This window comes from Idiotropiscis lumnitzeri, chromosome 1 (genome assembly GCF_059441095.1).
Source record: "Idiotropiscis lumnitzeri isolate Australia: NSW breed Sydney's pygmy pipehorse chromosome 1, RoL_Ilum_1.0, whole genome shotgun sequence".
Taxonomy (NCBI): domain Eukaryota; kingdom Metazoa; phylum Chordata; class Actinopteri; order Syngnathiformes; family Syngnathidae; genus Idiotropiscis; species Idiotropiscis lumnitzeri.
The window spans coordinates 24,958,275-25,077,879 of record NC_142391.1 but is presented as its reverse complement, the minus strand read 5'-3'; the positions used below and the strand labels follow the sequence as shown (position 1 = coordinate 25,077,879).

The 119,605-nt window shown below is 40.7% G+C and overlaps 6 protein-coding genes across 7 annotated transcripts in view; 3 read left to right on the top strand and 3 right to left on the bottom strand.

Moving 5' to 3' along the window:
- Nucleotides 1-1,709: 1,709 nt before the first annotated feature.
- On the bottom strand, nucleotides 1,710-14,744 carry LOC148343935 (guanine nucleotide-binding protein G(q) subunit alpha). The gene is made up of 7 exons (XM_088291665.1): nucleotides 13,768-14,744; nucleotides 8,923-9,107; nucleotides 5,676-5,830; nucleotides 5,197-5,325; nucleotides 4,190-4,319; nucleotides 3,966-4,119; nucleotides 1,710-3,647 (listed from the first exon to the last, which is right to left on the bottom strand). The coding sequence occupies exons 1-7, from the start codon at nucleotides 13,901-13,903 to the stop codon at nucleotides 3,457-3,459; spliced, it is 1,080 nt and encodes a 359-aa protein (XP_088147791.1). The 5' UTR covers nucleotides 13,904-14,744; the 3' UTR covers nucleotides 1,710-3,456.
- A 1,846-nt stretch (nucleotides 14,745-16,590) lies between these two features.
- Nucleotides 16,591-22,708, bottom strand: LOC148343934 (serotransferrin-like). The gene is made up of 18 exons (XM_088291653.1): nucleotides 22,583-22,708; nucleotides 22,094-22,205; nucleotides 21,853-22,004; nucleotides 21,356-21,458; nucleotides 20,999-21,190; nucleotides 20,801-20,930; nucleotides 20,452-20,507; nucleotides 20,086-20,249; nucleotides 19,739-19,892; nucleotides 19,513-19,673; nucleotides 18,749-18,845; nucleotides 18,663-18,683; nucleotides 18,399-18,563; nucleotides 17,689-17,836; nucleotides 17,403-17,470; nucleotides 17,148-17,326; nucleotides 16,871-17,063; nucleotides 16,591-16,775 (listed from the first exon to the last, which is right to left on the bottom strand). Exons 2-18 carry the CDS (start codon nucleotides 22,155-22,157, stop codon nucleotides 16,729-16,731), a joined length of 2,094 nt encoding a protein of 697 aa, XP_088147779.1. The 5' UTR covers nucleotides 22,158-22,205; nucleotides 22,583-22,708; the 3' UTR covers nucleotides 16,591-16,728.
- A 238-nt stretch (nucleotides 22,709-22,946) lies between these two features.
- Nucleotides 22,947-30,805, top strand: wdr31 (WD repeat domain 31). Its single transcript, XM_088291643.1, has 10 exons — nucleotides 22,947-23,208; nucleotides 24,080-24,142; nucleotides 25,062-25,194; nucleotides 25,272-25,346; nucleotides 25,464-25,608; nucleotides 26,493-26,593; nucleotides 26,683-26,750; nucleotides 27,272-27,413; nucleotides 28,293-28,461; nucleotides 28,828-30,805. The coding sequence occupies exons 2-10, from the start codon at nucleotides 24,096-24,098 to the stop codon at nucleotides 29,010-29,012; spliced, it is 1,065 nt and encodes a 354-aa protein (XP_088147769.1). The 5' UTR covers nucleotides 22,947-23,208; nucleotides 24,080-24,095; the 3' UTR covers nucleotides 29,013-30,805.
- Nucleotides 30,806-30,918: 113 nt separating this feature from the next.
- bri3bp (bri3 binding protein) lies at nucleotides 30,919-35,785 on the bottom strand. Its single transcript, XM_088291630.1, has 3 exons — nucleotides 35,470-35,785; nucleotides 34,036-34,138; nucleotides 30,919-33,513 (listed from the first exon to the last, which is right to left on the bottom strand). Exons 1-3 carry the CDS (start codon nucleotides 35,644-35,646, stop codon nucleotides 33,101-33,103), a joined length of 693 nt encoding a protein of 230 aa, XP_088147756.1. The 5' UTR covers nucleotides 35,647-35,785; the 3' UTR covers nucleotides 30,919-33,100.
- Nucleotides 35,786-36,477: 692 nt separating this feature from the next.
- On the top strand, nucleotides 36,478-74,794 carry stpg2 (sperm-tail PG-rich repeat containing 2). The gene is made up of 13 exons (XM_088303903.1): nucleotides 36,478-36,586; nucleotides 36,655-36,758; nucleotides 37,608-37,775; nucleotides 38,662-38,835; nucleotides 41,901-42,010; nucleotides 42,098-42,209; nucleotides 45,800-45,898; nucleotides 49,668-49,827; nucleotides 51,498-51,658; nucleotides 54,062-54,154; nucleotides 67,107-67,269; nucleotides 68,292-68,407; nucleotides 74,633-74,794. The coding sequence occupies exons 1-13, from the start codon at nucleotides 36,478-36,480 to the stop codon at nucleotides 74,792-74,794; spliced, it is 1,731 nt and encodes a 576-aa protein (XP_088160029.1).
- A 33,108-nt stretch (nucleotides 74,795-107,902) lies between these two features.
- The window catches only part of LOC148343929 (netrin receptor UNC5C-like), a 238,429-nt gene continuing 226,726 nt past the window's right edge, over nucleotides 107,903-119,605 (top strand). For both annotated transcript variants that reach the window (XM_088291590.1, XM_088291572.1), the window contains exon 1: nucleotides 107,903-108,051. The gene's annotated coding sequence lies outside the window, so the exon portion shown is untranslated. The remainder of the gene's footprint in view (nucleotides 108,052-119,605) is intronic.

Sequence of the window (119,605 nt, the reverse complement as noted above, 5' to 3'; positions counted from 1 at the left end):
ATGTTTGCATACTGAAATTTTTATGTACGTTTGTTACATCGTACAGCTTTTTGTTCTTTTCATGATATTGGTTCGTGCTCTTGTAAAAATCGAAATCTCTCCAAACTTGCAGCTCCAGGCTTTCATTTTTTGCAAATTCGAAATATGAAGGAAACTTTTTATCACTGCCACTTTTTTCTTTACTGCTGAACCATAAAGGACGTTTTGAAAAAAATAATTATTTTGTTGTTTTTTTTTTGTCACACTGCATCATCTGATTTTCTATTTATATTATCTGAAATGATTAACAGGATCGTTAACAACTCTATCACTCTGTTTGCAATGATCAATGAACTCACAAATCCTCCTGAACAGATCTGTGTAGAACTCTTCTCTGCTGAGAAATGCAATGAATTGAATGAAAAAAAAAAATCAAAATAAATTAGACAAAACATGAAAACCACACGGACAAAATTTAATTATTCTGTGTCTGAAATCTGGAATTAAAGTTATGTCACAATTCAATATGGCGAATTTAAAAATCTTAGGAGAAATAGTTTGACATCTGAAATCAACAACATGGACAATGAATTTAATGCCATTCAACTTAAAAAAAAACCGACCGTCCCGACAGACTTAATGTGCCATTGTCGGGAGCAAATAAACACTTGGATGAGAGATAATTTACTACAATTAAAAATGAATACATATTTAATACAGAACAGGTAGTCCAGACTAAACATGGTGAGGCAACATTTAGCTGTTATGCTGCAAAGTGGGACAAACTGTTTTTCACCAAATGTCGACACTTTTAAATTCAGATTAAAAAAATAAAATTCTAATGCAAAAGTGTGAAATCTGCAGGATATCTTTTAACTCATGAAAGGTGATGCTTAATTTTAATCTAATTATTTTCCATGATTTTATTATGCTTTTTATGTCTTAATAATGATTTGGTTCTCTCTCTGTGTAATGCTTTAAAATTTTTTTTTTGTAGTGTGCAATACGAATACACTTGCCTCTCCTTGTGATGCTCTTTCTAGTGTGCCCACCAGGGGGCAGTATCAGATAGACAGACAGGAAAATGTATTTTGGGCCTTGACTCCTCCCAGTTTATCAATACGTCACTCATTTTAGTTCTTTGCTTTTAGAAAAACACAACAAAAAATGTAAATGTCAAATATCTAATGCGCTAGAATAAAGTTAAGACATGTTTGATACATCTATGAAAATTTGTGAAGGGGTACATAACGCCATCTCTGAGTAAAATTAGTTGACCAGTGTTATTTTAAGTTAAATGTTAGACTCTAATATTCCATTTCAGTATTATAAATATCTAATTATCAAAATTCCTGTAAATAAAAGAAAAACTATACACTATTAACTAATGAACCAAAATTGGCTGAGGCCACAATCGCAAAAGGTCACGCAAAATGGAGTCTGTTTTGGATGCATGTTCCCGTGGCATAAGAGGTTTCTTAAAAAGCTAAAAAAAAAAAAAGAGCTATACATAAATATATATATATAATTCAGAAATATATAAAAGACCCAATACTGTATTATGATCCATAACAATGACTTTTTTTTAACCCCACACTTCGTTAGTGTCTTCTAGTGTGTTATGCCCCAACATTTTTTAATATTTTGAAAAATGACAGTAAATTAAGATCTACAGTCCAAGCTTCTCATTCAACAAAATTGCGACTCGAAGCACAAGACATGGCAACGCATCATCATATTCCTCTTTATGTACTTCTGAAGCTGAACAATGTTTTTTTTTTTTTTGCTGAGAAATAAAACGGCCAAAAACGCAAAATGTACATTCTCCTCTTATAAAAGGAAACAAAAACATGTAAATAACACATTTTTTTTCAGAATTAAAAAAAAAAAAATCAAAAGATTTGCCATGAGACATACAATACAATTACATAGATAGATATTTTTCCGAAACCGCACATTCAATCTGCCCCCCCCCCCAAAAAAAAAATCATGATTATAAAGCCAACAAAAAATGCGGCCATGTAGGTACAATGATTATAGCATTCATAATTGCACTATGCCTCAATACATGTAAATTACAGGCTTGTGTTCTTGGGAACAAAAAACAAACAAAAAAAAATAAAATAAAAAACAAACAAACTTCAAGATGACTTGGAGTGATGGCCAATCAGAAACTTTGGTACAAACGTTTATAACACTTTGCCCTCTTTTAACCAAGCAACAGTCAAGACAGCAGGGCTCTGATTGGACAATCCTTAATACACCAGGTGATAGGAGGGTAGGGCTTGTGTCGAAACACATTTAGCTCCAAAATGGCGTGTGTGTGTGTGTGTGTGGAATTGGTTGCGTTTGGCATTGGACAACAAACACACACACACACACACAAACACAATAAAAGTGTGAATGTGGCACAATTGAAACATCCATTTTCATCTAACATCTCGTAACTCCTAACGTTATTTTGAACACCTCAGCCCAAAGTAGGCGGCAGGGAAGCTACCCAAAATACACACAGGACCAAATCTGCCCTCTCATAGAAAACCGTTTGAGGATTCTTTTCAATATACTTGATATCCAGCGTAAGGTCCACGTACTCGTATGCACTTTGTCCCCTCGTGTGAGACAAGGCAGTACACTAGAACAACTAATGAGAAACGAGTTAGGTTTCGTCCCCAATACTGTATGATATTTCTGCACACTTCTAGGACAACTTTGTCATAATAGTACAACTAGATGTTAATATGAAAAAATACTGAGGACCTTTTGGTGGTATTAGATGGTTGAAGGGTGCTACTAATGCATGACATGGGGGGTAAAAAAAAAAAAAAATTGTGCTATAGTTGTATTAACGTACTGAACTGTCTTACTAGGGCGTACCTCAAACTGGATGTCAAGAAAAAAAAAAAAAAAAAAAAAAGAAGCACACGACGCTTCCACTTTCCAACTTGAAATGATGAATGTGTCAAAATCTATTGTTTTTAACATTGACTAAACTGGGGAAAAAAGATCACATTTTACAGAGATTGAGTAATACGGTATATTTAGGTGTTGGTTTTTGTGTAATAAACATTTTGTCACCCTCCCCCCCCCCCCAAAAAAAAGTGGATGTTCGTGTAATCTCGAGGGGCAGTTGTAGTTCGGTATGCATTTCGGGTGAGCACGGGCGGTGGTACCAACATGATTAGGATTTACATCCATATCAAATCAAATACTTCTAAAAATCACAGTTTTTATTATTATTATTATTATTATGAGTCAGTCAAAAGTGACTTTTTTTTTTTAAAAAAGGAATGCAAACATTTGATTATCCTTTTTTCTATAAATTCTTAATTAAATAGCATAACATAACATTTGAATTAATCTGCTTGCCTCCAGACTACCAAACACATGGCAAATAAATTAGTATTAGATGCAAGCATTTGATTTGGATTTGTGAGTGTGATGCATCTCTTGATAGGTGCAGCCAGTCCTCATGTCTTACACCAGGTTGTATTCCTTCAGGTTGAGCTGCAGGATGGTGTCCTTGACGGCGGCAAACACGAAGCGGATGTTCTCCGTGTCGGTGGCGCAGGTGAAGTGCGAGTAGATGATCTTGTCGCTGTCGGGGTTCAGGTCCACAAACATCTTCAGGATGAACTCGCGGCCTGCCTGGGGGTCCCTCTGGGGGCCTGGTTGGAGAGAAAAAAAATGAAAGAAAATTAGGTTAGTGGTGGTGGTTAGGGGTTGGGGTTATTCTTTTCCAGAATTTTTGTACTGTGTGAAATTTAGGTAATATAGAATGCGGTGTAGAGTCTAAATTGCACATTTTTAAAGCCCTTATAAAGAGAAAATGAGAAAATGGGAACGGCACGAAAGATTTGCCAACTTCTGGCCCTGTTGTGTTGAAAACAATTGTTTCTGACAGTATTCTGCAACGTGAAGCAAAATGGCGGCGGCACAGATTTGCAAGTTCCGCAGTCTTCGTGTGTGTCGCCGGTCTTACTCACCGTCGTACTCCGGGAAGTAATCGACTAGATGAGAGTACATGATCTTCTCCTCTAGCAGGTCCTTCTTGTTGAGGAACAGGATGACGGAGGAGTTCTGGAACCACGGGTACGTGATGATTGTCCTGAAGAGCGCTTTGCTCTCCTCCATGCGGTTCTGAAAAGAATCCATTAGGTTGAGGTCGGCCCACGCAAAACGGCGGCCATGTTGATGTGACTGGAATTACCTCGTTGTCCGACTCCACCAGAACTTGGTCGTACTCGCTGAGCGCCACCAGGAACATGATGGACGTGACGTTCTCGAAACAGTGGATCCACTTCCTCCTCTCCGACCGCTGGCCACCCACGTCCACCATCCTGTCGATAGGCGGCAGTTGCACGGGTTAGACGAAGCTTTCACCGCTACGTATTAAATGAGACTAACTTATATGGGAACAGTGGTACTTTGATTTGTGATTAGACTTTTACGTGAGAATAATTTGTTCTATAACCGAGATGCTAAAGGTGCCAAGCCCTGCCGCAAACAGCTAAAATCTACAACCCGCACCACCCAAAAATACATTTAGAATATCTTATAGATACTGCCATGACCGTTGCAAAAAAAAATGTGTTAAAGTGAGTTTTTCAACAAATAAAATAAAAAGAATCTGTGACAGGGCCAATGCGCAAATGCTAAACCATGAGGTTCACTGCATTTCAAAATTCCTCACACTTAAAGCAAGTTAAATTCCATTTGAAAGCAAATTTGAGAGCAGCTTTGCATGGCTACCAATGTCACTCGTCGTCCAATGTTGCTCCAGTCCATAAATGAATCTGCTCTGAAGAGTCCCAACTAAAAATTACTACACCGTTGGTTCCACTGTTTTGATTGGTAAATGATATACTTGAGAATTTTATTCATTTTGAGATGTGAGACTATTTATAGTCATAAAATCCTGCTTACCATGTGTTCACATTTTGTAAGATGTATTCGAGACAGATTGAAGACATCTGAATGCAATGCATTGTTTTTAGATCATGGATTCATTCAATGCCTTTTAAGACTCAAGATCTGCAGGAACACTGAGAATTGCATGAAAACATTTTGAAAAATACAAGCGAAGCGTTGCATGTGCCTCAAATTTTGGCTCACAACACACACACGGGCAAGATACAAAAGTGGCCGAGCAATGGCTAGAAACTAAAAAAATCTCCTAAACTGGGGCACTCATACTGTAGATATGCCAGATGGCACCTGAATATGACGCTCTGCAGGTCAAAGGGGTACTCAATGATGCCCGTGGTGGGGACGCGGACCCTCAGCACGTCCTGCTGAGTGGGCAAGTAGGAGCTTTCAGCGATCCTGTCCAAAGCGTTCAGGTAACTGTGGGGAGAAAATTGTGAAAATGGACCTCATTTTAGTATAAGAGCACATGCAATGTCCACAAAAAAGTGCACCCCCAAATTAAGGAGTGCGCTCGAGAGAGAGTTGCATCTTCATGACCTCCATGACTGAATCTTATTTTTGCAGAAGTGGGCACGTGGCCTTTTTTGTTCTGAGGTAGTTTTTATCATTTGGCCCATTTCGCGATCAAGCACTATCTGAGTGTATGCATCTCTCAAATAAAACAAACACTAACTCAGCACCGACAATGTATCCTTGCTGTTGCTCCAAAAAAAAAAAAAAAATCATCATGCACAGTTGGACATTTAAATTGTCCAATCATCACTCACTATTTGGTTGAGTCAGACAGCTGGTATTCCCTCCTCCTGTCGTAGCACTCCTGGATGCCCGGGTCGTTCCACAAGCTCTTGATAGCGTCTACGTAAGGGTTCGCAAACATGATGACCTTCTCCACGTCCACCTCTCTCACCACGTTGGCGTTTGCCTGCAAGATGGAGGGGAGGCCAAGTAACACCATCAGTCTCATTATTACTTATGCTAATTATGAACGATTCTATATTGAGTCTTCACACCCTGAGGCTTGACATGGACCAAATATCTGAATCCCAAATCCCATCCAGCCAATTAAGGGCAAAGTTTGGGCCGGCCCAGTTGCTGCTTTTGTAATGTGATTTTTCTGATAAATGTGACACCTCATTTGTGCGCAATTAGGACTAATCGGCGTAATCGCTCGGAATTCAAAATGAGGTTACTACATCGCAACCGATTATACTATTGGCAGACATGTCAATAGGTATGCCTGCACAACCGAGTGAGATGCAAATGTTAGAATTTGGTGCAGAACAACATCAAAATAGATGTCATCTAAATAGAAAGCTCATGTTGGATGTGTTTACCTCTGAATTCACTTCACAGGCTCTTAAAATTGTTTTTCTCCCCCAAGAAAATGCATAATTGTTTATAAACCCTTTGGAATGATTTTCATTTAAAGCAGTAATCTTGCCAGAAAAAGATACCGTAGATCGCAATCATCTGTTTATGATGTGAAAGGGGGCCGATTACAAAAAGGAGAGAGACGATGTCAGCAGAGCAAGTGTCACTTTCACTTCCACCGGCGGCGTCACAAAAGTCCTTTGGCAGAAGGAGCGCCGCACTCCCCCTGGAGACCCGCTGCACATATCGGAGCAGGCCGGTAAACGAGTTAAGTGTTCATACTCAATGGAGGCGCTGTCAAGCATCTCAGTGCGCCATTGTTTCTTGTTTCAAGGGGTTGCATCGGGGTTCAAAATCACGTGATAAACTCATGTACTCAGAATTTGTCAAGATTAAGTGGTCGTACAAGTATTACAATTGTAATGTAACATCAAATATACTGGTCTCGTGACTTACTAGTTTAATCTGTTCTGTGACCAAATCATAACTTCAATTACTCGTACATGAGACCAATTTTCAATTAAAACATTAAAATGCCGTTAATCTGTTCCAGCACAGTAGAAAAAAAAACATTAGCACATGTTTCAGGCGTTAAAAGAAAAGGATGCACTTCTTAGTTTACAGCAGAAAAAAAACATACAACAAACAAAATGGAATGTAAAGAAATAAACCGGTTTTATAAAGGGGAGTTACTGTACAAGCTGTAGTATTTGCGTTTCCTTGCGTACCTGAGCTCAGTAAAAGTAGACAAACGCTGCTTTAAATGGGAAGTCAAGCCAAAAATAGTATTTTCTCTTTACTCGTCTAAACACGGCATTCTGATCAATATCGTGTTTGTGGAATATGAGTAGAGGAGTAAAATCCACCCATTTTTAGCCATCTCAGGAGGTGTTTTTTTTTTGTCACTTTCATCAGCTGAAAATGACATCACAGTTGCGCAGGGCTCACGATCAATCATGGCGCAGCTGTTTTCTGAAGCTGATCTGTTATTGGTCGTTACCTGAGCCCTCAGGGTACTGTTACGTCATTTTCGGTCAACAGCAAGTGGCTAAATGGCCTTCCCCTGAGATGTGCTAAAAACGGGTGGATTTTACTGATTAACTCTTTTTCCACAAACACGATATTAATCAGAATGCCAGGCTTGGACTATGGAAGTCACATAGAATATTTTTTTGCTAAGAATTTTGGGGTGTTGACTCCCCCTATACACAAAATGCTTGTCGACAAGAACAGTTAGACACAGAAAAAAAAAATATTCCTATTATTGGCGGTGGAAATTTCCCCACTCCAGAATACAAACATCCACCATGCAAAAAGAGAAAGTGTCGACCTGAACATCTTGCACAGTTAGACACTAACCATATACAACATACTTCAGCAGGTGATGAGGCTCGACTGTCAAAAGGTTTTATCCTTTATTAGAGGTGAAGGATCAAAATGACGTTATTTCATGGTGTTGTCCCCCCCCCCCCCCCCAAAAAAAAACCGCTCAATAAAATACAATAGTACTACTTAATCGACACACGAGACCAGTTACCTGCTTGTACCGCATTTTAGCATGTAGAAAGTGAACATTCTTGAAAGAAGAAGCACCTCACCCAACAAGGCGGGGCATGAGCAGGCCGGACACTCGTGCAAAGCAGCTTTGCTGAATAATTGATCAGCGCTTCCAATCTCCATAAAAGCTTCCGGTCATTGAGGGTGGGCACGAATGCAGGACTCTTTGTTTCCATTTCCTGTCAAGTGTCAGGGGTGCAAATTGTATTTTTCGAACTGGGGGTGTGGGATGAAGCGGTCAGTAAATTATTTCTACTCAATTCATTCTTTTTGTTCAATCTAATAATTTAATTAAAATTACTTGTAAGAATTTTAAAAAAACATTAAAGCTACTCACTGTAGACTAAAATGCATTTCGATTCCATGGAAAAAATTATAGTCAGTGTAACTTGTTTAAAAAAAAAAAACATCCAATGCAGGCACAACTAGTAGCCCTTCATATTAATACAATCAACCAATAACCACGGAGTGGCTTTCGGATTCAAAAAGGTTGGTATGTACATCACACCCTCAACATTGCTAATTTGATTTTGTTTCACAACCATAGCCGTGTCTTTTGGGGGTGCTGAAGCATCCCTAAATCCTAGCATCCCAAAATGTGACGGATCTCAAGATTTTGTATATTGTCTGCTCTTTTTTTAACAGAAAGATTAAAACCATACAGTACTTGGTAGAAATGTGATATTTTATCAATAAAAATGTAGCATGGTACCTCACCCCCTCCCCCCCTTTGCATCCAAAATGGTTTGATCCGCATGGAATATGTTGAGCGAGTAGCCCTACCGTCTAATGTGGCACATGCAGCCAATAACCCTTTCAAAATGAAAATTACATCTCTTGCACGTGGTGTGAAAGAGACGAAAGAAATGCCAGCCAGAGAGGTTACATGAGAAAAGAGTACAAATGGCTTCAATTTATCTGCAGACGGCGTAAAATGCAGCACTGCGAGAACACAGGAAGTGTCAAAAAAAAGGACAGGAAGTGATGATCGGATGGCTGGTCTGAGTGAGATAGACAACTAAGAATATACAAAACGCTCTTCCTCTGCTTCTTCAGCACGTTTAGTCCTTCATTTTGTAGGCTTACCTTATTGTGCTCATATTTGTAGGGGATCTTGAGCGTCTCCATGGCCCGGATCATGGACTGCATGGCGGTGAAGATGTTCTGGTACACCAGCTTGGTGAAGCCTCGCTTGTCCTCATCAGAGTAGCCGGCGCCGTGAATGATCCTCATCTGCTTGATAAACGTGCTCTTACCACTCTCACCTGTGCCTGCAGGGAAAAGAATATTGATGAGACAACCATCATTTACAGATGACAATTATCCCCCCCCCCCACTCCCCCAAAAAAACGAAATAAATAAATAAATAAAATAAAGAAATAAATGCATTTTCCCCCATTTTTGCAGGTTACAATTCTGTATTTAAGACACTGAGACGGAAAGGTGGTGAGAATTCGACTCAGCAATTTTTTTTGCTCTTGAAGGTCAGTGAAATGTACAGTAGTAAAATGAATAATTAATCAGGAACGAAAACTAAGCCTGATATTAATCCTCGAGTAATTCGGATGGTTCGGTACAAAAAAAAAGTTTTTTTTCTGACTGGGGTACCCGCTTATTTACATGTACACATGTAAACCAGGCTTGTGTGTGCTGTTTGAGACGGCAGAAATTGCTACTGTGACATCATAGACCAAAAACAATGCGGAGGCATTTCTTTAAACAGGGAAAGTATAAAATGTCGTAAGGCTAAAAAAAAAAAAAAAAAAAAGGCATTTGACAATGTTTGTTAATCAGCCAGGCGGATAATCAGTCTATCCCTATTTGGAACCTTTCGCACAAGACACAAAAAAAGACAAATCTGGCATTGATGTGACACTTTGAACACAACAGGGCAATATAGAGCAAGGCTCAGGTGCCAAATCGCCGATATTTTCTGGAAAATTGTCTTTTTTTGGCATACCTGGCTTCAGAATATGGTGCAGTTCACTTTGCTTTACCAGTATACACAAACCTCTGTTGTGGTTCAGATACGGCTTTGAAATGGTGCAAATTTGGAAAAGCTTTTAAACTTAACAGAACTGTCCTGTTGTTGGACAGAGATTAAATGGCGACAAAGAGGCTCAAACATGATCTAACAAGAAAATACGGAGTCCAACTGGTTCAAATGTAACCCCTGATTGATTAAGAGGCAAATGGAAAAGAATCCTTTGGGCCATACTGTGTGCTGGCCGCTCATCTCCGAGTGCTGACAGAAACTATTTGGGTGTGAAGAGTTGGGGGGAGTTTCTCTCTGGTTCATTGAGAATGTTGGCAGGCCAACAAAACAGACTGACTCAACCTCGCCGCCAACCTTTCAATGGTTTTGGCAAGCGACATGCGAGAGAATGTGTGTGAGTGTACGTTTTTTTTTTTTTTCTTTTTTGTAACATGTCAGCGGCCAAGAGAGTGCGACACGTTCCGTCATTACAGTCAAGAACATTACTCTGCACTGTAGAATTTTGACTGTATTTTGGCCGGATTAGCCTCTGCAACAACAGAGGCCATTTCGAAGCCTGGAAACACAAACCTTTAAACACGGGCCCTCAACTAGATGTGAGCGTAAAGATAAAACGTTATGAAAATCTTCCTATCAAGAATGTAGGGACCAAAATACTCAAGCTTATCACCATCATCATGATACTGCTAATATCAGAGCTGAGAAGTCTGCCCTGGGGGCGGAACAGTCCGGCCCTCCGGACGCCCATTCTTTTTTTTTTTGAGGGGGGGGGGGGGTGCCAAATTTTAAAAAAGGGTTTGATTAACAAATGCCGGAGGTTGATTTTAGCGTGCCTGTATATCCTCATAACCCACGTATCCCACCTGCTACTGAGACATACCATTACTTAGACTACCAAATCTCTACAACACCAACAGGGCGTACTTACTTGCATTGGGCACATTCATGGAAAAGAAAAAAGCAGAAGAAGGAGACTAATAATAAGAAGGACACAAATAAGACGGTAATAAGCCCATAATAAGGTAAGTGACGTTTGAATAGTAAATTAGCCAGTTAATGATGTTTAAATAAATTTCTGCCGTTAACATCTGTCTCGTGGTGGCGTCATGCACGGACATTTTTTATGGAGGGGGGTGTAACGGGGTCGGTGGCCAACAATTTTTGTGAATAAGGCTGGACGGTCGAGGCCGAAACGGTACAGAGATCGTGGCCGGAGGGCGTTTGACAGACTAGCAAAAAAGGGTCAAGTGCCCAGCACTGGCTAAAATAAAGCTAAACAAAAAATGAGAGCTCCACACATAGGGAGGGGAGCACCATTTTATATGGCTTTTGTGTCTTTTAAATATAGTCACCATGTTGGCTTTGTCTCCACCTGCTTGACACATGCTCCTCCCCTTAACCTTCACATACACTTCAGTGACTAGGACCAGAAGTTGAGGACACCACCAACTGGTGTTGCGCAATAGTAAAGGTCTTTCAGCAGTTAACCTAAGAATAGACAGTCTAGTTTTAATACAAACAAGTGGAACAGAGAGAGGAAACGTGAATTACTCTGAATAGGAACAATGAAAGTTTTAGTTTTTTAGAAGAAAAAAAAAGCATCAAGGACATGTGTTACTTGTGTATGACATAATTCTCAGCATGGGACGCTCTAACAATGTCGTGGCTCGAGTATCTGACATTCAATCAGCTGTTCACAGCCGGTCCAGCAAGTTGTCCACCTTTTTGGCATAAAACCATGTCTTTCACAAAAAGTCAACATTGGAGGAGGTAATAATAAAGACGTAATTGGAGGCAGCATAGCAGACTGTGTGCACGGTGGATTTTGTCCCCCCCCCCCCACCTCCATTGGTAAGTAGACCCATTCTGAAAAGGATCTCAGCCCTTTCTTAACACTACCCCCAAATTTTAAATCATTACCCACATGACTATTCTGGATAAGAACAAAAATTGTGACGCATGGGGCCTGAGTGGAGGATATTGAATGTCTGACAGCCTAATATTTCCTACTGAAGTTCTACCTTAATATATTCCATTCAAACCACTATATCTTTGATTATTATTTATAGTAGAAATTCTCACCCAACCAAACAGGAGTTGGGTAAAAAAAAACTAAACAAAACAACATTATTATTCTAGAAGTTACAACAAAAGCAATGGTGTCATCTAAGGGCAGACACCGTGCAACGAAATTTATTTCCAACACAACACACACATTTTGGAGCAAGTGGAGACGCTAGATGGAGGATTGGCTGACTCCAAAATAAAGTGCATTACAGTAATCCAGCCAAGTAGCGACGAAAACATGAATTACTGTTTCAAAGTGCTGTTGAGAAAGGAGATGCTTTACCTTCGCCAGGTGCGTATGAAAAAAAAATCTTGATTTATCCATAAATTGTCTTCTATGAGTTTTTACATACAGGCAGGTATGGATTTAGAGTTGCGCATATTCTGGTACTACCACATAAGGCCACAACATGCCAGGCAGCACGGAGCTCATAGGTCGCGAGAGGACGCAAACGATAACACCTCGCCCCACAAACAATGCTACAGTCGTAATTGCTGTTCCCACAGAGCAGAGACAATTTGTCTAGGAGTTTTGTATGAGTTGCTGCACCGTGAGAGGCAAGTCAGCAGTTGTTTGAAGATTTACGTTACATCTGCAGTATGAACTTATCCCGGGTGAGAAACGGATTTACTGTAATTGCTCTAAATGCATCGTAATGATAAACATTTCCCCGCCCCTGCTCTTTACACTGCCACTTGTGACATGGTCTAATCATTACATGGTGCGTCCTTCATTCGAAGAAGCAGACTTTGGCCTTGACACAGGACTCCTCCAAGTCCAGTTGTACAGGTTGTCAACAAAGAATGCAGCGGCAGTAGTTTTATTTCACTCTAACCACTTCCAGGTATTGAAAGGAAGCAGAGAACAATCAAGTGTTGCATGTTGCATTATGGCTCCCCTTTTGATTCCAGACTTGTATAGAAATCTGTTTGAGCATTTATTTGATATCTTGCATCAGGGTTGAGTGCTAGTAGGCTATTTGTCCTCACAAGTAAAGTCATTCGCCTCACTAGTAAAACAACAGTATGGGTAGCAAATGGTCATTCCACTACTTAGTGGCACTTTTGACCTATTAGTATGTAATTAATGATTAGGAGTTAACTGCTGTGCTGCACTGGCAACACGACTAGGTTTGACTAGTTTCCATGTTGCATGCACTAGTGGCCTCCTGGACCCTACTAGTAGCACAAAAAAACTGTTATTTTGCTTCACCAGTAACATGTCCTACCACTGGGTAGAAATGTCATATACTAGTGGAAGGTAATAGAAGAAAGTTACTTGTATGGCACAGTTGGCCTACTAGTGAACCCTAGTTCTACAAGATTAAATGACCATGATATACTTGCTAGCCAGCCTATGGCCCATGCACTAGTTCGATCTTTGTCCTCATAAACCAGTCAACTTCGTCAGACAAGTTGTACAATTACATGTTACTAGTGAACCATAATTGCATGGTACTAGTATTACCTAATGCAACAGAATTATACCAGTTTACATCTAGCACTTCACTAGTAATACGAGTTAAGCACAGATACCAACTAGTGAACAGTTTTGACGCGCTAGAAACATGTCCTAATAGTACGCCAGATGTGTAGAAATGTCATAGGGGAAAATACTACGAAGACAGAAGTGCAACGATCAGTTCTACTAGTGAATTGTTCTCTGAAAACAAAGCGTGTACTAGTACATCATGGACCTTCAGTTGCAGACGCTTTTCCATTGATCTGTCAATCCGTGCACTGGACTCCCAAAAGCAACCACGCAACTTGACACTTGTGGGAGCACTCATTCATAAAGACCCACAAATCACCTACTACGTGGATAAAATGTCGGTTTTAAATCGGGCTTCACACTCCCTTCAGCTTACCGAGCAGCAACAGTTTGAGCTCCCGCCGCGCGTCCCTCTTGTCCCGGCGGAGCTGCCTCTCGATTTCGTCGTTGATCCGCCGGGCTTCCTTCGCCTCCTCGCTGAGGCAACACGCCATAATGGATTCCAGGGTCATTCTTTATCACCTGTCTCGTTTTTATTCACTACGGTAAACGAGTCTCACTGATGTGGTCCCGAAGATGCCGGTGCGACGGCGGCGAGCAGGCCAGACCGGGGAAGGCGCTCATACAGTGGCCTGCAAATGACGGGAGCTACCGGAGGAGGAGAAAAGGGGGAGAAAAAAGAAATAGACGAAATCCTGGTGTTCTCCTTCTTCCTCCACCTCCACCACCTCTGGCTCCTCTTCCTCACAGTACAGTCCACTTGGGTACTATCTTAATTGGTGTAATCTGCTTTTCCGTCTCCGGGTGGTCAACAGATCCGTTTACGACACATCATGAGCGGGATCTCGTTAAGCGTCGCCACCGATACCTCCTTTCTCCACCCTCGCCACTCCTTCCGTTAAAAAAAAAATCCCCCGTCTTCAACTGCGTGGGCAACAGTAGACATACACGATCATACCCACCAACGAGCCTCTATTCCCCCCGCTTTCCCTTCTTCTTTTCCCCCAGTTGCTCCACTCCCCGGGCGTGGTAAGGCAAAAATATGGCGGACTCTCACATCCAATCCGCTAGGCAAAAAAAAAGGGGGAGACGACCACACGATGCCCTCCCTTCACAAACGCCCGACAAGGACAGCGAGCGTCGTTGAAAGCTCGTCGCAAAGCCTCGCGGCCTCCATGGCTCCGACAAGGGGGTGAATACGTCGGCGTGCAGAGTCTGATCGCCTTCTTTTTTTTCCCTTCCACGGTTGTCTTTGCGTGTTTTTATGACAGGCCGTCTGTGGTCCACTCCTCCTCGGCTGTGTGGTTCCGTGACGTCGGCCTCCACATCGAGCCAGGGAGGGGTGGCGAGGCCGGGGGCGTGGTGCGGCCAACAAGCGCCACTCATGGGTTTGATTTGGGCTAAACCCCCCCTCATACTTTCATAGAAGCACTGCTCCATAAAATGTGAATGGAGGGTCCAACAAGGTGGCCTACATTGTGTAGGGAGGTGCACACTCACTGGACATTTCATCTGGAAAACGTCATAATATGGTTGTGTATTAAGATTCCGCTGTCCTGACATCCTGTTTAAAGTTCCATGATGTACTCAAGGGCGCTGCCAGTGATTTTGGGCCCCTTACTGCCCCACCCCAAAAACATACGCAGCCGGCGGAAAATGTTGATACCGTTTTACATAAAACTATATATTTTATAATAATATTTTGGACGATTCCCATGTTTGTGAAAACAATATGACAGTTACTTGGTAGCGTAAGCACTGAAAATATAATGAAATTCCAGGGCCGAGCACTTGACCTTTTTTGCCGGTCAGTCCCCGGTACTCCAGCCACAATCTCTGCACCGTTCGGTAACCTTAAACCAGGGGTGGGGAACGTCAGGCCCTCTTTCTCCAAATTACAATTGAGGTCATCACGTCATTGAAACCTCTTTAATGTGGCCCATTTAGAGCCTCTAAACGGGGCCATGTTCAGTCATCTTAATTGCATCCAATGCACTTTCTAAAGCCACTTGTACATTTTTTTGACATAATTATAAATTCACTCTGAATTAATGTGGAAATTGGGTGTCTTGGTTTGTCCCGGTTTTGCAGCTGTGGGAGTTGTATCAACCTGTGAGTCTGTAATAAAGGACGACCAACAAGTTCCCCAAAGAGATGTCCAGCTACAGGTCTGTGATGATGGAACGTGTAATTTATATCAGCTTTGAAGGTATTTTTAGCTACTAATGTACAAAATTGTGCTTCTCAATGTCCTGGTGCAGTACATAGGGGTCATGCAATTGAAATCCCATCAACAATATTGGGAAAAGGAAAGGAAGTTGCAAATGTTTTTGGGTGTACCTCAAGAGTTTTGCTATTAGCTTCAAAATGAAAATGTCACCAATTTTTAGATGCAAGCTCATGTTGCAGGGGCGACAGGTTGTAATTCAAACTTTCTTACCCCAATCAACCCCCCCCCCCACAACAAGATTCTGGGTCATGGTCATGTGTTCCGGGCAGGCTTAAGAGGCAATCGGCTGTGACTGAGGGAGCGTTGGGAACATTTCCAACCCCACTTTTTCAGGTCTTAATGTGAAACGGTGTTAAAATGTGAAATTTCATAATGGGATTTGTGCTTCCTGCCTTGGCAGCAGTACACTTAATGACAATTTTTTGTCACATTCCATTCATTGGATATTGTATTGCGCCTTCGGTGTGTGCCTTGGCCACCAGGTGGCAGTGTAAAGGTCAACTCACTGCCAAGCCTATGGCAGGATCTGTCCCGTTTATATGCAGTCAATGTTGCATACAGAGCATGTCTAGTTCAGGAGGGGTGTGGCTTTTGAGTCTCACAGGGAAGGGATTAGTTATGCACTTGCCAGTTTTAATACTGGAATCACGCCGTTTAAATTGAAACATTTCATTTAGAGCACTTACATTTAGTGGCTTACCCAAGGAGACCAAGAGCCAGGATTTGAACCAGATACCCTTGAGCAATCTCACAGCCTGCTCAACCAACTACACCACATTAAATTAACATTTCAGCAATTACACTGCAGCTACTGTTAAGAGTCACTAAACAGCATCACATATTCAGCTAAACGATGAATCACCAATATTTGAAACACTTAAATTGGGCCTGATGACAATTGAAATCCCCCTAAAAATTTCAATAGTCCATTTTTTATATTAGATCGTGCAAGATTAACAGTCTGCAATGTAATGTAAAGGGTTTTTATTTGCCAAGGTACATTTTAGAAAAGCATTTGTACCAAAACATTGTGCAAAATGTCTTGAATAGCGATTTGCTGATTTCCAAGTGACTGCTGGGATCAGATAGACAAGTATTTGGTGCAATCTAGTTTGTCTGCTGACAGGTGTTGGACGTGCACAGTTTCTCCAAATCTGTTGAGGGAAACAAAAAATATATACATCCAATTCTTGTGGTACAAGATCAAAGTTTTCATTAGTTTAAACTCCCCGCCGTCCCAAATATAAACCTGGAATGTAGTCACTGCACTTCCTCAGTGAGGTCATGGCATCCATGTAGTCAGCTCCCAAGAAGGTCTCATAATTGCTTCCACTTGGCACCACCTGCAGACACTTTGTAGAGTCTTTGAAAAGGAGATTCTTCTCAGGCCCTGACTCAAACATTCTGAAACTGGGATTCCTGCCGCTTCTGCCGAACCGGGCCTAGAAATTAAAGACGCATAAAATTGTCGCACCATCCTCAAATTCAAGCCTTCCACACTTTCAAGGCAATCGAGCGCTTCCTACCTGTTGTTCCTGAAGAATGTTTACCACATTGTTTCGAGTCTCCGGGCGAGTCACCACTGCATGTGCTGGAGTGACCGCCAGGTGGCAAGACTCAAAGTCTGTGATTGGCACCGGACCCTTGGTGGGGCAAATCAGCTCGTAGTCGCGGCTCAAGACATTGGCCCACACTGGACTATTTCCTGCAATGGAGCAGAAATAAAAAAACTGGTTCCTGTGCCGAGATTGCTCAGTGAGGAGGGTTGAGCGTCATGTTACCGTCACTGTTTTCCGCAACGGTTGTGTGTTTAACGAAGGCCACATCACCTGCACCCTCAACAAGACATCTGTAAAGAGCAAATGCAGGAAGATTGTGTTTTAGCGGCAGCATTTTGCAATAGTGGTTTGCACTTTGGCCTAAAGGCACAGGATGCATGTACCCGGCTTAATTTGCCATAGCTCAAACCAGCCACTGCGTCACTGAATAAGCCCCATTAAGGCAAAGTGTGATAGAAAGTAAAATGCTTTCCAATTACTGGTCACATATGCCTTGTTAAGAGCTTACCTGAAGGCCCCAGCATAGCCGTAGTACTTTTCCTCTGAACTTGCTTGGCATTTAGCGTCATCCACAGTTTTGCCACTGCCCACGCACTGAGTGCAGAATGGTGAGCCGGCCGGCGATCCAGGGGCGCAGCCGCTCCGGAAGAATTTTGCTGAGGGAAGCAGATAGGGTGATGCATTTTTAGACAACTTGACAAAATTTACTTTTGTTGTAATTTTTCTGTTAGACCAACTGTTGTAGCGTGAATTCCTGTCTTCATTATCAACTCTGAACCCAATGCCCATGACAAAGAGCTTGCACCTTTTTCTGAGCATTTTAAAGAGCTCAGTCTGAGCAAGCCATGAAGTTAGTGACTTTGTGCCCCCACAATCCATTTTTCATGGAAAGGAATTCATTTTATTTTTTACAATTAGTGTGGTTTAGTGCAGCAAGAACTTGTGATTTCCAAATTATGTCAAGTGTCATTTTAGGTCATTCAAGTGATTGATTAGACAAACATTTCCTATCAAAATTTATATAGCACATTTCACGTATAAAAATGCAGCTCAAAGTGCTGTACAATGCAAACATCCCAATGACAAAAACCCCGACGTGCCTGAACTCACAAACAACCCGACTAACAGAAAGCACAGATAAACTGTTAATGCTGGGTTTCTGAGTCTGCAATTAGTCACTTGACTTTATATGGTCATACTTAACGTGGATGTACTTACAGAAGTTACAGTCGCCAGTCTGTTTGTAGATTTTGCTCATGGGAATGTTCCAGCCGGCCGTTCTGCCAAAGCCTGTGTGACAGGACCTCGTCCCATTCAGGTTGGCCCAGGTCAACCCAGAACCCCTCTTCACCACCGCGACAGCATAATAGGAGGAGGCTGAGGCTATACGCAAATTGGATTTTGAAAAAAAAAAAAAAAGCATTTCATTGAAAAAAAAAATTCTTGGGTTCAGCGTTTTTGTGGCCACAACGTTGACTGTACCTCCAGACTGGTTGCACTTAGCTGTTGAGAGAATAGGACCAGTGTTATTTGAGATGGACCATTTTATTAAAAAATAAATTATGTACCTTCATCATATTGCTCCACCATGGCTGGAACTAGACCGCACTGCCCAGCCGTGTAGACCTCTCCTCCATCCACTGCCATTGCATCTGCATCATTGCGCTACAGTAAAAAAAACAAGTTTCATTTATGTTCAATTTCAAGCATGGCCTGCCAAACTTAAACCTCTCCCATTATGACATCCAGTCTGAGTATTTTTAAACCAGTCAAATTTTGACTAATAGATGCTTTGAGGGGATAATTTTGCATTTCCGGTTGGTCTTGTAAACCTGCTTCGTCTGGGGCCAATTCTTTATGGATGAGCCTGAGACCAAAAAAAAAAAAAAAAAAACATCTCGCTACATTCTAAAAATGGGTCCTTAAAGCTTTATACCACTGATGAACATTCACATTGATTGACAAAGCTAGTGCTTATGTATTTCTCCCCCCCCCCCTTAAGTTTTCTGTAGACCAGTGGGCAAACCTTTGGATTGGCGGGCCACAATGGGTTCTAAAATTTAACAGAGGGGCCGGACCAGGAGGAGATGGCGTCTTTTGGTAACCTCACCTCATTAGAGAAATAAAATATATTTAATTTTAAATGAAAGTGAACAAAATCACTCCAACAATATACAAGTCTTTGAAAAACCACAGTATATAGAAAACAAAACATTAACAAGGTTGATCAATTTAATTTTTTCAAGTTCGGCGGGCCGGATTAAACCGCATGTGGCCCCTGGGCCGTAGTTTGCCAACGCCTGCTGTAGACTCTTAAAATCTGTTATTTTACCATGATCATCTTCATGCACTCTTCCACAGTAGGGGCAGTCTGGCACAGAATTCTCTTTTCACCATCTATCATGTCGTTGGCACTCCATTTGTCACATTTCCGAGCCTCGCTAGGGCCCACAGCACACCACGTGATTGCATTTGATCCGGACGCAGTGAACTCTGAAAGGAAGTGATACAAAATTTCCAAGTGCTCACCTGAGTTTGATCATCATTTTTGTCTTTACCTGCATTCAGGGAGCGCACAATACTCATGTAGCCAGCACCCAGGTACAGGAAGGAGGTTGTGTTGGCAGGCAACCTGACAAGTTTTTCAGTAGAGTCTTTGAACATTAGATTTTTTGCAGGAGCATATGCTTCAGAGGAAAATAGTTCAAAGTCCTGTTTAAAAAAAAGAAAAAAGTTTGGAAAAGTGAAGCACTTTCGCCAGGATTTGTTCGTTTAACATCTCCCTCCAGAGTGTTGTGCATCACTAGCATGGGGTCTGATTTAAACCACTACTGGTTTAAGTCTAAGAGGGAGGAGACAAAAATTCACATGAAAGTATTTCTCAAATTGGAAACGTGCATCCTACCTGCACTGTCGTGAGGCTATTCCAAATCAACTCTGCCAGCTCTGGATCTTGGCGGGTGACCACGGCGTGAGCAGGCACCCTGGCCAGGTGACACTCTTTGTAGTCATCGATGGGTGCTCTGGTGTTGTTCATGCACAGCAGCTCGTAGTCAGCCTTCATGTTGTCTGTAAAGGGGGCATTATAATTACGCAGACACTTTAGGAAAAGTTTTTGTTCTACATAGTCATATGGTACACAGCAATTTTACCATTTTTTTTAAATTCATAACCCATCTGTCCAAATAAATCCCAGATTTGTTGAGGGATACAAGTTGCATGCTACTAAAATGCATTTGCCACTCACAGCTTGAAAAACGAAGGAACTCACCTGGTACAGTAAGATGCTTGACAAATGCCACATCCCCGGCATTTTCTACCAGGCACCTAGTAAAAGAGTAATTAACTGGATAAAGAGGAAGATCAGGGAAAGTTATAAACAAATGCCTGCAAGTATTATTTAGCACTGGTTCTTGTAGTCAGCCAAATAAACAAACTTCATCATTTTTCAAGGTCAAGTTAAATGGCACTACTGTAAACTGGTTCAAGAATTGCCAGGGACAGGATGCACTTCATAACGTCTCAGACCAAGTGACTGACCTGGGGGTTACCCACAGGTACTTCAATTTGTACATACTTTGCCAAAATAGCCTACAACTGAGAGGACGAAAACTACTTACTGGAATGCCCCGCCATAGCCATAGAAAGGTTCACTGTGAGACCGAGAGCAGTCTCCTTTGCAACCTGTACACAATTGGGAACCCTTTCCTGCTCCAGGGACGCAGCTCTCGGAGAAGAAATTACCCACCGCTGGAGAGGGTGGGGGGGAATTAGTGACCTAAAGCATACCTAAAAATCAAACCATTGACGTTACTCACCAGATTCAAGAGTTTCATCCTCAATGCCTCCCCACTTTAGCACACCCAACTTAATTAGTGTTCCAATTGGGATGTACCAGCCCGCAGATTTTCCCAAACCAGTGTGGCAGGAGCTCTTCCCCTTCAGGTCTCGTATACCGAAGCCATAGCCCTTCTTAACCACGGCGACAGCATAATAGCAGGTGTCTGACGCTGAGATAGAATATAAATTGATTATGCTTTTTACGCTGATCCATTCTACACAAACAAGTGACACATTTTGTGACAAGACAGTTAAAGTTTCCTCAACTTGACTGACACCACTAAGCCATTGTGCACAATTACTCTGAATTGGTGAAGGAGCCATTGTTGACTTACTGGCACCATAGCTCTCAGAAATTATGGGGTGAAGTTGGAAGCTTTCCAGACCAGCAGTGTAGATGTCTCCTCCATCCAACGTGATTGCGTCTGCTCTACCCTCCTGCCCAGAGATTGATTAAGAGGAGAGAAGAAAAAGGTCACGGAGCAACTTTCCAGTCAGCCAGTGTTGGCACCTTTCAATGTTTTGGCAAGATTTAGCAACTTGGCTTGCTCTCTAATAAATTTTCAAAGGCAACACAATTTACTCTCCCACCACCCCTCCATTCAAGCAGTGACAAAAAGCAAGATTTAACCTTGAACTTGAGGCAGCCGTTAAACACTAGTCTAAAGCATTGTGTACAGGTGTGGCCAAGCGCCTCTACCCAGGCAGTTTTAGACATTTGATTGATCATTTGATTCAAATGCATTGAGGATTGAAACATCTAAAACAGGCCATGTAGGGGCTGCCAAAAACCAGACTTCTGATTTAAAGATACATTTGGAAAATGTAATACATTAATAGCAAAGATGCATCCCAAAGTGTCTGATTCCTTGACGCAAGCAAAGACTGGTGCCTTGGTGGCCAGCGCCAAACACTTCTGGTGCTCCTTGTCCGACTTGACGCACCACCTCACATGCTCGGTGGAGGCAGACAGCACAACAGCTACTGCAAAAACAGCAAAGTTGAGCATGTACAGTACAAAGCAAAGTAGTGCATGCCAGAATAAATGATTCTATATTCAAAACAGATTTTACCCAAGTAGCTGAGTAGCAGCATGGGGCACAGAAGTGACGAGAGGAGATGCTTCATGGTTGACATCCCCGGTCAGCAGAGTGGGGTGCAGTCAGAGTCCTTTTTTTGCTAAACCTGAAGTAGTGGGATGGATGGAGAAATTACAGTTTGCTCAGGTTTCCCCACTCAGTGGGTGTGCACCGTTGATTTGGAACCAAAAATCAAGTCAAGGACCAAACCTTGAAAAAAAAAATAAGCAGCGGTGGTTTAAATTAAGTGATTCTTTTTTTTTTTACTAATCAAGATTTTAAAATGTGATATTTTTTAAGCGGCCCAGATTGCCTATCGGGACAACCATTGTAACGAGTGTTGTGCTTGCCAGCCTTAATTGTAGCTACAGTAAAAAAATAAATAAGAAAAAAACCCAGCAAGGAAACTTTTCAATTATACAAGCAAAAAAAACTAAAACAACCTCACCTACTTTGAGCAAAAAAAACCCAAAACAACCTCACCTACTTTGTGTCTTGTACTGAGAGCCACAATATGAAGAGCAGAGAAGAGAGAACCATGATTTCGTCATCCCTCCTTTATATCGTGGCCCACCTGAGTGCTAATTGACCTCAGGTGTTACAAAAAGCTGGTTGGACAAGCAGGGAATGCCGCCCCTAGTGGTGGAAATTAAAAATGAGGGCGAGCCATCATAAATGCACTTGAGATATGAATAAATATTTGAATTTTAATATTTCAACAGTCCCCAAACATAAATCTTATATTTCCTAAATATTAATGTTTGATTCCTTGTACAGCATACAAAACACTTCAATCTCATTTTAGAGGCGGAGCCGTTGCCCTGACGACCGTGTCTCGGTCACGTGACCCCCTCATTCTTGCCTAGCTACGGGGAAAGCGTCGGTCTCCAGCGAAAGAACTCGTCCAAAACGATTCCACCCGGCTCCCACGCACCCACTCGGAGTTTTTAAAATGTCATGCCAGCCCGCGGGGAACCGGTCGGTGGTGTTCGGACCAAGGCTCGACCGAGTTTTAACGTCACCAGAGCGCCGAACGTGAGGGTTTAAGATTAGTTAGCATGCTAGGCGGCTCGAGGTCGCATTAGGAAGACTCCTGGCTGGACTGGCAGGTACACACGTACACAAAATCACCACACGTCCCACTACTTCTGCGCGTCGTTACACCATCCAACTTTTCCAACTTTCCTTCTAAATGTTAGCATAATCATACCGGTTGGAAAGGGGTCGGTGTTTTATAATTGCTTGCGACGGTAATAGGATTGAATTGCTTAAGAAGCTAAGATGTGCGCTTTGTGTGCGCGCGTCTGTGTCTGGTGCGTGATGTAACCTCACTAATTAATGCACAAAAGCTATAACAGTCAAAATTGAAGTCTTCTCAGTCAAATAAAACTTATGGAGAGCAGTTTGACTGAAACTATCCATCTTTAGGTCCATACTAGAAGTCGTTTTGTTCCCACATGTACAGAGGTGTCAAACTCATTTTTGTCAGGCCACGTCATGGTTTTCAGTAGTTCTCAAATGGGGGTGCGCGTACCCCTGGGGATCCTTGAAGGAACTCCAGGAGGTACGCAAGAGATGAAATAAAACAAACATGCAAAAATCCTTTCAAAAGCAATTATTGAATTAATTAAACGCTTTGGGAAAACTTTTTTTTATTATCAGTAGGTTATTCAATTTCATTATTTTAAAAATCACAAACTCTAATGGCATGACCCAACTTGACATGTGCCACCTCTCATTACCTGTCATTCACTTGAAAATGCAAACAATGAAGTCGTGATTGAAGTGTAAGTATTTCAAACAAAACGTAGGCACAAGTGTAAAAAAAAAAGATTTCAGTTACATGTTGAAGATAATATTATATTTGGATTTACACCCAGGAGTTGGAACAAACCGGCGTCACTGTGTTTTTTTTTTCTGTCGGGAGAACGCACCCCCACAACAAAAATCCAAAGAACATGCTTGTCAATGTTGTCGCAGGTTTCGAGATTCAGACATGGGCAAGTTGCAGAGCAAGTTTCGGAAGAGGTCTGAGTTGTACAGGTGAGATGTGCTTCCTCACAACGTACTAGTGCGATACACTTGTAGTCTCTTGGAACCAAATATCATCAAAATAACATCAAAATATCCACTGGTAATTTTGCCTCAATAGTGCTAAAGTTTTCCTTACGCTAACATTTAGAAAGACGATAACATGAGTGGAGAAAACACAACTTATATTTTTACATTTTTCCCTGTGATTGCCTACTCTTTCAAATAAAAATTGATAATAGTAAAATTGTAAACCAGGGTTCTCAAACAAATTTTTGCCGTGGGTCACTTGGTAGTTTTGGTTTCCTTTGGAGAGTTGTTTTGACTGTTAATTCAAGTAAATGTATGATCACCTCATATTACTCATGCACAACAAATTGATGCATCACTAGTTTTGAAATTAGAGGCCAGTAAAAGCTCTTCAAATATTATTACAATGTAGTTATTTTAAAAGGGGGGATTGGTAACAAAAAAAAATTATTGCACTATAACATTTTTAAAATGAAAGACAATTTGCAATTTTGGTATTTTAGCTAGAAACGTGAAGTCGATACAAATAAATTGTTTTTGCGGACCATATAAAACGATGAGGAGGGCCAGATCTGGCCCCCGGGCCTTGAGTTTGACACCCGTGTTCTAAACCTTGTCAAGTCATGCTAACAAATACCAAGATAGCAACCTTAGTATAGGAAATACTGCGCCAGAGCGATAAGGTGCCCTTTGGTTGGGGACGTTAACAACTTGTATAGTACAACAAGATGGCAACCTGGCTGAGTAGAGAAAGTGCTCAAGATTTATAAAACTACATAGACCGGATGAGTCCAAGCACCTTAAGGTGGACAGCAAATAAATGCGCAAACAGCTTTTCCATGTCACATGACGCTCCGATTTCCCATCTACGACAATCTCACTGTTCCTCTTCCATGTCCAGGGCCTCAGAGGGCGAAAAGACAGACGGTGCATTAGACAGTCACGGGGTTCAGTATGAACCGGCCCATCGTGGGGCCGTCAACACCATCACAAACCTCAGCGCCGATCTGTGCGTTTCTGGAGGCACAGACCAGGTAGATGACAGACAGACATTTATGTTCAATTCAATTTCATTCAAATGGCTTGTAAAACAAATTGGTGTGCTCTGCAGGCTGTGGTGGTGTATGACTGGAAACAAGGTCGCATGTGTCAATCCTTCCAGGCTCATAACAGAGAGGTTACCAAGGTAATGTTGATATTGTGCATTGGTGGGCTGGAAACACTTGTTTAAATGTCTATCACAAACACACACACACTCACACACAAAACATAACATCCTCTCTACCTTCTGTTTTCAACTCAGGTGGTGTGTTATCCGGGCAGCACGTGGATCTTTAGCGCCTCACGGGATAAGACTGTCCTAATGTGGGATGTGAACCAGGGGGATGAGCCCATTCAGGAGTTTTGTGGGCACCAGTTAGTGGTCAACGGACTTGCAGTCAGCCCTGGTATTCTTTGTCTTACACACACACACGCACCTTATAATAGTCCTCATTTCCCAATACTGACAGTATCACAAGGCTGGGGTTGCTTAATAATCGATAAATTGCAGGACAGCTCACTACTTTGTACAATATATGTCTATCTGTATTACATCATCTTAAGTTTTTCTGTCTCCAAAAGAATCTCAATGCAATGTTTTTTGACCTCTCTCGATTTGATCAGAAAAATACAGAGATTGTGAGAAAATAATACATGTCGGTATCTGTATAAGAGAAATTGTCATATTAAAACCGTTTATTCAAAAGAATCTGCATTGTTTTTGCCACGTTATTGACAGTATTATAATACAATACAACTTTATTTATATAGCGCATTTCACAACAGCTGAATCTGTCACCTGTCACACTACATGGGGTGTAGAATAGTTGATGACTTGTAGAAAAAAACAAAACAAAACAGCAGTTCAGTGTCTGTGTTAAAGAGAATACAATCAATTATATTATATGACCCATGTGTACCCGTATTACAGAAAAAGGGCAATCTCATCAAAAGATCTTCTCTTAAATGAAATTCAAAGTGTTAAAAATCACCAATTTGCAAGTAAACAATTTATGTTGTGATATCTGTGTAAGAAAACATTGATCAAAAACGTCTTTATTCCAAAAAGAATCACACATGTAATACATGTACCAAGCCATCTTTGGAGGTAAAAATGGATCAAATACATAAAATACACAAAAGTGGTGCAAAAGGTGCAATAAGAAGATATGAATACTCCTACTTCCCACGTCTGAGTCTAATTTAAGATGTGATGGATGCTTTGTGCTGTCCCTACCGATTGCCTTCTCATGAAGCCAAACTGACATATTTTGTCATTGTGTTTCTGTAGATGGGAGGAAACTGTGCACGGGCTCCCGCGACAACTGCATGTGCCTGTGGGACATTGAATCTGCAAAATGTGAGCAGAGACACAATATTTCCAGAAACCTGGTGAGGATAATGCACTCATTCTGCTCAGTCCGTCAAGGCCATGCGATACCTTTAACCCCCCCAATCCCCGCCCGCCGACGACTGCGCAGGTGACTCACGTGTGCTGGGTGCCAGGCAGCTCTTCGGTCGTCCAGACGTCGGAGGACAAAACCATACGGTACAGACAGGTTTCGCTGCCTCAACTATTCAAAGCAGCCATTGTGGATTTTAGATTTTGTTTTGATTACCACATACTTTCATAGGTCACATACCAGCAAGAGTGCAGTGCTTTCTCTCCTTTGTTTTAACCTTTAATTGAGTCGGATTTTTCATGAGAAAAATGTCATTGCATATAATTAACTGATTTTAATATTACAAGAATAAAAGAGGCAAAAAAATATCTACAAAATATAAAGAGGAAAACCAAATCTACATATACAAGAAATGAGATTAAAGTTAGAAGAAATAAAAAAAAATATTCAGTGGTAAAAGTTACATTTATACGTATTAATTATTACGAGGGAAAAGAGTTACGAGAAAGTGCTTACTCAGCATCCAATGATATTTGAGGAGGATTTATTAACCAGTGTTGCATCTCGGTATTGCAAACCATGACAAATTTTATCATCAGTAGACTTGATTTTCACTGCCAAATCTTAGCACTCCTATGACATAAATGTGTGTTGTGTGTGCATGCAGAGTGTGGGACAGCCGTGCGTGGCAGGTGACCAACACTTTTCCGGCCAAGCAGTACATCCAGACCCACTGTGACGTTTCTGACAATGGAAATTACCTGGTGTCCAGCAGCAACGGTTTCGGGGGCCAAGGCTGCGAGGCCACGGTGAGATTGTGCCTTCTGATTCATCTTTGTTTGCATTGGACAAAACAAAATGGCTGCAGATACTTCATTCATACATTCATTCTCATTAAGTGAATATTTATTTTTATACTACGTTCATAGATGCAAATTTTGTACACCCCAAAAAATTATCATAATGTTCCAAGTTCAATGTTGAATTACAGAAATAAGATATATTTTGGAATGATAATACTATAAGATTAAGATCAAAATCTTTCTAGAATAAAATTGTAATTTTTACAAGATTGTTTTTTTTTTTATTTAATGAGATTTCAATCAAAATCTAAGACTAACATTCAGAGAACATTTTCAATATGGACAGTATGAGAAAAAATATCAGCATTTTACAATAATTTATTTTGTCATACAAGATTTAAATTGTGACATCAGATTACAGTTTCCATTTTACAGGAATAATTTAATGGAGGAAATGCGTGTATTACAAGATTAAAGTTAAAATATTCTGAAATAGATGTTTGTTTCACGAAAAAAAGGACCAAGTGTGAGATGAAAATGTATATATTTTTTTAGATAAAGGTGACATTACGAGAATAAAGTAATAAATTTAAGGATAAATATACAGTAATATTACTAGAAAAAAAACAAGCAAAACACATTTTTACAAGGATAAGTTCATAATGTAATAAAATAGGTCATGATTTGTTTAATCATAATTTTATGTCACAGGAGTAAAGTTGTAATATTCAGAAAAAAATAGTTTCTCTATTTCAAGAACATTTTGTGTACTCTATACGGGAACGGTTAAGTTGGTAAAAGAAAAAAGTGGTACTATTACGATGAAAATCCACATTTTCTGAGAAGCATTTAGTCAGTCCCCCATGATTTTGTGTTTGTGGTGAGCTGTGGGATCTGCGTCAGCCGGGTTGCAAGGTGGTGGAGTACCGGGGCCACCTGCAGACTACCGCATGCTGCGTCTTCCTGCCTGCGTCACCGCGGGGCAGCGGCGCCGCTCTGGTGGTCACGTCCTCGCACGACAGCTCCGTCAAAGTGTGGGACCAGAACTCAGCAGGTATGACACACGGGCGACCAGTGGTGGGCTTCCATTTAGTACCACGGCCTACAGTGGAGAGTGACCTGACTGAAGATACCACCTAATATCACCACTATTATGTCGTAGAAAACATTGCGTTTTTGTATAGTATTGATGGTTACCATAATTGCAATGTAACATTGGTGGTATTAAGAAGCGGATTGAGTCTGCTAATTCAAAACAAATCTAACATTCACATGCACTGGAAACAGGGCAGTCAAAACGTGGACAAGAGACTCTTAGGAATTAATGAATTCACTTCAATGGAACAGATGTTTGAATTGATGCTGTCAATGTAAGTTGGAGATTTTGATCATTTTTCTTTGGCGTCTTTTGCTCTCCTAGTGTGTTTAGCCACGTTGTCGCTCGATGGCGCCGGTCCTCTGGTGTCTTTGGCACCCAGTGACGCCTCCAATGTGCTCTGTGCCAGCTTCAACAATGGGATTCATCACGTCCAGCTTCTCCAAACACCAGCGCCGGTTTCAGAAGCAGCCACCGATATAGACATTAGAGTTTCGTCCCGTTTCTGATAGGCAACATTTTATGGATAAATGTGCCTCAAAAGTCTAACAAAACATCAGAGTTCAAACCATCATCACACGCGATGTCAGCAAGTTTTGTGACACTTCTGATCATAAGATTGAAGTGTTTAAAGGGGAAGTCGAGCTCAAAATTCCCTTTACAAGATATGTTCTATGGCATTCTGATTAATATTGCGTTTGTGGAGTATGAGCTAAGCATCAAAATCCACCAGTTTTTAGCCATCTCAGGGTTGGCCATTTTGTCACTTCTGTAGACTGAAAATGACATCACAGTTCTTCAGAGCTCAGCGAACGACCAATCATGGCTCAGCTTCTGTAAACAGGTGAGGCGTGATTGGTTGTTGCTTGAGCTCTGAGCAACTGTCATGTCATTTTCCGTCGACAGAAGTGACAAAATGGCAGACTGTGAGATGGCTAGAAACGGGTGGATTTTGCTGCTTAACTCATACTCCACAAATGCAATATTAATCTAATCTAATCCTTGCCATGTTTAGACTAGTGAAGGCGCATAGAACATTTTATTGCAAAGCATTTTATGCAGGGTGACTTCCACTTTAAGTCTTGTTTTTTTGTTTTTGTGACGTCACCAAATTAGGCTATCAGTGACGGCAAAGAGGAATTGTGACGATAACCGTAGAACAGGAATTGGAAGTTGACGAACATGAAAGAAGTATAATAGGATTATGATATTACAGTCCAACAATAGTCTTCATTTTAGAAGAAAAACGTAACAGTATTATGTTAGCATTAGTTGTTGCCATCCTACAAACAAGCATCTCCAAAAATGTAATTCATTTCATTTTTTCCAAACACACATTTGTTTTTGGTACGACAAATAAAATAAATAGGAGTGTTTTTTTTTGTGTGTGGGGCGGCGGGATTCAAAATTGGTCAAAAAGGCAAACTATTATAGGTTTTTGTGGAATAAAACATAGATTAAGAAAATAAAAATTTTGGGGGTATTTAAAATAATAAAAAAAACTATATTGTAAAATAAAATGCACAATTTAGTATTAAAAATATATTTGTGTCTTTATAGAATATATGTGGGGGGACCAGAAATCAATTAGGCAAAAACAAATATCTGTTTTGGGGGATTGTAAATTATACATATACTGATATTTTTTTTTATTTTGCAAGTTTCTTATGGCAGATTAAAAATAAAACGCACAAAACATATTTCCCTTTGATAGTAATTAAAGATAAAATACTAAATTGGAGAGCTGAGCGTAGTTTCACTTGATTTCAAAGACGTTAACCTTTTATAAAGTTATAAAACCACCTGTGTAGTGATTTACTCTGGCAAATTTTGCCAACCTGTGTCACAGAACCCATTGTGTTCCACTTTTTTTTTTTTTTAAATGTACCTGGAAAATTTATGGCACCAAAAGTGATGGAGCAAAGAGGATAGTTGTTATCCCCTTCAGGATCACTGGGAAAGGGATCCTGTTCATCACGGGACAATTGTGAATGGAGACACTGACTTTGAATCAAGCTTTGTGAACCGCTGCACGACCATTGGCCCAGTTTGGTCGAGTTGATTGTTGAAAACATGCATTCTTTTGAAATCATGCTGTACTTGTCATCGCACTGAAGCCAAATTGAATATTTTTTGTCGATATGATTTGTTTGGAATATCTTCCAATTGATTCCTATTTTTTTTTAATACAGCTGCAGAACTAACTATGCACTAAAGTTTATAGAAAAATGATTCCAATGTAAAATATAGTGGAATGGAAATAATTGCAAAATGCAAAATAAAGCTGCTGTCAACATGCCAACATATTGTTTGATTTACAGTAAAACAGTAAATATAACTCGTGCTTGTGGATGCGGAGTGTTTGTAACCTCCACGTGCCCGTCCGTCATCTTTGTCAAAAGAACGAACACGGAACACACTTCCCATTTGTTTTTAATTCATTTAAATATGGAATTCATTCGCAATTGGTCACGCACGTCCACAAAAACACAAGATTCAATTACTACCCATCAACATGTTTGCATATAAACTCACATACACACACACAATCACAGTTTTGAACTTTCCACAGAGCCTATTCTACATGTACAACAAAATGAAAAGAGAAAAAAAAAAGGCCAGGAATTTGAATGTAAAAACGGCATTGTTTCAAAATGGCACATAACAGAAAAAGGCTGCATATGGAATAACAGGAACAGTGAGGATACAGTTAGATTATTCATTAAATAAATGCAGTATTGACATTTCTTTCAATAGGGAATTTGAAAATAAATGCAGTAGTTGCAAAACTGGAGTATGTTTCGTCATATTCCTTTCAGGGTAAAATCCCACAAACGAATGGAACCTCTTTTGTAAACATGACCTTTTATCAGTGCAAGACTACCTTAATTTGAAGCAATACAAACAAACAAACGCTTCTCTAAAATGACTCCAAGATGAATCAATTTTCATTAAACACAAAACAGCCATCCATCACCTGCAACTAAATGAATCTTACCAGTACTTTCACATTTACTGTACACGATTAAAACGAGGTGGGCCAAATGAAGGAATTTGTCGCAGTTTGGCATGCACTTCTGCAAAAACAAAAATGTAGAATACAAATGTGGTTCATATATTATTAACTTAGCATGGCCCTAAGAGTGCCGTATAAAAAGTGGACCGAACCCTGTAATAAAACATTTAAGACATTTCTTCTTTCTTATCACTCAAGTAAAAATGAACAGCTTGGAATACTGAGTCAAGTACAGTAAGCAGTGCAAGAAGCTGCTTTCTTTGTGGTTATACAATGTACAATTCCCTCACTAATAATGGAGACAACAGACTCAAACAAATTAATTTTGACAATTTAAAGCCATTTACGACATACAGTTTTGAATTGCTTACAATATGCTTGTAGAGAACGCTTACAGATTCCGGTATCATTAGTTTCTTCTTTGGCCGTGGTGTGGCGTAACAATTATACAAAATGGCGTCTCAAGATTCCAGATTGCGTGACAAGTAAATTCACAAACTGTCCATCGTAAGGATTTGGACAGCAGAAACAAACCTGATATTTCATTTCAAACAGTATTATTTCTTCACAGCGGAAACTAAAGTTCATACAATTCAAATGATTAGTCCAATTAGTCCCTGAGAATAATATTGTATATCCAGGATGGGAGACATTCCTGTAATGTCATGTAAATATACTAACACAGTGTGGACTGAAGTATTCAGAACGGATATCTTTTTTTGGTGGGTGCATTTTAACTTACACTTAAGTGAGCAGCCCCAACACCTTTGCTCATTTTGGAGAATGAGCACTGCTTTTGAGCAATTCAATTGAAAACTCTCTATTTTTTTTTTTAAATGTACATATTGGCCTTTGTTTTGTCCACACACTCGTTAATAATTTAACATCTTATAAAACAGAGGACGTTTTTTTTTTTTTTTTGGGGGGGGGGGGGGGGGGTGTAACATAATGGAGTGGTGCCTCCAAGCTCTAACTTGGAAATTGTAGGCAAAAATCTGCCTGAAATGACTTACAACTTTTAGCCGTTATAATGTGTGATGTGAGTGCCCCTCACTCAACCTCCTTTCAGTCAGAATCTAAGGATTACCTTTCTGCCTGTTCTTTGGGTTTTATGATGAATGAGAAGAAAAGAATATCTGAAGTTAGTCTAACGTTAGTACCTACTTTTTATCCAGTGTTTCAGTGTCATGCTAGTTAGAGATGATTGCTGTACAATAGTCATGGGATCTCTGAGTTACAGGTTATACCTTAATTGCCCTAAGTCTTCTCTGATTTAAACTCCCTCCAGAGAGGTATGAAAAAGTCAGCTACTCGTGATTCAAAACCAAGAATCGAATCGTGAACAAGGCCGATGTGAGAAGCAATCACCAAGACTTCTTTTTACACATGTAGAACGGTTACATTTTTAAATGTAACAGGTTTTTGACCTCTGAGGCACCACTGCAGTAAACACAAAAGGTAGTGGGCATCATGCAAACAAAGGCTTGAAATACTTGAGGACAATAGACCAAGAACTCAAGCAGGAAAAATTCTCGTTGGATGTTTAAAATACCGATAGAGGGAGTGTTGCTGCTTCTTCTTCTACTCGTCCATCGGCTCCAGGCCATCAATGACCCGACTCAGCCGGATGTTGAGAAGGCGGATCTGAGTGTTCATGTGGTCTATCTTCTCCTCCAGCGAGCCGGTGCCGCGTCGCCAGTACACACCCACGGGGCCCGTCATGAAGTACAGCGCCATGATGACGCACAGCGGCAACACTGCGCGCTCGGGGTCGCCCTCAAACTTCTGCAGCACGTACAGGCAGGCCAGGGCCAGCAGAACAACGCGCGCCAACCAGAAGAAGCGGCCGAACAAAACGTGCAGCACGTAGAACACGCCGCCCAGGAACACCGACAGCAACCACAGGGCTGCGAGGGCACCAGCCACGAGGGGCAGGGCGCGTGCCGGATTGCTGCTCAGCGACGCCGGGCTGAAGTAGTGGCTCAGGTTGGACGCTGCACATGAGAGGGAGGTACCAAGTTCAGATGAGCGCCTGGATTTTAGTTCAAGTTGATACATTACTTGCTCAAATAGGGACAAAGGGTGTTTTACTTCACTAATGCGAGGCTTTTAAAGTCTAAAGTAGATTAGCCGGTATTTCTGAATAGGAAAGCCCTTTATTTATTTGTACAAACACTTAAATCAGAAATAAATGCCTGATACTTGGGTACAAATTATAACCTCTGTTTCAATAAATATTGAACCGTAAATCCTATGAAAAGTATTGACAAAATATTTTGACAACTTGTAAACATATAATAACTGTATTGTTTTTTAAATAAATGTAATATATTTTGGTATTAAACCACAATATTGTGATGATATGCACAAGATACTTTACTTTTATTTATTTATTTATTCTTTTTAAAACGGGGATTTATTTACACATTAGTAGACCTGATTCACTGAGGAATGCCATCCATTCGAGCGGATGCTACCAATTCAGGAAATACCTCTAGGAACTAAATTTAACTTACAGTCAATGCCCATCACATCAAGGAGATCGGCCCAGATTTTCCAGATGGTATCAAGGAAGGAGTCCACGCCATGAACAAAGCGCTCTGTTGCTTTGGAGAAGAACTGGAAAAGAACAGAGGAATTAGCACTACAACATATTTTTGACAAATATTTTTTTACGAATATAAAACAGCATTCTAAGTCATCCTGGCAGATGAAACTAAAATACTTGGACCCCATTTACCAAATTTTCCGTCAACGATTGACTCAAAAAAATGCATCTATTGACTTGACTTTTTTATGTAATGCCCTAACATCCCATAGTGTCGGCGACGGCTACAGCCGAAGAAGGATGGCGGAAGCCAGGCGTGGCCGACCTCGCCATAGCACCCTCCGCCGGCGCTGGCGAGCGACCTGTTGGCGGGGGCCCTCCGACGGTGGGTCATGGATGCCGAATGGTACAACACTGTGATGTTCTTTTATGAATTAAAGGCAACGTTAAGAATTCAACCTTTTTTTTTGGTAAGCGCATGTAAGTCGTTGATGTAGGTGGGGTGCCATATAAAATCTCGCCGAGGGCACTACATCCACTGCCCTGGAAGCAGAACGCGGTTTGAGGCGTGGCTCAACTTAAACGTTTGACTCTACCCACATTATTTCTCAACATCAAATGTTAAACTATTTCCTTCACATTGGAAATTAAAAACTATCTACTGACTGATACCCAAATACTAACCTCAACCATGCAGTAGCGCGTCCTCTGCTGTGGACAAGCGGTATATAATATAACACAACTCAACTTTATTTGATTTTTCATGTTATGACCATTTGTGGACCAAACCGTTAAAGGCATTATAGTAATTATTCCTTCTACGTATTATTGCTTTTAAAATTAAATGCTCATGAAAACTATTAAAATTGTCCTGCGTTATGTGACGCAGGACGTCGATCAACCAATCAATTCCCACCTGTGCGTTACTCCCAAAGAAATTGGAGTGAAATGAATTGGTGAGTTTAACGACGTCGGTCACCACTACAGCCTCTTAATACAAATTTAAGCCTTTGTTAGTTTATTTGTTTTTTCCGCTAAAAAAAAAAACACTTAAACGTCGTTGGTGTGACGGGATAATTTGCTCTAACAGCATCCGCTGCTACACGCACCGGAAGTAGCGTCAAATTCTCGAGTAGCTTGGTCAGAACGTGACGTCACACCTTCATTCAAATACATTTCATTGAAATAAGTCATAAATAGGCGGGCGTAGTGTTACGCTTAGACTAATAGACGCCTGACAGTACATGTTTTTACTACGACGTATAATTTGGGGGTGAATTCCGCGCCTAATGTGTTTCAAAATGGCAGCTCCCCCTTCCCCGAGCTTGATTTTCTCGTTAGCCACTTGAGCATCACACGCAAGAAAATCAATCGTTACATCCGGGCCCGTCCGCATCTTCACCTTGTAGAAACCTCGGATGTTCTCCTCCCCAAACACGTTGCTCAGCGTCTGATAGACGCCGTTGGCCGCCCGTCGGAAGCTGTTCTGGCTGCTGGTCCGGCTTCTGGCCGCTTGGGCCGCCGAAAGCACGGACGCAGATAGCACCAAGAAAAGCAAAACACCCGTAGTCGCCTTCATGGCAAGGCTCAATGATATGCCGTATACGACGTTGCACGAAAGAAGCCGCTTTCCGATGTAGTCAGTCGAAGCTTTACGGTGACCGTTGTCCAAAGGGCTTCGCGTTGCGTTCAAGCTATCCTCGTAGATTGCTACGTCCAATTCCCACCAACGTAATTTAGGGGTCCGAAAACCAAATGAGAGTGTAGCTTTCTGATAAAAAAAAAACAAACATTACACGATCAGTTACTGTGATGTTATTCATTAATTCGGTTTGTTGCCCCCAATAAATCAATGCATACTCCCAAGTTTAAATGTGAGTTGCGCAAATGCCGACAACAGTTGTGTTCTTTGAATGCGCCATTAAATATATATATATATATTTTTTTAACTCACTGCTGCCCTCTGTCGAGTGACGAGGTAATAATGACACTGCAAAGAAGTCATGTCGGACCACGGTTAAATTAACATAGTAGCGTGCGTAACCGAGAGCAAAGTCCGTTTGCGTTGTTACACAATTACACAACATGCTCGTCACACATTACTATCCATACATACATGTATAAATATAAATTGTGTGCCTTTCAAAGTCCTACCACTAGATGGTAGAATTGGACAAAAGATACAGTTTGCATTAAACTTAATAGACGTGATTGCACTCACCCAATATTGCCACCGCTGCAAGGTGTTGCGTGGTATCCTAGCAACGGAGGTGAGGCAAGAGTGCTTGATCAGGCTACAGGTGGTATCTTAGAAACTGTGTTGACAGAACGCAGAAAAAAATGCTGACCTCATTTCGCTCTCAATTAAAGTTTATTACTGTGAAAGAGTGAGTGTATTGATGGTTTACAAATGTACGGGCGTGCTCCAAGAGTCACTTTGCTGTCAAATAGTGAGACCTCAGCCACAGTGGGTCCTGGATCTTACAACTTAAGTTCAGGAAGACACTCCACATTGTCAGGTAGGATTGTTTATAAGTGATTAACAGCTAAACCCAATTCGACTTAAATGGGTTTTTTTATTGCATAGATGGATATGCTCCGTTTTTGTCCTTGGCGAGCAGACTACCGTTGATCAGTGAGTGCAGTGTGACAGAACCAGGGCCTGGGTACTATGACACTTCACCTGTGCAGGTAAGATGGATGCCTCGTTTTAGTATCATTAATATTCTGGTTTTCAGCTGCACTTTTTTATCATATTTTTACTCTTATGTAGTAACCGATTCCAAATAAGTTGGGATGTTATATACAATGTTAATTAAACCAGAAAACAACGATTTGCTAAATCTTTTAAAACCCATATTAAATCGAGTTCACATTAAAAGGACAAGAAATGTACTGTTCATATTTATAATCCTTATTGTTGTTGTTTTTTTGTGCAAATATTATTTCATTTTGACTGTCATTGAAAAATAAAGTGGGACAGGAGGCAACAAAAGAGGAATGCTAAAAAAATAAAACAAAAAAACAACAACGGGAACATTCCACAGGTGGGCAAGGAATCCCAGTCACAGTTGTTTACAAGAAAAGATGGGGCAAATGGGAATGAATTCCACCTACTAGACTAGCATGCCTGCAGTGTAGACCTGTCTCCCACTCAAAATGCTCGATTTATGATGAAGCTCAAAATCCAACCAAACTCGAAAATCAAGTGAGAATGGGAACTAATTCCACCTACAATGCTTCAACAATTAGTATCCTCAGTTGCCAAACGCTTGAGTGTAGTTAAAAAGAAAGTCAATGTTACAGTGGTAAACAGGCTCCTGTCGCAGGTATTAATTTAAAAATGTGTGAATGAAAAAAAAAAACTGTGAAGTTGATTATCGTAAGCATTAAATATTTTTGTCGTTTTTTTCAATTGAAAATAAGTTGAGTCTGCAAATAACTGTATTCTGTTTTTATTCGTAGGTTGTGGCACGTTATCGTATTGAATTGAAGGTGTCATTTTGCAATATGTTAAAGAATTGTCAGTTTTCTTTGTAGCTAAACATCCATGGTGGCTGCAGCCTTCGAAGCCGCTCCAAGCGTTTCAAAGACCCGGCGTGTGAGGGCCCAGGCCCCGGGGCCTATGATGTTCTCATGCCGCTAGCCACCACCAACCACAACAAGCCGAGGGCTCGTGGGAATGATGCTGCACTTGGCAACGGACTGGTAAGCTGAGCAATGGAAAATAATAAAGTGATACTGTAAATGTAGTGGATTTTTGTTTTATAAGGATAATAAATTTCTGAAAATAATTATTCTAATTTAAATTTAAGACAGTACAGTAACAATAGTAACACAAACCGTTTAAGAAAATGTTTTAATGGAAAGCCCGATTTAAAAATCAAATACTGTAATACAGAAACACAAATAATGTACATTAATTATTGATTACAAATTCCACTTTTTATAATCATCTAAGAAAAATAGACTTTTTTTTTTTTACCACGGAGACAACTCAAATAATTTGTGAGAATTAATAATACATTGATAATACATTTATGTAAGATGAGGTAATAATTTTAACATTTGTCATTTGTTTTTGTCAGATAAAAAAAAAACACTTTTAAATTGTGGAATTCTGCCTTTGGGCAGCTTATTTGATGGTCCCTAGTGTCACTGAGAGTTCAAGATAAACCACTTGCCATCAAAAGCAACCAAATTATTTTAACATTGAACCTCTCGCACATGACGTGTACCTTGCTCACATTCAATATTTTATGATATTAATTTTTTTTTCTCTCGTCACCTGGTGGCTGTAATTAATGATGTTAGTGCACTCAAAGGTTTGAAGGCTTTTAATCTATCGAGATGAAAATATGATCGACTCATTTCATTAAAAATAATAAAATATGCACACACGTGCACACACCTTCCTTTTTTTCTACTTTGTTCTGTGAGAGTCGCGTTCCAAAGTGAATTTAAACTAAAATCTATCTCTTAAAATTATTTACTCAATTGGCCCGGAATTATCAAGTCAGATTTTGACATTTTTTCAAATTCATTCAAAATATAAAACAGAAACAATTTGCAACGTTACAATGTTTCTTTGCAGGCGCATTCCACTACAAGTTTGCCACAGCGGTTTGCTAGCCAGAACGATGTGCCATCCATTCCCTTCCCAGGTCAGGCATGTGGCTACGAGGAGGACACCCTGGGTATACTCCGCAAACAAAAGCCCCCAGACAGAGACACAACCCTGGGACCGGCCTTCTACAACCCTATGAGTGTAGGTTCTACTTCCCATGTAATCCAACATGTCCCAAGACTTTTAAAACTTCAAATGCATACGACACTCCCCATGCTACTGAATTATCTCCAAATCCATTTGCATGCCTAATAAAGGCAGCTCCACTTTGGAAGCCACGGTGCGCCGACGCTCATCCATTTTACATGCGTGCAATAAAAGGGGTGCCATTTGTAATTATTCCTGCAGTCACATTCCAATGAAGTCATCTGCTAATGACCAGTGGGAGCCCACAGGGTCCTTGAGTGGTTGTCTAAGTTGTGGCTGCTCACCACCGCAGGCGTCCACGATGACCAAGAGTTCCCAGCATCACGATTTCGCCGTGTTTCCTCAAACATTGCCCTCTTCCCTTTCCCCCGCAAATAGACGCAGTGTCCTAGTTATTTGCCATTTCCTCATAGTCTACAGCAGTGCTTCTCACTTATTTTATGTTACGCCCCCTCTAGCAAGGAGAAAACAATTTGCGCCCCCACCCCACCACCCACTCTCTGCCACACCTATAAATAATAGCATTTTTGTTGCAAAACAGACCTACACCTTAGAGTTAATACTTGCTGTGCACAATGGGCAAGGAGAGCGACACTGCCATCCACTGGAGTGGGTGTGCCATTACACTTTATTAAAGTACTGGTCACACGCGTCCCCCTCAGCATCGCACCGTGCCGCCCCACTATTTGAGAAGCACTGGTCTACAATAACTTGAAATGATACTGAATAAAAATGTGAATGCCACACTATTGTGGTTTGCTCCTGTTTTTAACACGCTGCATTCAAACAACTACGACTTTTCCAAAGTAATATCATGTTTTTCAATCTCCGTCTAACAATGCTTTCAAATCTGTCCGATATGTCAAAATGCTAATTAGCCAGCATGATTATTTATTGTACAGGCCTTTGGCTGCCCATAGTAAAAGGCCAGTCTAAAATGTGAAATTTTTATGGGGGTCAGAAAGCCAGTCAGTATCTGGTGTGACCACCATTTTAACACGTTTATTGGGCAGGTGTGCTGCAGGCTGTCCACACGGTGCCACAGAGCATCCAGTGATGGAAAATACAAAGAAGCGAGAGAAGTAGAAGGAGAATAACAATACAATCGAAGTTGCTAGGCTAACTGTTAGCTCAATTGGAAACTACGTCGTGGTTGCAAACTCTTCTCCTTGTTGTTTTTTTATGGTTGTGAGTAACTTTGGGGACACGCAATAGTAAATAGTAAATAGCAACCAGTCGCTCCTCTGTTTGTATGAGCTGTGCTTGCTCATCATTATCTATCGTTCTGTTTCACGGTACAATCACGGCATCTCAGTGTACTCATAGACGTTGACATACAAGCTATTAAAAAGTCCATTTTATACACAGGTATGTGACACTTTTTGTATTCCAGAGCTTTCATATTGATCCACAGAAAATTACTAACTCAAATGCATCCAATCTGGTTTCCTTTTCCGGGTTGAGCGATGTCCAGTGCCTTCTTGATGAAGTGCTGCTTTCATGAGTGAAAATACAATCAGTGTTTTTTTTTTTTTTTGTCTTGATAGGCGCTCCCTTTTTTTTTTTCCTTCCACGCGTTGGGTTGGTCTCGTCACTTTTCTGTAGCTCCACCCCTGATTGTCGTTGTGATTGGCAGGATGAGCAGTGGATTGTTAGTATAAGAAAAGCCCACCCCCTCATAACAGGCCGAGTTCTAGGAAGCTTTAACGTCTGCTGTAATTGTTGATCCTCAGGTTATTTTGACGAAAGCTTGTTATGACATATTACGACACCTGGGAACTTTTTTTCCGAGCAGATTGGGACCAAAAATCACTTTTAACACTCCTCACACCACAGGATAGTCGCTCAGGATAATGTTTTAGAGACAGCAGATAATCGGGCCTTAGCTGACTTTGATTGCAAGGGAGGGAAAATGCTCAAATTTGGCCTGATTGTTGCTTGTATGTCCCTCGCTATAGCTACTACCGTTTTTTTGGGGTTTGTACAAATGCAATTTGTGCCTGCAGACCACACGTTAGCAGCAACGACATCGGCACCCGCTTGCATCCGCCTGCATGTCACCTTTCTGTTTTAAAGCGCAACTACTGTATCTGAAAATCTTACGTTTCTCTGGCAGGATCGCGGAGGGATTGAATCCGCGATCTCGCTGTGTGCTCGACGTTTAGATGGAGAGCAGAAGACGGGCACCCCGTGGAGTTTTTCCCTTTGAGCCAGATTTACTATTTCTTCTTCCTGCTCTTCCCAGGATGTGTCTGAGTGAACAGGGCCGGACAGCCAGGTCACGGAAAACTTATCAAAAGAGACCGCAGAAGTTGAGATGCTTTGATTTCCAACTTTTATTTGCATCCCCCCCCCCCCCCCCCGCCCCCCTTTCCACACATTGCCGGAGCTTTCACGTTTGAGTTGGGAACATGAATTGAAGTCAATGCACATGAATAATTGAGTAAGTCAACTTCAGTTTCATCCTATTTGCTTCACTAATGTCTGCCGATGTTTGGTTAATCAATTGCAGAGAGTACCATGCATCCAGGAAAGTGCTTTGAGCTTCATGACTTGGAAATTCGAGTCAATGAAGTTCGAAGCATTTTTTTGGGGTCTCATGTACTTGTTTCACGGTGTGATCTCATTTGGTCATTTTATATCATGTAAGTCTTTGGGCCCCTCCTACCGCAAAAACACAAAGCCGTTGGCAACACAAACGTCTTTACAAAGGATAGCAGATAAGTTGAGGCCTATATTTGAGTAAATACCTCTCTCCAATTCAGCCATTTTGGTACATTTTTTGTGTTGAAAAGTTGTAAAGCTGAGGCAGAGTAGTGAAGGCCATAAAATAACCTACGAGAGGACGAATGCTGGCATATTGTGTGACATTTTGCGCAATGTCCCTTCTCATTCACATTCAACTTCACAAGACATATGCAGATCAAACACAAAATTCGCTCCATTCTATTTTCTTAACCATTCCTTGTCGTTATCTCTTCCTCCTCTTGTCCTTCTTTTACCATCACCACAGTCTTGTCACTCCTTCTTTCTTTTTTGTTTGGTCTTTTTGTCTCCAGGCTGACAAGAGCCATAAATACAAAGGCATCCATTTTGGCAACATGACAGCCAAGAGAGGCCAGGTGACCAAGGACGACGTTCCGGGGCCGGGCCACTACTACCCTGAGACGTGAGCATCACCCGTCACTCTACACTAGATCCATTTTTTTAACGTGGCTTTCAATTTGTGTGCCCTCCTCTCAAAAATACGCGACAGTGTTTTTGAAACACACTATGAAAACGTGAACATGCGGAAAGAGCAGAGGGTCAGGGCGGAGCTTGTCATTCCTCGATATCATCAACTGTTGCCCCAACAGGAGCACAAGAAGGTACGTGCATCTTTTATGGGAATTACATGACACAATTTGTTGCTGATAGTAATACATGCATTAAATGCAATAATTAAAGTGAAGAGATGCTGTAGATGTCTTTTGCGTCACTATCGCATTATTGGAAACCTGCAACCCTCCAAATAATAATGGTTATGGCCCGCCTCCACATCCTGCTTGAGCCTGGAAGCATGTCTGCCAAGTAGTAAAAAAACATTGTCGCTTCCTGAGGAGATGTTTAAGGCATAAAACTTTTTTCTAATCAAAAAATGACTTAGGCGATTATTTTAAGAGGCTGATGATGACACTCTAAAAACATTTCTATTCGTAATTCTTTAAATGTAATTTCTCTAATTAATTTAGATAACGGGTAAATGTAATGTTTGAAGCTTTTTCATGATTTTTACTACAAGGCATTCGTTTTCATTCAAGGCCGTAGTATGATGATAAAGTCATAAGAGATATGGCAGAATAATATACACAAATATGACGCATCACATGACTTTTGTGTTAAATATTTTAGGATTTAATAACATTATAGTGGTTATAATTGCATTTGGTAATGAATACGGTTATTAGACTAATAAAAAATGTCAATAAAATACTAATGCACGCAAAGACACTTCTCATTTTTACGTGTCGACATAGTCGATTTTTTGATAAAATACAATAATAACGATGAATTAGGCAGATTTCTAATGTGTCTCTTAAGATGACTTGCTCTGTCCCCAATGCATTGCCATTTTCTACTTAAAAAATGTGGTAAAATGTAAAATGACTAAAGTAATGTATTAGCAAACTCCTAAGATGGCCAATATGACAAAAATAATAATGCACACTGTCATGTAACATTACCGTACAAAATTTGCATGTAATTTTTTCCTGAGCATTCAGTCATGGCAATGAAACATTGAGGAGTTGACTTCCTTGAGGTTTTTCTTCACTCAAATGTCACTGCTCTTTTGTGCCTTTCGGGGGCAGTAGAGTGCCATCTTGAAGCCCCACTCGAAAAACACCCTAGCGATGTTGTTGTGGAGGAGTTACTCACCTGTGTGTGAACCACAGTGTGCTGAGCCCCCCTCTTCTTTCTCCCCCTTTGGAATGGAGAGACTATGCTGCATTTGACTTGACGTGTGTGTGTGTGTGTGTGTGTCTGTGTGTGTTGTGCACAAGGAAGTGAAACATCTTCCTTCTGTCAAACACTATATGCCTCTTTCTCTGTCCCTACACATTTACCTTAAAAAAACAACAACATAAAAAACTGAATCGAGCTCGTTTAAATATTAGTGGAGTTAGTTATCAGTGACTTTGGGACTTGGCCCTCCTCACACGTGCGACCATGTTATATTTGGAACTCCCCGCCGTGATGCTTGTGCTTCCATCCATCATCATTAGGAGCTCACAGCACGCAACTATGTTGGGTACACACACAGGTGAAGCAGGGGGGTCATTAGTCATAGAGGGGACACACAGGACAAAACACCTTTTTACCATTGCTGTCCCATTGAAGCTCATTAAATCATCTTTTGGACATGCAGCGCTTTCAAACGTGCACGTTGCTCTGCATCCGGTCGAAACTGAATCCAAATTGTTTGTTCATCGTGGACATCGTCATCATCATCATCATCATCAACATTGTTACTTCCATCATCATCATCATCATCATCATCATCATCATCATATTCTCACTTGCTGATCACCTCTGCTAAAATTGGCGACATCCTTTGTTAAATAGACAATTAAAATTTACCTGTATAATCATATTATTAACAAATATAATTAGTATTTGGTTCAGTTTTTCGTGTTTTCAGATACAGCCCACCACACTCTTTTAAGTGGGCCGCAAAAGCAAATCATGTGTGTCAAATTCCATGAGCCTTGCTGAAATCTGGGCCAAAATTTCATATTGTGGAAAACGTAATAAATAAGTTTAATCTAGACCCCCCCCCCCCTTTTTACAGTAACTTGAACAATAATTAAACCTACTATTATAGTTGAGTTCTGTTTTCAAAACTAGTAATCCATCCATATGTTTTGTATATGCAATAATATGATGCGACAATTCATTTGGTTTCACCATTGTATCAGCCTTGCAGTGTCACGCGACTAAATTAGTTTGAAACACTTTTACTCAATGTATCAGTACACGGTATCCGGGGGGACTAAAAAAAAAAAAAAAAGGATACTCATACATGTGTTGGTCACAGAATGAAGAAACTTGTAAGTTAAGGCACCGCTGTGGTTTTATTTATTATTTTATAATACACACGTGGAAGGCACAAATACAGACTTCAATTCAACATGCTTAAAACTCATTCACTACCAGCAGAGTAAAAAAAAAAAAATCTTTGACGTGTTTATCCGTCAATGGTAGTAAATGAGTTAAATGTCACACATCCCATAATGCATCACTTGCACGCAGCTGTCAGCAGCCATTGTCTTTACATTTACTGGGGGACTCATATATTGTCAGTTTCAAAAGCTTAGCTTTTGTTAAAATTAAAATAGTAAGCCTCTGACTTGTTGTGTTGGCTTGCAGGAGAAAAAAAAACATTGATATATTTAAAAAAATATATACAAACATATATTTTATACATATATATTAAACATATATTTAAAAAATATATATTTATATATATTTTTTCCCTTTTCATTTTTTACTTTAGCTCTCACTTGTTTTCACCCACTTCCCTAAGTAACAATTTTCTCATCTTGCCGAGAACTGCGGGGTGGCGAAGGTAGCCCCTGGATTTTTGTCAATCGTAAAAGCGCACGCAACAAAAGGTGTTGCACAAAAGCCCATCAAAACAAGTGTCACCTGCACTGTGTGAGTGTCGGGTTACAAATGGCTTTTTCCCAAGTACACGGGAAGTATTATATTCAGACAATAACAAGTTTGTTCCTGGCAAACATGCACACGCACGGTAACGTACTGAATACAAACTGATCTTGCCCAAGTTTTGCGCAGAAACGCGCTTATGTTCTGCCAACTTTATGTCAGGTTTCCAAACAGTTGTTTTTTTTAATGACAAAAACAATGTCCTGTTGGATACTCAATAGTAGTTGTCGTTGTGTTGTGGTCTGTTTGTTTTTTAAATTTTTTTTTTTTTTTACCCATTTTGCTAGCTTGTGCGTTTAACATTAGCTGCATGAGACGGAGACAATTAGCATCTTGACTTGCGTCAAGAGTCCACCATAGATGGATGTAACGGAGAGAAGCTGGTCACTTTTCAAAATCAAACATTTTTCAGCCTCAAATGACAAATCAACCGGAAGTACTGAAAGTTTTTTTTTTCTTCGTCCGCGCGGCCTGCTGTGGCCGGTGGACCCGGCACCGGGCCACGGGCCACTGGTTGGGGACCACTGGTCTAGACCAGTGATTGACAACCACTGTGTTGTCAGGCTTCTGCAAAGCTTGCTGATGAGCTGAACATTTGAATCAGGTGTGTTGGAGGAGGGAGACATCTAAAACAAGCTGGGTATGCAGTCTTGAGGACGGGGCTTGGGCACCCCTGGCTGTCCATGAAAAAGGGGGTGCGAGGACCCGTTCATCGCTGCTTGCAGCTTTCATTTGTCTTGTCTTTGCACAGGGCATTCCTGGTCCTGGCCATTATGACATCAGAGGACACTTTGAGAAGCTTTGTGACAAAAAGCCGCAGGTCACCGCCTCCTTTCTCTCTCAGACTGAGGTACAATGCACTTCACCAGTTTTACAATAGAATATTGACAATCTAGCAGTCGCAAGAATGTTGAATCAACATCATTTTTTAATAATTCATGTCATGTTGCATGCTCGCGTGGCCAATTGTGGCTACTTCTGATTTCATCGAGTTCAATCATAACCATCTTTTTAGGTCAGTGAACTTATCCAGATAGGCCAGTAATGTTCACTGAAATAAAGTTAAAATGTCCAACTAGAAAGCGCCCGGACAGCAAGACGGAACGCAGGAACGTCAAGTCGGGGAAAGTTTGGAACAATTGTCAGATGGTCAAATCAAGGAGGACGTCAGAAACAGGACTAGTAGGTCATAAGGAAGTCAGGTAAATTAAAAACAAGACGGCAATCGGCAAACAGCAAGTCAGGAACAAGAACAGCAAGCAAAAAAAGGAGCTTTAACCTAACCAGAGTAGGAAGAAGTCAGTCATTTTACTTCTGCTTACCATATTTGTATGTAGTTGAGGGACAATAGTAATTTCATCACCACCATAGCTTATATAGACCAAAATGTACTCGCCATAAACAAAAGAAAGATTTAGCAATATTGACTGCCCACAGCTGACTCGTCCCATTAAATATCATGGTGCATTCCATTTTGTCACTTTGCATTTGACTGGTACAATTCCAACACTATGACATGCAATATGGCTTCATCCTGCCCGTAGGATGAAAATAAACTATTGATTCCAGTGGCCCAGATAAGCAAATTAGGATCCATTTGGACGCATTTAGGGACATTACTGCGCATAGTGCCAGCACTGAAAATATTTCCCGGATATAATCTGGCAGATAAATGCAATCAATTAGCGACTTCTCATAGGAGAACGCTGTTCAGTACGTGTCCCAGATCCAGACGCTGAGCTCCTTTTGTCAGTGTGATTCTCAGAGATGAGGTGAACACGAGTTTATTAGCGCGTTCAAAAGCAGGAGGGCTTTGAAACGTACACCCGCTTGCTTATTTTAATGATTGCCATACAGAAATGTATTGCTGTATTGTGGAGGTTGTGGACTGTAATACCACAGAGTCCACATGTCAAGAACTGCTACAGCAAGTCAGGGTGAGGAACAACATTTACTTCCCGACTGCGAGATGACAACTGGTCTCATTTACAAACAGATGAACAAATTTGCGATCAATTTGTGCGTTTGAAGATTTGATGCACAAATCTGTGATTCATCAATACGTTTGTGCTTACTTGATATTACGAATTCCAAAAACGGGAAAAAAAAGATAATTACCTTTAAATTACTGATGAGTGTCATCACTCTCACCCTCATCCCTCAAACCGCTATGTATGCCAGGAATGGCTGAGTTTCTTGTGACAGTAGCCATTCGCTCTTCCTGAGGAATGAGATAAGGTGGTCCTTGTCCACCCTCGGTTTCCTTTTTTTCCCCCTCTGGTCTCATATCTATTTCTTTGCATCCATCTTGATATCAGACCACTTTTTCTTCACCTGAGCTGCAGTGTGTAGACATTGCATTTCCAGCATTTGTGATAGAGGAACAAAACTCTTGCTCATATATCATTGACACATCAATGAAACAACAGCTGGAGCTGTAACAGAACACTTTACATGTGGTGAAATATCGATGCAGTAAATTAGAACACAAATTAAAACTCATAAACAGTAGATATCAGAAATGAGCAGAACAGCGACAGATAAAATGAGTCGAAAGCCAAAGAATAAAAATGTGTCTTCAAACAAGTGGACAGAGAGTGGGCTTGCCTAACATTCAACAGAAAAAGCACAATCTCCCCTGAGGCTGCGCTTATTCCTCGGCACCTCCAGCAGCATTTGGTCCGAAGACCTGAGGGAGCAGGCAGGTGCGTAGAGGTGGAGGAGCTCAGAGAGGTACGCTGGGGCGAGGCCATTTAAAGACCTGAGACGAACGGAAGTATCTTAAAGCGAACTCTGAATTGCAGTAAGAGCCAATGTTCCCTTGCCTCCATCTCTGACTTGCTGACATGCTGACCTCAATTTCCACCATAATGAAATTTCCTCTTAATTTTTGGGGACATCCCTCACAACTCCCTCACTGATTTTGTTTTGATGCATCGAATAGAGGGAAATAAGGGCGTGGGTGTGTCATGAATCAGATGGTTATTTTGTGTATACACTAAGGAGCGCAGAGTAAAAGAATTTCTATACAATGCGGTGTATAATAAATCCAACAGAGTGCGGAGATAAAGCACAGACATTTGATCAGCCAAAATAAGACAGCGTGGGTTTATTTACTGTATAAATTAAACTGTTGGTGACGAGTAGGTGCCATACAATGGAAAAGGGGTATAAGGTCAATTTGTGGGTATATGGTTGTCAACGAAGTTTTACTCTTTGCCATCACTGGCGCAAAAGCACAAATGGCTATGGAAGGCAGTGTTTCCGACCTAATTTCCCTGACCACATGCTGTGCGCAAGTGTGTGTGTGTGCGTGCGTGCGTGGCGTTAGAACCTAGGGCGACAGTTTTCTTAGATGTTCATCTCGGTGTGACTCTGCGTGTTCTTCTGCGGAGGGATAGAGGGGAAATGAGATAAGGAGGCACTGAGGGAGGGATGAGAGGATAAAAGGAACAGTGGGAATCCGCCCAGTTGTCGCCCCAACTATAGGCTCTTCACAATTTTGCCGCAATATCATTTGGACAATAACCACATGGGGGATTGTCCTCAAACTTTGCGTGTGTGTGCGTGTGTATTCGTGTATGTCTGTGGTTTGGAAAGAAAACAAGCTCGACAACCGAATTCAAATGAGCGTCAGTGAAGTGATAACCAGTTGGGAGCCAGTTTTTTTTCATTTTTTTTTTTTGAAAGGAAAACTTGGAAAAAAGAGCAAAGGCACAGCGTGAGCTTGACAGATGGGCTCCTCGCATGTATAACACGCGTTGAATGTGGTGGCCTTCAAACAGCAGGTCATGTGACAACACAGTTATTCATGCAACGGTTCCTTTTTGGTCTTGTTGGGTGTTTGGAATATGTCAAATAATAGCTAATCTGAATGTGTTCAGAAATGTCACCGCTACAGTACGCTGTGAGGTTTAGCGTGTTGTGTGAGCGCGTTAAAGTGATCCTGCCGCCAGAGAAATTCAAATGAAGATTTAGTAGAAGAAAGCGGAAGTTATGTAAGTTTCATTTCTCGTTTGATGGGTGGGCCCTGGGCAGACAGACGCAACTATTTGTATACAAGAAAATAAAAAGTCATTTTTCAATCATATATCTCCATAGGATGTAGAAAATTGAGGATGAAAATGAATCATGTAAAATCCAGTTGCATGATTCCAATACTTTTCAGTGCTTGTGCTGAACCCTGTAGCCTCTGTGCGCTATAAGTGCTGCTGAGGCTGACTTAGCGTCGCTGCGGCTGACACGGAGAAACTCTGATGAAAGGTCTATTGAGCCGAGCTTGACAAGCACAACTTGAGCGGTGCTAAAATAGCTTTTGCCTAAGAAAAAAAACTAAAACTCCTCTGGCACCAGAACTGTGCTTATTTTTGGGCCCGGTGGAGTTTAGCGATTATGGTGTTGTGTGTAATAAGAAGTGAGGTCTTGTATTGTGATTTATTGTCCAAGTGTGAACCTGGATAAAGCGCATCAGCATCGCAAGTCGCAAGGGAGACATTTTAGAGCGTTTTTTGACAAAAAATGCCCGCCATGAAATGCTAGCACGATAAATGAGCATTCACTCACATGGACCTCGGTGTGCGCTATCGGGATCTGACGCCTCTCTGCTTTGTCTCTGTTAGAGGTTCAAGCCCGCCAAGGAAGAGGCGCCCCCTGTTGGTGCCTATAATGACCCGCGGTGCGCCATCCGAATGTCTGATGTTGCGACAGGGGTGCGCAAAAGCACTTTTGGTGTCACTGCAGAACGTTTCCCGCCTAACCGCAATGGAGACTCCACACCAGGTTAGTATGCATGTGTTTTTATACCTGACAAAATTGGCTTCCTGGAATCGGAAATTTACGACAGACTAGCTTGAAAATCTCCAGAGCAAGCTTTTGTCAACAATAACAATTACAGTACACTTCTCACCGCCTATTAAAAAAAAAAAAGTGTGTGAGGCTTCACAAAGATGACATGGACTATCTTTTCTCATCTTTTCACTCACGAAGGCAGCACTACAGCTCCAAGCTGCCAAATTAGGTGAGTCAGTAGAGTACGAGAGTAAGGACCTGTGTGTGTGGCGCATGCAGCAGACAAAAAAAGCCTCCATTGCCATCACCAAACATTCACGTATTTACTGTTTAACCAGAAGCTAACAATGTTAGCCAAAGCTAATCTGTAAACCCAGCATAACTCAGTCCAGCTCTACTTACCTCTTGGCTTTGACGTAACATTTTTGACAGTGTGGCCCACTGCTTTGTAAATTTGCTCACATATTGGGGGACATAGCGGGCGAGCATAGGATTTGTATTCATTTAATTTCCAACTTGATGGCTGGACAGGCAATCTAGAGACACAACCATTTGAATATAAGCAATAAAAAGACAATTTTCCATAATGTGTTCCATTTAAAGTCAGATTGGCATGGTTGGCATCAGTCACAAACCACCTGCAGTTTTTTGTAACAAATATTTGCTCATTTGTGTTGATTTGCAATATTGTGTTTGCTGGTTGTATGCAAACACATTAGCGTTGCCAAATTGCCTTCTTGCCTCCACATTTACATAAATAATCAAACACGTTTGGGAGGAAGTTGATAAGGCAGCAAAAGTTGTTTAGAAGAGTGCGGGTCGACTGCGTAAGAACAACAAAAATATAAAACATCGTCGTGTCATCTTTTCTTGCAGGAGTGCTCTAAAAGTACAAGGTTGCTTAGGCCATTTTCTTTTTGCTCACAGTCCCCTTCGGGTCACCCTGTTGATAATTAATTGGAATTACAGGTCTTGATGAAAATGCTTCCAGAAGAAAATGAGCCTCAATCGATGAACTTAAATGAAAACAAATGCTTTTTCATTGGATTTGTTTTTTTTTCTGGTGTGTGATGGGAATATAGAAGTGATGGCGTAGAGGTAGAAGTGTAATGAAAACCATAGAAGCAGGTGGTAAATCATCTGAGCGCTCAGTACATGAGCAAGACAAGTGGCTTCTACTTTCAGAAGCAGAGCCCTGAATGTTTAAAAAAAAAAAGCAATAAAGACAAAAAAATAATTTTTACTCATTGAGGCAAAACTTACTTGCCAATTAGTGCTGGATCAGTGTATGTGGCGCATGCAGCAATAACCTCACCAAACACAAATACCAACCACGTTGACTTCAATGAGTGTTTCAGTCTACACTGGAAAAACAGCAAAAAAAAAAGGACTTAACTTACTTGTTTACTTTTTGCATTTGATGGATAAGAATGCTCAGCAGTGACTCAGCCATTTGTATAAAAGCATTCCAAGCGAGTTTCCCCTTAGCAACATTTCTTGCGTAGTTAATGATTGTGACAGTTTGACCCACGATCAAATGAATCCATACACTTTGCTTGACTTGATTGTACAGTAAATGAACCAATATTCACTGTGCTCACTGTGTTACTCGAGTACTGCATTTGTTGGCAAAGTGACGTTCCCCCGTGTATTGTGTCCAGGTCCTGGCTCCTACAATGTTCTGGACTTTGGTTTGGCCCAAGAGAGTTTGAAAAGGGCATTTTTAGATTGTGCCAGGAAGGGAGGCTTTGGCTCCACTGCTAAACGCAGCAGCATTTTTCTCAATGAGTCCATACAAGGACCCGGCCCAGGAGATTACCAGGTACTCTTAGGTCCATGACCAAACCTGTCATTCACTGTACTTATATAAAGTGGTGCGTCGAAATACGAGTGTCCCAACTTACGAGTTTTTCACCATACGAGCCGTCCGTCACATTGTCTGATTTGTGCTTTGACTTGAGAGTAAAGAACGAGACGTTTGCTGTATGGAGGCAGTTAGCTTATTTCAAGTCACTTCACAGCAAGCTTCAGTTTGGCAGACAGTGAACAATTCCAAAAAGAGGCTTGAAGCTGTTAAAGTTTACTTCCAAGCGAAACATAAAGCAAAGAGGATTACACGATATGTATTTTAATCAAACACCCTGGTAAATATAAACAGTTCACAAGATGGATGGATGGACACAGCTTTGCCGTTAGCTTAACGCTAGCATGCTAACTGTACCTTATTGAGGAGCCATCACGATCTCTATGTATATCTGTTTGGCAAAGGTGGGCACCTGACCCTTTTTTGCCGGTCAGTCCCCTGCCCCCTGGCAGCGATCTACCGTTACGGCCTACAAAAAAAAGTAAATAAAAAATTAAAAAAAAAAACGTCCCTGCATGACGCTGTTGGAGTTGGGTCACCGTGGAAATGAGAAGTAGTTAGTAAATCAACCTTTAAAAGCCAAACTTACTCCAATGCGTGTTCGTTTTTTTTTTAGCTCAAGAAGAAAAGGGTCAAATAAAGACTCAACAACTGATTAGAGTTCCGATATTTAGTTTCTTCAATTTCTGGAGTTCAGGAAATAGTACAAAGACAGATATAGAAAATAGATAGAAAATAGAATAGAAATCCCTTTATTGTCATTGTACTCAAGTGTGCAACGAGATTAGAGGGCTCCCCTCTCCAGTGCAATACAACAATAATACAGACAAATATATAAATTAGATAAATAAATAAGACAGTGCAGTGGAATTCAGTACTGAATAGGGCATATAGAAACACATCACAATGCTGTTTTGCAAGGTTAGGGTGGTCTCGTGTGTGTGTGAGAGTTCAGTATGGCGATGGCTCTCGGAAAGAAACTGTTTCTCAGTCTATTGGTCCTTGATTTGATGCATCTGTAGCGCCCTATCTGGGCAGCTCTTTCTTAATCTCACGAGAAACTGCAATCGGGCGAGCACAGTCGAAAAATGCGCGCCATCTTTCAGCCCAGCTTCAGTTTTTAGAGGAGTTTTTTATGTCAAGGGTAATGTAGGTTGAATCGGTCGTCCTCGCTCCCTCCCACGGCACGGGTCCACGTCCAAGGGAAGGTCTTCCCCAGGTTAGTCATCGACTGGATAGTTGATGATGGTCAATTCCCGTCTGGTCCCGTAGACTGGCACGCCAAGGCTGGCCTTCTCCGGCGGGCCGTCCCTCCGTCTCTCCGCTGGCATTCTTCTGTAATCTTGTTGATGTGCAGGGGTGCGTGTGTATGTGCAAGTGTATGTGTGTGTGTAGGTGCAGGTGTATGTATCCGTGTCTGTGTGCATGCGCGTGTATGTGCAGGTGTATGCATATGTCTGTGTGTGTGTATGCGTATGTGCATGTGCTCCGATCTCCAATTGTTATGTCTTTCGTTATGTGTTTTTCTTTTGATAGCGTCTGTGTGAGTCCTCCAGTGCCCAATTTGGTATGTTTGCATCCCTACAGCCAATGTGGAGAATGTGCTTCGTCATATTTGTCCATGAAGTGCTGCGAGTGTGAGTGCAGGTCATGGAAGTGCTATGTGCGCAAATCTATTCTCACTACTGAGAATTTCAATAAAGTTCACACATTTCAACTAAGTACTATAAATTTAGCATAGGAGAATAATATCATAAATCAGTAAACATCAGGCCTACAATCCCAGTCATTCTTGTGACCCGTGCTGCTAGTTTCATTTGATAAATGCTTCTTGTTTCATCAATGTTTAAAATATTCAGTAAATATGCACCTGCTAACTTTAATTATCGACATTCTGTCCTGCATGTGTTTAAAATAATGCCAGTAATCGTTATAGAATCCTTCAACGCCGTCATGGTAAAGATACTAATGGCAGAGATTTATTTAAACATCATTTGCTGGTTAATTTATTATTCAAATGCGGTTACCTCATTATGCTCTTACTTGTCTCATTCTTATTATTTGTCTCCTTCTTCTTCTTTCTTTTTTCTCCATGAACGTGCCCAATGCAAGTAAGTACGCACTGTTGGTGTTATAGAGGTTGTGGTATTGGTATTTTTAATTTTGGATTTGTGTGTTTGATTGTTTGTACTGTTCAATAAACAACTTGAAATGACGGTGAACACCATACTCCTTTTTTATGTTGTTGTTGTTTTTTTGTGTGTGTTCTCACTTCAATTGCGCGGCAGCATATCTGAAGCTCTCTTTTGTAGAAAACACCCTGCCCGTTATTTACACTAAATGCTGTTTATGTTGTGTCAGGTGGAAAAGCAACCAGAGGAACTTTACAAAAAGCAGCACACAGCCGCATTCAGATCAGCCACACAGCGCCTGGCACCCTCAATTGTGGCCCAAGTAAGTCTTTCTCTGTTTTGTCACTCTTGATTTAAACCTCCCTACTTAACAAAAAGTCATTGAAAGACGGAAGTGCCAATTTTCAGACTTAAATAAGTGGAACATTGCAGTCGTAGCATCTGACCTACTACTACAATGATGCCAGGGATCCTGTTTTTCCACAACTTTTATCTTTGACTGCTTCCTGACTTTTACTTAATTAGTTCTTTTGCTACTTTTCCTACATCCTTATTAGTCTCCTTCCAAGAACATTCTTCCTTTGTTCTCCTCAAAATACGTTTCAAGTTGCGTTTTTAATCCATCAATTTTTTTTAAATCGACTAGAATTGCAAAGTTGGATGAAAGCACAATTGGAGCAGGGAAAGTGGGATTGTTTTATTTATAAAGGCAGTTTCGTATACAACCAAAACTGGCTGAAAATGGGGACATTGATTGCGTTTTTGGCGATCAACATGTTTTGGGTTGTTTCAATCATTTTTTGAAAAGGCTGAATTCTGGTGTAGTTTCACTAACAAGAATTTAGGTTGGTCAATAGCAAAAAAAAAAAAAAAAAAAAGTTGTGTCCAACATGCTGCAGTGTAGAAAATTCTTAGCCAACTATCTTTAAATTGATCCAGCAGGCAAATATTCAGCACTTTTTGTCTCCTTAGGTTTGGTGTAACTAACCTGAATCCAAGAGCTACTTCTTCGGAAGTGATCAATTCAAGCCAGTTTGGGGCACACTTCTGAAATAACACATTTCCTACTGTATAATGTTCACTTCAAGACACTGATCATGTCGGTGATTTCTCACAATTAGGAAACATAAATATCAATGAAGAACTTAAATTTCCATAAATATCTGCGCATTTTCACTTCGGTGACATTCCCGGGAAATCAGTGTCCTATCACTGAGATTTGTAGAACAGGTCTGAGGGCGACTCATGTGGACCTTGGGGTATATCTGGTGTTCATGAGCCCCTCGTGGCATTGGTGACCTCTGCCTAAGGGCTGTCGTTTTTTAAAGAGTCCTTTTCATCATGCTGTTCACATTTTTATATCATCATGCTTAACGCCTACCTCGCCATTGTGGGTCTTAAAGGGGAAGTCAACCCCAAAAATTCTTTGCAATGAAATGTTCTATGCACCTTCACTAGTCTAAACATGGCATTTGGATTAATATCGCATTTGTGGAAAGTGAGTTAAGCAGCAACATCTGCCACTTTGTAGCGCATCCTGCAAGGCCTTGTGTTGCAATAGTTTTTGGGGCTGTTTGACTAAATGTGTAAATGTGGCTCACTAACAGCAACTCCATCTTGTTTGTGTTTTGTGAGCCTAATTTGCAGCGTTTGTAGGCGGAGGAGCATCTAGGATGATGTGGGCGGACGAGCTAAAGCCCTTCTCTGGCACAAAGCAAGTTAAAGAAAATCCAGAAAAATAATGGAAAAAAAAAAAAACACAAAAAGTTTTGCTTGATTTGCATAAACATCCATGCTACAGCCTGTGTACCTGAGTGGCCACGTGTACCGGCTGCACACTGAGCGTCGTTGATGAGCACTTCATGAAAACAGGCCCAGGGACCAGTCGTTAGCCACATGCCGCGGCGACGCCCCCACTATCCCCGCGGGGACCGATATTAAAAAGCGACTGATATTCCGGAAGCAGCGGCGTAGACAGGCATATGACGCATGAAGGAAGGATGAAGGCGTCGCCACGCTGTCTCTTGTCATTTGTTTCATGTGCAGGAAGACACTTTATTTTGAAAGTGACGGCAATGGCAAGTATGAAAGCCGCGCTCTGTCACGTTGAATGAAGCACCACGTCTGCATGCGGCCATTGAACACACCACGAGCACCTGTTATCTAACTCACTTTAATATTTTCTCTTTGATAGCTGCTCCTTCTTCTCTTTGCAACATCTTTTGTTTGCAGGCTTAATCATTTGCATAATGTCGTGTCTTCCTGTTCCTTAGACAGTACGTGTTTTACTCCACAGTCATTGCCAGATTTATTTGTAGAATCAAAACCAAAAGCATAATGGCTAAAGAAGTATGGCTGTTGAAGCAAAGTTTTGTGTGTAGACCGGCATGTGATTTTAAAAGTTCTGGCAGAGTGCAACAAGCAGGGGCGGCGCAAGGATTTTTTTTCTTTTGCCTATGGCGGGCTTGACCTATACTAGCCACTGACCTATACATGTTAGAGCACAGGTGTCAAACTCAAGGCCTGGGGGCCAGATGTAGCCCGCAACCTCATATCATGTGGCCGTGAAGGGCAACTCATGTGCGTCAATTTCCTGTTTCTAGCACATTTTCTTCACTTTTAACAACATTGAGATATGAGATATTACTGTTTATTTGTTACCAATCCTCTCCTTTTAAAATAAATTGAAGAATTGTTGAACAAACAATTACTTACTGGCTTCTGATTTCAAAACTGGCTTTCCAACAATTTGTTGTGTGTATGTGATAACGTACGGTGATACATTTATATGGGTTCACAGACATCATGGCCCTCTGAGGGAAACCATAACCACGATGTGGCCCGTCCACAAAAATGAGTTTGACACCCCTGTGTTAGAGAGTTGATAGAAAAATAAATATATTTGGAATATCAAATGAAACAAATACAATGCTGCAAGAACTTAACTAGAGCTACACAAAGTTTTGTCGAGGCTATAATCCCCCCGTTCACCCCCACCCCCCTCCCCCAATTCGCCAATGTGTAGTGCCATCCCTGGTGACAAGAAAAAAATGAAACACAAGAAAACCAGGTTTTGTTTGACTTATTTTCTTTTCTCAAAACAATGCCCTTCCTTCTTTACCTGCCGCTCTCCACTCCTCTCTCTCTCTCTCTCTCTTCCTCATAATGGCCTCTTCTCTGCTGAGGTCGTGGGATACACCCGCAGGCAGCGCCCGGAGACAGCGAGTGAAGAATTTAATTTGGACCGATGTTCTCCCCCGAGGCGCTGTGGCGTGGGCTCTGCCTTCTATAGATTAGTGACACATTGCACTGTCCCCCCGAGCGACGGCGCACACAAGCTCTCACTGGCTCTTTTGTCACTTTTTTTTTACAGCGCTTGCCTCTCTGCTTCTTCTTCATTGCTGTCAATTTCAATCTCCCGCCACTTACGCTGAGAGATGAATGGAGGTCCGCACGGACTGCCACTGAGAGGCAGGCCGGCTCACTGGCGAGGACAATAGCCAGATCGCAAAAATGTTGACATCCAATTTTAATCGGAGAGACTAAAATTCAATTGGAAAATACAGTAGAGGGCGCTGGGCCAATTTTGGTCTGAATTCAAATGTTCCCATAAGGAGTTAGAGGAGTCGCTAAAGCTTTTATTCGCAGTTAATAACTGGACAGGCAACAATTGAAGTCACATTTCAACATTATTAACAATCCTGTAAGTGTTGAAAGTATTTAACTGCTGTACAATAAAATTATAAGTGTAGCTCTCTTCACAACAACACTGTCAAAGGCGGTTCTTGGGAACCAGCGTTTATTGCTTTCACATCTTCTGCCGTGCTCATGACTTGCACATGCCATGAGAACTACCTTTGTAATGCAATAAAACAGTGCAGATGAGACGCACGGCGTCAACAAAGTAAACAAAAAGCACACAAATAAATACCTCGTTGGCAGCTTGCCGTGAAAACAAGTTAAATGTCCGCTAATCCGCGAAGGAGTTCCTTTTAGTCTTTGGTAGCGTCCTTTTGACGTCAGTTTAACTTTGAGCACGAGCATTAGCATTATCATTCACAGGTGGACATGCCCAGTTGAGTTGCAGTTAATGTCCTTGACTCTAAACTTTAAAACCTGCATATGAAATAAAAGTTCCGGACAAGAAAAACAATATGACATTATGAACATATTAACATGTTTCCTTGTTGTTACATTTAAATAAGACATCACCTATAAATACATAAAATTATCTAATAATTTCCAACATAAAATTCGGTCTATGACTTATTATTTTCAGATCTTAATAGTTGCGACCAACGCGTACAATAAGTAAATTTACTTGTCTTCTGAAAGTGACCGCCAGAAAACAAGTGAAGGTGTTTAATTGATAATGCCATGGGTCTACGTACGTTTGAGTCCAAAATGATGCATAGCCTTTTCAAATTAGATCAAGTGAAGTTTGGAGTGACGATCTTCTTGCTCGAAAAGAAATCACCTAACTTAACTTTGCAACTTTACTGTCAAAAGGTTTAAAGTGAACATTTAATTTTCTTAGCTAACGATAAAGGGGATTTACATTGTAAAAATTGCTAGCCAGATTTGAATATAGCCACTCGAGTCTTTGACCAAAGATTTGTTATTTACTAATTTGCACAATCGCGATTGTCAAACATGGCCGTTTTTGGCATCTGATTATGAAAGTGTGCGATCCTGAAAACACAATAACAAACAAAATAACGGCGCTAAGGTAGCATTAGCACTGTATACTAGCCAAAGTTAGCAATAGCTGTCATGTTGTTGGCTCAACCTTTTGTTGAGTGCTTTATAAAACAACAAAGTGCTGTACACATTATCAAACGTAAAGCAAGTTTTAATCTATCAGTTGAAAAAATAAAAACTGGGAATGAATTCACCTCAATCCGGAATTCCGAATCCTCTCGTTTACCTGAGGGTCCTTTCTCTGCCTCTGTTTGCGTGTGTTTTCGTGTGTCCAGTTATTGTCAAACAAGATATGGATATTCTGCCACAGACAAGAATGAGCTCTGAATTTGCTGTAAGTGCACGAGAAATGAATGACACCTTGTCAGTCAAGCCTTCTGTCCATGGTTAGTTGTTTTTTCTCAGTGTGGTATTTTATTAAAAATGAAATTAGAGGCTCAAGGGCAAGTTTTTTTTTTTAAACACTTCTTTTTCTTACACTGTACTAAAAAAAAGCAATATACCCTTTCAAGTCAAGGTGTTAAACTTCTTTATTTTGCTTGTGTGACGATTCAAAACCAATTTATGAGGTAAATCAACTTCAAATTTCACTCATGCAAATGAACCATTGCTCATCCTGCCCCCTCTAGCTCAGGGCCAATGCGACTGACTTCTTTTGTTACCATGGTGACGAGGCGCAGAGTTACTTGTTGAGCCCTGAGTCTTAAAACGTCCGTGCGAACGACGAGTCCCCATAAAGACAGTAAAGCATTAGTTGAATTTTAATTCTTAGCGGGAGCACTGTATCACCAATCTGTCAATTATATTTGTCGATTAGTATAGCTAGGTAGCATAGTGATCTAGTTAGGAAGTCTTCCTCGGGTTTGACTCTTAGAGCTATCCTTTTTGTATGGTTTTCTCATAGCACATACACTGTATGTATGTATGGCCACATTTGTTGTGTGCGTGTGTGTGTGTGTGTGTGTGTGTGGGCGCATGCGCATGTTTTTGACTCTTTGGGAGTACCTGCGGCATCATCATTACTTTGACAGCTGACAAAAAAAAAAAAAATCCATAGTGAATCTATAAGTCCATTTGGTACCTGGTCTGCCATAACTAGAGGCCGCAGTTGCCTGTAGCACTGCATGTCATAAAAATGCAATGAAAAGAATGTCAATAAGTGACAAACGTGCGTCTCTCACCCTGTGGCGTCAACGCACCACAGTGCCCGTCATGGTGATGGACTTCATTTTATTTATGTTCCGCCACACTTCATATACTCTGTTTTCGTCAGCAGGCTTGCTTTTTTTTATTTTTTTATTTATTTCTCTTTATGACATCTGTCTTTTTGTCAACTCTCCATAATGTACTTTTCTGAGAGCAATATTGCATTGGCCATATTTTCCCCCTTTTTATTTTTTCCAAGCACATGTCCCTGACATTAATGAGGTGCTCTCGCCTCGTCGGTCCGTGTGACTGATTCGTGTCTGTGAGCCGCGTCACACCGGACAAATTGCTTTTCATAACGTATGTGACCTTTATGAAGGCCACTTTTTTTTTTTCCTCCAAATCCCTGCAGACTTCACCCGGCCAACTTGGCTTATTAGCAAGCGCAGGATTCTGGCCTTTCTATTCACTTGATAGTCAGTTATTTACTGTGGAATCTCTAAGGTTGAACACGAGCTGTGCAATTTGGTTTGATTTCAAAACACATTTTCACACACGATTTTAGTGAATTACAACATGTTGAAGCTTTTTTAGTTCTTATAAAATAGACAACTTAGTTTTAAAAGTCAAACAAAACGTGTGCGGAGCTCCCAGGCTCATAGTTTAATGGAAACTATCTCTTTAAAGTTTACTACAGCAAATAGTTTTCTATTAGTTGTGAGTTTGTGACTTTTATTAAAATTTCATTCAAGTCCGTTGTCTCCTGTAGTGCGAGTGACTCGAGGTGAAAAAGCAAACAGGGAGCTTACTTCTGATTGGCATCTACTCACTGCGCAAGGAACCAATCAGATGGCGCTGTGGGCGGGCCAATCTGCTTCTGCAGGCAGGCCACAAGCACACCAGAGTGAGAGAGAGAAGTGTGCTGCATTGAGCCAAAATGAACCAGCTTTTAATTTATCGGCCTTGAAAGTTAAAAAAAAAACGCCAATGCCGATAATCAGCAATATGCCAAATGTCGGACCTGATAATCGGCCAAGCCGAAAATCGGTCTATCAGACAGTTTCACATTTTGTTTTTCTACGACACACTATGTAATAGAGCTGTAACAATCCATCAAAGTTAAGATGTGATTTGTATTACAATTTATGACCTTTGCTTTGATACACAATTTGATTTTTAAATACGTTCATTCTATTCAGTGAAAGTGGACTGTGCCTGTGGTTTCTTCTGTGGCCCACTTAAGGTTTGGCACTACCGTACTTGTTGTCCTGTCAAGTTTATTCGCTGCTTATTTTCCTTTATTACTTCCCTACCATCGGTGCTTTATGAGTCATGGTGTGCGTGAGTGACGCATGTAATAATAATAATAATAATGAAATCCCTCTTTTAATATCCCGCTAGTTACACTGAGCAAGCAGAGAGGGTTGTTGTCATCATAACTGATATTAGTGCTGATAAAGTGGAAAATTCTGGAGACACATGGCTGCTATTATTATTACTGCTTGGCAGCTCCCATCACAGCATTTGCATGCAGCCAACGGATGAAATGTGCCTGTGTTGATATGTGAACGTCCGTTGGCAGCATTATGAGATTTGTTCCAGTCAGCAGCATTCCTTCCGAGTAAAAAGAAAAAAAAAAATGTTGCAAATATTAAGGGCATAAACACAACAAAATAGTTTACTTTCGGTTTGATGACGAGTGACAATGTCACTTACATTTGACCTCTTTCCTCGCTAATAGATACCAACCTCCTAATGCAGTGTTTCACAACCTTTATTGTGTCAAGGCGCCGAGTTTACGTTAAAAAAGGATCACCAAGAAAAATGTCACAAATAGTGGATGCACAGTTCAATATGTGCCTTCTCCATTCAATGGAGGAACTGTCACTATATGTTCCTGGCATGATCTTAGATATTTTATTGTTGTACGTCAATTAGATCTGGACCAATGAAGTGAACTTGGATAATTGGATACTTAATCATCATTATATTCATATATTTTCTAAAATATATCAAAATGTTAGATATTTTTTTCCCACAGTAAAATAACATTGGTTATCATATTTATATTTGATCAAATATATTATTTTTTTCATACATACGAATAAAATTGGTATAACATAATTTATTTGATTTTAAAAGGATAAATTATTTGACTTTTATTTCTAAAAGATGGTATGAAATGAATATACTTGAAAATAATATATAGGAATTATTTAGAAATATGGACATATGTTTATATTTTTAGTTATTAAAATACACCCTTAGAATGATTTAAATGAAATATTTCAGATTTATCAAAAACATTGGTTATAAAGTGTAATTTGTAATACAGTTGTATTGTATTGTATTAAATATTAAATATCAGATATGTGGTTATAAAACGTTCTAATTGATTCATTGCAATATACCATATTTCTAAAGATTATTAGCTTCGTATGCCTCTTTTATGAATACTTTATTAGTAAATTTTTATATAATTTATTTTTAGCTCAAATATTTAATAGTACGTTTGCACTACAGACCATTACATTTTTTTTAAATATTGTTCCATAAAATATCAAGTGGAAAAAAATCTGAATATTTCTCTTAAATATACTAAATTTATTTAATGTTTTATTCATAAAATGCATGGCCCATTTCTTTATTTTCAAATAAGACATTGTACAGCACATATATTATCACATAAGATATTTATATTTATATCTTTAAAATGAATGCCATGCAACCATAGACTGAAATGGAGGTAATAATGAAGAGATTCATAAGAAAGTTGACTTCTCCCCAGAAAGAAGTAAGAATGTTTTATTGGTGCACAGATGGAGAAGTTGCGTGTTGTGCATTTTGAGGTTTTATGATGTGTGGACACTCTCTAAGTGTGAAAATCTCCTCTAGCCGAGAAGTGCCGCTGCTCATTGTTAGTTTCCCGCTGGCTGCCTGTTATAAAAACAAGCAGAGTGGAGAAACAAAAATAGAAGCTGTCGGCTAAGTGATGTGTGAGTTTGAATTGGCCGTTGTCGTCGTTAACCGTGGCCCGCATGTTTCCAATCACACACATATTAGGTGCTTAGCTAAATGCAGCCTCTGCGGTGCGTCTTATTGGTTGCATACCTTTACGACGAGTACGTCTCATGTTGGCATTGTGACCGTCTTGACAGTAAAGGCTGTCACTTTCTCTACTTCCACTGACAATAATTCAACTTGGATTCTTACATGACGACTTGATGTTCTGATTTGAATGTATTACAGTGGCGTCTTGGGATCAAAGTTTACATTGCTCCACATAACCACACTCTCAACTGAAAAAAACTCGAATCATCTTTCGACAAGATTTTAATTTGCATCGGGCTGCTCGTCCAACTCGACTGTTGATTAGATTCATTCGTCTGCAGCCAATCGCATTGTGAGCAAGAACATTCAATCAATTGATCAATCAATTATGCTCTGTACTGCTTCCGATTTTTCTTCAGCTGTCCATTCATCACCCTCTTCAAGCTCTTGTCCGGTCCAGCGCGATGTAGTCCGCCAGATGTGTCCGGCAGATGTTTGAGTCGTAGAGAGTTTACATGCCGGCAACAGCACCCGTCCACGCAGGTGTGCTCATTCTGATGCAGCAGCTGCGTGTTTGGATAAAGACAGATGTTGAGCAGTAGCAGGTTGATGATTTTGGGAGCTAAGCAGCCACACAGACGGTCAACGGGGAGAGTCGAGATTAATAAAGATGTAAAATGAAAAAGGCGAGCTGCTCGTTTTCTCAAGTGGGCCCTGTGGACTTTGTGAGGCGGGGGGCGCTTGTGGGGATTGGTGGGGATTTCCAGGTGTGGTTGTCAGTGTTTGTACAGGACACAGTGACTGCCAGGGCTTTCAGACAGCTTACTTCATTATAGCACACATTCATCACGGGGAGACTTGCGCTTGAACGCCTTCCAAGCTCGTGTTACTTGGAGGTGGATTCACTTTTTTATTTTTTTTGTACAGCCATGCAGACTCTTGATTAGTGACTGTAAAATCTAATGACGGCCAGGATTACTGTGCTTTGAGCTCGCGGTGTTGTACAACTACACTTCATCACTTTGAGGTTGCTTCTTGCCAATGTGCACCACTGCAAAGCCGCAACTACAATAATAAGCATAGTGGGAAGGCAAGTCGTCTTCTCTGTCCACTTTTAAAACTCATTTGTAGACACCTTTTTATTCTTTAGCTTTCGACTCAACATGAGACTGTCACTGTTCTGCCGTTCTTCTGGTATCTATTGTTTATGTGTTTGACACCATATGGAAAGCGCTTTCTTACAGCTCCAGCTGTTGTCAATGCTCTGTAGAAATCTTAAAGGAAAAAAAAAAGAAAATTTGGCGTAATGGGGCGTTTGCGCCATTGTGTTTTCCTCGCTGGATCCCTAATTTGCATCAAAATCAGTGTGGGACGCGTGACTACACCATGCCGGAGTTTGCGCCCGATATTGGCACATAAACGCTAATATCTCTCCATGATAAGGTTGGCCGTGTCCGTGACGTGGGCTATTGGAGACTGCCTTCCACGGTATACAGTTGTCACTGGAAGTATTATAAAGAAGAGTATAAAAGTCAGCCCGTTTCCGGAAAATAGTACAACTAGAGTACCGACTGAATATGATGCAAACAGAGCCCATATCCAGTATGTTTTGTCTCTGGCATATTACATTTAAAGGGGCATCATTAAGGCCTTATGACACTCACCGTACCTCGGCTACTAAAAGCTATTATTTCGCAGATGCTTATCGGCTACATAATGGCACAGCAGCTGTGCTTATGCAGCACATTAGCAAGCAATTCCTGGGACAAGAAAATGTTCACTCTTGGTTAAGTAAATATGAAGTGATAAGCCAACACACAAACACGTGGACATGTAGCATGAATGGCAAGATGGCCATTTTGAAGGAAAAAAAAAAAGTGCTTTCCATTTAATGGCTGACCAGTAACTTTTCTTACATAATCTGTGCAGAATTCCATCAAGAATTGAAATGTAACTTCTTGGAGGAGAGAGAACAAAAATGAACAGCTGCGGCCTTTACATTAAAGGTGAAGATGAGTCAAAAATGTTCTTTACAATAATATGTTTGATATGTCTGCACTTCTGGTGAGTGGGTTTGCCTCACAGCGTGTAAAGTTTGCATGTTCGCCCCATGCCTGTGCTTGTTTTCTCCAAGTCCTCCGTTTTACTCCCGCATTTCAAAAACATGCATGGTCGGTTGTGATTGTGAGCATGGACGGTTGTTCGTCTTTGCGTGTGCCCTGCGATTGGCTAACAACCAGTTCGGCATGTACCTCACCTACGAATCGAAAACAGCCGGGAGAGGCTCCTGCGCGCCCGTGACAGTCATGAGGAGAAGCGGATCAGATAATGAATGGATAGATGTCACTAGTTTAAACACGGAATTCCGATTATTATTGGGTTTGTCGCATATAAATTGAAGCAGCCATCTTGACATTTGCCGTTGCGTGAAAATGACATCACAGGGCGCGGGTGAACGGCCGTCATGGCTCACCTTTTCTCTCGGTTTTGCGACGTCTGCAAGCTGAGCTTTTTCTGCTTCATTCATATTCCACAAAGACAATATTTTTCAACACACATAACATTTCCCAAAGGACAAATGTCATACAGAAAACATCTCTTGTGTACAAAATAGTAATGTGTACATCACTATGTATCGTGAGACTGTTGACTTACATGTTTACAGACGTGTATATGCAGTCCACGTCAAGTTCAAGTTTCCAGCAGGGAAATAACAGAATTTAACTCTTTATGCTCTGTACTTTCCTGTTAAATAATAATCGGAAAAACATATGAACGGTTCCACACAATTATGTGTTGTTAGTTGAACACAAACCATTTTTCTTTGCTTTCTTGGTGCAAGCTCCATTGAGTTATTATATTCTGGTACTTCTCTCCTTAGTCTCCAACCGTGTGCATAAATGAAAAGCGGAATCACAGCCCTGGTTAGAGATGATTAAATATGGAAGCCCAGCGAGGAAGCCGGGCTAAATGACAGCTCTGCTATGTTAATCCTAAATGGATGGTGTGGCTATATTAAGCCCTCACCATCAATTATTCACAAAACAAGACTGATTCTTCTTCACGTGAAGCTAGCAGGGTTCTCTTAGGTGACACCCGTTCACATGTTGTGACTTTTTTTTGTCGTTTGTAATTTTTCAGACACAGCAGCTCTAAAGATGGGCTGATGGTGTGAAAATCACTCGTAATATTTTTAGAAATGCGGTACTCATCCCTCTGTGGAGTTGACAAATAAGCCTTTGTTTGTCTCTGCTCGTAAGCAGCGTGTTGCCATATGTTGGCTAATAGTCCAACAAGTCTGGCTTTGTGCTCTAGTAACCAGATGGCCTGTGATGGAAACCCCAAACTGCAAAAAAATGAAGACAAAAATAATACATGCACAGTTGTTTTCACTTTCTACTAGAATTGGAGGTGGTTTTACGTTACATTCATAAAAATAAAATTACAAAAAATAAATGACGGTATAATTGATTGCTCAAAATCATCCTTGATGAAAAATTTACTTTTTTGGAGAAAAATCTGTGCTTTTTGTTAAGGTGTAAATGTGCCAATCAGAAAGCCCCGCACATTGAAGGTTTTACATTTCGGCCGTCCATTTTTTGGTTCTGTGCCTCTTTTTAATGCATTAATTCTTAATCGACACCCCCAAAACACAATATATTTTCTTTGAGGATGATAGTAATCAGTACGTGAGTATTTCATTTTATTTACAGCCCCACAAAACACTTTTGATGTTTATTATTTTTAATCTGAAAAAAGATTTTTTTCGTTGTATATAAACACACATTTTTTATTTTATTCTAAATCCTCCCAAAGTAATATTTTTTATTTGTGTATTTTTAGTGTTAACACCCCAACCAAATGTGCTTTTCAAGGTTTCTTATCATTTTAAGCACCCTAAACACAAAAGTTTTGTTAACGATCCAAGAAGACAAATTTTCTTCGCGAATTACATTTTTAATGCAGCCAAAAATCCCCACATTTTTCAGCGGATTTGATTTTTAATCCAATAAAATATGTGTATTTTTAATTATTTACTTTTTTTTACATTTGTTTCCTGTTCTAAATTCTTTTAAATATTTTTAATTTCTTTAACCCTGAAAACACACATTTTTCTGTGCATTTCATTTTCAATCCACCCACATACATATTTTTCTCTATATACTCAACATTTGTTTTTCTTTGTTTATTTTATTTTTAGTCTCACATTCTTACTCCTGTACTAACTATTGTCTCTTAACAATTAACTAAATCAGTGAACTTTACTTTAAACACTAGAATCTCATTGCTTTGGTGTTTCTATTTTGGTTAGCACTGGTTATAATCCATGAGTCATAATTTACCGGGGCATAACTAGTAAGGTTTCTCGCCCTCAGGATTCTCCTCCACCCAATGCGTACAACATAAACAGGACAGCTCAGGACCCAAGTGAACCCTTTGCAGCCCGGAGTAAAGAAGCCAGAAGACGACAAAGCAGCTTTCTTTCTGCGGCACCGCGACATACTACTTCCTTTCTACGCTGTTTGCACAATGGACCAGGTATTCATCAATCCATCCATCAAGCCCAGCTTTTTCGAATTATAGTATATCAGTGACATTTGTAAATATCCTTGTTCCCAGTGATGTGAACTGGACCCCACCACCTCTTGGGTTGCCACCCTTTTCCTTACTACATATTATGGCGCTGGCTTGCAATGCCATCATGGCTCACTGGTTGAAAATCTCTGATCTATCCAGAAGCAGTTGTAGAAGCGGGAGTACAGTGAGAGTACCGCCCTTCTCCCTCCAATTAGCTCGCCATCTCGGCGGGCCTCCGAGCCAATATTGACTTCAATTACAGTCTCAATGAAGAAAATGTTGTTTCAAAATGAATAGATTCCTGACTTAGTTGGATAATTTATGACTTGGCCCATTTCACCATGGGACTCAACCCATGAGGCACCTCCAACCGTTTAACCAAATTCCAATTTGCATATAAATAGATTTGCACTGTTTGCTGTGCTGTTTCCCAAACACACACACGCACCTACACTCATACACTTTGAAATGTGCTTAGTCGCGCACACATGCACAACCATTTTCTCCATTACTGAATTTGCATATATGAATAGGTCCACAGTGTATGGACCATTAGGGAACATTATATTCTTCATCATTCTAAAGGAAGCCAACTATAAAAGCACGTTGCACATAAAGTCCCTGCAGGATGCCATATGTTGGCCTAATTAGAATATTCACACGGTGGTTACTACGTATGTGTTGTTTCTATTTGGTCATTACCCTTTAAAATCAGAAAACCCTATTTTTGTGCTCAATACAAGTGCAAGTCAAACGCAGTTAGAAATGGGCGCTTGCGCCGTTGTGGGACTGAACACAGCCAAAGTATAATGGACTTACTGGAGTCTGTGCAGGAGTTGTGGCGCATTAAGTGCATTCATGAGGAACTTTAAAGAAGATCTCCACGTGCAGATGATGATGATATAATATAGTATACTGTCCAGTGTGTAATCTTATTGCCCACAAAATAAAATAAAATAAAAATGCATTTTTTGGTCGCACAGGGCCAGGTGATTATAACCCAAGTGTGAGAGCCTCTCCTCCAATGTCTCTGATGTCCTCCAGAGAAGAGCGCTTCAAAGAGACCACCAATACCAATCCAGGACCTGCCGCTTACCAGGTGCGCGTCATACACACACATTGAGTGTGTCCTTGAATTCGAATGTGTGTCATTACGTTTATCAGTTCAGATGCCTTATGTTTTTCTCAAGACATTCTCCGTCATCTATTTAATATTAATATATTTAATTATATAATATACTCAATGTACCCAAAAGCTTAATTTCGACCTAAAGATTTTTTTTATTTTTCTAGTTCCTATAATGGAATAATAAGAAAGTGGCAAAAGGTGTGATAAATATGCTTCGTATGCCTAGCATTTTTTAGATTTTTTTTTCTAGAAGATTCTGGCAACACTAGGGTATTCTAATAAACTCCAAAAGTACAATAGTAAAAATAAACTTGAATGAGTAACTTTTGATAGGGAACTTGATCAAAATGTGGAAAAAAGAGAAATCACTATTTCAAGTTTTACAGCCGCTGTCATTTTCAGTTAAAGACATATAGAGCGTCATCAAAAAATATTTGTTGAATCACTGTGCACAAATCTTAATTGTGATCTTTATGATGTAATGCATTATGAGTGGTGTCCTGGCTGGACCACCAACATGCTGGGCCAGGGTCTCCGTGGTAACAAATGAGCCAATAAACAACATTGTCAATGTAATTCCGAGGCGGCTGTGAAAGCGTTATCTTGTATTCTGTGTTGTTTTAATGAAAGTAACAACTTTGGGCGACAAACAGTGCGGGTGAGTGGGAGAGCGCATGTTGCTTGCGGTCTTCGCTGACTTTGTATAGTCAACATCAAAGACAAAAAAAACAAAAAAATAGTTCACATCCATGCTAATACATTGGTGTTATCACAGAGCTCCGGCTTTGCACCGCCCCCAAGCCTTTGTGCAAAAACAGTCGGAATAAACTCTAAAACCGTCTCGGAATATCATCGTCCATGTCAGACGTTCGCCTCGGTGTGACCAAGTGTCCTCAAGCCGCAGTCGTAATTGACTTTCACGGGCTTCTTCATTTACATTACGATGAATTGTGACACTGACGTCTTGTGTTTTGTCTTTGTGTTGTGTTCAGTGTCTGCAAAAATGACACAAGTGAACACTTCTAATTAACTTCTATTTAATTTCGCTGACTTGGTAGGTGGAAAAAATGAATCATTCCTTTCAGTAAAATGTTTAAACACAACACTGAAACATTTCAAACATGTCTCGCCATACGTTTAAAAAAAACGGTAACTGAGCTTGAACCTATTTTACTCGTACCTCAAATTGTGAGTGAGACAGGTCACTGGGCAGATGTGGCGTTAGGAGTTGGCTCACTTTTTTTCTAGTGAGGAAATGCTTGAGGTGGTGAGAGACCGCACCGCAGTGCTTTGTTTGAATTGGAATGAGACAATGCGTATGCGTGTTGATATTGAAGCCAAGCTAGCTTGATCAATGCCAATAAACATTATGAGTCTTATTCGGAGGAGCAAAGCCAGGGTCATAAGTCAATTTTGTTTAATGTGATGTATATTGTTGTGTAATGCAGTTCCATATGTAAGGCCTTAAAATACATTTGAAGTCAGTTTTTGGTCTTTTTAGTCCTCGCCACAGTGGTCTGCTTCAGTCTAAGGCAGGGGTGTCAAACTTATTTTTGTGGACGGGCCACATTGTAGTTATGGTTTCCCTCAAAGGGCTGTTATGTCTGTGAACACATGTAAATGTATGATCACCTTACATTATCACCTACACACAACAAATTGACGGAAAGCCAGTTTTGAAATCAGAAGCCAGTCAGTAATTGTCTGTTCAACAATTCTTTAATTTATTTTTAAAGGGGAAAATTGGTGACAAATAAATGGCAATATATCATATCTGAACTCCAGTTTCCTCCCACATCCCAAAAACATGCATGGCAGGTCGATTGAACACTCTAAATTTCCCCTAGGTATGAGTGTGAGCGCGGATGGTTATTCGTCTCTGTGTGCCCTGCAATTGGCTGGCAACCAGTTCAGGGTGTCCCCCGCCTACTGCCCGAAGATAGCTGGCTCCAGCACCCCCTGCAAACCTAGAGAGGGGAAGCGGTACAAATAATAGATGGATGGATGGATAGATATCATATCTGAAGAAAATGTGCTAGAAACAGGAAGTTGACGCACATGATTTGCCCTTCGCGGGCCACATAAAATGAGGTTGTGGGCCAGATCTGGCCCGCGGGCCTCAAGTTTGACACCTGCGGTCTGGGTGGGGGGGTTTTTGGGGTATACTGTTATTGTGTTTTACATGTGCTGCTGCCTCAGTATGATTGTCACAGACTTTCCCCAAAAGTATTATGCTTCTCTTTCATAAAAATCGCATTAAAAATGTACAAAAAATGTACAATCGATCTTGGTTAGGCGGGAGGTTACCGCCCCAAAACCTCAGATGCAAGAATCGCCTCTGGTGTGTGGTGTACGCCAAATGACCTACCCAGCACAACACACGCGACTGATAGTAGTTAGACTGATTAAAACGATACCAAAATAGAGGCAGCAATGCTGCAACAAAGGATCCAGATTGCTGGAAAATCCAAAGAAGAGGAGTGGTAGAAAAAGCTCGCAGCCTAAATTCTCATTTGTTGCTACAAAATGATGAACTGGTGAGAACAAACAATTTATACAATTTAATGCGTTTGTCTTGGCTGCACTGCTTCCAGTGTTGCTTGCGGATGATTGTTTTTTGTTTTTTTTTGTCCTATGAGAGTAGTTGCCATGTCAATCTAATATGCGGACTTCGGATTCCACTTTCATTTCATTTAACGTCAACTATTTTAGCAATGGGATTGTTTCTTTAACCAGTCTAATTTCAAATTCATTGATGGTATAAAGACGGGTAAGTCGCCACTGAAGGGCACATGCAAATGCGCAACCCTCCCCCCATCATATCGTTAAAGGCCTCGTTAGACTCCCGCGTCGGCAAGGTCGACAACTGACGCATTGCATCACGTGACCGACGCGTTGTGCTCCGCGACATGACGCATCATGGCGGGAGCACAAGTAGCGCTTATGTCAGAAATTGTAGCTGCATGAACGCCGACGCACACCTTCTCTCTCCTGATTGGTTCGTTGTGTCACACGCTGCAAAGACGACATCAGGTTTCCCAGCAAGTTCCGCATTTTCGAACCAAGAAAACATAGACCAAGTAGACGAGCGACTGTGCGAGGAGGTGCGCAATTATATCCGTCTTTATTATGCCAGCTCCACCTTTTATAAAGATGGCCAAATGGCTGCCAACTACTGGCATGACATTTCCGCAGCTGTTGGCTTGGAATTGTTGGCGTACCAAGGTGAAGGAGGAAGGTTTGGATTGACAAATTCACTGTAGCGCCCCCCCTTACTTGGAGTGAAACTGCAGCACATTTTTCAATCAACGCTTGTGGGTACGCGAGAGTGTGAAGGCATTTGACGCAGTGACGTACGCACGGACATCGGACACGGAAGTATAAAGCAGCCTTAAGAAGTGTCACAAGTAACACACCGCACACCACAGCATACTCACTTGGGATCTTTTAGAGACCGCTGATAGTGATGGGTGCATGAGAAAAAAAAAAGCTCAAATGAATTGTTTACCGATTCTCGGCATGTGTGTATCCTGCTCATGAACAGGTGTTTTGAAGTTAAGCCACACTGTCTCAATTTAACTTGAGCTACCTTTTCCTTACCCCTCGTGTGGAAGGCATGCCAGAGCCCACGTCTCAGTAATTAGCCTGGTGACTGCCGGTACGTTTTCAACACCACAGGCCATTCATTCGGCACGAGGATGAGACGGTGGCAAAGATGAGTGCGGCGTGAGGGATGGATGTGTAAAGGTGGGAGGAAGAAGGAGCGGCGTTCAACGAGGTTGTTTATACTGCTGGCGAGCAGATGGCGGTGCACGGGGAATTGTACCTATTTGGGCATTAGCATCGACGCGTGCTCATGCGCGCTCGTCTGTGAAAGTGGCTGTAATGCGCTATCGCTGCCTTCTCCAGTTGCATTAGCCCGCTGATGGAGCTCATTCAGGGGCTCCGGCGCACCACGTGAGTCGCCTACTTCTGGAGAGTAGGCTTGATTACCCTTCCCCACGTACGACATCACTCTTATTGCTTGAGCTTCATTTAACCGTGTGTGCTACACCTCAATGTAAAACGACTCTCGGGGATTAGTTGTCGGGCGCAGACAAATGTAAAAGGACGGGTGTCGATCTCGAAAACTGTAATGTTCATTATCCGCATTATTCTATTGATATCTCCTGATGAGCAGGCTCCACATGAGACTTTTAACGATTCCCGCTACCAAACTCTTCAGGCGAGGTTACATTGCTCGTGTTACACTTTTAGTGCAATTCTACCGTACATTTAATGGACCCTAATGGCGACTAATATCCAAGCAGGCATGCAAAGGATATTCATCTCGCAACTAATCGGACACATCTTCTATAATATGCTGTGAAATACAACAGAACTCTCCTTTGCCAGTGCTGAACTGGAGTAAACACAATACAGTATCTTTATCATAGCGGATACATTCCAAACCTAACCACAATAAGCTTCGATAGACCTAGCTTCTCTTGAAAGGTCCGCCTTGAAAATGGCCTCGCAAGTATAACTGCAATCAAATCTACACCATTCCCTCTTTCAGCCATTGTGGTTTAAAAAAGCAAGAATATATTTGAGATTTTTGAACGGTCACCACTTTCTGGTGTGTTGATTCCGCATGGCGTTGCCTCCTCACAAGTGCATAACCAATCACAAGACTTATTCATCACCTTCAACGTTAGGCCTGCGAGAATGCCTTCCTGTCATCAACTTGTGATCTGATTGGCCATGGCAACTGTCTATTAACTGTAAGCGCCCCTTTCACTCACACTGAAGGCCTCGGACGAATAGTGCGTGCTACTCGTATTATGAAATCTGCCTGGCAACACGAGCCAGCTGAATTATGATTGGATAAAAACTCTCACCTAAAAATACAACACAATGAAGTAATATGACATCACTATGAAGAATATGATCACGATTGCTTGATTATGTTAGGCCAGCAGAGAAGACCTTGAAGGCCTTGACCGGCCCACCACTGGTCAACATGGAAGGGTGCAAAAAAAATGGTAGCTTTTACAGGTTAAACTCCACATAAACTGTAGTGAAAGAGTTGACATCACAGAGAAATACACTTGTGCTTTCTTGTGAATCCGAAAGCGAATCCACGCTGCCGCACAAAGCTTGCACGTGAAGCAATTATGGACGGACAGATCCAGATGGAGCATGTAGCGTAATCCGCTCTTCTTACCGGAGACAGCTTGATCCACAAGAGTGCGACATGTCTAACGTTGCGCGTATCATGTTAATATATAAAAGAAGTTGGCATTTTACTATTAAGCGTGTATTTGTAAAAAATGAGCATTTACCTTACAAAGCCGGTGTTGAATTTAAAGTCTCTTGTACGCCCCCGCGTGTGTGTGTTGTGGGAAAGACTCATGTACACGTCTGTGTTCCGACCCACTAACACCATTCCCTGCATAGATCCCCCTTTTCCCTCTCCCCTCTCTGACCCAGCCAAACATCCCATAATCTTCCTCATCATTGCCATGCCGATGGTGTCGTCACTTCCAAAGGGGCTCTTAACCATCCACCTCCAGTGCACCCCCTCCGAGCGTGACCCGGAGTTGAACCCGCAACTCTTTTCCCATCAGGATCAAGACGGAGATCTGAGCGCTCTGGCCCCTTGTGCCTAAATCCCAGCTACGGCATTGCGGGCATACTGATGATGTGCACGATCACCAGGAGGTCACTGTGGGTGGAGGCGGGAAGGGAGGCTTGACGGTTTTGATAGCACCCAGGAAGTGGTTTGTCGAGCATTTCCTGGATGGGAGGAAAGCAGGATTTGTAGCTGTGTTTGAAATCACTCCCTTTCAAATGTAAAGGGAGTTTTCCCACTTGTAGAGCTGTTCGCATAAGTTATCCGCTATAAGGTGGCCTCACTGTATCTCACAATGTATCTTGAGAAGATGCAGTAACTTTTACTGCTCATCCATGTAAAAATCAGTGAAGCATTGCTAATTGAAAGTTATAAAATGGGTAAAATTATGATGCTTAATTCTGTCAGACTGACTGAACAACTGGCAATTACATTTCGGTTTGATTTGGAAAATGACGGGAACTACTGTGAAACAAAAACAATAACTCGTAGCTCGAAGTCATGGGAGGATTTACACTTTTTGTACAAATGCAAAAAGAAATGTAACCACTGGCATTTTCTATGGTTGTATTTGTGTGCAGTTGAGTCCAGGCATCATGAACACATTGCTGAAGGGAACCTTCAACGCGACCCTCAACAATCCTCTGCTGCATACACCCCGCCTGGGTGCCCATCTTCTGCCGGAACACAAGGCTATTGATGCCGTTTCCCGCCATACCTTCGCTGCCACCAATACATCTTAAGCAGGGTAGGGTACTCACAGCATTTAAGATCTTACAGGGACCCCACATATGACAAGGAAGAAATTGGCATGTCACTCAACTTAGGTGACACCAGAGCTGGGCACTTGACCCTTTTTTGACGGTCAGTCCCCCGCCCTCCGGGTACGATCTGGGTAGCCTTTCAGCCTCGACCCTCCGGCCTTATTCATAAAAATTCGGGATGGACTGCCCAGCTCTGGCTGACACGGTAGTACATTCATAATTACAGTAAATGTTCATCTGAAAACACATCTAGGGTGATTCCCAATATGAAGATTTTGATTTGAATATGTTGAGTTATGGAACATGTTTAATCAATTACCCTGAATCTCCCATAAATTCATCTGCAGATTTGTGACATGTTCTTTTTCCTCACAATTGTATAAAACACTCTTCATTGACCCTGAATGTGTCATTTTACAGAGCGTATTTTGAGGAAAATGGTTTGATTTAACTAAAATACTCAACTGTTTAACAGCTAATCTAAAAGCTGCAAGGTGGCTTGCTAACGTGTTGCTTTTATAGGCTTGTGGCAGCTCCTGAGGGATCATGTTTTATTTAATGACTAGTAGCTCAGGAGACAATTTGAGGGTGGGAAAAAAAAAGCCCATTAGAACCCCTAAAGGGTCAAAGCCTTATTTGCCGACTGGACATAAATCACAGGGTCGTTCATTATGTAGATTTCCGATGACCAAAGTTGCATATAGGACTCATAAAACATTCACCAATGTGATCTGTGCTTGCTGATGAAATTAGCCTTTTAATTGACACGTCAAGCGTTACAAAATTCCTATTTTCCCAAGGCAAATAATGACAATTGACGTAATGAATTCCATCTTTAAATTGTTGGTTGAATAATACAAAGACAAGATGAAGAAATTAAAAAGAGCCTAGGAAAGTCAAACATTATTTATTTTTTTTTTTTTCAACGTTCTTCTCTGTAATACGAGTACGGGTGGAATTACAGAGTGAACCAAAAATACGCTAATACTTCCAGCTGACCTTACCGGGAGAGTTTGTTGTGTCAACATTGCTAACGAATGTAGTCTTACTTTGCTAACAAAGTTGCTGATCACATCTACAAAACAACACTAATTAGAACAAATTGTCGTATTCCTTCTTTTTAGCTTGTTTTGCTTCCTTTGCATGTTTCTGCTTGCTAGTCTTCCGCCGAGTCTTGACAAATGTGAGATGGTTACCTGAAACCCAAGGTATCAAACAGGTCAACGCGAGGCTTCAAGTGCATGCATACCCGCTATGAGTGTGCCAACGAGTGCACGGCAAATGATTGAAACCTCGTCAATCACGCCTTCTGTTACTATCGGTTGTTTTTCCTCGGGCGAGGTGTTTTCTTGCCAGGCAAATAAGAGGAACAAGATGGGGCCAGTGACAGATGATTTTGACAAATTATAATGATTTTTTTTGACAATCGCATACTTAACTTAACTTCAAAGTTAAATCCAACTGAACTGTACATGGTCAGGAATTCTTTCATGCACCACTAGAGGGAGTCTGCATCCCACTAGTGGTACTTACTTTGAGAGTCACTGCAAAGGCATCGTAAATAAATGCAAGCTTGTGTACAAGCAGAGGGAAGATGAGAAAAGTCGGGCAGTATTTACGCCTCCCTTGACAGTGGTCTTTACGTTTTTTCTTTTTTATCCCTGCGAGCTGTTTTACATCAGCGATCTAATTAAATGAAATAAATCACGCGGATGCAGCCCCACCTGATTCCCAGACTGTCTCCCGCACCCCCAACCGATTGTATAAATCTCCATTACGGCGCATTACGTGGCACATCACTCATGTTGTTTATTGGTGGGGAAAATATGCAAACAGAACGGGACCCGTAAAAAAAAAGTGATGGATGCTCAAACGGGCTCCCTGCCGCGTCAACGGGCCACTAAGCGACGTCTCGTGCGGGCTCAAAGACGTACGGTGCGTTGTCATGACACCCGGATTTCATTGTACTCAGGAATCCAAAAGGCTTCTTTTTACGGCCTCATTTGCTAAAGGGCTACGTCTCCGAGGCAGGGGCATTATTTAATCTAATCAGTTCGGCACCCTCCCCTCAATAGATCTCTTGATAAATGTAAAATGGAGGTTAATCAGTTTTTTTTTTGTTATTTTTTATTGGTTAACAAACGCCAGACAGCTGCTGGAGTAGCCACTTAGGGAAAATGATTCTGTATGCAAATGAACTTGACTTTACTAGGGGACAAAGCAATACAGACTTTTATGATGTCACTGTCTAATAAAAAAAATATAGATATTTGTCCTTTTCATCCCAAAACAAGATCTACAACAACAACAAACTCATGGATACAGTGATAAATAAATTGAATGAACACGATACATATTAATTCGAATCAGGTTAGCGACATGAATTTCTATTGGCAGCAAAGACAGGCTTGCACTTTTTGAATATATAATAATTAAGAATAATCGAAATTATATCAGAACTATGGCATAGGATATGCTGAATATATTTTGAAAAAATATTATTTTATTGATTTTTTCCCTTTTATATTGTTGAGCAGTTTTATTTTTTTGTTTTTGTTTTACTTTAAGATAAATTATTTTAGGTTTATTTCACCTGTGAAAAATCCAGAACATCTCAAATTTAGCATAATTCTTCTTTCTGTGTGTGTGTGTGTGTGTGTGTTACGTTGCGTATTTTATGTTTGTGCCAATTAATTTTGGACTTTAACACACAACCATAATAATTATTGAGTGTTTACAGTCCTTACAATATTTTGCGGTCTTACAGCATTTTGTTTCATTTGAATTGTTTCCCTGTTTTTTTTATACTTCCGCATTTAATTTAATTTATTGATTTAATTATTGAAATAATTGAATTTAAGACTTATTTTCATCATTACATCTTAATTACAATCTTTGCAAATAATTTGTAAATTATAAAACATTCATTTTTCATGCGGACTATATGTTTCAATGAAAAACTTGAATTTAATTTTTCCATTATGTTTCAACTTCCCCGTCCACGTTATTGTTTCTTCCCTGAGGAGTGAAGGCCCATTGATGATTTTCCAAGTATAGATGCCTGCCGCTTGGTCCTCGCCCACACGAGAACTTCTCTGTCAAAAAGTGAAAGTCATCAGAGCTCAAAGTGCTTTTAAATCAATCCCCCTGCTGACCTTATAACGCGCGCCGTCAATACATGCAAATGAAAAGCGCTATACTTAGCCGCCCATCATCTGGAGGTGACAGGCACGAGGCAACGCCGCGGTGGGAAGCGAGATTAGCTGGTGTCTTTAATTAAAGGAGAGAATAACAGTACAGTATAGTGGGGGAAAAAGTCCATGCGGAGGTTAACGAGTGCTGACAAGGGCGGGTCAGACGAGAGCACAACAGCTAAGCGGATGTCAAATTACATTTTTTTACCCTAAGGATACCGACATCAATACAAACCCAAACGCACTCCACAGCGCCCCCTGGTTTGAAGCAGCCAATCTGTGCGAATACCTGGGCTCTTTGACAAACCTCTACTAAAAGAATCCGCCCCGATCGTTGGCTTGTATCCTCGACAGATGGGCCCCGCTAAATAGTGAAGCTCATTTAGCTAATGTGGGCGGAACATGGCACCAAAGTTTGACGATCGTTTGGAGGATTCGCCATGAAGATGGGAGCGTGAGGGCTTGTTTCTGCTCTAATTTTAGTTTCATTGTGCAACGGTTCACGTCGTTGACTACTATGATAGCAGGTGTATGCTGTCAACTCCTTTGTGATTGATGTCTGGCTTTTAGATTGCCTCGGAAACAGAATGTGTAGTAAAAATGCATGATTCATGATGCTGGCTTTTGGGGGAGATGGTTAAAATGTCCTTCCCGTTAAAAAGGTACATTAAATTTTAAATGTAATTCCACTCTGATTAAAATTGATTAGAGTATCCAATTTGTTCCTATATAGGGAATATATTATATTTTTTCACCTTCAAAAATGTCCCGTTTTTCCCTCAAATATTCCTCTACATGTATTTTATGCGATGTATCAAATCAGACCAAATAGTTCCACTTCTTTTATTGGTGAGATATAAAGTGTCTTAGAAACAAATGACACATTTACATGACTGACAAGTTTATTCAAATATATGTAAAAAAGTCATTGCGTCATACCATCTTGGACTGAGCCATTCCAGTCCTTCCACTTTCAAATCGAACCGTCCATGAATCGTTTGCTATCCTGTGCATCACACTGTCTCGAATTGTCTTTTAATAAGAGATGCGCATCACTAATTTGCCCTATTTTGTTGAAAATATGTATTTATTTTGTTGGGGAATATAATGTCATCATGTATATATGCAGCCTTAAATTTGTTGGTTTCATTTTCAATACAAGACTCAATGCATTTTTCACTATCTCTTGTTTGTAGAGAAAATTTAGTTGATAGTTTGTGCTTTGACACACACATGCCCACACACCCCCACACACACCCCCACACACACACACGCATTTTCCCACCTGTGTGTTATATTGTGACATATTGTATCCATCCCTCAGCTGTGTTTGCGCCAGTTGCTGCCCGGGGCCGCTCATCCATCTTGTCTCTCTTTGCTTTGCACGACGACAGCGTTGATCCTGACTGGCTGTCATTATGCGGAGACCCCTACCAGCGCCCCTCGTAGGAGCGCACGCGTCATTGGTTCAGAGCAGATTCGCAGGCGGGTCCATATGATAGAGGTGGAGGCTGAGGAGGGAGTGTAAATGCGTGTTTTAGTGATGCCATTTGGTTGCATTCTGCTGCAGTGGCACTTTTGCTGATAAATGTGTGGCAGGTAAAGCCGAGCTGCACTGTAATTGTTTACTGGGTAGCTATGTAGAGGCAAAGGAAATTCCCAAAAATTGGCAAACTTTGAAACAACTGACAAATTGCAGTATTTCTTTTAATGTCTTCTTAATTAGTATTCGTATTATACTACAATACAGGGCTTACTTTTTTTCCTTGTCTTTTTAAATTTTTTTTATTGGAGCACAAAAGTTTGGGTGCACACTCTAAGAGATATATGATTATGGACTTTTTCTTATATATATATATATATATATATATATATATATATATATATATATATATATTTATATAAGCGAATATCCGCGTGAACTCAAGCTTCATGTTAAAACGAAATGGATATTCCAGCAAATGGATTAATTTTATTTTTTTTACAACTCTTTCCGCAAAGATACTGATTGCATTTCGCCCGAATTTTAGCTGCATAAATGAAACTAAGCTCGTGTTCAGAAAGTATAACATGCAACTTAAATATTATTCACACATCTTATTCATTTTCAAAATCAAGTTATTGGCTGTAGTTTTATACGTTGATCTTATTATTCAATGTTTGAATTGAGTTTGTATGCCCATATTTGGGCAAAATGTTTGTGCATGTGGTCTGTGTGTGCGCCTCTTTTCTTGGCGTTTTAAGCGTGGTGAGCCACTTTAAATGGAAATATACTTGACATTTAGGAGGAGATGTAATCAGCGTCCATTAGAAAGCAGCTGATTTCCTCCTCAGAGCTCCCACTGCCTTTGACGCTCCCACCGCCACCTCCCTCCTGCTCTCTTTCTCTCCCCATCTATTTGCCATCCATCTCCACAGTATATCATTTCTTCCTCACTCTTGTGATTTATTTCTTTTCCGCCTGCACATCGCTGCCAGCTCCTCTGTCTCCTTTTCAATCGGATTTACCTGTACGCTCTCCTCCGCCTCCTCTTCCCATTTCTCCTTTTCACCGTCTTTTCCTAACACCCTCACCGGGGCATCGTCGCTGAAGAATAGACGTCTGATTTCATTTCCATGTATTTCCTCGACGTCATTACCGAGGCTCATTGTCGAAAACACGCCGACGTCCTTGTATCGGGGCAAATCATGCAAAGTAGTGAATCATCGCTGGTGGTGTTTGAGGGGATATGTTGTGATTTAAAAGGAGGCATACAAACAAATCCGCAGTGATTGATGTTGAATCTGGGCTGTGAGTCAGGACACCTCGGTGTATTGGAATAGTTGATGACTTGATTACGGCCTGTGCTCTCGCTGTAGACTGGTTGTCTTCTCTGGCTTACTTCTGCCAAGGATTAGGGATATGAAAAAACTAAATGGATCATATGAAATTCAGTATATATATATATATTTTTTTTAATTTTTTTATTTATTTATTTATTTATTTATTTATTATTTTTTTTTTCCTGTGGTGATAATGTAGTAAGGTGGAATCTCTAACCCAGTGTTTCCCAAGCTTTACTATTTAAGCCAAGGCACACACCGTATTTTTCAGTTGAAGATACACGCAGCAAAATTTTTTTGTTCAAACCACCATATCATCAACCCGTTGTTATGCTCGTTATTACGGCATAAACAGGGAGTCTGCCTACAACAAAAAATGCAAAATACAATTGGGGTTTACTTCACAGTTAACCTGAGCGTTGGCATTTTAGAAATTGCTTCGTGCAGAAGCAAAGTTATGAACCACTGGTTAATCTGATTTGAAGATTGATGGAGTCGAGAAGAATGGAATGGAATACAAGTTGAGTGGGAGTGATGCGGCAAGGTTAGGAAGTTGGAAAGATGTGCAAAGTCGGCTTAGAGGCGGGAGAAAAACGCTGCCCTTCTGGCCTCGGCAAACATGTGAATAAACTGGTGGATAAGTGTGTTCTTTAAAGGTTTCAACTCTGAATAGAAATATGTAATTAGTTGCCGTTCAGTCAATGAATTCTCCACAACCGCAAGTGACATTGATGTCACGTTTCCCCACCGGTGGGCCGATAATTACGCGACCCCGGAAACATAAAGCGGTGCGCTCGAAAAAGAAATGTGAAGTTAATCCATTTCTTCGTCTCTCCGCTGTGTGAGATTGATGGACAGACGTGGTGGAACGCCTTCAAGGCAACGCGGTGAAGGTCAAGCGGATTTTGAGATTTCACAAGCAAAGCGATGCGTGGAAGATTTTTTTTTTCTTTGAAGAGAGGAGCTGTCAGGATTTGAACTCTTAAGGCATATGTATGTATATGTGCAGCCGCGGCTTTGTCTAAGAGATCTATCCATCCTGACAGGATATGATGGAACTTTCATATCGGTGTATTAATAATGCAGAAGGAGTTTGTTCTCTTTGGGCCTCCAACAAGTCATTTCTCACCGACTTTGTTGCACTTTGAAGTGAATCTTTTGCGTTTATATTCACAAATGTATGCTGCCCTTCAAAAATAGTGAGTGCGAATTCCTTTATTTTATTCTTTTTCGCTGCAGGCTGACAATATTCAGGTTTGACATCAAGAGCTCAACAGCTTGTGTTCACACTCAGATCGAATAAACAACTTACAGGATAACACTTCTCTATAATAGTTTGAGGTGTAACCAACACAAAACCATTGAGCTCTAAATGGTTGAACTGTTGCTCTCCACGTAGCTGCATTGCACCGCCAGTTTTTGGATAGCTCTGATGATTTCTACCGTTGAAATATGATTGTGTTGGGTCAGCTAAATCTTCAGCAATGATCAAGTCAAGTCAAATTTATTTTGCCCTTCATCACTAAAAAAGTCTCAAAGGTCTCTATATACTAATGCAATACTCAAGTATTCTAACTATTATAAAATTTGTCCTATTTTAAGCCCGAGACATGACAATAACTCACCATATTGTGAACACATGAAGTTTTACATCACATTTTTCAGACAGGATTTTGCCTGATGATGATAATGACCTTGCACAAGACCACCCCCAACACCGCAAGGCGAATGTGTGCTGTTCCAAACGAAAACTGTCATTGCCCCCAGCCTTTTCAGTGTGCAAACCACTGTACATGTCATTTGAAACTCTTCTTTTCTTTTTTTTTTGCAATGAAGTGTTTGTCCTTCTCTAAAGTGCTCTTTAATGACGGCATCGCTCAGAAGACAATGGCCTTTCTTGTAATCCGGGCAGCATTTACTGTTGTAGAGCAGAAGAACGTTGTTTTCTTTATTGGAACGGACAGTTAAGCTTCTTTTTATTTCTAAAAGCTCGTGCATCAGACGGCAGATGAAGATGTTTAGACGCAGCTTTAACCACCAGATACAAAACCATCAAAAGCGAGAACCAGGCGAGCAACGGCCGATCCGCGGGGGCGGAGGAAACCAACGGGCCTTTGTCAGGCCATTTGTAAAGATTTCGTACAGACAAAGAATATATATCTCTTCTGCTCATCCTGCCTTTTACTTTATTATGCCCCGCGAGGCGATTAATCAGTATAATGCATTTAACCAATTATGCCTGATTTGATCTGGCTGCAGGGCTAATTTAATAGATATCCTTTGTGATTTACGAGGGTATGTTTATTGCGAGGATGCGCCAATGTTCAAATGGACTATCAGGCGCATTGAAGGGATTTAGAGCTAGACTACATCCAAGTTGACGTCTCTGGACAACAATGAAAAGTGGATGGGCAATTGCAGTACCCAAGTGCCTCCAATAACCTAACGTCACCACAACTATTTTCTCTTGAAAGAAAAATAATTATATATATATATATATATATATATATATATATATTTAATCGAAGTTATGCAAGCCTCTTAAAAATATCTCTTTAGTCTCATGATATTACTAAATTTTTCACCCCCAATTTTTTTTTCTCAAGAATGCTGGCACGTTACCATTACTTCTCAAATAAACAACAACTTTATTCTTGTAAACTCAGCAATTTATTCTCAATAAAGTCAAAAGAATTCTATTTTTCCCCTATAAAACATCACTCTTTCTCTAAAAATGAACATTTTCCCCAAAACACAAATTTTCTCTCGAATTAATGCTCTTTTTTTCTGAAATTATGACAAATTTTCTATAAATTAAAAAAAACAAATCAAATCCCAAAAAGATTTTTTCTCCCCCCCCAAAAATCTAATTTTCTCCCAAAACAGTTGTTTTTTTTGTTCCTGAAAAAAAAAACTGTTATGCTTGAAAGAGTATCTTTTTATTCTACAATAGTGAGGGAAAAAAACAAACAAAAACAACTTAAAACATATATAAACAAGATCATACATGCTATTGAAGAGAACAAGCCAAACAATTCTAACTTGACTCTTCTACTTCCCCCCCCCCCCTTTGTTGTCGTCTTCCTTTCCCCCTGCAGTGACTGGTCCATTCGATCTGTTACTACTCCTCTTTTCACCTGCCTAATGTGCCCTCTACACCCCCAATATACACTCAACTCATGCACTTCAATGCTCACACCCACACACAGACGGAGCATTCAGTTCCGCCAGCTTGTCAGCGTGTGACTGATTGATGACTTGCCAGAAGGCTGAGTATTGTTGATGTCAGGAACAGGACAGGTAGCCCAGACCACAGCGAAAGTGTATGTGCATGTGGTGGGAGGGGGTGGGGGAGATTGATGTCTCTTTCTTTCACTCCCTCCCTGCATTTCCATCTTTATCGCCAGCTTCCACTCTCCTTGACCCCCACTGATCACCGTGAGGGATTCCGAAGCATTTCATTGCAAAAAGATACTCATTTTTTCATCTCGCCCACAGCGCTCTTACAGCTGTGGGGGTCAGTCATGGACGGACGGTGTTTAGTTGCACGTCAGCTTTTTCTCACTTTTGAATCGGAGCTGACATTGGTGACTTGAGCTGGGTTTGTGTGTGAATCGGGATGCGGAAGTAGATTTATTTTCTTGATACGAATGTGCCGTTGAGTTTTCGGGCCACGCTGGAGACCAAAAAACAAACACAGACAAACAATAACTTCAAAGAGGAAGAAAAAGGCTTTTTTTTCCAGACATTTAAATTTACTTTTAATTAGCAAGACTACCATCTCTTTTGCTAGAAGAAAATATGGCTGTTTTCACAAGATTACAATCTGAAAAATAAGACTTTAATATTATGAAAAACAAGTAAAAATGTTTTTAGAAATTAGAATTACAAAATTAATCTTCATTGATAGTTTCATAAATACTCCTACATATTTTCTCAGCAGCGACTTTATTATTCAAACCAAAATTGACTTTTTTCTGAACTACAATATAACGAGCCGATCAGAAAAAAAAAAAACAGTCTCTCGAAACCCCCCACTCAAAATATGAAAGTTAAAATAGACAAGTATGTCACCAATAACGCCATTTTTGGGTGACAGACTTAACCAAGGCTGCCCCAGCTTGTAGTTGTTAATAGTTACTGTGTACCTACTCCACTGTCACTTTTGGATGTTTTTTTTTCGTTTTCTATTGAGTGACATCTGGAGCTGAAGTCTGGCTTACAGGTTAAGCGGCGTGTCAGCGTGAGTTGTGGGCTACAGCAGCTCCTTGAGAGTGTTCTCATTTTGTTTTTGCGTGTTTGACCGTCATTCAATCAGTAACTGGGGCTCTCCTTTCTCAATGTGAACTGCATCAATGTTTTTTTTTTCCACTCCACTCAAGTGGAACCGCTTTGAACGCACATGACATGACAAAAAGACATGACTTGGGGGTTACTTGTAAGTCTGGGTACCACTTCAGTCCCATTTTATTTTTCAGAACTTTGATCTTTCATCTTCTAAGAGTCAAAATTCACTTCAGTATTTTTTTTCTTTACATTGTCTTGAAAAATTATGATTAATTAATTGCTTGCGCTTGCCACCGAGCCCCCTCCACAATGCTGCAAAAATAGAGATAAAAAATACAAATGACTTTAATTTCCCATCAAGTGGACTAAATTTTAAACTTTGTCCCTCATTCTTATTTTTTTGTTGAGAGAATATGATTCGTTAACTGTTGGTGTTGTGCTTCACTCGCCTGACTTGTGAGTGGGCAGCTTGGGATTGGTTCCCACTCAGTGATGGTGATTGTGTGTGCCCTGCAACGAGCTGGCGACCAGTTTGCGGTGTAGTGTGCCTTTGGCCAGAGGTCAGCTAGGATAGGCTCCAGCGACCCTCTATAGGATAAGCGGTTTGATGATGACACACGTGAATATGATATGTAGATACTACATTATTTTCCATCAACAATCATTAGACTTCGCCTTTATTCTTTGTAAAACGTTTTTTTGTGGCCACTCTCTGGAGAAGAGGCTCATCTGCGTGTGTAATTTTCTTCTCTTTTTTTGCTGCTCATCTCTGTGGGCGGAATTAATGATCTGATGCGAGACGTGCCCTTTCCCTTGCCCCGACCAGCTGTAGCACAACGTTTGCATTAATACGAGCTAAGGCGGAGACCGCCTGGTGTTCACCAGGTTCACCGGGTGTTCGGTGGTACCGGGAAATTTAATGACCTGACCAGAGGAAGCCACCTTTTACTTGGCCACATGCTGTCTGGCTATGAGGAATATTCTTTAACATACATCAACATGATGGACTGTCATACGAGTAAGATGGAATTTAGGGGTAGAAAATACAATGAAAACAGCAGGGGCCCCAAAATGGAGCCCTGTGGAACACCATATGACAGTGGGGCAGATCAGCGCTCAGAGCAACCAGGGCTTACACAAAAAGTTCTGTCTGCCACCAATGCCAACCTGGTGCTGCAAACGAGTCAACAGAATACTGTGGTCCACTGTATCGAACGCTTACGTTTTTTTCTTTCTTTATTTTGGTTTTATTATATCTTTAAATTTACATGTTCTAATACGGTGCTATTTTTTTCAATTAAAAAGTCTTTGGGGGTTCTGAACAGATACATGGAATTTCAGTTCATTTAAATGGGGAATATTGATTGCAAATACAAGTTAACTTACTTTCTTGTTCGCAAAATGTCTCTAAATGGAAGTTGATGGGGTTGTTTTCTCCACCGCAGGGCATTCAAAGACCGCATTGTGCTGCATGGGCAATTTAAATGTCGTTTCACAAGCCATATTGTGAATGCCATTGCTGCGCCCGTGAACATATTGTAAGTGATTTGCCTAATTCCATCCAGCCATATGTGGAGCCATACAATCAAGAGAGGGGAACACACACACACACGTCTTTCAAAAATTCAAATTCAACTTTGGTTTGTGCTGTTCTGGTTGTTGTTATCAGTGGGAATCAAATATATGCATGTCAATTCCTAAAGAAGTAAACTCATACATTTCAGTACAATGAAAAATACAAATATGTGTTTAAAGTGCGTTGGAGTTGGAAAACTTGAAACAACGATCACGGGAAGCCGCATCTAGTTTGTACTTGAATTCGATTCATACGAGGGTCAGCGTCGTCTGTAGTCATGTTGTTAGTGGAAAAGGAGATGCAACAACACACACACACACACCCCCACACACACCCCCACACTAGACACCATAGCATATGTGAATGACTACAGGGATGAGACTGGGAAATAGACTCAAGGTGTGCTCCCTAAGGCTCCACGAAGGAAGATGCAAAGAAAAAAAAAAGAGTAATGCTTGCAAAACAACATATTGCTTCATGTTTTAATTAGAGCCCGTTAATGTTCCGTGAAGACCGGTGTAGTCGCTAAGACAAGCTGTTCCGATCAAAATGTGTGTGCGTGCGCATTAAAGTTGCAGTGGCCAAACGCCTGTTGTGCGCGTGTCCAGCCTCCGGGAGAACACCATTAGTCTGCTGCAAAACTTTTTGTCTTTGATCAAATCTTGAGAAACTTTCGAGAAACTCCCGTTGTGCACACAATTATCTCTCGAACATACACAATAACACCAAAGAGGCCATCTTGTGACGCCGTTTTTGAAGTAGAAAATAAGAGGCAACAACATTAGAGTAGTCTGAGGGTGGCGGGATCTGAAGTTAAGGCCACCATGTGGCACAGTGTTGTTTCAAAGTGGACATTGTGAATACAAATTGCTTTGTGATTGCTTGAATGAAAAAAAAAATGTTCCGTCCCATCATGTAACTTTTCTCTTTTTTTTGGTAAGTATTATAATGTGGTTCAGATAATGGATGGATGTACAATTTCCTTTACATATATATATATATATATATATATATATATATATATATATATATATATATATATATATATATATACATTTTTTTAATGACTTATTCTGACTTTTTTTACCCCCCAAAAAATCCCAAAACAAAAAGATTTTTTAGTTCCTCTAAAACATGTTGCAATTATCCTCAAGAGACTATGGGCTCTCTATTTGTAGATGGCACAGCTGCGCTGGAGCGTGAAAAGTGACTCATCTTCATTCTCATGCTGGTACAAGCCTCGTTTTGGAATTTGGCAAACTGCTCTGCACCATGCAGGACGTTCTGGCATACCGAGGGTGTTTCTTTTGACATGCGCCCAGCACACCTGACAATTCGGTGGCTGAAAGCCGAATACGCCTCATGCCTGCTGCGACCACGTCTATTGGCGCAGGTAATGTAACGCTGTGTTTTTCAGCGTGTCACACTCAGACAGATTCTGCAGACCTGTGGGGGATGTCCTTGTGATTCATTCAAAAATATGACAACCACGTACGTCAAACCTGAATCATAGTGGGCAAGTTGGCTGTTTACTTCCAGAACATTGCAAAATGTCCGTGTGCATCAGTAAAAATACCAAAACCCAGTCTAATCTGCCCCTGCGCAGATTTGCAGCGCGCCTCACGCAAGACTCTCATAGGGGAGGAAAATAGAGCCCTATGACTTTTTCTAAATCACATTTAAAGACCGAAAAAAAACAGCTGTAAGCCAAGGTGCCACTGTCTCTTGCGGTTTTATGACGGCAACATTTGGTTCAAACAGCCCGGCCTTTGCGTTTTGCATTGAATAACCAACGTGAAAAGACAACCAAATTGTTTGTCCAGCTTTTACAGCCGAAAAACAAAAATAGAGGAGGCCACGTTTGGTCAACAAAGTGTGTCGAGGCCTCGCCGTTGAGGACAAACATGTTGTCGGCGTTATGAAGCGTTTAAAAGGCCCAATAATCTTTTTTTACAAGGTCCTAGATTCTGAACAACTTCTTGTAAAAGACCGTTCCAATAGTCGAAACCATCTGCGTTTGCAAACACACATCCACAGTGACACTTTTATTTAACCCATACATCGTGTCCTTGCCCTGAGCTGCCACAGGCTAACGCGAGGCGTTCCAAAGTGGCGGAATCTGGCCACAGACGCGCAAACGCGGCACCAGCAAATGTGCCAATTTGGTCCCCGGGAGCGTGTGACGAGCGCACGGCGTATCAAAAGGACGCTGAGGAAGAGTCATCTCCTGATGCGATGAGATCAGACAGCCCTTGCGCTCTTTCACCTCCTCACTCCCGCACCATACACGACTGCCTGTCCAAGCAGCTACATTTAACGGTGTTCATTTAAAGTGACACAACTCTTTCTAGAAGCCATTTACCAGCGGCGGGCTGTGAATTTGGGGACTTACCCCGACTGAATCCACCTCTAAGTACCACACATCAATTATACTATGGAAATGCATCAATGCAATACCAAAAATTTAATATAACTCACATCATGTGGAGCAGTTCAGAATCGATATTTAATAACACAAGTATGTAAAATAGAAAAAATGGCATTAGAATACATCCTACTCACCTGAGATGCTGTTGGTGGTGGGTAATTCATATCCCGTTAATCTGATTAGCGTATTGAGACAAGTGGTGCCACATAGAACATATTTAGCAGAATATCCATCCATATCTGAGCCGCTTCTTCTCGCAAGGTTCGCGGACTTAAACGGAATAATCCACCCGTTTTTATCCATCTCGGGGCCTCGACTCAATTATTTTCTGATCATGCGATGTTGATTTTTATTGCACAAACGCAATATTAATCAGAATACTGTGTTTATATTAAATTGGGAACAGGCATAGATTTTTTTTTCTTGACTTCTTTAAAGTCTTTTTTTTTCCTCCAAAAGTCACGTTACTTGTGTCTTCAAGTACCACTGTACAAGACAGAACAAATTAATCCTGTAAATCAAAGTAGCACTGTATTATGAGCACTGAGTTATTCAAATCTTTGCCTGTACTGTCCAGTTCATAAAGGTTATATGATAGCGCCAGTTTAATTTTTAGAGGAAATGAGAGAAATTAACACAAGCAGGAACTTTGGTGGTTGCACTGTGAGGCCTTGAATGAGTCGTAGCATTTGAGTTTGACGTCGATAGAAGAGAGCTGGAAGGTTAAAGACTCTGACAAAGGCAACCACTAGTCTGTTTATCATGTTTTTTTGTTTTTTGTGCGACGTGTCGCACCTCGGGGGGCTTGTACAGTACGAGTGCCAACGACGCTTTAGCGGCACTCGCGCGCACATTCAACGACGCGAAGGCTGTCTTCGAGCGTGAGGACGTGCTCGTCATTGGCAGCCTCGGGGAAGACGTCTCCTTTCATTAACGTCTCGCCGTCCGTTGGAATGTCTGAGCGGCCATCTCGCCACCAGCGGCGTTCAGTGTAGCGCGCATGCAAACCACCAGTTAGTGGCTAACACTTCAGTGTGTTTGTGTCCACCAGTCATGTTAGGTTTACAATACATGGAAGAGTGAAACTGGGCTTTCATTTCTGTTGAAACAATGACTGGTTCCTGGATTTGTAAGTGACCAATCACATTAATTGTTCAATTTACAAGCCACTGCTTTGTTGATTTATTTATTTATTTTTTTGCTGCTTTGTTAGGCGAAAGTTGATCAACCGACAGTGGTAGTTTTTGGAATGTACAATATATTCGACCGTACGGGGTGACATGACCGGTCGCTGATTCACTTTCAGTTGTTTGTTGAACGTTAAATACAATTACAAAATCAAGTCAGTTATTATCAACTTACTGTCACAATATAAATGAAAAGAAAACACATTTGTTTGCTGAAAAAATGTTTGGGCAGATTGTCAATCAACCCGGTCATGATATTCTGCAAAGAATAAATCAAACGACTCTCCATGTTTGTTGAATTTGAATGATATTTATTTATTTGGTTTCCCAAAACATTAAAAAATGTATTTGGCAAGCATGCTATTGGGCTAGCAAAATACAAAATGAGAACTTGAGGCCAAGTCACGCATCATACGCACAAATACTATATATATATATATATGCGATAAATACATAAGTCAGTTTAATAATCTAAAAATAACAACGGCAACTCTGCAGGATCAATGAATGACTCATGTATAAATTACTTTCAATCCGTAACCCTGGTTTTAATTAAGAGTCTTTTGAAATTCTTTCTGTATATGCACATCCACAAATATATGTATGTTTACAAATGCATCCACTGGTGGCACAAGTCTTGTCAGCACAAGACGACGAACTAAAGCAATCGTCTCACTCTTCCTATCTACACATTCCTATTGCTTTGGCCTTTTTCTCTTTGGGTTATTTCATTCAGAAAACTGCTGATGCCTCTTTCGACACTTTTTTTTTTTGGGGGGGGGTAAAGATTGAGGTGGTAGAGGGGTAGTGGAAATCAGGTGGGGGGGACAGCAACATCTACTACAGCACTTTTTGCTCCAAATTCACTCAAGAGCAAATAGAGTGGCAGACTAACCTCGTAGCAGCATGTTTCATTTGCCCGTAATACAAATGGTCAAATGGATGCGTGGACTCCAAAATAGGTTTGAGGTTTTGTGTGCTGCCGCTTCCTGGGAAGGGGACAATATTGCAACGCATTTCACACAATTTTCCAGAGACAAATATAGGGGCTCCCTGCTATATTTCAATACTATGACGACGGGCATTGGGATTAGAGTGGCTTTTACTAGTGCGGGGAGGGCCCATAATTTGTGTGTGTAGGTCAGTGGTGGGGGCTGAGAAGTTAAGTGCTCCGAAACAAAACCAAACACAAATACTACCATCACGTACCTTATAGAACTGCAACATATGTGTTTTATTTATTTTATTTCATATTTATTTATTATTGAATTATTGAATCTTTCATTAATTGAATTGATATATTTAGTTAAATTATTGTCATATTGGACTGCAGAGTGGAGCTCTCCAAATCTTTTTGTACACTGAGTCCAATGACAATAAAGGGCATTCTGATGCTGATTATCAGAAGCTAACACTATTGTGTATCCACCAAAAGTCATTGCAGCTCTGCTTACCTTTCGTCTTCGAAACAAGAGCAGGGGTGTCACACCCGTGGCGGATGAGGCTGTCTCTGCATGATCGCATCTCAGATGGTAGAGTAGTCGGCTTGCTTGAAAGGGGCCCTGAATCTTCACCCTGCCTAGCTGCTCAAGTCATGGACAGGGCAACTGAGTGTGTGAGCATGTTGTTATTTTGTAAATGACCCCCACTGTTATAAAACACTGCAGGACGACTGTCACAGAGACATCTTTTTGGAAATATAACAAAGATTTACTTGGTTGCGTAGCTTCACACTTGATAAGTGGGCAAGCCAAAGAGACCCAAATATTTGTCCACAAGCATTCAAAAGTCAATTTGACATGTACATGATGTCCAATGTGAAGATGAGTACAAATATAGGCCTGTGTTTGCGCTTGTTTCTTTGTTTGGTGCGCTCTTCCTCTCTAATTTCCACTGGTGGAGTTAATGGGCCTTTAACCTTGTGTCAATAGCTGGGGGCTTTAGTGCCATCACCCACACCACAATTACTCCCACCCCAATTAGGCAGGCCAGGGCAATGTGTGTATGTGGTGTGGCGTTTGTCAAGAGATACTCACCACTGCATAGCCTCAAGTGCCAGCGACGACTGCCATTTTTTTTTTTTTTTAATGAGGAAGATAATGGCATCCAGACCAATGTTAACACACACGCTCGCTAAAGCCAACTAGCTACCTTGCAGCCACAAACAATAATGATCATAATAATAATGGTTGTGATGATGCCAACAGGCTTTGATTTGCACCAGAGGCTTGTCGAGATGACTCGAGCAGATTATTAGCGTCATGCAAGATTCGGAGTGATTAGTCTTGTCGAGATGGAGTCGTTTGATAGCTGCAGCGCTTCGGGCTTCTCCTCATGTTTCAAAGGAGATCAACAGGAGACATGATGCAATTTTTTTTCCACAATTTTATGCAAGTACAAGGTGATTAATAAAAGTTCTCAGTCAAGATTGACAAGTGATATATTTACAGCACAATGATCATAACTTGTGTGTTATGCAAATGAGTTCTTTTGTTACCATGACGACTGTGGGTGTAGCTTGGACACGAAGAAGCGAGCAGCTTCTTCTCCGTGTTGTCAGTAAACGCTCACTTCCCTCTAGTGGCTTTTATAAAATTCAATAAATGAGCAAAATTTACTCAAAAACTCTTCTTGTAAAATTTACTTCAAATGTCTGAGTGGAAACGCTTTACTAGATTTTTTTCAAGTCAATATCACTCCTCATTATTTACAGTGTACTGTACGCTGAAATGTGCGCGCATGTGAACATTCCGACTCTGCGCTAGTCACTTTTGTTTGCAAACGGTTAAAATGGAGTGCGTTATGTTATGTTGTTATGGCGCTGGTGGCAACAGCCAAGTCTAAAAAAAAGAAATGGTTTGATGGTGGAGCCAAAGGGAGCGTTTGGGGGACTGGATAAGACAGCATTATCTGTCCTGCTCATTCTCTCTTTGACCAGCGGGGGGTGTGCTGCCTTCTCCTCGCTTCCTGCTCAGTGGGTCGCCTTCACAGTCAGACTGAAGGATGGCGCTCGCTCTGGGTGTATGGTTATGTGTGTACGTGTCTTATTATCACGCTGCAAAAGTGCACATTTTCAAATGCGAAATGGGAAGATAATTCAAAAAGAAGTAGAGCTAAAGGCAGGCAAGAAGCAGAAGAAAAGGAGGTCATCTAAGGATGGAAGTGCTTGTGTTTAACATCCACTCACTACCAGCACTGACCTTTGATTTCTCTTAACAGCAGGGGCAGACATTCTCTTTTTAATTCAGTCACTGCACTAGGCAGCGAGGGTGCGGTGGAAGGGGTTGGAGGAGGATGAGGGGAGGGGGGGGGGGGCGACATCAAAAATGAAACCAAATGGCCCAATCAGTGGAACATCCAAAGGCAAGCTGAGTGATAGACAGACTCGTCCTTGTGTGCTATTAGTTGGCGAGCTGCAGTCAGGCAGTCAGTGCTGCATGTACGCTTCTTTTTTTTTGAACAGTATAGACATTTTTGAGTCGTTAACTCAAATTCTCACAGAGCAAAGATTAGTTCCACTGTCTCTTTTTTGACAGGCTTATTCAGTTACATTGTTTGTTTTCTTATGTTGCTTATTTTAGTACAATTTATTTTCTTCATTTTTATATCTTTTGTATTTGTGTTTTACCCTTTCTAATTTGATTTTTTATTATATATATTATAATATATATATATATATATATATATATATATATATATACATTTCTAATTAGTAGATTAATAAATGAACGAGTTGTCCTGTTACACGCCTCGTTGACTGCATGCTGAGAACGCTTAAAAAACAAAAACCCCTCAGGATGATGACATGCAAATTGAACCCTTAAATTTGAAAAGACCCAAAGGACTCCAGGCCCGACAAATAGCGTGTTATACTGCACGATATGATTTATTATGAATCTGATACCATGTAAATCCAACATTGTGTTTCAACTGGAGTCGATGCGTGCAGAAGAGGCAGACTCTTAAATATCCTTCTCATTTCACTGGTGTCAGTGTCAATTATGCACAAAGAAATTTGGTACCTTGTCCTTCCCTGGGGAATTGATCCAACTCTCCAAATCAAATTGTAGAAATCATCAATACTCTAACAAAATAATTAAAACAGCACACAACTGCGCCGGGTATATCCTCTCGAACACCTCTCAAATATTTGGCAAATAAAGTGATCCAAAAATTACAAATCATCACACTCATCATAGATGCTGAGTATTAAACATATTTCCAAGTACAGATCGCTGCAGTTGTAGTAAAAAATGTCTAGAACAAGTTTTCCCTGACCAGCCAATCAGATGCCACAAAATGCTGATGTCATTTGAAATCTGAAAACGCCCACCGCTGAAGTCACCTAGCATGCGCTTTGCGCGCACACGTTCATTCATATACAGTGAGCAAAAGAAGTGCCGATAAAAGTGTCCTTCAGTATTAAATAGCACTAAACACAACAGAGCCGCGTTTCGGTGAGGGCGTGAATGTCAGTGGAGTTATCAAGACTTGTAGCGAAACTTGAAGTCCGTATATATCACCGCGGCCCGTTAAACCGTCATAGATGCGACGTAAATCCAAATAGAGGTCATAAACCTGTGGAGGTCATAAACTTGTCCATGTCATAAAGTGGTCTAAGCTCTTGGAATGGGGTTACATCCGTGGAAACATAGTAGGTTTGGTCATGTTTTCAGTATACACATAGTATTGTTCACATACAGACGTTGCCACTCCGAAGCATTTGCTAACCAATGCAGCAGCACCGAAGCACATGTTGAGTCTCTCGGGATAAGTCGAGTGTGGATAGTCATTGCCCCCTCAACAGGATACCTCGTTATTCTTATTAGGGAAAACAAATTGAGACTAATTTCAGTCAAAAAATGGAGACGATCCCATTTGCTAACCAAAAGAGCAGAACTGAAGCAATTAAACGTGATCTCAGCTTAATGAACGTGTGTAGACGCTTAAATGAACACTTACCTTTTTCTTTGAAGACAAAAAAAATTGACTGTAATCTCGGTCGATGATTGTTCACAAATAGAAACTAGCTCATTTGCTAGCCAAAACACGTTCTCTCAGATGGATTCAAGTGTGGCCTCTAACCTCAAACTGTTACTTCAAAGTCACCTGTCGGATGTTCTCGCGATCACCGCATGCTTGACCCTTTCCGTGGTGCTAATTAGCATTAGTGGCGCTTGTAAACAGGTGAAAATCCTCTGCCGCACATCCTGTGTTGCGGATGAAAAGCCCGTTAGCATTAGCGTGGAGTAATTAGGGCTGAAAGACTAATGAAGAAGTCGGAAGGAAGCGGGCGCCGTGTCGTTCGTGTCAAGGGTACGCCATCAAGGGATTTGATTGAAGGTGAGGCACTCGAGTTATTAGATCCTCAGCAAAAATCTCTGATGGCTAATTGAATTGCATTAGTTGAAATCCAAATGTCAGTGTGCGGCAAGCAATACGATTCGCTCAATTTCACCATACTGGTCAGACTCACGACAATTATGATACCAACCAGTGCAACAACGGTATCATGCAATTTAGTCCAATTATGATAAGATACGAAAAAAGATTCACTCTCATTACCATTCTGATAATAACCGCAATTATGATATGGTTCGTCCCTGTTCACTGAAATTACAATACGCTAGGTTTTGATTCAATTACGATATGCTAAATTTCACTCCGGCTTCGAAACAATACAATGTAATTCACTCTGATTAGGATTTTCACAGGTCCGAAATATCCCGATATAGCGCAGCATGAGCGCTGAGCATCGTACTCTACCTGTCATGTTTACTCTGTTTGCGTGCACGTGTGTCATTCAACTTGAGTGAGTGTTTTAAAATAAAAATAGAAATGCGCTGCTGACAACTGCACAAGTGACAGGTGTTGATTTAAAAGTCTAAAAAAAAGTGTGACTGACGATTCTTTTTTTTTTTTTTGACTGAATCAAGCTGCCTCCACTCGAGCGCTTATGAAACGGATATATCTCTCCTTCCCGAAATATCTCATCTCACCTCATATATTTTATGCAGTCATTAAATTCTCTCAACTCACCTTTTCTGACTCACTCCATCATCTCTTTCCCGTCTTACTTTTTCTCCCCGTCTTCTGACTTTGCTTGGCCGTGTGTCTGCAAATCTAACATACCAACTTTTTTCCCTCAGTGTCCTCCAAAAAAAAAACAAAAAACAAAAAACAACAACAACGTGAAACACTGCACTTTGGGTAAAGTACTGCCAGCCAACAATTAGCAGTGACCTTTTTTGTGCCTCATCCATTAAATGTCACAATGGGGGAAGAAACCTTCTAACATGCAGTAAATCTCAATTTTTGTTATTTGTTTAGGTCAGTCATACTTGTTTGTCTTGACTTTGCATCCAGTGACTACTAGAACAACGGACATAAAATCATATTTACTTCTACTCCACAAATTAATTTAATTCAAAAGGTGCTGCTGTTTTGGTTAGTTGCATCATTTTGTGGAGCATACTGGAACACAATGAATGGTTTAAATTCTAGACTCAACGCTTGAAATAATAGATTATATAATTGACCAATTTTTTGGGCAAAGGATAGTTTTTATGCACCATATTTTTCGGACTATAACGTGCACGGGGTTATAAGGCGCACTGCTCTCCACTAAGGGGGAAAAAAACAGTACATCAAATAAGTCAAGTTACATGTCAACACCTATATATAAGACGCACCTGATTATAAGAGTCAATGTTGATTTTTTTAAAAATTTTTGAAAAATAACGAATTTGAGTGCGTCTTATAACCAGAAAATACGGTAATCTTCTGGGGTCTTCAATTCATGTTGAGACTGCTGGGAATTAAAAGAATGATAAAAAAATATATATAATAAGTCGAACTAATCCAGTCTTCTCTAACTGTATTAATTACATTTCAGAACATTAACGGTTCTTCAGATCACGAATGACCCGTTGCTGTCTGTCATCTCCCTGCTTCTTTACATACACCTCAGATATTATAATTTGAGCACTGCAACTTTTTTTGTGTATTCAAGACACGTTGGGGTGACCTTGTTCTAAACAAAAGAAAAGTAAAGAATTAAAATGAAAAAAAAGAAACGTTAGTTAAAAATGATATACAGTAAAACAGGAAAAAAAAAAAAACTATTTTAGCTAACGTGCTCCAGTAAAATGTTTTTGAATGCGGGGCAGGAGGAAGAACGAGTCAGCGTGATGTTTATTATTTTCTTCCCGTGTGCTTGTACGCCCTTTTTATCCCGACCACTTGCTGTGCCGCAGGTGCTCGGCTCCGGGGTGGATTTCCAGCCACTCGCTGTGCAAAACTGCTGCCACAGGATGAACGGCGCCCGAGGTTCCAAGCTTATGCTCCCCCGAAAAACGTCAACCGCGGGGTTTAAAAATAATCCTCGCTCGGTAGCAAAGGTATTTTTTCCTGCCTTTTTGTGTACTGTATCTCGGCAGTGGAAGAAGCGAGGCGCCAACCTAATTAGCGACTAGTACGCTCATGAGTGTTTATGATGCAGAGAACCCGTCGTACCTACGCACCCACGCCTAGTCAGAGTAGCGCAACCTCCTCCACACAGTTGAAGTTACACTCGTATGTCTTCCAAGAAAATACGTATACACAGGAGAAGTTTTCAGCATCTTTTCATTGGTATATATATATATATATATATATATATATATATATATATATATATATATATATATATATATCTGCCCTGTGACTGGCTGGCGACCAGTTCAGGGTGTAGTGCGCCTTTCGCCCGTAGTCAGCTGGGATAGGCTCCAGCACCCTCCCGCGACCCTGTACAGGATAAGCGGTGTGGATAATGACATGACATGACATGACATATATATATATATATATATATATATATATATATATATATATATATGGCAGCAGTACCTTCGGGAGGCTCCCATGCGATCTGCTGTTGATACACGGCCAATGATGCAATAAAATCGGCTGCAATTACAATGTATTTCACTCTAACTACACAGTAATAACATTTCCTTTATTACTGATTTTATACAATTCACACCAATTACAGTTGCTGGCTTAAAATGTTTATTCCTCACATGACCAAGCTCGTAACTTAATTTGTGTATAAAATCAATTTTCCAGTTGAAATGAATTAAAATGCCATAAAACAGTTTAAGCGCCCCCCCCCCAAAAGAACTCCTTTATTATTACATGTTTTCATCGAGAATAATAGCATTGTATTGTTTAAAAACATATTGACGCATAATGAAAAAGAACATACAGAAATAAATTTCAAGTTCTCCAGTTACAATTAAAGTCCCTCCAACTGTAATACAATACAATAGGATTCTCTCCAATTTGGTTTAGAATTCTTCTATAATCAATTAATCCGTCGATTATTTTTGTTGATTCATCAATACATTGGATATTTAATAAAAATGTTTTAAACTAATGGAAATGATAGTATGAGTGTGTATTAAATCCATAATCGTAAATTAATTAAGACTGAGTTACTGATTTGGGCTGTAATGTCATAAAATGGGCAAAAACGGTTGATCATTGTTTTGCAAAGTCATCGCAGATGTTTTACAATTTTTTCTGCTCTACGTCTGCTTTCATGGAAGATTAGATACATCTGAGAATATCTACCGATAAAATACTGAGATTTCGAGGAGTTGGATACTTTCGTAACATAAATAAAGAAGTACTCCAAACAATTATTCAGCGATCAGAATAATTATTGATTAATTCGGTGTCAATGAATGGTGAATCATCGCACCTCTACTCCAATTACGATACAACATTCACTCAAAATACGTCATGCGATTCGCTCCAATACAATTAACTTCAATTAAATTTGTATTTTCTCCAATCGCGATGTGCTGCAATACGATTCACTCCAATTACAACATGATATGCTTCACTGTGTTGCGTTCCTTTTCTTTGTCTCCTTGCGTTTCATCCCACTGCACACAAAAGCATGCAAACGCTGAGCTCCACAAGTTCAAAAATTACCCTGAAATAAACTGAAATGATTAATATTTCAAAAGCGTGAATTAAGCTGCTCACCCCCACCGGGACGTCGCTCACAAACAGCGACTCGTGATGAATGGCGAGCGTGATACGTGCGGCCTTAAACGTCTTTGCCAATTTTCTCCTTCTGTGAATTCTGAACCGAGAAAGATAGTTTTGGCAACTTTCAATTAATCATTTTTGGACACCGGCCACTGGACCGGCGCGGGTGATGGCAGGAGGTCAAAAGCACTGTCACATGCGCGGACACACAACACGCACGGAATGATGCTTACGTGCACACAGGCAAACGACTGCAAATGTGGAACTTGAACAATAAAAATATGTTTTTTGAGCTACTTTCACACAGAATTTTGCCTTTTTTCATGTAATTTTTTACTCTCAAAAGTGAAAAAAAAGTGTGTACAGGATTTTGGTTTAATAAGAGAGCTTTCAATGAGAGTAACACATTATTTTTTGTGTGTGACATGTTTTTTTGGAGTGTGAAAATATTTTATTTTTTTGCGAATACAGCACCTCATTCTTTTCGCAATCAGTGCAAATTATCCGCGTTGTCATTTTAACAAACAGTATTTGTATTCCTATTTCTTGAGTTTCTGACGTAAAAACACCAAAATAACTGTGGAAACTTTTCAGCGACGGTCCCTGTAAATCGATATTTTTTTTACTGATCAAATTCTGTCAATCCACAGCCATATATTTTTTATAAATTAAACAAAATGTGTGGAATGTACCAAAATAAATGATTTCTCTACAACAACGTTGAAAAAAATGGTAAATGAATAGTTTTCCTTTTACCAATTGCCATCTTTTTTTTTTTCATCGGCTTTGTAAAAAAGTATCTGTATGCTGACCTGAAAAGACAACATAAGTGATAAATAGGTTGTAGTTTAACCCACAAGGATGAATTAATTCCTAACCCCACAGGTGTGGATGTAGAAAAAATAGTGCGAAAGGTACCAAAAGAACCAATCTGAACACCCGGAAATTTCTAAATAGATTTTTTTTACATCTGCAGTTATGCAATTGCGACACAAAGAAAGAAAGAAAGAAAGATACAAACAAACAGAAAAACCAAACGTTCCACTTCCCATACGAAGGAGGGAAAACAGCGAAAATGTTTTGGCCCCTCAAGAAAAGTCAGAGTATGTATTTTCTGGTGCAGCGAACCAAAATGATTTGAGGACAGAAGTATGCACTTGTGTTGATGAGTTTGCAAAGGGAGCCAGACAAGTAAATACAGACATATTCAAGAAGAAGAAATCCCCGGCGAGTCGTGTTCTGAATCCGCGAGAAAAGCCTCACAATATTCGCCATCAATTCACACTGACCCCGCCGTATTGCTGCACAAAAACATGGCCTGTCCATCAAAAAAGTCTTTGTGTACGCAACCCCGCTTGAAGCATCTCGCTCTGTCAGTAGCAGCGCTCTACGGCAGGCTTTTGCTACCATTTCTTCTCGAATATGAATTCAGGAGAAGCTTTGCTGAGCTGAAATCATTTCACAAAATGAGAGCATAATACGGGCAATCCCCCCAGACACCTTGGTGACCGTAATGCGATTGCGGTAGGGCTATGCAATTCATCGAAATTCAATTACGATTACGATTATTACACTCAACGATTACAAAATTGGCAGAATCGTAAAAAAAAAACAATTATTATATGTAAAATATTGTTAAAATAGTACTCATTTTGCGTCATATGTGAGTTCAAAAATTGGGCGCTCTATTGAAATTGTTCATTTGGATGTTACAACAATTTTAAGATACAATAAAATTGATTTCTCTTAATATTTCGTTAATTTCAACATTTTTTGTTGTTGTTTTGTGGTGGCCGACCGGTTAGCACGATAGCCTCACAGTGCAGAGGTCATGGGAACGATTCCGGCTCCGGATTTCCTGTGTGGAGTTTGCATGTTCTCCCCGCACTTGCGTGGGTTTCCTCCGGGTACTCTGGTTTCCTCCCACATTCCAAAAACGTGCATGCTAGGTTGATTGAACACTCTAAATTGTCCCTGGGTATGAGTGTGCGCGAGGATGGTTGTTCTTCTATGTGTGCCCTGCAATTGGTTGGCGACCCGTTCACAGTGTACCTCGGAGACACCTGGGTTCTGCTCCAGCACCCTCGTGACCCCTATGAGGAGAACCGGCTTAGAAAATGAATGGATGGATGTTTTGTACCCCCCCAAAACTTATCGTTTGAATAATCGTGATTTCAATTATTTCTAAAATTATTGCGATTAATATTTCTTTCATAATCGAGCAGCCTTGCTGTACAGTATGCATAGTAGAGTGTAACTATCTCTTAATATATTTTATCGGTCCAAGCTAATCTTTATGTGCAGTGTTTTCTACTGCTCAACATGTTCGCAGCTGCACATTGTACAGCATATGCTGTTTATATCATTCTTCATGTTTTGTTATCAGTCTGCTTTTTTTCTATCGCAAGGGTCTTCAAGCCTGTTCCTCGAAGGCCGCCGTTGCGCGCATTTTCCGTCACTCCCTGCAGCAAGACACCTGATTCAAATGATGGTTATCCAGCTTCTGCAGAACTTGCTGATTACCTGATCATTTGAATTCGATATGTTGCAGCAGGGAAAGATGGGCAACAGGCAGGACAGCAACTCCAAGGAATAGGATAGAAGACCCCGGTTCTATATAATATTGTGCTGACTATGCTTGCTGCCTTTTGCATTCACTTGTGAGTGTATTATTCTGTATGTAGTATCTATTCATGTACAGTTTACCATTCAAATCTGCAAATACATGATTTATTCATGAATAGATATTCATATATTTTAGTACGAATCTTGTATCTATTACGGTATGCTTTTCCCTTCTCATCCACACAATTTTCGATAGGTCTAGTAGATGTTTGCTTGACAGACCTAATAGGAGGCACTGCAGATGCCGGTTTTACAATTCAACAAATATTAAAAGGAACAGCATGTTCATCCGGCGGTAAGCGAGCTCACCCGAGTTATTAAATGCCCTCAGGGGGCTGCGAACGGGAGATGCGGCACATCCGACATCAATATCTACAAGACCTTTAAAAACAGCCGGATGCTGAGATAGACACGGGGCGACAAAGTCCTTACTGCCGCCCCTCTTATCGCGAAGAAAAGGTAAAAAGCGCCGCGCGAACGTCGGGCTAGATTGCATTTAAAGATTACATCTTAAGTCGGAAGCAAGCAGTTTAAAGAGAAGCCTCGTAATCTGACGCTCAATTTGAACAACTGGGCAAATGTTTTCACCGTGCCGTCAATGTTCAGCTTTATACCAACAACTTTTCTGTCGCGCTCTTCTTCGGCTGACCTTTTGTTTTTTCACTTTCAAGTGACTTTTGGGTGGTTTTGTGGGCGTTTTGGCTCCATTTTTTGCTACTTTATCAAACTCGTCATCTGGACTTCACATGAAGGACTTGGGGACTGAACAATCAAGTGTTGTTCATTAGAAGCTAGTGGTGTTAGCTAATGCTAATCTGCGCACCCAGCAACATTCACTGCAGCTGTGCTTACCGTATGCAAAGCAACTAATCTGCACATCCCACAACACTCAATTCAAAGTGTTCCACACACTTGTCACGCGGAAATTGCAAAAACCACCACCGTCTGGTTAACTCCACGAGCAAGCTTCTCAGAACCTGCCCTATTAGCTAATACTAATGCTGCCGACAAAACTTAATGCACCTCTGCTAAGCTTACCATGCCGCCCCAAATTACGCTTATCAATTACTCTAGCAATGTAATACATGACATTGCCAAACATAAATAACGCATCACCTCCAAGTCAACGACTTCTGATGAATTAGTAGCAATTGTTTACCAGAAGCAAACATTGCGAATAGTGTTAGCTAATGCTAATCCCATGACAGCCTAGCTGTCAACTCATTTATAATTCGGGCTCCAATTAACACAGAGCTACGCGCGATTGAAGGATTTTTGTCTTAAAGGGTAACACAGTGATCAGTTTGGAAGGCTCAGGTGACGCAAAAAACCTCCCCACTACCACCACCAAAACCACAACCATCTCAAGCCAAATAAAGCACAATGACAGCCTAGTAAGATTGCAGCTATAAATCATTTGTCAGCCACTTCTAAATTCTATCTGCAGTCAAATACTGTATGTGCACATAACCAGCGCACGCACACACACAGGCATTCATATTGTCTGATGGAGCTGTAATGTGGGACCTACTACACTGACAAATTGTCTCTGATAAACAAAAAGTCTGCAGTCTGCAGTCTGGCTTTTTTCCCCCCACCGTTACACTTTTCTGTATTGCAGAATCTGTCTTTTGGATTTTTCCTTTACTTATAATAAATGTCGTACGTTTTTTGGATCATATCGCAGTTAAAACGACGGAGAAAACGGACGCTATCGTATGTCATGAGACCCCCTGGATTCTATTTTGGCCCGGGGGCCGTGCCATCCATCACCCGGACTCGCTGGTAAATGGCTTATGTAATTCAGTTCCAGATGAATGCCGGCGGAAGGGAGTGTCAGCGCTAACATTATTGTGATGTATACAGCGGTAGCGGCCAGGGCGGTAGGGAGTGCGGGTGCGAGGGTCGGGAGCTGATGACAGAACAATGCTCTAAGGCTCGTGAGGATGAAACGGGAGATGCTTGCAGACTCCATGAAATTCGAATTCAGGGGGAACCTTTTGACGGTGTGTGAACATAAACGTTCTCATGAATGAATAAGAAGGTCATAAATCAAGAGAAATGCTTCCAAACATGAAAACATTGGCGATGCAACAAGTGTAGATGGCGTAAGAAATCCAGGAATAATAGCTGAAGTTTTGAAAGGTTGCTTTTGTGTACTTTGACCAATCTCACGTGCCAGACCTACCAGGAGTCATGAAAACAAAAACTATCACACTTTTGTTTCCCTCCGACTAAATTGGCGTTCATTTCTCAGTCCCGCAGTGTAATGGAGGGCACATTTTGTTGTTTTATTATTGATTGTTGCTTAGAACACCGAGAATATACGTTCCGCCTGTTTGTTTGTGTTAAAGTAGCAGTGTTGTTTGAAGGTTTATAATTACCGCAACATTTCCGCAACATTTCTGCCAGCCTGTCTAAGGCGTTATACGTTAACATTAGGCCAGTGGTCTTTAGTTATTAGATTGTTTGGCGGAACTTTTTTGGTGTTTCCGGTGACTCGATTCACTGTAGCTGGCGATGTTGCCGGAGACAAATGTTAGGTTGAGATTAAATCCGTTGCGAGATCACCTCCGCGGTGCAACGGTAGCCAATTAAGCAAAGCGAAAAACTCAAACGGATTTGGTGTGAATGTTGCAGAATATGAAAGCAACTTTTGTTGAATGTGTTTCGCAAGTCATTCCTCACCAAATGAGAAAGACAAGCGGTTGCAAACGGAATGTTGTCACCAGACAAGCTAACACTTCTTTTATTTGAACATTTTCTACTTCTCTTTATTCAAAGAGAATAGTGTTTTCCCGCATCACAGCCTGATAGTTATTGAGTTGTTTTTTTCCCATGAATAATAATTTCTCTTTATATTTCTCCCTTTGTTTTAAATTGACAATTGGTAGTTAGTTGTTTTGTTTTATGATCACTAAATCTAATCTCAGGGACTAATGAATGAATTCAAGTGGCTCCGTTGAGGACGTCAGGACAAGTGTTGCAAGGGATTTAAAGACTTATTTTTTTTTTTTTGATTGCAGTCGTCTTTCTTTCATCTTGAACTTGCCTTTGAGTCGTTGCAAATTGTTCAGAACAAGAACAAAAAAAAGTGCAGATAAAAGAGCAATCCAAATGATTTTGACCTTTTAATGTCTTTTTAAGTGGCGTTATCAGGAAAATGGTTCCATTTTACAGCTCAGAGATGAAATAACTGAAACACAAAGGGGCCGGCAAATTTTTGTTCCAAATGATTCTTCACACACACCGACAGGTCCGCTATTGACAGTGCTCTCTTTTGTTTGTCTCGCGAGTATTTGTTAGTTACGCCAAAGATGTTATGTTTCTTTTGTTTCATTTCCCAATTTTTTTCCCCATATATTTTAAGATGGGGATGGTGTGAGTGGTCCTCAGTTCATGACAGTTTTTTTTTTTGCTAATGGTGGCAAACACAGCTGTAGTTTATCACTCAGCGCTAATTAAGATATTAATTATTTAATTAAGAACACGCCTTCCTACCTTCTCACCAAACTGTGAAGTCCAACATCTACATTCTCTCTGTTTGATTTTTTTAAACGGTCCACCTCGAGGGTGAGACTGAGCCCTTTCCTGGAATAATTTTCAAACAGGCTTGAAACGTCATGATCTGATCTCATTGGATATTTTTAAGTTCATTGTTGGACAAATGGGATTTTTAGATGTCCTGTCTGATTATTTTGGGCTTTTATGATTGGGATCAAATTCCGACAGGAATGTGCTAAATTGAAATGGTTGCGTTTGTGTTTTACAGTCTGCCCAGAACTGTTCAACTGCAGCAGGTTTTGTTAAGGCCACTCATTAAAAAAAAAAAAAAAAAGGTTCAATTAAAAATACAATTAACGTAATTACCATATATTTATGCTAATTGTCATTAGCCCATCTATGGCATTTCACATTGTTTGTTAGCATTAAGCTAATGTATGTCCAACAAAATGAAATGGTTTGGGTGAACATATCAAATCGTTTGTTTTATGTGTCACCTTTACAGTACATCTCAACTGGGAGTGACAAATAAACAGCTTGAAGCAAGCCCGCAAATGTGACTCGTATTTTCATATTCATATTTTAAAAAGTTTAAATAATGTGTTTCAAGTATGTGTGAGGGAAAAAACTGTGGAAATAAAGAAATAAATGTTTTTTTGAAATGGTCTGTATAGAACACATTTTCAACGTTTGCAAATGTGTCTGAAATGTGATCAACGTTTGCCATTTAATCCGTTCTTTAAACAACAGTGGTTTTTTTCGTTTACCGCTCGGCATTTCATTCATCATCGGAGCTTTCGGCTCCTTTCTCTTTGCGGCTCCATCTTCCTCAACACTCATTTTTCTTCCAACGGTGACAGATGGAGTCACGGCGGCGGCGTTCAGGTAAGGATGACTCGCAATGACTGACCTGTAGAGAGCACAGTATTTACACAGATACAAAGGTGATAAAAAAAAATAAATAATGGAAGAAAAAAACTTTGTTGAGATGCTTCTCGCAGGTTCGTTGGGTTGAGATGCGGTCACCACATTGATGACCACTGTTCTAACGTATCCGAAAAACGTTACCCGTCCTGCTCCCTCAATGGATGCTCCGAGTCAAAAATCAAATGAGTAAAAAGTGAATATAAACGTACGATAATCCACGGCTGTGATAAGGTTGCATATCCATGGCAGCTCTCCCTCCCCGCGACTCCAATAACTTGTTTCTTATCAACTTGTTGAACCTATCTCACGCTTGTCGAGTGACGCGGCGACGCGACACCTCCGTACACCGCCGACAATAAGAAATTATTCATCTAGCGCAACGCGCCGAGTCGACGCCGCCAGAATTCAAAATGCCACAGATGCAAGAGAGGGATATTGTTGGGAGGCAGTGAGAAGGGAAAAGGAGAATGTCCCCCCCCCCAAAAAAAAGATATAAATTGAAAAAGTCTCAAGCAGCTCCACTGGAAAAACACGAACAAAGACTATTGAAATCATTCAGTGTAATTAAAGAATCAGCCTACGCAAACAGTCGTTTCTAATCATAGCGGGTGGCCTCCATCAGCATTAAAAGCAGCCTCCTGTGCAACAATGGCAAACTGCTCCTTTAATTGCCCATCTTCACTGGAAATGTGGTGCTTGTCACAGTCCCTAATGACTTTGACTGCAACATTACCGGCATCATTTGAACAGGGGAACAGCATTACGGTGAACTTACGCCGCCGCTATCATCACAAATTTTACAGTATACTTATAGTATACAGTAAGTCTGAATTCCGAGTTGTTCGCCTTCAGCGTAGTACCTCGTTGTGCAGCGACAGTTGGGGCAGCGCTGAGCTCTAATGGATGTAATAGATTACAATGTCGCCATTACTGACTGGTTCGCACGATGGGCCTCACAGTGCAGAGGTTGTGGGGACGATTCCGACTCCGGCATTCCTGTGTGGAGTGGTGAGTTGATTTTTGTCAAAACAAAAAATATATGAAATTAACATAAAAATATGAATTACATTCTTGTAATTAATGTTGGTTTACTATTCAGCAGTTTTATGCCATCCTTGAATGATCATTTTTATGCGAGTACTTTGCACTGGAAAGAATTCTCTCCAGTTGTTTTTTTTTTTTGTTTGTTCATTTATTTTATTTTTTGTTGCATGATGGATCTTTTATCCATGGATTAAGCATGAAATATATTACGATACTGCTATGTATATGGGCTTAATAAAAAAAAAAAAAACAGCAAGATTCATTTTTGTCACATTTGTCATGTTCTGTCTAAGTTGCATGTTTTTATTTTTTGCTGTCAGCTGGCTCTTGTTTTTTTTTTCCATGTTTACCTCTGATGGAGTGAGTAAGGAGGTACACACCTGGGAGTGATTGGTAATCAGCTGCCATTCAAGCGCTGCAAGCACAGCAGGAAGACGCCAGATCATTCCTCTTGTTCCTTTCCGTAACGCCTTTTGCGTCCTTTCTGGCTCCAGTAATAGTTCATATGACTTTCTGGAGGATTCACTTGTTGCTTTTTGTCTGTGTTCCCATGCGTATTGGCGACTTCTTGGTGACCCGCCTTGAGCCCTCTTCTCACCACGGTGAGTCATGTTTTTTGTAAGCTTCACTTTTTGTCGTGCTGTTTTTCTTTGCTTTTCGCCCTGCGCAATTCTTTTCATTTCTTTTTCCTTTACCTGTTTGAGCGCGCTTTATATTCCCCGTTTTTGTTGTTGTTGTATTTGGTAGTTTTATTCATTGCACTTTAAAAAAAAAAAAAAAAAAAAGAAATGAATGAATAAAATGTCGACGGTTTGAATTATCGTCGCTATTGCTTTGGGGTCCAACCTGTCTCAAAGCGCAACAATTTGCTTTCACGTTTTTTTTTTTTTCCGGCCTATAAGTGAGTGAAGTTGTGTTGCGTTTGCCCGTTTCACTTTACTCGGCCTCACATCAACACGTGACTGTCGCGGCAAATATTTGGACAGCCTAAATATAATATCAGGCATTTGCAGCAATCATAGTAGCCTGTCACATTTGTCGTCCAGTTTCTTTTTCATAAAGCGTAGCAATAATGAAACTGTTTTGGGGGACTCTTGTTAAATGAGGTATGAGGTTTTAGCCCGACACCAGCGATATGCCCGTAATGTTGAATGCTTCTGCGTGTTTAACGCAGCAGATGTTTACAATTACTGTATACTATTCTATGTGGTCATTTGTGTTAGCCTATCTATGGTGTTTTGCATTTTTTTTTTTTTCCGCATTATGCTAGTGGATGAAATTCTTGGACTGGATTTGTTAAATTTACTGTACAATATTTAGAGGGTTCACTCAAAATGTCTGGTATATTGTTTTTTTTCCCTCGTTGCATACAATGTGTCGATATGAAGTACAGCGACAAAGTCTTCATACTCTGACAATCATTGATCTCAATCAAAGCCCTTTGTTTACAAAAGCTCCCGCGTAGAGTTCAATCGTTTTCGCATTGTGACATTGCCCATTGACCTTTGTGTATTTATGTGATGTGAATCCAATTACAGCAGCAAGCGCACCAGTGGGGCGAGATAATTTTTATACCTTAGTGTTTACTGCTCATTGACGTCCTGTCTGTTCGTTTATGACTCAGTGTGTCCGACACGCCGCCCAAAACACAGCGACTCCCTCAAGGGCATCGGTGCCGATCAATAGACGCCCCAACCGGACTTTAATAATGTAGCCTGACACATTGTTGGCAACTCTCAGGTGAGGCGGGGCTGCGTGGACATGGTGGAGTGGCTGATATGAGAAGCAAATTGCAGGTTGAGTGATGGCGTCCTGAGGAATATTACATGAAATGAAAATGCGTCTCTTCGTCTTGCGAGGAGTGAGCCCATCGGCTGCATTGAAATCCTTGGGATCCTGCGCGGGGTTCCTGTGATGATGAAACGGAAGGAACATACTGTACGTTCTGGGGCATGCTCGGATTTAAATGGAACTCAGTTGACTGACTCGACTGGGAGCCGTTACGTCTTTGCTGCTTGAACTAAACTTGCATTAAAAATGTAACGTTTTGAGTCGATGATTGACCGATGAGGTGTATTTTCACTGAACCGAGTCCGATGGATTCGAGCCGAGTTCACTTCGTAGAATTAACCTTGAGATAGCTCTTAATTTGTTGTAAAACGCAAACACGGGCTGCCATGTCTGCAGCACCTCCCGATCCACTCGTTCTCCAAAGTGGATTTTGTGTCATCAAAAGAACACAAGTGGATCCGTAACTTTATGTTTTCAGAAAATGACCAAAAAAGTATCTGCTCATGCATCCAAGTATCATAAATGTGTGCTGTTTAAAAAAAACAAATAATAATTCAAGTCGCCAATCAAGCCATTTAATTTGCTTTTGTTTGACTGACAAAATGGCTTGAGTGGATGACCGCCATCAATTTGTTGTGACTGCCACTGAATCTGCTTGTGTGTACTGTAAGTCAAACTCAGAAAACTGAGTTAGCCGCCGATTTTCGGATTCTTTGTTTGATGCATTTTACCCCATTTTAATTACCGGACCCATTGCGCATTTTTGAGAAAGAGGCCAACACCTCAAGACTGAATCCGTTGATTCTTTCCTAAACTCTTCATCCGGCTTTGAAAAGGTCCGATGTTTTTCTCTCAAACGCAATGAAATGTCTAAATGACAGCATTGTGTTAGTTGTGACCCCTCCGTCATTGACAGGATGATACGGCAGTAAACGGGCAAATGGCATTGTGACAAGTGCGATCTGGCTTTGATTCCGGTAACTGCTCTCTCAGTGGGATGAAAATGGACCGCGACAAAAGCTTTTCATACGACAAAAAAAGCACTTAGCGGAATCGCTCTTGAATAACAATGTCAAAGCCCAAAGATAAATAAATGTAAAAAAAAAAAAAAACAACAACGACAGGCTGGGGCCAGAATGATCATTTGACAAGTTGGCTCTCTGCCATTTTGATTATCTAAATTCACCGCTAAAGCGCAAAGAAATCAGAGGAAAGGTCTTGAGAGACATCCGCCCGGACGCCACACTTGATGTTAACTGGCATGTTATCCGCTGGTAATGACTCCCGTGACTCGCACAACCCCCCGGTGCCAACATGACGTCACCTGCATCTCTGCGTAACGTACGGAAAGCTGTATTAAAATATTCCTAAAGCAATCTGACTGATACGTGCTGAAAAATATCCGTTGCTTTGTTTCAGTCAGCTTGAATCACGCAAGTATATTTTAGGACGATTACAATGCTTGCGGGTCAAAATCAGATTCTTGAATCAATGGGGCTTTATTTTAATGAACCAAACTTGGCGGAAAATATTTTGAGCAGCGAGTTTACCCAGCCGAACATGACGGCCGTGTGCATGTGAAAATCAGGTAGCTGCATTCACCGTGAAGCGGCTGTTACTTTGTTTTAATGGACCAAGCCTCTCTTTAAAAAAATATATTCTTTTGAGCAGAATATTGGGAATGAAGGTATATATTCTGATTGATACTTGCAGGTCCAAATCAGATAACCAATTTCGCCATTAAATCTTGGTTACTTTTTTTAATGAAGGAATCCTGGATTATGAACGTCACATTTTGAGTAGATCATTGAAAAATATGATTTTGTTCAATGCCGTTGCACGGGAACTACTGCGGTTGCAATCATTGTGCTGATATGATTAACCTGAGGTTGGGTTTTATAAAATGTTGTCGGCCAGTCATCCGTCAGCGGGCTGGACACCGGTCCGTTATCGTCAGTCTGTCATTTTTCATTTTTTTTTTTTTTTTTTCAAGGGGTACCAAACTATAATCGTCAGTCAAGTTATTTTAACCGTGTTGCCGTCAGAAGATCGTCAGTAAAAAATCCTGCTTGTATTCAGCTCCGCGAACAAACACACGAGACAAACTGTCGTCAGCGAAACCGGTGTCCGTCAGTAATTCACTGACTCTCGTCGGTACTTGACCCGGTTTGTGACGATTAAACGAAAACATAACTATTAGTTTTTAGTCGTCATTATTTTTTTAAATTTCCGTCAATTGTCAGCAAATCGGGCATCCATGTTTGCTTACATGACTAAAGCAATTGCTCAGCCAAAATCTGTGTGCAACATTTATTTGGTGTTTATGGAAGACGGAAAAAAAAACTGCATTCGAAGATCAATAGCAAGAGAGGTTTACAGCTCAGAGATGAGATTGTTTCAGGAGGCCATGCAAGGAGTATACGAGGCAAAGCTCCGCATTTGTGGTTTTATATGATGTCCAATAAAAGAGTTTCACAATAATAATCTCCGCTAAAACGCAACCACCGTCATTCACAGAGGACAAACCACTTTTGACGATGAAGATCAGCTTTTAATTCAAATGTTGTCAACAACGTGTCCATCTTTTTTTTTTTTTTGTCTCCCAGAATCTGTGCGTCTCCGGTATTAGTCATACCTCGCTCGGGCCTCGGTCAGTGACTGTGCAGAGAAACGGGAGGTAATTGAATTTCTCTCGTGGAGTGCCTCGCATCAGCGCAGACAATTCCGACATAGCCAGGCGCGACGTAATAGACCGGAGGAGGCCGTGGCATCAGCTTAGACGTGCAATTAACTACAGAGGGAGTACTCGCATGCTTGAAGCTTGGAGAAGAGGAAGAAGAACTATTTTACACCCGCATGCTTTTTGCTTTTTATTAATGCAGCAACTCCTCCTTGGGCGAGAGCGGATGGGGACATTGTTGTTCCGGTAGGGGTCACGTGAAGATGAAACAATTCTGGTGCATGGATATGGTAAAATGATAGCGTTAGCTTGGCCCCACTTCACTCCAATTTAGGATTCCGTGAGCCTCGAAAAAAAATCCGATAAATGCAAATAACACTTGCATCAACAATTTAGATCAAGGAGGGGCAACTCCGATCCTCGAGGGCCGCTTTCGGGATCATCATCAGGCTTCAGCGCAGCTTGCTGATGAGCTGATCATTTGAATTGTGTGTGTGTTGGACGCGTGTCGGAGGTTCGGTTGCCCAACCTTGATCTCCAAGCAGTTAACAAGAATGTGAACTGGCAGCACTCATGAAACCTTTCAAAATGATTTTTTTCTGCTGCGGTCTCACTAGTTAGATTTGATTATTGTGGCGACCAACCATTATTATTTTTTTGTACTTTACGAACTGTAAAACTACTTTAAAATAACCATATTACTCCTCACATGGTTCCTATATGAATGATTGGCTGGCTTTTCAGTGACTCAAAATGCGCCGCTTGAAGAAGAAGCCCATGTCAATCATTGGACCAGCTCCAGTAATTTTGACTACATTTCTTGTCGGAGTTAAGGCCAAGGCTGCTTAATGCTGCAGTGGAGATCTCCCAGATTTGGACCACTTGTGCATGACTGATGCTACGTTCACACCAAATCCGTGTGAGACATGCGAAGAAAGTTGATTTTTGTTAAAAAAAAAAAAAATTGTAACCGCGCCAAAAGGGCGAATGGATGAATTTTCGGTGCTTTGCTCCGCATCCCGTCGCCCCAAACGCATCATGCACAACCGCGCCCACTTGCATGAACCCCATTGACTTCAATTGAATCGCGCCGCCAGAAATGCTCACAAAGGATTTGGTGTCGACCTGGAATAACGCATTTTGACTTTTCTTTCGTAAATTATTTAAGTCAAAAGCCGATGAACAGCAAAGCAAGTAAAAAGGATTGAAAGTGGATATCATGCCTGCAGAAGTTTCTTTTAACTCGCTTTTTGAGATGCTCTCTTTATAATACACCGCCCTCTGTTGATTTGGAGTGCAACAATGCACAGCAGAAAAATGTTCTGTCTTAAAAATTGTTAGTTAACTTAAATTTGTTAGAACGCTAGGTCTGTTATTTTTCTAGACGGGGCACACGTGCTCTGGCGCGAACAATCAGGGGTGGCTGGGGTAGAATTAATGAAATAGAATTTTATACACAAGGAAATTCAGATCGGATCTTGGTGACGGAGTGAGTTCAACGTGTGAGTCAAGGTACCCCTGGATGCACGTGGATTTATCAAATGCCACATTTGAAAATTAGGAAATAAAACTCTCATCCTGTGAATGCAACACGACAAAATAGTTCATCTCATAAGTGGTTCAGCAATAGTCTTTACTTCCTCCACCATCCCCCGTTTATTGATTCGACTGCCGTTTTTTTTTTTTTAAATGGTGGATTAGATGCAGATTAATCACCCTGTTCAATATTAATACAAGGGAGGGATGTTATTGTGCTCACTCTGGCATTTATGGATGAATCAGTACTTGCAATCAATCATGAAAGTGGAAAGAAATTGTTGTCGACTGCTCGCCGTATTGATCATGACTCTGAAGATGCAAATTTGTAATGAAATGGAGTGATTTCTACCTCCATTGTGATGTATGACATGGATGTCAAGTTTCACCCAAAACGCAAAACTTTTTAAAAAGGGAACCCCACCATTGGCCCAATGGATGTGAATTGTACCACAGTACCTTGTCGTGCTACCAGTTTGAATAATGAAATATTTTCTCAACCAATTCAAGCCCCTCTAACGTCACCGTTTTTATCTCCATTCTAGGAAATTATTTGATCACAATCCTACATTATTCCGTATTCCGCATTTTCCGTTTCTAAATTTCTGTATGAATGAATAAATCACTATTAAAAGAAAAAAAAATCCCCCAGAGTTGAACATGAGCATTTTCTGCATTTTTAGTTTCAGTTTACGACCCGTTTTGGGCCTTACGGGCAAAAGCGGGGTCTATTTCAGGGAGGCGTTTCTGCATTTCTATGTGTTAGGGAAATGTATGGCTGTGGGCTATTGTGCTTGTGTCACTTGTGCCGAGCCCATTTATCACTGCATTGTGACACCTGTTGGGGTGAGGGGCGCTTTTCTGACAGTCGCTGTCGTCATGCAAATGCAAAGTCACGAATGTTCTTCAGTGGCGGTAGTGATTTTATTTATATATTTATTTTAGGGCTGTCAGAATTAAAGCTTTTATTTCCTTGACAAGTAATTTGCATACTTTGCAAAGCCAAATTGCAATATCGTACCATATTAGCCGCACAGCTTTAGCACATCATCTCCGAACAAAACGGTGTGCTCAAGTTACCTCTGGGCCTTGCAAACTGCTGGAGTGTGCTGCTTGTGGGCATAATACCAGCGCCACGTTCTTTGTCCTCTGAGCTTTCCGACTCTTCCCTGCGTACGTCTGTGCTATGTGAGTGAACAGGCGCTTAGAATTGATAGACGGTTGCGATAACCAATCAGATGATGAGTTGGTTACCGTGAGCCTTCTCGCAGGCCTCACATTGAGGTGGTGATTCGATAAACACTTGTGGCAGGGCGGGGCTGAGCCAGGCCAGACAATCTTACCCGGCGACCGCTTGAAAATCTAAAATATATTCTTGCTTTTTTTTAAACCACAATGGCCAAAGGAGGAAAGTGTGGATTTGATTGCAGTTATACTTGCAAGGCCATGAACTTTTGTGACTTTCTACAATTCTGGATGCTGTCCATCACACGCCCTGCTGACCTTGGTGCATTGTCATCTTTGGAGCTGACCACTCCATTCTGGGAAATCATATTTCATCACAGGCTAAAGGTGATGACCGGGAACACCTTTTATTGATTTTGCAGCACGGGTGTAGCGAGCCAAAAAAATGTCCCCTTCTACGACATCACAGCAGCAAGTGGGGCTCTCTGTGTGAAACAGACTGCTATGAGATTTACTATTTACCTTTTTTTTTTTTTTTTTTCTCACAGAACCCAACAAGGTGAGCGATGGCAACAACCACACACTATGCCGTGATCGATGGCACCTGTGTCTGGTAAAACTTTGTCTTGTCTTTAAATCTTGTCTGACAGCAACAATTGCGTTGGACACAGCTGGGAGGGAGAAGGGGATGTCGGGTGTTGCACTTCACAACCCATCCCAACTTTGTGGCGTTCGCTTAAAGGTATCACAGGACCTGTGATAGCGCAAAGTCACCCGTCCTCGTATCACAAATCAATTTTCCCGAGTGAAATTCTGGTTGGCCAGAGAGTGTGAGTGTCTGCATGTAGAGCTTCACAATGTATGCAACAATTCTGGTTTTCGAGTCGGTCGCACCTCAAACGTGAATATTTTCAAAATAGGTTTGAGGTTTCTCTTTTTCAGCCGACAGCAAAATAGAGCAATCGGCCTCACTGTTCCAGAACTTTTGGAAGGGAGCCTGCCGTGCTCCATTGCGCAGACTTCAGACACGCCGTGCCAGGGGCTATTAAATATGAGCTTGCTTGAGAGCGCAAGAAATGTGACAATCACCGGAAGACGAGACGAGATACGAGAAGGCAGACCCGTGGCCCAAACGATTGTTGTGGACAGCATGCGGAGCCACACGCAGAAAAAAAAAAAAACAAGTTACAACAATGTCGGTATTTCCCATCAGCAGAGGAGCACAATCGATAAGCTGTCTCTGTTTTGAGTCCCAATCAATGACGCCGTGTTCCTCGCGTTATTAGAGGAAATGATGTGCAATTAGTTTTTTCGGGCTCCTTCAAATGTCAAAACATGCTCATTTGTGCTCATCGAACTTTGCGGCGGAGATGGGAGGCAATAATTGCATTTATGACTGCTGTCTGAAACTTTTGATTAACTAACAAGTTTTATGAGAAAAGTCAATGACAGCTGAAGGCTTAAAATTCAAGTGGAGATGCAGTGGAACCACTAAAGTTACACAATCTTTTGGTTTTGGAAAACATAAAATTTGTTTTGCCTTGCGGTTCATTTGTATCTTTTTTTTTTTTTTTTTTTTAACAGAATAGTTAAAGCCTTTGTTGTCGAACTTTTCAACCATTTATTAAATGCCGTCAGAACACTAAAACACAAATTCACGCAGATTGTGCTGTTGTTGGTCACAACACAAGACATGCAATATTTCCTACTAGGTGCATGTTCCAATATGTTAACATTTTGTTTTAATTGGATTTATGAATTTGTGTTTAAATTGTGTGTGGTAGAGGCAAAACTCTCCCAAAAAATTGTAGCAGTTCAGAATCTTCTAATAAAATGAAAAATGTAATTATACTCACCAATGATGATTATAAACGCATTATTTTTTTATTTTTTTTATTACAGTACATTTTTAAAATATATTTTTTAAATTTGTACTGACAATTTTTTTTGTCGCGCATCTGATTTTGATATGAATTATAATAATTTAATAAATATATAATTGTAATTTATTTAGTAATTATAAATTAAGGGTTAGGTTCAACAACAGGGAATTCTTTTTTGTTTCCATTAAAAATATGTATAAATTAAAGTAAAAGGTTTAAATCCATCGTGTAATATGTTTTAATCAAAGTTGATAATTTAAATGAAACTACCTAAAAAATGCAACGCTATTTTTCAAATCGACATCAAAAATACATTTAGGGACGTCTGAAGCTGATGACAATTTGCTGTTGACCAATGTTGTTGATATTTTTGCTTGCACTGATCACTCACTCCGGACGTGTCTTGCTAATTGAAGTTGGCCACCACTGTGTCTCCTTGTTGACCTCTGTCATAAGATTTTATCTCAGTCAGGGTTATAAAATGGTCATTTTCTTTCCACGACTGTATGGAACACACATAAAAATCAATGTTTTTTTTTTCCTGCTGATTTTTATCATCCCAATTGGATCTCAGTAGGGAGACAGCATCTGACTGTTTGAAGTTTTTATCAGCTGGAGACGAAGAGAACGGCAGCGCGTTCCCATCAAAATGATAATTTTTTTTCCCTCTCTCCAACCCGTGAAGAAGGCGAGTCAACAAGCGGCTTCTCTACGTCTGTGTGATAAAATTGTGTTTGTGAATGGCTAATGGGATAGTTTGGGCGGGCTTAACACATATGCTCAGCCATGAAACCACCGTGCCGCAAAACGGTTTGCCGGAAGAGATCATCAGGTGTGCTCTGGGAAATTATCCCGTTTCAATTAACAGGATGGATAATTCTTATTTACCACAAATGGTGCGTGTTTTTAGCGTTGCCTTTGAACGCTGTCGACGTTAACAGCTTATTTATTTATCTTTTTATGTAATAGGTGAGGGGGATAAAAACGACAGACAATTCCGGTTTGATTGCTGACCTGTTTTTAAAAAAAAAAAAAAAAGTAAATATGGCTGGCAGATAGCACCATTTTGGTCACTATTGGATGAAATTACCGCGTATCGAATCAATGTTTGTTTTTTTGTGTGTGTTTGACAAATGCGATTTTTTTTTTTCTTTTTAGAAATATTAACAGTTTGCCTCTTGTCAGAAGACTTTCTCTGCATTCCATGCACTGACTTTTTGCAATTTCAAAAATCACCTTGTGGTGTTTTGCAGTATTTAGTCCACTGATTAGTTTCGTTTTCCGTTTGTGCCTTTTGTCAGAAAATATCGACTGCATTCCATATCACCTCTATACAATTTCCACTCTTGACAATTCGCTATGTCCAGTATTATAATTCCCCTTTCCATATTTGTCTCTCGTCCCAAATACTTTTCTTTTCTTTAAAACATGAACTGTGGCTCGGGAGGTAGAGCGGATCGTGCGGTTACTCACGGGCTATTTTTTCGAATCCCGTCGTGTCCTTGGGCAAGGCACTTGACTGGCCTTTCTTCCAGTGTCACTCTCATTGATATATTGCTGAATGTGAATTTTTGGCGGCGGTCAGAGGCGCATACTGGCAGCCACATGACGTAGTTTACCAGCACCAGAGTGTGAAGCGATTTAAGTGTGTCCAGAAAAGCACCATATAAATCCGATTTTTGCTATTATGAACTAAAAAGACATCTCTTGGGGTTTTCTAGCGGTTATGACATTGTTGTCAAATCATTCGATGGCGCGTGAGATCTATCACGCCGGTTAAAAGCAAAGTCATCTTAATGTCTGATTATGGAATTGTTTGTTTTAACAATCAAGCCGCCCCTTTGAACAGCGCATTTCTCTGAATTTGAATGAGTGAGTTCCCTCCGTGCTTGACACACGGAATGTGCAAACAAAGGGGATTGTAAAACGGCATACACAATAGTAAGATGTTGTCTGAAAGAACGTATAGGCCTCATCAGCACTGCCGTCCGTCCTCTTGATCTGTCATTGGCTGACCTTTTACGTACGTTATCCGCCATCATTTCACCATAAAGCCCAGATTTACAACCCCTACTGAATGCCAAGACCCTAAAACACTCCGACTTTTTTTCTTGTCCTCCTTTCACTCTCACTTTTTTTTTTTTAAACTTAAGTTCTACCTTCATTCCCGCACCACACACACATGCAAGCGCACGCTTGCTAAGCGCAGGAGAAGGTCAAAGTCGTTAGTGACTCGTAATAGACAATGTAAATTAGAAGGCGAGTATTAAAAGGAGATTTAACACTACGTCAGCAGATAATGTCTCCTGCCGTGGCTTTTAATGCGGCATCTGCGTCATTGTATTTCCTTGTGCACGATAAATAAACCACTTTTTTTTTTTTTTTTTTTTTTAATGATGCTAATGAAGTGTTAATGTTAGAGTTTAAACATGCTATTTGGAAGGCAGATGCCTCAACGTTATCAAGCGTAGATGGACAAACTGAATTTGTATCGTAGTGGGTTTGGGTTTTTTGGGACTGGTTCTTCCCACTTCTGTCAGTGGTCCTCAATTCGGTATAGACTGGGGCTTATTTCTTTTGTTTAAAAATAAATAAATAAATCATTTCTAAATCTGCTAACAGTAAAGCCAATCAGAAAAATGAATGATTCTCATATATTATATTACATCTAAAAACAAATATTTTATGGCGTATGACAGCTTAAATATTTTCTTTTTAGGACAAGTGCAGCATCGATACTTGGCTCACCCCACAAGGCCTGCTAGCCAGAAGTTGAGCCGTTGTGTTATTTTTTTTTACAGAGTAGACATGTGGTAACACTTTCTGTCCTTGACCTGATATTATTCCGTGTGGCCAATTTGTATGTTGAATTCAAAATTGAAACGTTATCGTCCACATAGCGGGTGAGCTAAAGCCACTCCTTTTTTTTTTTTTTTTAAATCTCCAGTGAACATTTTGTGTTCTTAACTCGGTAAGATGCCAATAGTCTCAACGCCTTTGACGAAAAGAAATATAGTAACTGATCCCAAGGAAGTATGCGCAAGGGATGCAACGCTACTGCGTGGCAAACAGCTTTATATA

Bases quoted from the DNA above. Each gene is read 5' to 3' on its own strand.
- LOC148343935 (XM_088291665.1), bottom strand. From the start codon at position 13,903: ATGACCCTGGAATCCATTATGGCGTGTTGCCTCAGCGAGGAGGCGAAG. The intron at 9,108-13,767 runs GTAAGCTGAAGG...TTTTCCCTGCAG, and splicing joins GCTCAAACTGTTGCTGCTCG to GCACAGGTGAGAGTGGTAAG. The intron at 5,831-8,922 runs GTAAGCCTACAA...TCCATCTTGCAG, and splicing joins ACAAATATGAGCACAATAAG to GCAAACGCCAACGTGGTGAG.
- LOC148343934 (XM_088291653.1), bottom strand. From the start codon at position 22,157: ATGTCAACCATGAAGCATCTCCTCTCGTCACTTCTGTGCCCCATGCTG. The intron at 18,564-18,662 runs GTACAGTCAACG...ATTTGCGTATAG, and splicing joins TAAGTGCAACCAGTCTGGAG to CCTCAGCCTCCTCCTATTAT. The intron at 17,327-17,402 runs GTAACATGACGC...GCTCCATTGCAG, and splicing joins CGTTGCGGAAAACAGTGACG to GAAATAGTCCAGTGTGGGCC.
- wdr31 (XM_088291643.1), top strand. From the start codon at position 24,096: ATGGGCAAGTTGCAGAGCAAGTTTCGGAAGAGGTCTGAGTTGTACAG. The intron at 24,143-25,061 runs GTGAGATGTGCT...TTCCATGTCCAG, and splicing joins AAGAGGTCTGAGTTGTACAG to GGCCTCAGAGGGCGAAAAGA. The intron at 26,751-27,271 runs GTACAGACAGGT...GTGTGCATGCAG, and splicing joins TCGGAGGACAAAACCATACG to AGTGTGGGACAGCCGTGCGT.
- bri3bp (XM_088291630.1), bottom strand. From the start codon at position 35,646: ATGAAGGCGACTACGGGTGTTTTGCTTTTCTTGGTGCTATCTGCGTCC. The intron at 34,139-35,469 runs GTGAAGATGCGG...GTTCTTTTCCAG, and splicing joins ACATCCGAGGTTTCTACAAG to TTCTTCTCCAAAGCAACAGA. The intron at 33,514-34,035 runs GTAAGTTAAATT...TCTCATGTGCAG, and splicing joins TGATGTGATGGGCATTGACT to CGTCCAACCTGAGCCACTAC.
- stpg2 (XM_088303903.1), top strand. From the start codon at position 36,478: ATGTACGGGCGTGCTCCAAGAGTCACTTTGCTGTCAAATAGTGAGACC. The intron at 36,587-36,654 runs GTAGGATTGTTT...TTTATTGCATAG, and splicing joins AAGACACTCCACATTGTCAG to ATGGATATGCTCCGTTTTTG. The intron at 42,011-42,097 runs GTGAGCATCACC...AATACGCGACAG, and splicing joins GGCCACTACTACCCTGAGAC to TGTTTTTGAAACACACTATG.